The sequence below is a fragment of the Pinus tabuliformis genome, chromosome 3_1 (assembly GCF_031772625.1).
Source record: "Pinus tabuliformis cultivar Carrire ecotype Pingquan chromosome 3_1, CPIR1, whole genome shotgun sequence".
In the NCBI taxonomy this organism is placed as follows: Eukaryota; Viridiplantae; Streptophyta; class Pinopsida; order Pinales; family Pinaceae; genus Pinus; species Pinus tabuliformis.
This window is the reverse complement of record NC_142301.1, coordinates 23,812,597-23,956,775: the sequence shown is the minus strand read 5'-3', so window position 1 is coordinate 23,956,775 and position 144,179 is coordinate 23,812,597.

Here is a 144,179-nt window from a genome sequence, read left to right as displayed (position 1 = left end):
TCCTGAAACTACCGGCCCTTTCGGAAACAATCCACAGAGCGTAGATTGAGGTCTCACCCGAGGTAGTATGGAAGGGTGCTCGAACCAGGTTTCCGTACCCTAGGGATATCTTGATAAGGTCTAGAAGTACACGAGCCGATCTTGCGTGCTACACTACTTCCACATAGTCGCCTATTCAGAGTAACTACCTTCGCTCGGCTTGGAAGACGAGCAAGAATGCAAATTACCTTTTCTGTTGTTAATATTATTATAGATCTTGAATTAACTTAGTAAGGCACAATACTTTTAGTTACCATTTAACATAAATAGGCATGCGTACAATTACATTGTAAACAGATGCATAAGCTAGAATATAGAAACAGATACGAAATATTCCAAAACCAATTTATCTTTATTAATGCCTTTTTCCAGTTACAATCCACTTCTTGCCCTGCGCAAACAGCTAAAGGGGTCCGTGCACTCAGCTGTGGACCCTAACCAGGCCTCCGTACACACAACTGCGGAGCCTCTATCCCCAATTACGACCCAAAACCCAGACTTACAGACTCAGATCTAATACCACATTCAGACTCCCATATTACTTCTTACATCACAAAAATATGCCTTTTACACTTAGAGCCTTGCTCTTATTTATACATTCCCATGGTCCGTGGACCATGTGTAGGCCGACACATTTTAGGCTACTTTACAATATTTTAGGGTGGGCTACCCTTAGACTTGACTCATTACAATTCACACTTTGTGCACTTTGCGGAGCTTTTACAATACCAAGACCCAAAAATGTGGGCTTTAAGCCCCAAAACCATTACGTGGGGGATCCACTACCCAACAGATATGTGGACATCCGGAGAAGGCACTCTACACGACTGAACAAATCTGTGTTGTGACTCATCGAAATATATGTTGTGCATCTCTGCCTCTAGATTGTCTTCAAGGATCTCTATGCCTCCTTGATCGCTTGGGACTTTCTATGCTTCTGGATTTGGTTCCAAGCAATGAGGTCAATATCCTGATCTGATTGTAGCTGAACCATATTCGTGTCCATTTTCTCTATCATCTATTCAATTTCTTGATCTAAGTCCTACTCCTGTGACTGCTCACCCTGTTTCCTTTGTGCCAGCTGCTTAGCTGAGTCTATAACCTATATGGGCACAATTTCATCAATTTGTGCATGATGCGCTTCCTTCTCTCTTATGCACAACTCTTGTTCTTCCCAGAGTTGTTGCTTCAACTCTTGCAACTCCTTTTCTATTTCCTCCATCCTTTATTTCTCTCTTAGCCTTTGCGCGATCCTCTTTTCATGTTGTCACCTCTTAGCCTCAATATCCAAAGCTTCTTTCAACACAAGTGGATCTGCTTTGAACTTGCAGCTTTGTTCTGCCTCTGTGATGTCAACAACCTTTCTCTTACCTTTTTCACACATAGGTCTGCTACCCTCTACTACTGCAGATGAGGCTTCTCTCTGGGATGTTGCTTCCCTCTACTTTTCTAACCACTCTACAACTATGCCGACCTATTCATTGAGCTTGGAGAAGTGATAAAAACATCTCCATGGGTCTTCCTCAGGGCAATGACATGCCTCGTGGATCCATGGAAATTGCACTCTCACATAGTGGTCCTTCACCAAGCAATTTGGGTCATACAGATTAAAACTTCTAGTGCCGGAGGTGAATCTATTTAAATCCTCCATCTTAGCCTCAGCATGATTGATATTATCTATCATACAACCTGATCCACAAAAGAAGAGCTGGCCCAGGTTCCTTCTTCTTCCTGTTCAGTCTCACTAACAACCCTATCGAGATGTGATATGACACCTCTTGCACGATGAGTTTGTCCATGGAAAACTTTGGTAAAACATGCGGAGCCTTCTATACATTGTACATTTGTATGAAGGTGCCAAGGGGTGAGGCATACAAATCTGCTATGTCGATCAATGCCTCCATCGCTACCTCTGACATGCAAGGTTGATCTAGCTCAAATATTATTTTGTACACAAGGGTGACAAAGTGGTCTAACAACTATATGATAACTCAGCAGAAGCTGCATTTGGAGAACAATCTGCAATAAGTGTGCACAGAGGTTTCCAAAGGTGTCCATGCCCAACCCTAGCCTGGGACCTGTTGACAAGCATAGACTGCATCCAATATGTAAGCGGACATGTATATCTCCACTAGCTGACCCTTGGGTGGATGCTGAGCTTCTGTCACATGTTTCTTCAACCTGAGAGCCAACATGTCGGACCAGTTGCAAGGTCTTCCTATGCTGGTTAGTTGGTTCAACGCAATAACCCAACTCTGCGGGAAGGTCTCTGTGCTCTCTTAATCGTATAAGCAACATGCAAATATGACCAAGTACTGATATGCCTTCTGTTAGTGTCAGTATCTACATACTTCCATCAGGGATCAAAACTCACTCTTTGCATATGCATTTTAGGAGTCCCATACTGAAAATTTTGCATCATTCCATTAGGTCATGATATACTAATCCACCGATGGTTGTTTCCTCTTCAGAAGATCTTTCCCTCATAAACTATACTTGCTGACCCTTCTTCAGATTGTCTTCAGTTAGGGTTTCATAACTAATATGCAGTTCATTTCATTAGGTCATAGGGTATGATTTCATTAGGTCTAGGGTTTCATCACCTAGGTCAAGAAACTGATTTCAAAGTGTAAATAAAGGTCAACAAGGGTATGAGGATGATCAATAAATCAAGCATGATGGCTTGTAAGTCATAGCTACTAAAATCATCATCTTTTTAACCTAATGTAATTTTCACCTCAAAAACATCTTTTTGAGGTGAAAACAGAGTATTTTAGTTTATTTTGTATTTCATATGTAATTTTAAGTTTCTATATGTAATAATTGATCTCAGTTGCACCCGAGCATTTTTCCTTGCTGCAAGACCAAAAAACACTGCAAAATTCAAGTCAAGTTGAGCATTGGTCCACCTGCAAAGATAACAAGAAGAAAAGGCATTAAAACAGAATTTTGAAAAAGAACTAGAAACATTGAAAAAGTGGGTTTTTCAAGTGGAAAAATCAAAACCTTCTTCTATTTAAACCCTCATCCTTCATTTTAAAATTTATTGTCTTCATTTTGCCAACCAAGAAAGTGAAAGGGAGAAGAACAAAAGTCAAGTTTGAGTGAAAAAGTCTAGCGCTGTGCTTTTGGACGAAAGGCGCTCCACTTTTGGCCGAGACGGTCTGGTGCTGCACTTTTGGAGGCAGGCGCTGCGCTTTTCACCAAGCGCTACACTTTTTCGTGATTTTTCCAGAACAAATTTGAATGGGTGCCGCGCTTTTCCCAAAAGTGACCAAACACCTTCAAATCTTCCAGTAGGCTTCATATTTGTTTTCTCTCCCTTATTATAAGTAGGTACATGTCCTTCATCTTGATTTTGGGTTGCTAAATCAAGGATTAAAGCATAATTGGTCATTTGTAATCTTGAAACCCTAAAAACCCTAAAATTATCCCTAATTCTACCTAAACCCTACCTCCTTCCTACTCCTCTAAACACCCAACCCTACAATCATAAAATCACCCTATTCCTAAATTTCCCTCTTTCCCACTGTTCCTTCACATTCCCTTTGACTCTTTTCCTAAGGCCTCAAGGCACAAAGCCCTTCTTCTCATTTCCATTCATTTCCTAGTTGCAAGACCATTTTCCATCCCCTCATTTCTCATTTCCACACACCTCAACCTTGCAAATATGGACTTGGAAGACCAAGACTATGAGGAGGAGAACACAACCAGTGATACCTCAGCTGATGGAGCCATGCAACTAAAAAAACCACATAAGGGAGGTAGGATTATCAGAGAAGAGCCATCAAACCTTAGGGAATTGCAGGCCTCCGAGTTGACTGTCACATGCTTCAAGTACCTTGGTTGCTATGAATTCTGTGAACAGGTTGAGAGAGTGCAATATCACCCAGAGCTCACTAGGCTTTTTGCAACACATATTCATGACAACAGGGTGACTCTTGCTGGGGTAACTTTCACCATTTCTTCTTCCATTATTTTAGATGCCACCAGGATTCCTAATGAAGGGGAGAAGTGGTTCAAGTGCCAAGATCTAGATGAGTACTATTATGAACACTATATCAAACCTCAGTATAGAAATTAGGTGAAGAGACTGTTTCCTTTCAAGTTTCTTGAGAACAAGTATTTCCCCATGATGAAGATCATCATGAAGTATTTCACTTATGAGGGTCGTTTCTCTAGGCTGTATACTTATCATATCAGGCTCCTCATGCATTCTACCAGGGTGAGGATGTTAAACATCGATTCTTAATTGTTCAGGAGTATTGAGAAGATGGCTCTTATTGTTTGAAGGAAGCCTTACCCTCAGCAGATGAGCATCCTTTATCATTACTCCATGATCAAGATCATTGTGCTTCATCATCTTAGTCTCCTTAACATCCCTTGGGAGACCTTCATTTCTCATGAGATCTTCAGAGGTCCTCAAATTCCTCCACCAGTGCCTCAAGAAGCAGGAGGACCTTATAGCCCAGCTAAAACAGATGAGGAGGCCAAGGAGACAAGAACTACTGAGGTGCCTGTTTTCATGACATATCAGAGGGGCACTAGGAGATTATTTACAGCAAATAGGTGAGTGTTTTCTCCACGGGATGTGGAAAGGGCCTTGCCTTCTTCATCAGCCCAAAGGCAAATGCTAACTCCACAAGATGTGGAAGGCACTTTGCCTTCTTCTTCAACATAATAGGTATAGGTGCAGCAAATGCACAAAGGAAAGGAAAAGATGCTAGATGATGATGAGGAGGAAAGAGATTTTGACTTGACTGAGCATGATGAGCCGAAGAAGCCTTAGACTCATCATGGAGTTGATATCACTGACTTGGAGGCCCAAGACAAAAGAACCATCAAAGACATCATCATATGGGAAAGGGAAGATCAAGTGCAAGCTTTGGCGGACAATTTGGAGAGGGCCAAATATGTCATCACATATTTAGAGCAAGAAAACAAGCAATTGACTGACAAACAAGTCCTCATGGAGCTAGAAATGCTCAAGATGAAAAGACAAAGTGGCAAAGAGGCACAAGTCACTTTGACCCCTATTGAGCGGCATATTGAAAATGATAGGGAGACTTGGCTTGAAAGAGTCAACCTACACCTTGAGAAGCTGCTATGGGAGGCCAATAGAGACAATCAGATGATCAAACACATGGCTTATCATTACAGGACCCGAGACAAGATTTGCAATATGAGGGTCAAGAGAATGAAAGCTAGGATAAGGCGTGCCTTCAAAGGCAAGAAAGAGGAGGATAGACTTTGAATTATGTCCGAAGCCTCCTTGGCTCATCAAAGCACATGATGGTGGTGCTTCGCACCAATTTTGGGCAAGTTTTAAACAAATTTTGTCATTTGTAATTTTGAATTTCATTACACAGAAAAACATCCTAAGCGCTTTTCCTAGGGGCACCCATTGAATAAATGGCTTGCATTTTTGGATTCAAAGTGATGTGGACATGCACTCTAGAAAGTTTCAAAATTTTTGGGGTAGAATTGGTCCACCAAAAGGTCAAAAAACACCCTAAAACCGACCTTTCTGCCACTTTTTGGACACACAAAAGTAGCATTGGGAGAATCAGGGTTTGAGGGGTCAAATGAGCTCCAAATATAGAAATTCTAGGTGGTATGGAAAGTAGAATTGAAGAAATTTCTAATGCACTATCATGGGATCAATTTGGATGCCAGGATGGTTTCCAAAAGGGACCTGAAATTGGTGTTGCGCTTTTGCCCAGTGGCGTTGCACTTTTCACAGTTTTTGCTTAGGGTTGCTATTTTTCCAGTTTTTGACTGTAATCATGAATTCTCTCTCATGGTGGATAATTTACCTATGTAGATGATGTCATGGCTTGTAAATATGATTTATAAATAGTAATAGAAGGTATATTCATTGCTTAGGAGTTATTTTGAGCCCAAATGAATAAGTTTTTCACTTTTAGAGGCAAGTTGTTGATGATGCCTATATTCCTGTTTCTTGTTCAGTGTTAGTTATATTACCTCCTCATCTTAGGGATTTGATCCCTAAGGATGGGAGGAGGTTGAAATAATGTCTATATCTTCTTCTTCTTTCTCTTTGTAAGGGTTTGGACTCAGTTGGATGCTTAGACCTTGATTGTACACCTTTGTAAGCAGTTTGGTAGGAGATTAATTAGGATTGCAACTATTTTTATGGGATTCCTGGGGTATGGAGTTTTAGTACAATTTCTTCTTCTGTGATTATATGCTTATATTTTTTATGTATTAAATTAAGCATTTCATTGCTTCTAGTTGATTTTTTTCAAGTTTGATAGGCAAAATTCATTGCATCAGTGCTCTGCCTTGGGAAACCATTCACCATTTCATGTTTTCTACAGTCCAGGAAGGATCCATGATTCTCAAACATGCCCTTCTTAGATTCTCAATAGTCTAAAACATCTCACCCCATCAAGCCCTTGAGTGCTAAAGCCTATGCCTACCTTGCCCCATTGAACACATTGCAATTTTGACCTAGTTCCCTAGACCTAAACTGTCCAGCTCCTCTTGATCCAGCAAAACCCCTTCAAAATCCAATCAAAAATTTCGTGCTACTATACCTAGCCTAATATCCTTTACTCGATCCAATAATTTTGGTTTAGATCCTTATGGAGAGAACCCTCTCCTGGCCTAGTAGGGTTATCTACTTGGCTAAGTGTGGTTTGTAGTTACGCTGGCATTGCCTTCCTTCAGCATGAGGTTCAATCTAGTTGATAACATAGTGGTGACCATACTGGGGAAACGAGTGAAAGGTTTTGTATTCCCTAGGAAAGATCATCAAAGTTCAGATCTGATTGTTGAAGACTGAAATCATTCACTTGGAAACTCCATTGTCGAAAAATCCCAAGGTTTAGAATTTTTATGGAAACTCCACTCTTCAAGACCTAGTAGCCTAAAGAATTTCTTGGTGAATTCATTGTTATCAAAATGGATTCGCTTGATCAAAGGTACGCTCCCATGAGCTGAGATCACATTCCAGGTTTCCCAAATAAAATTCCTAAGGTAGATTGGCAAAGGAATTTGCCTATGTTTAAAGATGATGATAGGAATGATGTTGCTTTACATCTGGTTAGATTTCACATGCATACTTGAAAGTTTAAGGTTGATTTTCCTGAAGACTGCTTGATGACGATATTCATGGCCACTCTGGAAGGTGAAGCCTGATCTTGATATGAAAGTTTGCTGCCTGCTTGTATTTACTGTTTAAAGGATTTTCATACCATGTTCTTTGAAAGGTATAAAGAATCTTGTCCATCCTTAATATTAGTTAAAAACTTTTGTAAACATGTTTATAGTTTTATTGAAAATCTTGAAATTTTTTATGAAGATGATGACTTCATGGACGATGAGATCATGGAAGCCTTGTATGAAAATCCATTTCAGGAGCATAAAGAGAGCTTAGAGGATACTTATCAAAATGATCAGGAAAATTTGTAGCAGGTTCAAGATCTTAGTACAATTGAAAATGATGGAGGACAAGGTCTTATTACAGATCTGCTCATAGTAGAAGACAATATGCAGGGAAATTAAGTTCCAATTTCAAATTGTGATAAAGTCAAGTTGGCTATTTCGGATCTAGATTGAAATCGTGATGATGAAGAGTACTTTGTTCTGAATCCTATGAAGGAGAGCTCTGTTGTTGAGATCTTTTGGAATGAAGAAAACAAAGTTATTGACCCAAGTGTTCTCATTTCTTTAGAATAGAGCCTTCACGAGGAGGTAATCCAATCAATTTATGAAAAACAAGATAAGATCTTTGTTCAAGTAAGTGAAAATTATTCTTTCGATAACTCAGTGGTAAATGATAGAAGTGTTAGTTTTGAGTTTCAAGAACTATCTAAAGTTTTCCCTTGTATGATTGATGAGTGTGATAAGAAACATGACAATATGGTTGCCATGTCATATGAAGATGATCAACAATGTATTCAAATTTCAAAAGACCAGGGAATTGAGGTTTGTCATTCAGATTTTTCTTCTCATATTTCATGTTTTAAATTGTTATTTCAAGAAGACAATTATTGTTTGGGCAAAAGAAAACAAAAGGTACTATCTCCTCTGTCTGAAGATGAGATAGATCAACTCCTAAAAGGTCATGTTACAGTCCAAGCTAATGCAAGTCTGCAATGTTCACATAGTCAAGAAGGTGTGAGTGAAGCTTCTTCCACTTTTGAAAATGAGTACAGTCTTGAAATTAGATTTATAGATCAATGAAAAGATATTGTTTTATTTCGTGAAGATGATAGGGCTGTCATGTTTGATAATCTTGAAGAATGTTTTCGGTTTAAGAATGACTTAGATTATGAACTTGAGGAGTATGAGCTTGAGAGAGACAGTATGCTAGAAATCGAGTCAGAATTTCTCATGCTCGAGGAATTTATAGCCAGCACTAAAATAGTAGAAGCTTATAATTCTCTATGCCTTCCTATCAACCAGCAACCAACTGTTCTTTCAGATCAGAATAAAGGGAGTACTTGTATTTTTGTTGTTAGATCTCAAGACAAGCTAGTGCTTCAGGATTTTCAAGATCCCTTCGACATTATTTTGCAAGAATTAGAGAAGATGAATGTTGCTTGGTTCATTAGCATAAGACTTGGTTTCAGTTGTTATTGTGAGTTGCCTACATGTACATCGTTCTACCTACTTGAGGAAAGTGAGAGCAGAATTTCAGTGAGTAGCCATCTGCTGGATTGGTTACATTGGAAAGTTCACTTCACATGATTGTACATACTTCTTCAGTAGGCAGGTGGTTGTCATCGGTATTGGAAGCCCTCAAATCTCGATGGTTTGTTTCCAATTAATAAGTTTTGTAAATACTTGTTTGAACTAAGTAAGTCTTGAGTTATTTTCTTTTCAGTCAAGATTAGTGTCAAGTCTGAGTTGGTTTATAGTCAAGTTTTGAGTCAATTTAGCTGAGAGTCAATGTTCGGCAGTATTGAGTCATTTTTCACTTTTTTGGTTTTGACTGTATGGCCCAATGGATGAGGCACTTGGTCTATGGTGTTCTTGACACCTCCAAGGAGTTTCCATCCCCAATAAGGCCAATGTTAGTTTCAGTATCTGCATACTTCCATCAGGGATCAAAATTCACTCTTTGCATATGCATTTTAGGAGTTCCATACTGAAAATTTTGCATCATTCCATTAGGTCATGATAGACTGATCCACTGATTGTTGTTTTCTCTTCAGAAAATCTTTCCCTCATAGACTATACTTGCCGACCCTTCTTTAGATTGTCTTTAGTTATGGTTTCATAATTAATCTGCAGTTCATTTCATTAGGTCATAGGGTATGATTTCATTAGGTCTAGGGTTTCATCACCAAGGTCAAGAAACTAATTTCAAAGTGTAAATAAAGGTCAGCAAGGGTATGAGGATGATCAATAAATCAAGCATGATGGCTTGTAAGTCATAGCTACTAAAATCATTATCTTTTTAACCTAATGTAATTTTCACCTCAAAAACATCTTTTTGAGGTGAAAAACATAGTATTTTAGTTTATTTTGTATTTCATGTGTAATTTTAATTTTCTATATGTGATAATTGATCTCAGCTGCACCAGAGAGTTTCTCCTTGCTGCAAGACCAAAAAACACTGCAAAATTCAAGTAAAGTTGAGCATTGGTCCACCTGCAAAGATAACAACAAGAGAAGGCATTAAAACAAAGTTTTGAAAAAGAAATAGAAACATTGAAAAAGTGGGTTTTTCAAGTGGAAAAATCAAAATATTCTTCTATTGAAACCCTCATTCTTCATTTTCAAATTCATTGTCTTCATTTTCCAAGCAAGAAAGTGAAAGGGAGAAGAAAGAAAGTTGAGTTAGAGTGAGTTTGAGTGAAAAAGTTCGGCGCTACGCTTTTGGAAAAAATGCATTGTGCTTTTGGCCAAGACAGTCTGGCGCTGCGCTTTTGGAGGCAGGCGTTGCGCTTTTCACCGAGCGCTGCACTTTTCCCTGATTTTTCTAGAACAAATTTGAACGGGCGCTGCACTTTTGTCATGGCATTGTAGTTCTGAGCGAAGGCACTGCGCTTTTCCCAGAAGTGACCAGACACCTCCAAATCTTCCAGCAAGCTTTAGATTTGTTTTCTCTCCCTTATTATAGGTAGGTACATGTCCTTCATCTTGATTTTGGGTTGCTAAATCAAAGATTAAAGCATCATTGGTCATTTGTAATATTGAAACCCTAAAAACCCTAAAATTCTCCCTAATTCTACCTAAACGCTAACTCCTTCCTACTCCTCTCAACACCTAGCCCTACAGTCATAAAATCACCCTATTCCTTCTCTCTCTTTCCCATTGTTCCTTCACATTCCCTTTGTCTCTTTTCCTAAGGGCTCAAGGAACAAAGCCCTTCTTCTCATTTCCATTCATTTCCTAGTTGCAAGACCATTTTCCATCCCCTCATTTCTCATTTCCACACACCTCAACCTTGCAAATATGGACCTGGAAGATGAAGACTATGAGGAGGGAACACAACCAGTGATACCTTAGCTGATGGAGCCACGCAATCGAAAAAACCACATATGGGAGGCAGGATTATCAGAGAAGATCCATTAAACCTTAGGGAATTGCAGGCCTCCGAGTTGATTGTCACATGCTTCAAGTACCTTGGTTGCTATGAATTCTACGAACTGGTTGAGAGAGTGCAATATCACCCAGAGCTCACTAGGCTTTTTGCAACACATCTTCATGACAACAGGGTGACTCTTGCTGGGGTAACTTTCACAATTTCTTCTTCCATTATTTCAGATGCCACCAGGATTCCTAATGTAGGGGAGAAGTGGTTCAAGCGCTAGGATCTAGATGAGTACTATTATGAACCCTATATAAAACCTCAGTATAGAAATGAGGTGAAGAGACTGTTTCCTTTCAAGTTTCTTGAGAACAAGTATTTCCCCATGATGAAGATCATCATGAAGTATTTCACTTGTGAGGGTCATTTCTCCAGGCTGTATACTTATCATATTAGGCTCCTCATGCATTTTACCAGGGTGAGGATGTTAAACATCCCTTATTACTTGTTTAGGAGTATTGAGAAGATGGATTTTATTGTTTGAAGGAAGCCTTACCCTCAGCAGATGAGCATCCTTTATCATTACTCCATGATCAAGATCATTGTGCTTCATCATCTTAGTCTCCTTAACATCCCTTGGGAGACCTTCATTTCTCATGAGATCTTCAGAGGTCCTCAAATTCCTCCACCAGTGCCTCAAGAAGCAGGAGGACCTTCTAGCCCAACTAAAACAAATGAGGAGGCCAAGGAGACAAGAACTATTGAGGTGCCTATTTTCATGACATATCAGAGGGGCACTAGGAGATTATTTACAGCAGATAGGTGAGTGTTTTATCCACGAGATGTGGAAGGGGTCTTGCCTTCTTCATCAGCCCACAGGCAAATGCTAACTCCACAAGATGTGCAAAGCGCTTTTCCTTCTTCTTCAGCACAACAAGTACAGGTGCAGTAGCTGCACAAAGGAAAGGAAAAGATGCTGGATGATGATAAGGAGGAAAGAGATTTTGACTTGACTGAGCATGATGAGCCGAAGTAGCCTTAGACTCATCATGGAGTTGATATCACTGAATTAGAGGCTTAGGACAAAGAAACCATCAAAGACATCATCATACGAGAAAGGGAAGCTCAAGTGCAAGTTTTGGCGGACAATTTGGAGAGGGCCAAATATGTCATCACATATCTGGAGCAAGAAAACAAGCAATTGACTCACAAACAAGTCCTCATGGATCTAGAAATGCTCAAGATGAAAAGACAAAGTGGCAAAGAGGCACAAGTCACTTTGACCCCTATTGAGCAAGAGATTGAAAATTATAGGGAGACTTGGCTTGAAAGAGTCAACCTGCACCTTGAAAATCTGCTATGGAAGGCCAATAGAGACAATCAGATGACCAGACACATGGCTTATCATTATAGGACCCGAAACAAGATTTGCAATATGAGAGTCAAGAGAATGAAAGCTAAGCTAAGGTGGGCCTTGAAAGGAAAGAAAGAGGAGGATAGACTTATAATGCTAGCTGAAGTCTCCTTAGCTCATCAAAGCACATGATGGTGGTGCTTCACACCAATTTTGGGCAAGTTAAATTTTTTTTTTGTCATTTGCAATTTTGAATTTCATTACACAGAAAAATTGCTGGCGTTGCACTTTTCCTAGGGTCACCCATTGAAGAAATGGCTTGCATTTTTGGATTCAGAGTGATGAGGACATGCACCCTAGAAAGTTTCAAAATTTTTGGGGCAGAACTGGTCCACCAAAAGGTAAAAAAACACCTAAAAATGACCTTTCTGCCACTTTTTGGACACATAGAAGTAGTCTTAGGAGAATCAAGTTTTGAGGGGTCAAATGAGCTCCAAATGTAGAAAGTCCAAGTGTTTTGGAAATTATACTTGAAGACCATTCCAATGAGCTATCATGGGAACAATTGGGATGCTGGAAAGGTCTCCAAAAGGGAACTAAAAGTGGCGTTGCGGTTTTTCCCAGTGTCGCTGCGCTTTTCACAGTTTTTGCTCAGGGTTGCTATTTTTCCAGTTTTTGATTGTAATCATGGATTATCTCTCATGGTGAATAATTTACCTATGTAAATGATGTCATGGCTTGTAAATATGATGGATAAATAGTAATAGAAGGTAGATTCATTTCTTAGGAGTTATTTTGAGCCCAAATGAATCAGTTTTTCACTTTTAGAGACAAGTTGTTGATGATGCCCATATTCTTGTTTCTTGTTTAGTATTAGTTATATTAGCTCCTCATATTAGGGATTCGACCCTTTAGTATGGGAGGAGGTTGAAATCATGTCTATATCTTCTTCTTCTTTCTCTTTGTAAGGGGTTGGACTTAGTTAGATGCTTAGACCTTGATTGTACACCTTTGTAAGCAGTTTGGTAGGAGATTAATAAGAATTGTAGCTATTTTTATGGGATCCCTGTGCTATGGAGTTTTAGTACAGTTTCTTCTTCCGTGATTATATTTTTATATTTTTTATGTATTCCATTAATCATTTCATTGCTTCTAGTTGAATGTTTTCAAGTTTTATAGGCAGAATTCATTGCATCAATGCTCTGCCTTGGGAAACCATTCACCATTTCATGTTTTCTACTGTCCAGGAAGGATCCATGATTGTCACTTTCCCTTCTTAGCTTCTCACCAGTCTAAAAAATCTCACCCCATCAAGCCCTTGAGTGCTAAATCCTATGCCTACCTTTCCCCATTAAACACCCTACAATTCTAACCTAGTTCCCTAGACCTAAACTGTCCAACTCCTCCTGATCCGGAAAAAGCCCTTAAAAATCCAGTAAAAACTTTCGTGCTACTATACCTAGCCTAAAATCCTTTACCCGATCCAGTCATTTTGGCTGAAATCCTTATGGAGAGAGACCTCTCCCAGCCTAGTAGGGCTAGCTACTTGATGAAGCGTGGTTTGTGGTTACCCTGGCATTGCCTTCCTTCAGCCTGAGGTTCAATCCAAGTGATAACACCTTTTGCAATATCTGATGAGCACTAGTATTGCAGCAAGAATGCTGCAACTCCTTGGGCTACCAACTTTACTTTATCAACCCGGGGTTCGTAGAAGCTTGGAGGTGACAGTGTTGTATACACTCGTAAACATGATGGGTATGCTCGTTGTCACTGCTAAGCTGGTGATATACCACTAAAGTTTTTCAAACTAGACGTCTATGGACTCAGAAGAAGCTTGATTACCTTTGAGGGAAAGGGAAATATATTCTAAGAGAAATCTTGTCTAGTACAGTAACGAGAAATATTGAAATCAAATGCTAAAACACACCATTTTCTAACTAACTACTAAGAGGCTATGCTTCAAAAGAATGCTAAGTTAACATGTAAGAAATTCTACTATCCTAAGCATGCAAATTCAAAGCATCAAACATTCTACTACTATGCATGTAATGAATAAAATAATTCTGTTTTTATTTTTGTCTTTTTCAATCTGAAAGTTTGAAAGCTAATCTCTTTTGGTGATGTGGCAGGTGGCTTAGGGATGACGGTGAATGGATAGAAGCTCGGGGAGGCTAGTAGGGACCATTTTTAGCTTCCTAGCGGATTTTTCCCCATTTTTTCCTCAAAACAAGCCACTACAGGTAAACCTATAGGATGTTCTGAAAACCTACAGGATCCCCTGTATTTCTACAAGATACAACTGAGAGAAAAAGGATGGGTCTTGAAGGTGATGGAAGGCTTAGGGAAGGTGGTTGGTGGATGGAATGAGGCAAGGGAGTGCCTAGAACTACTTTAGAACTCAAAACCAAAGTTGGGAGATGGTTGGATTTGCTCAACAAGCATGGAGAAATTTCCTTGTGAAATGATGAAGTTGGTGAGGGTTTTAGTGAAAGGAAAGAATGATCATGGATGGATGAAGTTGGAATTAGGTTGCTGACTATGAAATCTCTCTGTAATTATGAAACACCTGCACTGCATCAAACATTGAAATTTACCCAGAAATTATGTAAACAAGAAGAATTTCAATTATCTAAGGAAAGCATAATTTCATGAGCTTGCTGCCTAATTCATGCGTAAGGAGAAATTGCAGAATAATATGGAACATTTATGAGATATAATTTAAGAATAAATATGTAATAAATGATAACTAAATCCTACTCTTATAAACTGATCAAATGCTAGCCTAAGTACAAAAAACCCTAAATTCCATGAGAAATTAGAATTCTGTCTTTTTGGGGTTGCATAAGAGTTTTTTCCTCAAACCATGATCCCTAAAGGAAGAAGTGAGGCCAAAAAAACCTATTGAAATATTTTTGATGTTCCTTTATCTCTTACAAACTACTGCTAAAGTAAAGCACAAATGGAAGCAAACTAATAAGAAAACAAATCAAATCTACACTACTTGCAATGAAATAATTCTAAAGAAAATTCAATCATTAATCTGTGAAATCAATCTAAGCATACAAATACAATAAGAGGATCATTTGTTGCTAGGGTTTGGCCCTAACCCTAGATCTTCATCCCTCCAAGTTAACTCAGTTATGGATCAAGGAATTGCTCATTCTCATTATCAAAACAGAAAGTTACATAACAATGTCTTGCAGAAGTCTTGAAATCGAAATTGACTAGTGTTTTAACAACAAAAATTTGAATCCTAATGAGGCTATATGCCTATTTATTTATAAAAATGAAGTCTCTGAAGAATTCCTTAAATATAGGGAGGCTCGGCTCCCTAACTTGAGATAAACTAGCTCTTTAACTATCACTTGCTCGACTGCCTTTTGATCTCCATGACTTGGTTGCTTGTACTCTGAGCTAGCATGATTGATGGAGGAATATTTGAATGAAGGAGTAGTAAATGAGGAGTATTTACCTCTTACAATCTCTCTTCCTTGTCTCATTCAAGTTTCAACCGTTAATTAGCCAAAATTCCATGATTTTCTCTCACAAACCTGCAATCAATGCACATTAGTACACTAGGCATAATATCTCACTTTGACTCATCTCATTAAACAAAATACAATCAAAATATGTAATAAATTGTGAGAAGAGTTGATTTGATTAATCTATGAGTTGGATTAAGGTCCATATAGTTACCCAATGATGAGGCTCATCATCACTCCCCTATTGAAAGTGTTTCTCATCCTTTGAGCAACTCAATCAATATCCATGTCTTTCATTACTCTAGTGGCCTCCCTGACATCCCATGCTTCTGCTATATTTTCCTCATCCTGTGCATAAAATCCTGCCTTCCTTTTTATTTCCTCCCACTGATTTCTTTCTTCCTCTTCCCTCCTTCCTTCTAACATCCCTAAGAGAAGTGGTGGATTGCGTCCCAAACCAATCCAATTGACTTTGAGTCTTTGTAGAGCTTGCTTGTACATGGGTGTCCTGTTCAGTGCTTCTCTCATTCTTTGAGGAGAATGGTACTCTCTAATTTTCAAATTGTAGGGCAAAGTATTCCATATCCTTTGGCAAGCTTGCATGTTGTCATCCCCTAACAACCTGAACATATCCTCAAAGTGTGTAATTGCTCACTCTTGGGCAGCAAGGTATTGGGGTGCAAGTGGAGGGTCATTTGCAATCAATTAATGTGTGTTGATGACAACCATTGGATTAGACTTATCAACTCTTATTATGAGAGTCTATGCTTCTTCCCTTGCCATTATTTTCTTCATTTTAGAAGCACTTTCTTCCTCATGGTTCATCCATGATTCCAAAGCCATCAATTATAAGTCCCCTAGTTTTGCATTAGGGTCCCACACATTCAGATATGTCAAGGCTAAGTTATGTAGGTAGAACTCATACATATTAGCCCTATCCTCCATTGTGATTTGATCACAAATATCAATGAATTGTCTATAATCCTAGAATGGCATAGTGTCTCTTTGTGCTAGAGTCTTGATTTGGAGTTGCAACCACTGTTCCTTAAGGTATAATGCATAGGACTTAGCTAGCATGCTACATTGGATTGCCTCTAAGGATATACTGGCCATGGATGCCAATTGATTTTCTCTTTCTTGTAGCTGTCCTTTTAACCATGCATTTTCTCCCTCCAACTGAGCTTTCATTATTGCTTCTTTGTCCCTCAGGCTGCTTAGTTATCTGCCCATATCTTTAACCTTTTCCTCTATGTGACCCATGTCCTCCACCCCTTTGGATTCCCCAATCTGCATCCATCTATGTGTTCTTTCCCTTTCTTTCTCAAGCTCAAAGAATAATGGGATGGAAAATTTTTGTGCAATGACCCTAACACCTTCAATAAACCTGTAGTAGGAGTCAAGGTTAGGTTGAGGACTAGGTTCCCTTAGCTCTAGATCCTCCTTCTTTGTTTCTTGCTACATACTCACTTATTTATCCAATTTTTGAGTTTCCTATAGGTTTAGTAGTGTTTCCTGTAGGATTGCCTATGCTTCCTGTAGGTCCTTCTATGTATCCTATAGGATGCCTTTTCCTTTGGATGAGGAATATCTAGTCACAAACCTTCTCGCATAAGTGATAGGAGAATTGGGGGAGGCTTGTCCTGAGGATCCTTGTCCTTGAGTTTTCATAAGAGGAGCCATCTTCTCCTACTGTTTGGGTAAGTCTTCAATAATAATAGGAACCTTGGTGGGAGTTTGAGGTTTTCCCTACCTTATTCTTGTACTTTTTCTTGTCATAAAGTATAATGGAGTTTGTCTCTATCTTTTCCCTTTTTTTTTGATAGGGGTACTAAGGGCAGTGTGGGTAGCTACTGCCTCTTTCTTAGTGGGTTCTAGAGATGCCCTGGGTGATTCCACCTTGTCTTCTACTTCCTCTTTTCCATTACCCCTCTCATCTTTGTCTTTCTCCTCTTCTTCTCCCTATAGTTCCTCACGCTATTCATTAGTCTCCTCCTTTGCATATTCTTCTGTCTCTTCACCACTTTCTTTTTCTTTTTCTTCCTCTTCTTCCTTATCTCTTTCCTCTTTATCCCTCTCTATTTCTTCTTCCTCTTTTTCAGTTTCTTCTTCTTCATTCTCTTTTTCTTCTTCATCCCTTTCGCTGATAGTAGGGCTCTTGTCATATTCAAGGGCTTTTATATCTTCCTCTATCTGCATGTCTCTAAAAGTTTCCCATGTGATCGGGATTTTAAGGTTTTGGAGGGAATCTTCTATGATAAGTCTAATTAACCCATGATGGGCTAGCTATTGATGGTTTCCTTCCTACACCTTCATGCTCATATCTATCACTGATTGAAGAAGGAAGTAGGGTATGCTAAGTCGATGTTGAGGAGGTGTGTCTACTCCAAACCTCAATTCTTGAAGAAGCCTAAAGTGGTATCCATATACCACACTGTACCTACCTTCACATGATATATATTTTATAAGGTTTTAGATTATTTCATTCCAGGGATATGGTAAACTTGCTCTTCTCACTCCCTTTTTGTCTTCCATGGCCTCCTTTCCTTCCAAAAATAATTTCTTCTTTTCAGTTTGGCTATTTGCCCTATCCTCCTTTTGTTGGTGTCCAAGTGTGAATGTTGTGATTCAACCCTTTACCACATTAATATGTCAATCTGGGTGCATACACTTTTCAAGGTAACACACAAGGTATATGTAGGAGCAAGGTTACAATATTACATTGACCAAGGGTTCATGACTAAGAAATTAAAGCATCGCTATAACAGTAATGTAAATTAAATTGCAGAAAGAAAAGCATTCACAAAAATCTATGGAAATCTGTAATAGCAATAAAGGAAATACAACAAGTAAAAAATATACATAAAAAGGACACACGCACAGCACCTAATCAGAAGATTTGGCCCAACTCCCTGGTCAGAGCTGTGCTTAACTCACATATTGAGAAAAATATCAGAAGGCTGGAAATTTCATTAACAAGAGTTCCACTATTACAAGGCTCAATTCTTACACCAGCTAGCTCCCCTCTCTCTGAATTTTGTCTTTTAAATATACAAACATCCAAAGGAAAGTTACAACAAACCGATCCCAATATTCAAGATGAGATCTGAGAGATTTTTTCATCATTATTCAGCAAGAACAAGTAGAATTTGGTTATTACAATTGGGCAATTCTAGAAAACGGTCGCAACAACAAATCTGCAAATATGTCCTTTGAAGAACCTTTCTTTGCTCCTAATAAAAATCGAATTTATGAAAACTGCTCCATAGGAAATGAATTTGGTCCGTTCTAAACAAAACCCATGTCTCAAATTTTCTAGATTCACTTTCATTTGCCTAAAACATGCAACACAAAACTATCACTTCTTATGCCAATGAATTCTTGAGTTGGAATATCTAATTATCTGTTGAAGACCAAATCTGCAATCTGAAAGAGTTCTTGGAGGCTAAAATCATGATTAAGGTTATAACGATGAATAAACTAAAATCATGCCTAATAATCATTAATTATTAAAAATAAATGAGATCAGATATTATTTATCCACAAGAGCATAAATGATTATGAAATGGAATTATATAATAAATTATGGTAAATAATGTGATAAAAGAATAGTGGAAATAGATGAAATGAATGTTAAGAAGTTGTAATAATAATGACAAATTAGGAGCTCAACATTCCCCCAAACTGAATATGTTGTCTTCCCACATGCAACCCAATGCCTCTGTATAAAGTAGGGGAAATAATGGTTTGAAAAATATGAGTGAAAAATGATCAGTGGTTTTTTTTTTTTGCATGCCCACATGCAACCCAACGCCTCTGTATAAAGTAGGGGAAATAATGGTTTAAAAATATGAGTGAATAATGCTTAGTGGTGTTTTTTTTTTTTACATTCTCCTAAATTTTTAATAAATCAAACACTCATGTTATTTCACCTCAATTGTTACTTTCAACAAAATAATGTGGAACGACATCTATAGATTAACATTTGTTGAAGCTAATGTAGGTTGGGCTTGTGTAAGTGATGCGAAAGGTGGAAGCCATGCAAGCTCAAAGAAAGTAATCAAAAAGTGTAGCAAGATTTCCTTCCCCCAAACTGGTTAGTTTCCCTGTCATCAAGATTTCTATAGCCCATCTCATGAGTATCCTCAATCAGTAATTCATCAGGATTCAAAATTAGAATCAGGCCTTTTCATCCTTCCCCAAAATAATAGTAGTGTTGTTAAGCTAGGTTTAAATAGAGATTGATTGGGTAAAGAAACTATCTTTGGTTAAAGATATGAAACTTGTAGAATAAAGGAATGATAGATTAGATGATACAGAATGTCAAATATCAAATATCCTAAAAGTTTCATCCCTAACATGTAAAGTAAATATTTATAACTCAATAATAGATATAAACCATAAGCAATATTATCTAAGAATTGATTAAATATTACCCCATGAACCATGAGTTCTAGCAAACCTTATATATGCAACAGTGGCTTTACCAGTAGTTAGTTTTGAGAAAACAAGGTAACCAAGTAGATCATAGTATTGAATTAACTTCTATACCATAGGCATGGCCATTGCTTCCAGCAGGCGTCCATAGCCTCAACAGGGATGCCTTTTTAATCCATTGAGATGCTAGTGTCCCATCTATTAGAAATAAGTACATAGTTACAAAAGCATTTCAATTTACTTAGATGTATACTGAAGACCATTGTTATGGCTTGGTAACCAATTAATAACAATGCCATTCACAGGAACTAGAAAAAGTGAACAAGTTGGCTTGTGATGAGACCTCTTGTCCTTTAGTTTTATGACCAAAGGCCATTACCCTGACTTGGTGACCAGTAGTGGTAATGTCACTCTATTAGGACCTATGATCATGGTAGGTCAGTTCGTGATGAGACCTCCTATCCTCCAGTTGACTATTTATGTTTAAAGTTTAACTATAGTTATTATTAATCAACAGAATATCACTTAATAGATGGGGTGGCAAGCTAGCTCCTTAAGAGCTAGGGACGGAGTAAAACGTTTTGTATTAACTATTTTCAACTCGGGTAATTTTTCTTCTCAAATAATAGTAACCTTCAAATGATTGTTGATAAATATATTTTGCTTTGTTAAGATTGGGGTTTGAGGAATAATTTATTAGATAGTGATGGAAAGATTTAAGTATAATTTTGTGGTCATCATCATAAATTTTACAAGATCAGGGACTTGACAAATTAGGAAAGTTGAAAGTTGCCATGATGAAATCATCTTTTCATAATTATTCCTTAAAAAATAAAATTATGTTTATAGATAAAAAAAGATAAATTGACTACCCAATCATTATGTCAAAGAGGACTTAGACAATTAAATGTATTTTCCCATCCACCAAGTTAATGTCGTCGTGCATGATTCAAGTTCCAATGTGTGTGGATAAGTGGGGGTTATAGATTGTTATGGATTATGGTGGTAATAATCGTGAGATGTATGAGTTGACGTGAAATTTTAATAAAAATGATGACATGACATCATTGATATTAAATATAATACATTTTCTATCAAATGAAACACCTCCCCCCAACTAAGATATGATGTCCTCGGTCATAATTGAAACATCAATCAAATACACGGAGTTGATTAGGGACGTACCTAAAGACTTACCTTGGTGGAGTATCAACATGGGTAGAGTAACAACACTTGGTACTTAGAAAAAATTTCACCATGGAGCAGCAACACCGGAGGAGTAACATCACTGAAAGAGTAACAACACCGAAGGAATAACAACATCGGGTACTCAGAAAAATTTCTGGAGTAACAATATCGGCGGAGTAACAGAAGCAGCAGAGTAACAGCACCGACGGAGTAATAGCACTGACTCAGTAACAACAATGGTGGATTAACATCATTGGCTAAGTAACAACACCGGTGGATTAACATCACTGGCAGAGTAACAACAGTGGTGGAGTAACAACAGTGATGGAGTGACAACACCGATGGAGTAACAGCACTGGCGGAGTAATAGCATCGGCGGAGTAACAACACCAGCAGAGTAACTACACCGAGAAAGTAACAACACCGGTGGAGTAACAATAGTGATGGAGTAACAACATTGACGAAGTAACAACAATGGAAGAATAACAACACTGACGGAGTAACAACACCAGTGTAGTAACAACATTGGCGGAGTAATAGCACCAGCGGAGTAACAACACTGGTGGAGTAACAACAACGGTGGAGTAATAGTAGTGAAGGAGTAACAGCAACGACTAAGTAACAATAGTGATGGAGTAATAGTACCGACGGAGTAACAACACTGGCGGAGCAACAACAGTGACAGAGTAACAATATCGATGGAGTAACAGTACTGGCGGAGTAACAACACCGATGGAGTAACAACATCGACAGAGTAACAACACCAGCGGGGTAACAACACTGGTGGAGTAACAACAATGATGGAGTAATAATGGTGATGGAGTAAGAGCATCGACGGAGTAACAACACTGGCAAAGTAACAACACCGGTGGAATAAGAACACCAGTGGAGTAACAGCACTGGTGGAGTAATAGCTCCAGTGGAGTAACAAAATCCAAGGAGTAACACCATCCAACACTTAGAAAATTTTCGGGAGCAATAGCAGCGGCAGAGTAACAACACCCAAGGAGTAGCAACATCGATGGAGTAATAGCATCCGATGCTTAGAATATTTTCGGGAATAACAACAATGACGGAGTAACAACATCCAAGGAGTAACAACATCTGACACCCAACACTTAGAAATTTTTTGGGAGTAACAACAACGTCTTAGTAACAGCACCTAAGGAGTAACAACATCCAACACTTAGAAAATTTTTGGAAGTAACAACAATGGTAGAGTAACGGCACCCAACAGACCTGAGGAAACCATAAACTGATAAGACTCAGGATCAAATGGATAAATATGGAGAAACATCATGAACCTTGAGAACTTCCTTTTATTTTGATGAAGGAACAAAATTTGTGACTTTGAACACATGAAAAAAAAACATAAGAAGAATAAAAAAAGAAACAACAATTTTATTGAAAAACAATAAATAAATAAATAACTTAAGTTGCAATGGCTATGATTTTGACTGTAGCAATGTTATTTCCTAAGGAAATACCAATATGTTTCTAGAAACAACAATCTGTCAATCTTTCAATGGTAAATGAATGGAAAAATGTTTTGGCAGAAATGACTTGGATCTTCAAATGGAAATCAATTCTCCATTTCTCCTATTATGAATCCATCAAGTAATGAAAATGTCTTCATGTTGTTGGTGAGAAATAACAGGAATACTTTGTAACAAACTCTTAAAATCAATTTCCATGGGACCTCGAAAGAATCAAAATTATATGGTATTAGATTTGTTAAGTAGATGCTGGGATGAAAATCTATTATTTCATTACCATTGCGTTCAATAATCACTCATTCAAAAAAAAAATTGACCTTCTTTACTCTCCTAGGACTTGCAAAAAAACGAGCGTCTACCTGCAATAAAACATATAATCATGGAAGAAGAGAGGTGGTTCGGTTCTCTAAATCCAATAAATATGAAAAAAAATAACAAGTAGTTACTCTATAAAACAAATCCATAGAAGGATAAACAAAGAGAATTTTATTTGTCACCAACGAGAGAGCAGTGGTCGACCATACTAACCAACAGTGTTTTAATCATAACTCTTTTGTTTTTATCTGATTTGAGCGATTCCAAAGCCAAATGAGAGCTACTTCAAAGGCATATCACCAATAGAAATAGGTTTTGAAAATTCCATGGTATGATATGTCAAGTTTACTTATAACAACCTGCATAAAAGAGTGATTTTCCATTTCCCAACTTAGACCAACATTTCATATTTTAAGCATAAATTTTTCATTTGATGATGGATTGAACTGATTCAAATTGTATATTAAATTAGATTCATGTAAATATATCCAATAGACACATTTTTTTTAAATCATGAATAATTTATGGGTTAAATTGGCACAGGAACAACCGGAAAAATAGAGTTTTGAAGGTGTTGATTTACGATAGTCAGTCGGTATTTTGGTCATAACTTTTTCATACGATATCGAAATCAGGTGATTCAAATTGAATTTTAAACTATATTAATATATGAATATACCATAAAAAGAGGTTTCTAAGACATAGTAATTTAGGCCTCCAAAAGTTGACTGTCCAAACTCTATTCCTGAGCTGCCTACTAGGCATACTGTCAATGTTTTAGTCATAACATTTTCGTTTCAAATCCAAATTGAGTGATTCAAATTGGATTATAAAGTAGAAATAAAGGGCTACTTAGGATAGAAACATGTTTTTAAACTATTCCCATTTTTTCACTGAAAACATGACTGTACTGACTGTGATTTTAGTGGTTTTATCAAGCCCACACGCCCTAAGATATGATAATCAAACAATTTTTATTTTTATTTTTATCAAAATGATGATTAGTGTTTTTAGAAATCTCTTTTTCAATATAATACATCTACATACACAATTAAATTCAGATATTTACCATTGATATTGATATACTCAACAAGTTGCAACAAACACAACTCTTTCTACATATAAAGAAATTTATTTATATACTTATTTATTCTATTTTCTACACTAACCTATTATACCTTGAAAAATAAAGCATACTTATGTATAAGAGTACTTCCAATGGAGCCATTTTAGAAATAAAGCCTCAAGTGTATATATACCCGAATTTGAGAAATGTCTGTCAATAAATACTAGGGTATGAGTGTTATAGACATTTTTGGGCACTGCAACCCAAATCATAAATGTCCATAAAACAAGGGTTGTTAAGTCCCTAAAAGTGTTGTTCCAACCTCTAAAAGAACAAGGTCAACTGATTACATCTTCTCCCAGAAGTTCTCCATGAAAAACTACTCAGAATTGGTCAAAACTGGACCATCTCACCTGCTCCATGGTCAAAGTGCGCTGCATCCCACCTAAATACACACGGGAGGTGTGATGCATACTGAAAAGCCCTTCTATGGGGTGTGATGGGTGAGAGTGGACAAATGGCGGGGTCAATCTCCAAGGTGGAGGATCATGGAATCTTCCAGAAACTTCTCCTGTGACACTTGCCTCTCTGCATTCACCCAGGGATGAGTAAGAGATCATCAATCTCCAAGTGGAATCAAGAACTATCAGAGAGAGGACACTAAATCTCAAAAGCTAACTCACCCCCCTTGCAAACATCTATATATGGATCCCTCATCCTAGAGATCCAGAGGCTGGAATTTTGTACGTTGTAAGGAAGTGCTGCTGGTTTCTTAGTGTAACATCATAGTGTTGGGTGATCTAAGCTTTTCATGAGGTGAAGAAGGGCTTTCTAGCTGGAGGATGATGCTGGGTCAGAACAATTGGTTGTAATCCTCTTTGCTTTTCTTGATTACTAATAAAGCTATTCAAGTTTTCCTCCACATTCTTGTATGGTTGATGATATATGCATTTGTGTGGTCAATATATATCTGGTCCTATATTGTTTATGATAATAGATCTATGTTCTTGGATAGTGTTATGCTGCTTTGGTTCTACAGGTGCTCTTTGAAGCTGGGTAGACAAGGAAACGAGTGGCAAATATCTATTAGAAGGGAGAGGAATCAAGCAAGGAACCAAGCGCAAGACAGAGGTTGGTCTCCTTTATTCCCCTCTTATCTATTTCTCATAAAGGAAAACGAAAGTGGTTTTAGTTTGTTTGTTTCTAAGGTAGCTACCAGCCTTAGTGGGACTAGAAGCTCTGCATAGACACTAGATTTCCCGATAACAAAATGGCGACTCCACTGGGGAGCGAATAGATTGTTTGTTTATCTAAATTTGTTTACTTTATAAACTTACAGACGGAGTCTAAAGTCAAGCCAGCTAGCCTTCGAATTGCATTTTCTATGAAAATGCAAAGTAGATCAATGCTGCTTTAGTCTATCTCCGGGTTTTATTTATGAATTGAATGATTGATTTACAAGTTCTCTAATTTCCCTTGTGGTGGCTCTAGTAACCTCCTTAGATCTACCCCTGTGATTCATTTACTGATTACCACTTGCTCGGCCTAAATCCCTGAACTGAGCTGCAAGCTGTGACCCGGAACCCAGTTGAAGTCTCGTCCCTGGACCATCGCAATGTCTCTTCTTTGGATTCTAGATGCATGGCACTTCTCGAGTGTAGTAGGTGCGCTGCATCTCATTTTACCTGTGTTACATGTGCACTGATTAGATTAGACCTCTCCTGCTCCTAGATTTTGGTTTCTGTGTTCACTCTTTTCAGCGCTATTCAGGAGTTTTGTTGTCTGTAGTCAGTATACTTCTGTTGAAACCCCCTTCCTTGCCATTATTCCACCTGCATTGTGCAAATAACTGTAAATGTTTTTATGTATTTTGAGCCATTTTCAGTTCTCTTTTACAAAGAAGTAGCGTAATTGAACTGTCGTTTCTTGATTTGAAAGTGTCGCAAGTGTCGTTTTCAATCATAGAAGAGAATCTGATTGTTCTTGATAGTCAATTACACTATTTGTATTTGATTTGAATTAGTTGTTTTTCAAGTGTCGAAAGCGAGTTTTCAAATTCCAAATCGCAAAGTGTCGTCATTGTCTTCATTTTGTCTTGAAAAGAAACTTGTTAGTAATGTCACTTTGAAAAATAATTCAGATTTGCGCTTAGCTTTCTTTTTATCATTCACACGTTAAGAAGGCTGAAAACAAATAAATGCATGTGCATTTGCATTTAGACTGTTTGTTGGTTTGATTTAGGACAATGCATATAGTGTGTGCTCTCTGCTCTATGTTGAAAGAATATCGTCTCTCTTTCCTTAGTAGCTAGGATTTTCATTGCAAAAAGAAGATTAAACGATTGTTTATCATCTGAGATTGCATTTTAGGAATTGTACATCTACATCACGCGGTGAACCTGAAAGGAAAATTTCTTAAGCAAGATCAACTATAAGATAAATTTAATGAATCTAAAAACGCTTTGGAACCTAACGCACAAAATTTAGAAGTCTAGGCCAGAGACGTATTCCGGCGTCGTAAAGCCTGGTAACTGTTGTTTTCATTGTTGGTTGGGTGATTCCTCCGCTTTGAGACGATAAGTGCCAGTACGGACTTGTGCTCCCACGTACTGTCGAGTATATATTGGGATCCCACAATAGGATTTATCCTTTATCCATAGGAAGCCGTGTCTGCCACCCTATCAATCGCAATGCACTGAACACAACATTCGGGAAGATTGACTGTCGTACCGTAAAAAGTATTCTGCAGTTTTGCGATTGGTTTGGTAATCCCTCTGTCTAGATTTCCAGAGTAGTCTCTTTCGTTCCTTTTCAGAATCCTTAAAGGAAAAGGTCCATCTGAGCACTTGTCACTTCAGGCTCATTAAAAATCGAAGGCGACTAGAGTCATCTTTTATTTTTTCTCGCCTCTTAAAAATTGAAAAAACAAGTTGTGTCAAAGCGTCTAATTAATCAGAATAAATATCACCTTTCCTACGTTGGTCTTAGGTTGAGAAAAATGGAGTTCACAACCCAAGGAGTTCCCCTTGGTGGAAATCCTAGTCCTTTCTCCTCTTGGGGAGATGTTGGTGCACCCCATATGGCCACATTGTCGCTTCCAGGATTGACAATCGGCTTGCCCGTATGGCTCTTCTCAACCTCTGTCGTTCAGAAAACTGTGATTCCTGAACAATCAAGTCAACAACTAAACACTACTAGAGTTACCCCCCAACCTTCTACTTCGGCCAATTCTTCCTCTCCTCCTTCCTCTTCGCTTGATAAAGCTGGTAAAGCCAAAAATCAAGTAACCGAGAAGAAGAAGGAGAAGAAGAAGAAAGAGAAGAAAAAGAAGGAGCCAAAGGCGAAAAGGGGCAACCAAGCATCATCTAGCGAAACTCCACACACTCCACCGTCCAAGCCTAAGTCGCCATGTGTCATTTACAAAGGAGACCACTATCATCGAGATTTTCCTTGCATCCCTCGGATCTTAAGGGACTGGTCTCCTCGTTTGCACAATCCGGTGTCATCAACCTCTGATGATCACGTTGAAAATACACGTCCACTAGTGAAAGTGAAGCCCCTGGACAAAAAGGAAAATGTAAATTTCGTTGTAAACTGTGTGAAGGCGATCACACCGTCCACTGTTGTGCCTTCTTAGACGAGGCTAAAAGAGTTTTGGACGACCGTCCAGTTTCACCGTTACGACTTCCTTCTGGATATAAGAAACTCTTGCCGAGTCCGTCACTAGTTGAAAATTCGGCTGACACGCCATAATGGTCAGTCGAAGCGTCTATCATTGAATATAAACCATTTGACCCGGTCTTTCCTTCAGAGGATCCATCTTCAGATGATAGAGTCACCGGAGAGAACAAAAACGACACCGTCCAAATTCTCTTCGTAAGCACAGACTCTGATGAACAAGGGGGCAGTCTACCCATTCCTTTACCGCAGGAAGGAAGTTCATCAGAGTCATATCCGGCTGTCCATTCGGTCCCACCTCCAAGCAACCTAGTTGTTTCCTTCGATTGGAATCTACTAGGCAAACCCCGCTTATCGGCTAGTGTACCATTTCGAATCATTGCTCAAATATACAGAATGGTCATGGCCGGTACCATCATAGATGAAGGGGCTTCTGTGAGTATCCTTTCCTCGACTGCTTGGAAAGCGCTTGGTTCACCATTGCTTTTGCCTGAAATGAGAAATCTAATAGGCTTTGACAAAGGAACCAGTCGACCGTTAGGGATCCTTCCCAATGTGCCGATAACATTGAGAAGGAAAACCGTTCACATGAACATAACGGTAGTCCAAGGACCCCTGGATTATAATCTACTCCTTGGACGTGACTATATTTATTGCATGGGAGCCATTGTCTCCTCACTCTTTAGAGTAATGTGTTTTCCACATGAAGGAAGAGTGGTCAAGCTCGTAGGCCAGCTTTCATTCCCCGGTTCACACATAGATAATAGCTATATACCATCCCTGAATGATATTTTCACGCAAGGAATGTCTCATCAATCCCCAGTCCGTCCTCCTGATGAGCGTGAGTGATTCAGAGGATATGACTGAAACCCAGGAGGCATGTACCCTGGCTTGTTTCGACAGGAAAACCTTAGGTATAATGTAGGTTTCCGCAAAGGATATATGACTGGTTGACACACCTGTCCATTTAGGAAAATGGGGTTATACCGGAATAAGATACCTCTGTTAGAAGGTAGGCCTTTCCCGATAGAACAAATTTTTTGTCTGCAAATTGAAGGATAACCTGGAAAACGTAGGCCTTTCCCGATAAAACAAATGTTTTGTCTGCAAATTGAGGGGTAACCTAGAAACTCTACTTCACTATACCTGGGGGTATGCAAACCTTTTGGCATGCAAGCGAAGAGCGACCATTTATTTTTTAAATTTGTAGGTCCTCTAACCCTTTAAACTCGTAGGATTGGTCGTTTCGTAACTTGCATAAAGAAAGGATGTGGGGTAAAGCTTTGAAAAAATGCCATTTTTAAATGAGACATCGTTATTATACGACTAGATCGAGCAATTTTAATGTGGAATTCAAGCTCGTTAAAAAATAAACATAAGCAATGAGCAAATGTTCCCCCAGATTTTAAGCTCATTAAAAAATGAACCTTTTTCCAGTAAATAACCTTCGTGAATGTATTATCATTAGCCTCTGAAGCCTTGGTCATGTTCTCATCATCACCTCCACTCTGTATTGGCCGATTATTCACCTCCATTTGATTGTTTACCCTTTTTGAGGAACAATTAAGAAGAGTGATCATGTTAGCCATCCTTGTAACACTGTCATGATTGGAAAATTCCAAACCTTACATGGAATCAGCTGCTACCCGAATTTATCACTCGTTTCTAAAAAATGAGTCTTCTTTAAGCTCTTTTCAACTGACTCGTAAAATATGAAAAGATTGCCAAGCAATTGGCCTCTCCAGCTCATTAAAAGGACCGGAAGTGCTATCCCTCCTTTAGATTTTAATCTTTTTGGACTTGAGGGATCATTACACAAAAAGATCGAGTGCTTGTTTTGTTCGGCTCGTTAAAAGTACCAAAAATTCATCCCTTTTGTAGGAGAATCTCTTACACCTCTCTAAGGTAGCTCCTAAGAAATTTTGGAGGCAAATTCTAACTAGGAAGACTAAGGATAATAATAAAATTGCTCTTCACGATTGGAATTCCTATCTTAAAAAGCTTTATGAATCTCCAAATGTCATGGATAATTTAGAAACCCTTCTCACAACGAAAGAAGTTTTCTCTTTAGAAGACATTAAGTTTGGGGTTAATCGCCTCGCTAATGGGAAAGCTAAGGACATTGAAGGTTACCAAGCGGAAATCTTAAAAATTGGAGGTCCTGTCCTCATCCCCCACATCCACAAGCTTTTCAATCAAGCAGTCAAGCAAGGGTTGCCTAAACCTTGGACTGAGAGCCTCATTATCCCTATTTTTAAAAGTGGGGATACAAATAACCCCTTTAATTATCGAACAATTATGATCAGCCCTCTCTTAGCAAAGTTATATGGTAGTATTTTGGAAAGGAAGTTAAGCATATGGCTTGAAAGTGAAGGTAAGCGGGCTAAAGGCCAAGCAGGTTTCAGAAGGCATCACTCAACAATAGACCACCTTGTTACGCTTAGGATCATTGCGGAGGAATGTCGTAATGAGAAATCCAATTTATTTTGTTGCTTTGTGGACTTTAGAAAGGCTTTCGATACGGTTCCTAGATACAACCTTTGGAATAGATTAGAAGAGCTAAAGGTTCCTCTCGAGTTGAGAGCTACCGCTATAAGGTTATACGAGAATGTAATTGCCAAGCTAAAGAGCAATGAAGGGTGGTCGAAAGATATTAAGTGTAACATCGGAGTTAAACAAGGTTGTCCCCTCTCCCCTACCCTAATTGGCATTTACATCGATAAGCTCGAAGGCTATTTAGAGGAAGCAGGATGTGATGGCACGATCTTAGCTGGGATAGTCGTCATCCTTCTTCTTTATGCCGATGATATTGTTCTTTTGGCAAGGTGCCCATCTGATCTTAATAAGCAACTCCGGCTTCTTAAGGATTTCTGCTCTACCATGGGTATGACTGTTAACACTGACAAAACAAAAGCTATGATTATCAAATCCAAGAAGGACACTTATGCTAATTTTATGTATGACAATAATAACTTGGAGGAAGTGTATTCTTACAAGTACCTAGGAATTGATATTCATCACAAGCTCAACTGGAACCATAGCATTGAGAAAATGATTAATGGGGGTGGAAAGCTTACTTTGGTCTTGAAAATAATTGTAAAATAGCAAACCTTGTAATGTGGGATAAAAAGAAGTTCCTCTTTGAAACTTTAGTCACTCCTGTTATCTTATATGGCTGTGAGGTTCGGGGTTGCAGCATCTCTAGAGAATCATGGAGAAATATTGAGCAAATCCAGAAGCGTTTTATAACTTATAACCTGAAAATTAAAAGTAATACACCCTATCCTATTCTCCTTATAGAAGCAGGTCTTTCCCCTATTGAGAGCCTAGCTATGCTTAGGTTTCTGTTGTACAAGCACAAAATCAGTAACATAGACGATCATAGACTTCCTAAGCTAGCTTTAAATTCTAGCCAAAACCACCTAAGGCTCAATCGAGGGTGGCATAAAGACACAAGGGCCTGGTTAAACTATTGGGAGATCAACGAAAATGATGCATTGCAAAACATAAATAACATTAAAGATATTGTTACTTCTAAGTTCAAAGAAAAAATGTGGTGTGAGAAAGACTTAGCGGCTAAAAGAAAATTAAGTTATTATAAGAAGGTCATCAACCCCACCCTAGAAGATCAAAAGTATCTCTCTATTTTAACTAGCTCAAAGAATAAATTAATATAGCAAAGATTAGAACGAATTTTCATGAGATCCATAGTGAAACAGGTCGTTGGGCAGTTCCTAAAATGCCATGGACGGAAAGGATCTGCCATATATGTGAGAATAGGAACATCGAGTTTGAAAACCACTTCCTCTTAGAGTGCCCCGCGTATAACCACATTAGATCTCAGTTTCACAATCTTTGTTACAATACTGACCTTCCTAGCCTTTTACAATGTCAAAATTATAGTGAGCTCGGGAGGCTTCTCTCTAAGCTTTTTGAGCATAGGAATAAAATCTTAAATCAAAATAGATAATTTGTTTTTTTAGGTCCGATAGACCATTATTTGGTCTCAGCGGACGTTAACCACCATCATCATCATCATTGTTTTATACTTTTTCGGACTCAAGGGATTATATGACAAAAAATGATTATTGGAGTTTTCTTTACGTCCCTTTTTTAGACTCTCTAAAGTTGAAAAGGACCGAGTTATTGGTGAGACTGGTCCCTCCATTAATCAAAGGATTAGTGAGCACGCAACTGACCTCAAGCATATGAGAACTAAGTCTTCCGCTTTAGCAGAGCATGTGGAGAAAACCAATCATCATGTCTGCATCGAGGAGGCTAGTGTGATTGCTAGAGTGTCGCAATTCCATCACCGGAAATTTAGGGAAGCCTTGGAGATTGAGAAAAGACCGAACAATCTCAATAGAGAGGATGGCTGGAAGATCAATAGTTGTTGGATCCCAGCCCTCTCCTCCTAGTCGTTTTCTTTCTTTTCCACCCTTATTTCATCGATATATTAAATTTTTTTATATGGTAATTTATTTATTATTATTATTATTTATTTATTTAATTTTTTTTTTTTTTTTTTTTATATATATGTAAAATCTTTTTGACTATTAAAAATTAATTTAAATCTATTTTAATTAATTAATTTAAACTTTAATATGGTATATTTATTATTATTATTATTTATTTATTTATTTATTAATCAATTTAAACTTAATTTACATAAAGTGAATTTTAAAATTAATCTATTTTAATATACTATTAGATTAATTTTAATATACTATTTTTATTTTATTTTATTTTATTTTTATTCCATTAAATAGACCTTGAATTAATTTTTATTTCCAACCCTTGAATTCTCAAAAAAATAATAAATAAATAAAAATTGAATATTTATATTACTAACTAATATTTTAAAATTAATTTTATTATTTATGTTATTAATTTTACTTTATTAATATATTAATATATTTGAAATTAATTTATTTTATGTTTTACCTATTTTATTATATTAATTTATTCTATAACCATATATATATCCCCTTATCATAGTCAAACTAGCCGTTATAACTCACTAATATTTTTATTTAACAGTTCAAAATTAATTTTATTCTTATTAATTAATATATTTAAAATTATTTATTTATTTATTATTATCATTTAATGATTTTACCTATTCTAATATACATTTCTAACAATTTTTTTAGGTTTATTAATATATTTAAAATTAATTGATTTGTAATTAATTTATTTTCTGAAATTTCCTTTATATATAAAAAAAAATAATATAAAATAAATTAATATAATACCTCTTATCATGGTCAAACTAGCCGTTATCAGGTCAAATTTAGCTGTTGTCTTTTTAGTTGTTACCTCATCGTGAAATCTGAGTCAGTGGATATTCTGCCCTATCTATTTAAAGTGCATAGCCAGATCTGCTCATTCAACTTGTCCTGATGATGAACCACACTGGTTGGTTCGAAACGCGTCGACAAAAATTTCTCCATGTGATTTTCACCGAAGAATTCTTCAAAAATTTGATATGGATCATAGAAGTCTCAATTCAAAAACTTGTCCATATAGACAAGAACGAGTTTCACTATCACTAGGCTCATTAAAACATAGCGATGGGTTTTCCCGACGGGCAAATTATAGAACAAGCATATGTTATCCTCCTCAAGCTTGACAAAAATAAAGAGGTACTGGTCAGCAATGAATGGGGAAAAATTGTGAAGAAAACTTGAAGAAACTTTATTAGTAGCAAGTCGCTCTTGAACATGACACTTTCACTCCGCATTCGAGTCGGGTTGGGTTGTTCCATTCACTGGTCATATCATCATGGGTCCATCACACCATCCATATTTGGGGTTAACGCTGCCAATCCATCATGTCAGTGTCACCGATATGTTCAAGAGAAGTCGTTTAGAGAATTCACCTGTGTCTCACCCACTGTAATACATTTACGCTCCATTCTTTCATGACCACCACCCTGAACCTTATATCACCAGATCGTTTTCACCTCCATTAAAATCATTTGCTTCGTTCCGTGTCATTGATGTGGGATTCACTAAGGCCCTCCTATGACAGATCACTTCTTGTAGACATCAACTAATTATCCAAGAAGTCGATCTAGGAACAACCCTTTCAGTACTTTGAAACTTGCATGCCTCAATGGCAAGTTTCTCACTTCCGGCGACAGGTTTACATCAATGACCTTCGACCGAAATATTTTTCATGGTGTTCGACGCCAAGTCCCTTATTCACACCACATGAATTGTAATGTAGTACCTTGAGGGTCATCATCATTATCGATGATTCCTCTCGCGCCTGTTAACAACTTACATCATTGGCTGGTAATCAGGCGATGTCTTTCCATGTTCGACTCCAGAACATCTCTCACATGGATCGACTTGTACTTTGAGTGAAGATCGAACGAGATTGAAGACCTCAGATCTAGTTTCATCCATCCGGGCTGTGATATATATTTAGGAAAATAAATACATCAAATGTACATCATTACTGCGCAGATAATCATCCACTCCAAGGGATGATGGCTCTACTAGAATCATCAATCTACACTCAGACGATTGTCTGTCTTATGTACATGAAAATGAATTTATAAAGCTGAGCATGGGAATGCCCGCCTCAACTAGATCATGAAAATATTATGAAGATAATGTATTGTATTGTATCTTATTATAGGTCGCCTTCCACCTTAAAAAAACTTCAGATCCTCATGATAAAGCATTTCACCCGACATCAACAGATTAATGACCTCATGCTTTAGGGGGGCAACTTTTATAGACATTTTTGGGCACTGCAACCCCAATCATAAATGTCCATAAACCAAGGGTTCTTAAGTCCCTAAAAGTGTTGTTCTAACCTCTAAAAGAACAAGGTCAACTGATTACATCTTCTCCCAGAAGTTCTCCATGAAAAACTACTCGGAACTGGTCAAAACTAGACCATCTCACCTGCTCCATGGTCAAATTACGCTGCATCCCACCTAAATACACACGGGAGGTGTGATGCATACTGAAAAGCCCTTCTATGGGGTGCGATGGACGAGAGTGGACAAATGGTGGGGTCAATTTGCAAGGTGGAGGATCATGGAATCTTCCAGAAACTTCTCCTGTGACACTTGCCTCTCTGCATTTGCCCAGGGATGAGTAAGAGATCATCAATCTCCAAGTGGAATCAAGAACTATCAAAGAGAGGACACTAATCAAATCTCAAAAGCTGACTCACCCCCCTTGCAAACATCTATATATGGATCCCTCATCCCAGAGATACGGAGGCTGGAATTTTGTATCTTGTAAGGAAGTGCTGCTGGTTTCTTGGTGTAACATCATAGTGTTGGGTGATCTAAGCTTTTCATGAGGTGAAGAAGGGCTTTCTAGCTGAGAGGATGATGCGGGGTCAGAATAATTGGTTGTAATCCTCTTTGCTTTTCTTGATTATTAATAAAGCTATTCGAGTTTTCCTCCACATTCTTGTATGATCGATGATATATGCATTTGTGTGGTCAATATATATCTGGTCCTATATTATTTATGATAATAGATCTATGTTCTTGGATAGTGTTATGCTGCTTTGATTCTACAGGTGCTCTTTGAAGCTGGGTAGACAAAGAAACGAGTGGCAAAGATCTATCAGAAGGGAGAGGAATCAAGCAAAGAACCAAGCGCAAGATAGAGGTTGGTCTCCTTTATTCCCCTCTTATCTATTTCTCATAAATGAAAATGAAAGTGGTTTTAGTTTGTTTATTTATAAGGTAGCTACCAGCCTTAGTGGGACTAGCAGCTCTGCATAGACACTAGATTTCCTGATAACAATGAGAGACCAACTTCCCTTGAAAATATGGTGTCAAAAATTGTTGAAGTATGGAGTGACGTTGCAAACAACTGATGGAGTGAAACCAATATTCAATATATCCTTTACTTTCTTGATTTCCCATAGTTGTCATATCATGAAGTTCTTGAGTTTCTAAAACAACTTGTTGACGGAGACTAGAAGAAACCTTCTTTTCTTCCATAACTTCTACAATTTTTGGATTTGAAACATTTCCAATCTCAATATAAGTTTTCTGCAATTGTGTATGAGAGATAGATTGGGTAGGAAGGTTAGGTAAATTTTGATATTCGACACTATAAGCATGTTGTATTGGTTTATTATGGTGAGGGAGTGGAATGAGTTGAGCAGGATATTGTGTAGGGCATGGAAAATTTTGATGATGTAGTTGATTGGGATGTGTGGATGATTTTGATATGAAAGCAAGGTGTTCTTGAAAAGATGGAAAATAATATGGATGATATTTTTGTGCTACAGGATTAGGGAGAGTAGTTATGTAATCATAGGATGAACCATGCAAAACTTGTGGACAAGATTGATGGGGGTTATATTGAGATTGGTATGGCTACCCTAACACATAAGTATTCCATAATAGATTATGCAAGTAAGACAATGGAGAGGAAGTGTTTTGAAACATACATGTAGGCTAAGGTTTCAATGGTTGTGAAATTGATGCAGCTTCTCCATCTCTTGGAAATGTTGTTTTCATCCCAGGTAAGAAAGAGAAACTATCCATGGGATGCTCCTTTTGGCATTGAGGAAAAATCACTTCTTCAAATTTTTCTTGACTTTTCTTAACCTGGAAAACATGCAATTTTGAATTTAGAGAGCTAATAAAATCAACTTTAAAATTTTCAAATAAATCATTGATTTCATATCTTATATCTCCTGTTCTTGTAGCAGATTTGGAAAGGAAAGAAGAAAATTCTCTAGAATTCTTACCAGCCTTGGATATTCCTCTTGAATACCTTATGCATAAATCACAAACATCATCATATGATAACTGAAAAACATCACATTTTCCTATCAGATTTAAGATTTCTAAAATTTCATCTTTGATTCCTTTAGGAATGAGTGTTTTTAAGATCTATTTTTCCAAATGCTTATGCTTTGATTTTTGAAGGTTGTATTTAAATCGCTCCAAATAGTCCTCCAAGCTTTCATCTTCCCCTTTTGTATCATACTGAGAATATCTTCATTTGCCTTGCAATAGTCTTGGTAATTCTCCAAGAATACATTCTTCATGTCCTCCCATGTTTTGATGCAGTTCCCACCAAGGCTCATGAAGCATCGGAGAGCTGCTCCTTTTAGAGTAAGAGGAAACACTTTCAAACTTTGATCATTAGTACAATAATCATATCCTCTACAAAGTACTTCAAACTCAAATAAGAATGTATCTGGGTCCTCATTTCCAAACCATGAAAATTTGGTAGAGAAGATGGAGGAATTATGTGCATTTGTGTCACTCCTCCTAGACCGCTGATAGGGAATTCAAAAATAACAATGTGAGCCATTTCTTACCATAATAGAAGATGTTCTTCATGTGCTGCTTTGAGGTTCCTCCTTCAGATATTCCTGTCAATTTGTTAGTAGAATGGGTGGTGCTTATATCACCACTTGAGTGAAATGATAATATTTATTCAAATTTCTACCTTTTTCTTCCTAGTTATTCAAAAAAACAATTTGAAAGGAAATCTAAAGCTTAAGACCTAGAGCAGGGTGTCAAAAGACCCTTCCCTCCATAGGACAAGAAACCAAACAAGAAAAGAATGCACACAAGGAAATCTAAAGCTCGAGACTTGGAGCAGGGCGTCAAAGGACCATTCCCTCCCTAGGACGAGAGATTAGTTTTTCCAAAATCAAAACAAACAAAAATGCAGGAAAAATTTAAGCTCGGGACCTGGAGCAGGGCATCAAAAGACCATTCCCTCCCCAGGACGAGAGATTGGGCCTAAAGATAAAAATGGAAAAAAAATGAAAGAGAAACAACAAAACAAAGAAATGACTATGCTCAGGACCTGGAGCAGAGTGAGAAAACTCATTCTCTCCCTAGGATGAGAGATTGACCCTTTGGTCGATACAAATTGTGTCTTGCACCTTGTTATCCTTCCCTGACAATGACGCCAAAATGTTGGTGTCCAAGTGTGAATGATGTGATTCAACCCTTTACCACATTAATATGTCAATCCAGGTGCATACACTTTTCAAGGTAACACGCAAGGTATATGTAGGAGCAAGGTTATAATCTTACATTGACCAAGGGTTCGTGACTAAGAAATTAAAGCATCATTGTAATAGTAATGGAAATTAAATTGCAAAAAGAAAAACATTCACAACAATATATGGAAATCTGTAACAACAATAAAGGAATACAACAAGTAAAAGATATACATAAAAAGGACACAAGCACAACACCTGATTAGAAGAGTGGGCCCAACTCCCTGGTCAGGGCTGTTCTTAACTCACATATTGAGAAAAATATTAGAAGGCTAGAAATTTCATTAACAAGAGTTCCATTGTTACAAGGCTCAATTCTTACATCAACTAGATCCTCTCTATCTCTAAATTATGTCTTTCAAATATACAAACATCCAAAGGAAACTTACAAAAAATGGATCCCAATATTCAAGATGAGATCTGAGAGATCTGTCCATGATGATTCAGCTGGAACAAGTAGAATTTGGTTATTACAATTGGGCAATTTTGGAAAACAACCGCAATAGCAAATCTGCAAATATGTCCTTCGAAGAACCTTGCTTTTCTCCAACTAAAATCGAATTTCTAAAAACTGCTCGTTGAGAAATGGATTTGGTCTGTTCGGAACAAAACCCATGTCTCATATTTTCCATAATCGCTTTCATTTTCCCAAAACGTGCAACAAAAAATGGTGACTTCTTATGCCAACGAATTCCTGATTTGGAATATCTAATTATCTGTTGGAGACCAAATCTGCAATCTGAAAGAGATCTTGGAGGCTAAAATCATGAGTGAAGTTATAATGAATGAATAAACCAAAATCATGCATATTAATAATTAATTATTAAAAATAAATGAGATCAGATATTATTTATCCACAAGAGCATAAATGATTATGAAATGGAATTATATAATAAATTATGGTAAATAATGTGATAAAAGAATATTGGACATAGATGAAATAAATGTTAAGAAGTGGTAATAATAATGACAAATTAAGAATCCAACACCTTTCTCCAAGACACTCCTAAGGGAAGCGTGATAATTCTGCCTATGATTTCAGGGGTGAGCTCTATGGAGAGGCCTCTCACCACAACAGTGGCATGGGTCCTCGTCAGTGGAATGAGGGAGAGAGAAAAATATTTGGCTACTTCATCATCATACCCTCTCGATTCTCAAATAAACCCATTCAATTGTGCCTTGTTAATATCTCTAGCACAGCAGGGTGCTGATGAATCCTCACTGAGTTGATGGACTCCCTTTTATTAAATCCCCCTGTCATTTTCTCTGATGGATGGAGGGTTGTATAGGTCTGTTACCAAATTTAATGAATGAAAAACTTTAAACAAAAATTCTGTGTATGTAATCCCCTTATGCTACAATTACTTTCAACAAACTATAATATTTTTTTTTATGTTCCTTTCACTTGGAAAAATGTGGGAAATGTAGAGCCTACCTCCTTATCACTGCTTGATGAAGCCAACCCCTGTTTTTCTCCCTCTAAAACTGCTCATTGCCAATCCTGTAGGTGCTAGACTGTATTCTATAGGATCCTATAGGATTTACTGTAGGATCATGTAGGTGGTAAACAAAATTTGCCTTTCCTATAGACTTTTTGAGGGTCGAGAGTGAATTTTCTAGTGTGGAGCCTCGAGAATGTGAATGCTTAGATGCATGGGGATCAACATTTATTTCCTCATATAGGTGATTTGAGTGAGGTGGTGTGCTAGAAGCCGAGGTATGAATATCTATTTTTGGACCGTTGGTCCCACTAGCACATCATCATTCTTCTTACCTCACAATCAACTCCCACTTCGGGCATCCGTAGCTTAAGTACTTTCGACCTCATCCTTCTTTTCCTTGACTTGACTGCTGCCATGTGTGTAAGGAATAATTTCTTTCTCCTTTTTGACTGAACAAAGGTGGCCAAGTTAACTGGCCACCTTTCACTTATAAACCAACTCTTTCACAAATTTTACATCTTTTGATCACATTATGCTAACAAGAGAGTGGAAGTGAGATACTTACCTGTGGTAATGATGCCTTGATGTTGTTTGTTGAAGAATGAAGCCTTTGTTGTGTGTTGGCTGCATGTGCTTTTCTCTTTTTTATTACTATTATTGTCCTTTGATGATCTTCTTTGATGTGTAGGTACTTGGTGTTGATGATGATGATCCTGATGCTGTTGCTAGGCTTTGGAGGAGCTTCTTCTACCTCTGGATCTTCCATGCTTGAAGTTGACTGCAACCTATGATTTTTGTTTTGTGGGATAGGCTGCTACATGATGTCCTGTAGCTGATTCTCCCCCAAAATTCTTAATGATTTTCTACTGCTGGAGCCTAAGGATGGTTGGCATGGGAAGAGAATGGGTCTAGGGATTTTTGAATGAGAAAAATATCCTTTAGGTGCTGTCCCCTTGCTCTCTGTCTTCATCCTCTTTTCTCTGTGTTTTTTCTTTGAAAATTGATTTTTTTTTTTTTGAAATTGACTTTTGTTGATGAATGCAGGGGTTATCATGGTGGTGAGAGGTATGGTTATGAGATGGTGAAATAGGAATTTATTTTTTTGACATGGGTAGGTCATCCCATTGCTCTAGGGTTACTTCCTTTAGGATTCCCAAGCCACTGTAAGTCCTACAGGATCATCCTATAGGTTTGATCTGAATTTGAAACTACTTGAAATTTGTTTGCAAGGTATTCAATTCAGAATTAAACATGTTTAAAAGATTTCCATGTCTTGCAGAAAGAAAGCACATGAAATTTTAAGCTGTTGATGACCCATTTAAGCATAGCAAAGTTATTTCCTTTTACTGTTTAACACATTAAAATGAATTTGATCTGCAAAATAGATCAACCACAAATGCAAAAGAAGTTGAAAAAGAAGTTCACCCCCTCCAGGGCTACGTCTGTTGGGTCCAAAGCTCCCAACCGGGCTTGTCCTTGTTTTTATTAAATGCTCAAATTGAAAATATAGCTGAATAGAAGCATCTATAGGAGAAATAGATGGTAAAAATGGATACAAAACACTTGAATCCTTCAGGATTGACTATTGGATCACCTCCAATGGATACCTGCAACCCTATACAGTCTTCACAAAACTGGGCCCTAGTGGCTCCTAGAACTTTCACGGCTCCAAAACCTCTGAAAATGACCTCAGATGGCTGTAATACCTGCACCAATGGCTTCAGAAGGTAAAAAATACCCAAAATCAAAAAAACAAATCGTCTAAAACCACCTTTCCTAGCCAAAGTTATGGCCATTTAAAGTTTCTCCAATTTTTCCCTAGAAAAACTCCAGCTAACTTTAGTTAACTCCAGATAGCTCCGCCAATTATGGCGGGTCCGCCAAATTTGGCACTCCTGTCAAAATTATGCCAACTTAACTGCATTTACATTTAATGTTTGGTGGTTGCCTCGGATTTCGTGCCCGGCGGAATATTCCTTTTTTAATTTTTTTTTTAAAAATTAAAATTTCTAATGTTATGGACAAATTCTTCTTTTCGCCATAACTTCCTCATACGGCGACCATTTTTCGAACCGTTTGCGGCACCAGAATCAGGAAGACGAGCACTTTCCAGTCATTCAACTTTGAACCAGTTCTAAGCGTTTTAAAGTTTGAGCATTTTATGACACTTAGGACATGAGCACCTTATCACGCCTCCCCATTGGGAAGCTTTTGGAGCCCAAAAGCCTTCGACTACCTGTTAAAGAGGTGAGGGTACAGCTCCCTCACTCTGTCCACCTCCATCCACTTTTCCTTGTTCGGTTTGCTGCCTTTGAAACCAACCCGAACATAATCTACACTGCCCCTTCTTGAAGTGCGTGTCCTTCTGTCAAGGATTGTATCTTCTTTCAGCTCTGTTACACTAAAAAATGTCACCTTGACTACTTACAGTTAGTATGGCTCAAATCAACAGTCATGCTACCCTCTTAGGCAAGTCTTATGCCTCTGTTATCCATCTCAAACTCAAAGAAGAGAGAAAGTCTTGTAAAAACTATGTTTATCTCTGGGGTCGCAGGTTCTCTCTAGCCTTACCTGCGGGGACGCTGACCATGTTCACAAAATCTGCGTCCATGGACGCTCTGTATGTTAAGGGAAAGGTGCGTCCCTCTGTAAAAGGAAAAATGCGCGAGTTTTATCTTGAAAAAGTTACTTGTGGTTACTTCTAGAACATTCTAGAGGTCGGTTTGATGAAATGGATGCGCCTCCAGTTGGTTCATGTATCTCTATTAAGGGGGAACTTATCCCATCAATAAGGGAGCTATCCCACCCATAGAGGGGGATGATCCCATTGATAGTGGACCTGAATAACCTCTTTACAGCACTATAAATAAAGGCATTGAGCCAGAAGGAGAAGAGGTTGGAGCTATACATTTTCTTTGGGTAAACGCTGCAGGATTTAGGTCTTCCATTTAGAACCTTTGTGAGGAGAGATTGTCTTTGCTTGATTCTACTTGGAAGTGGGTGAGCTTTGTCAAAGTAGAGGAAAACCCTTGATGGACCCTGGGAGGAACTTGCACAACACCAAGGCCAGGTTGTAAGAGTTTCTTTGTTTCGTTATTAATACAAACTGGTTTATTTTTCTCAATAGCTTGTGTTAATGAGTTATTTCATGTGTTCCTTGGTCTGCATGTTGAATATATGTTTTATTATATGAAATGCAAGTGCTTGGTAATTGTTTGATTGTTTGTGGTTGCAGGAATTGACTTGAAGGAGGAGCTCATCCGGATCGTCAAGGACAAACTACAACAACAGCGTTTTGGAATAAGGTAAGCCTAAACACTTGTAGTTTTCATGTTGTAAAAGGTGTATTTAGAGAAAGATCACTCCATTTTGTCTTGTTTGTCATTAGAATGTCTTAGACTTCTAGGAAGGTCAGCTGTGTCCGCACCCTTGACCAATTCCGTGTGACAAATTGGCGACTCCACTGGGGATTCCATTAATGAGAAAGTCTTTTCCTTTATGTGAACTTTGCTTTGAGAAAATTGGTTTATTTTTCTGGTTTTGGCTCTGTGATTCTGTCTCTGGGTGGGTTAGCTTAGGATTAGTTTTATTTTGGTTTTTCTTGAGTTTTTCAGACGGACGCACCCTCTGAGTGCTGCACAGTGCGTCCCTGGACGCACTTTTGCTGAGTGCACAGAGCGGGCCCGCACCTGTGCTAACGGGTTGCCTGCGTCCCCTGCCAAAATTTGAGAAAATTCCATTTTTTGCCTTTTTTGCTCTTAGATTTTGTTTTTTCTTAGTTTTTTCTGCCCAGATTCATTAGTCCCTTGTCCAGAATCTTCACCTAAGCTTGTTCTTGCTCTTAGCTTTCATCAATTGGGTGTTTTGAGTCTCTTTTTGAGAAATTCTTGATTTGATTTCCATTGGTCATTACTTGGCGGTTTGTCTCAGTCTTTTCACAATTTTGCATCTTTTTGCTTTTGTTTTTGCAAAAAAAATTCCCCCTCATTCGCCGGGGGGGGCTAAATTGTGTATGAGTGTTAATCGCCTTTGAGTGTTTTTATTTGATCTTTGGAACTCTCACCCAATTTTCTCAACTTGCACTTGATTGGTTCTTAGATCACATTAGAATCGTCTTGTGTTTGAGAATTCTCTTGCATAGATCACATTTGCACAATTAGAATTCTCATTTTCAGAATATTATTGAAAAATGTGCATAGATTACATTTGCATACTTTTCATGTGAATTGTGCATAAATGACAATTGCATAGTTTACATTCTGAAAAATCAATCGTAGATTTAGATCAGCTTTCTTTGATTTGAATTTACACAAAATAAAAATAAAAAAAATGGTCTGGAATTGATTTGCATTAGTTTTTCTTGATGAAATTAGTGCATTAGAGAATTTGTTATATTTTCTCTTAGTGATCAATTTTTTGCATTGTTGGAAGTGAATGGAAACTCTCTCCTTACTCTAGTTAGGATTCATCGAATTGAAAGGATTGCATTATCATATTCGATTGCATTCAGTTGAGTCGGGTCATAACACCATTGGTTTCATCTCCATTTACCCATTTGAGTAATAACGGCCTTAATAACACAGCGCTTAATTAAAATTCATCTAGTAATTTTTACATTTCTAGGGCTCTGAAACACCAACATAGCTTAGGCTAGGGTCTTGGAGTAGGTGAGTACTTAACTCTCCAAGACTACAAAACCAAACAGATAGTTTATCTTGAGTAGAATAAATCCAATTGTTTCAATTGCACTCTGGGAAAGCTCCTCTTAAAGGAGAAGCACGAGCTCGTGTCCAAACCAGTGAGGGGATCATTCCCCCCTCGTTGGGAACGACGCCAGACAGTACGTATTACAAACGGTAAACCTCGGATTAACCATTGTCGAGGAGCCAGGGGTCACTTATCGGTAAACCTTGGATTGTTGTCAAGGAGCCGGTAAGGGGATTGAGCTTGCTACTCTGCCCTTGCGTGCTGTCGGAGTTTAGACTGTTCCCCCAGGTGTATTTGTTACTGTTGGTGACCTTAGTGACCATAATCTTTAGGGTTCTACCGAGGTGACGGTGGAGGGAAGGTCCCACTGTACCTGGAGCAGACGTCGGTTATACTCACTTGGATTTTCCGGGGGGTTCACTTCACTTCGAGACGGTTAAAGTGGAGGAACTTGGTCCAGTCTATTCATTAAGCAGGTTGCCGGGGTAACTGTTCCACCCGCCATTTCTGTACTGAATTCTGCGAGGTTGGGCTTCATCACCAACTAGTGTTTTCGGTCCGGAGAGCTTACTGTTTGTGTGTGTTTTGACTCCTAGATTTGATAGCGTGTGTTAATTTGTTTGTTTTTACTTTTAGAGACCATAGGTGTGAATTGTGAATTTTAGTTGTTAAGTGTGAATTGTGAATTGTTAATTTTAGTTTTAAATTGTTAATAAAATTCACTGAAGTTGAATATAATGGCAAATGTTCCGGAATTTATCAACCTAGGAACCCCTCCTAATGAGAATCCTAGTACTTTTCCTTACTTTGGAAATGTTGGTCCTCCTTATATGGCTACTTTGTCATTACCTGGATTTACAATAGGTTTACCGATATGGTTATTTTCAACTTCGTTGGCCCAAAATACTCCAATTGTTCCATCTCAACCGGATGCTTCACCTCAACAGAGTTCACCATCTCAACATCCCCAACCTTCTGTTGACCCTTTACCTTCTTCGCCTAATTTTTCTTCCTCCATTTCTTCCTCTTCGCCTGGTAAAAGCCTTGATGCTAGTAACCAGGAGGCTAAGAAGAAGAAGAAAGGGAAGAAGAAGAAGAAGAAGAAGAAGAAAGATAAGAAAGAAGTCAACCAACCAACCACGGCTGTAAGTGTTAGTTGTGTTGAGGAAAATTCCGACATGCATCGTAAACCCAAATACCCTTGCAGGCTTTGTAAGGGTGACCACTTCCTTGTCAATTGTCCTGGTATTCCAAAGGTCTTGGAAGTATGGTCAGAAAAATCTCATCAACTTTCCATTGATCCATCAACCAGTGATAGTCAGGTTCCTGGGAAAAAGGGTAAAGTTAGGTTTCCTTGTAAGTTATGCAAAGGGAGTCATCAAACTCACATTTGCCCTCACATGGATGAAGCCTCAACATTGTTGGAAAACCTTACTGTTCCACAGCAAGAATTTCCAACTGGTTACCGTAAACTTTCTCCCAACCTACCGTCAACTGACGGAGTGATTGATCTAAATTCAAGTACAGTCGATCACACTCTCCCATTGGAGAGTGAAACTCATGTCACTCAGGTTGATGATCCATTAGTTGATCAAGTGGTCGATTCAATTTCACATTCGGTCGATCACACTCTCCTTTTCGAGAGTAAATTTCATATCGCTGATGTTCTTCTTGTTACATCGGATTCTTCTATGCCGGGGGGCATTTCACCTGTTTCTACAGAACCCCCTCCAAGTACTGAGGTCTTTTCCTTTGATTGGAATAGACTGACAGAACCTCGTCTTCCTTCCTCCATCCCTTTCCAAATCATTGTCAAGGCTGGTGGTAGGGACATACATCGTACTCAGGTAGATGAAGGTGCTTCTGTTAGTATTTTATCCTCAGCTGTTTGGAAAGCTTTGGGTTCCCCTCAGCTTGCGCCTATTACGCAGAATCTGAAAGCTTTTAACAGAACAATTAGTGAACCTTTAGGGATCCTTCCTAAGTTTTCTATTACCTTGGAAGGTAAAACTGTTTGTGTTGATCTTATGGTAGTTCGAGGTCCCTTGGATTTCAATTTACTCCTTGGGCGAGACTATGTTTATGCAATGAAAGCTGTCGTATCGACACTCTTTCGCGTGATGTCTTTCCCTCACAATGGCAGTATTGTGACTGTAGACCAGCTTTCGTTCCCTAGTCTTTTTTCAACTACCAATAATATGACACCCCTAAATGTTCCTGATTCTAAAGTGGTATCTACCCTGCCACGGGTTAATTATGTGGCAACCGGTCCCATGATTTCAGTTACCGATGTAAGTGAGCCTCTCACTGTTTGCTCATCTTCCTTTGATTTAGCTCCGGTAATTGACATGGAAAACTCTATGGGATTACTTGAACACGATGTTCTTATCCCTTTTGAGTCCCTTGACATGTGTTCCTTCCCAAGAAGTATTCTTCCTTCGGATGAAGACCTCTTGGAAGCCATGATCAAGGTGTGTCCATTGACATGTCTTTCCTCCAGTTGGAAACCATGATCAATGTTACGAGGAGAGTTTTTCCTGTATCAACCTCGTTAAAAAATGAAATAGGCTGTTACGAGGATAGTTTGTTCCTCTCTCAACCTCGTTAAAAAATGAAACTGGATGGTACGAGGAAAGTTCCTTTTACTGTGTCGACCTCGTTAAAAAATGAATCAGTGAGTACGAGGATAGTTTTTTCTTGTATCAACCTCGTTTAAAAATGAAATAGGCTAGCATGAGGACAGTTCTTTTACTGAGTCAACCTCATTAAAAAATGAATCAGCTAGATTTTAGGACATGTAGGTAGATTGTAGAAAGTAGGGTTTTGAGGATAGTTCCTGTTACTGAGTCGACCTCGTTAAAAAATGAATCAGGTTTGAGGATAGTTCCTGTTACTGAGTCAACCTCGTTAAAAAATGAATCAGGTATGAGGATAGTTCTTTTCTTGTGTCAACCTCCTTAAAAATGAAACAACTCCCTTTTCAAGTTAAATATTGAAAGTAAACCTTCATTTCATCCAGCCGGTTGAATGCAATGAAGCCTGGGGGGCATGTACCTCACTTTGCATCATTATGCTGGGGGCATGCGAACTTTTTGAGCATAGTTCCTTGTCTTGTGTCAAGCTCGTTAAAAAATGAAACAAGGGTAGGTTAAGTAGGTAGATTGTAGAGAGTAGTCATGAGCATAGTTCCTTGTCTTGTGTCAAGCTCATTAAAAAATGAATCAAGGATTTTAGAGCATAGTTCCTTGTCTTGTGTCAAGCTCATTAAAAAATGAATCAAGGCTTTTAGAGCACAGTTCCTTGTCTTGTGTCAAGCTCGTTAAAAAATGAATCAAGGTTTTTTAGAGTATAGTTTTTTGTTAGGTAGATTGTAGAAAGTAGTTATGAGCATAGTTCCTTGTCTTGTGTCAAGCTCACTAAAAAATGAAACAACTCCCACGAGTCTTTCCAAGATTTTGAAAGTAAAGCTTCATTCCATCCACCTCATTGAATGCAATGAAGCTTGGGGGGCATGTACCTTGATTTGCATCATTATGCCGGGGGCATGTGAACTTGTAACAAGCATAGTTTTTCGTTTCAAGCTTGTGTAAACATGAAACCGAATCCGAGCATAGTTCTTTTCCTGTGTCAAGCTCGTTTAAAAAATGAAACAAATCCTCCTCTAATTGAGTCGAGAGTTTGACTAGACCTCATAGATGTTAGGTTGTACGTTTAGGTTAGTTATTTCAGTTTTTGCATAATTTTCTTACAGTTTTAGGTCGAGTCTTTCAAATGATCTCGTTCTTGAACCTTCATTTCATCCACCTTAGTTGAATGAAATGAAGCTGGGGGGCATGCGCTCTAACAGTTATGCTTAGGGGGCATCAAGCACAGTTTTATCTCTGTTTCAAGCTTGTGTAAAAATGAAACTAATTTGAAGCATAGTTTTTATCTGTTTCAAGCTTTTGTAAAAATGAAACCTATCTCGAGTCAATTTCAGTTATTTTCAAGACTCGTTAAACTCATGAAAATCCCGAGATTATTTTAGCTATCTTTCATTCTCGTAAAACAAATGAAAATGCTGAGTTCTTTCCGTCTTTTCCTACTCGTAAGTTAAATTGAAAGTCGGCCATATGAGTACATTTTTATCATTTTTTCGAACTCATTAAAACTTACGAAAAAGTGAAAACCATGAGTACATTTTTATCATTTTTTCGAACTCGTTAAAACTTACGAAAAAGTGAAACCTTGGAGTTCTCTTTTAAGCCCTTTTCAGACTCCTAAAACATGAAAAGATTGCCGAGCGTTTCTTTTACACTCGTTAAAACGGAATTAAAAGACGGTCCCCTTATAGCTCTTTTCTGACCGTAAAATCAGGAAAATATTGCCGGGTTTTTGTCGTTCCAAACTCGATACGGAAATAAAACGACGTGTCCTTGATCGCTTTTTACTTTTCAGGTCAGTGGCACTAATTATGAAAGTACTCCTTGGTCGCAAGATCAAGCGGTTCCCCCAGGTATTATTTTATACTTTTTCGGGCTTGAGGGACACAAATATACGAAAAAGTTCAACGTGGAGTCTCCTTTTGTTTTTTCAGACTCTCTAAAATTGAAAAACGCCGAGTTTCTCCTATACTGGGCTCGTTAAACTTTTACAGTAGAGGACCTGTTCAATTACAAACAGGAACGAACCACTCCTTCCTAGGGTTCGAATTTAAACTAGGTTGGACTCGTCCGAAGGATGAGCTTATAATCAAGCATATGTTATCCTCCTCAAGCTTGTTAAAAATAAAGAGGTACTTGCCAGAAATGGTGGGGGAAAAGAGAGAAGAATGAACCTGTTTGTTACCTTTTGTCTCAAAAGAAACTTTATTACCACTCTTGAACACGACACTTTTCATTCACCTGGGTTGGGAAATCTTTTACCTCACAGTTGATCAAACCACTTTGAAAGTCTTTAACCGGGTTCCGGGGATTAACTTTGAGTTATTCGTCACCAAGCCATCTGTCGTGTCGTTATGTGTTCAAGAGGTCTGCAAGCAAAACTTTCATCTGCAAAATACTTGTCATCCATTTGACCATCCCTGAGTCAGTCCTTACAGCAACATTTCTTCAACTTGAACAATGATTTCGTGTTGCAGGCTTGCCTGCAACGGGTCGCTTTCTATCGACATCAACACATTATCTAGAAAGATGACTTAGGAATCGACAGTACCTTGAAGTCTGCATGCATCAATGGCAGGTTTCTCGCCTTTGACGTCAGTTTACATCATTGACTTTCGATCAAAGGATTCCGTGAAGTGTTCGACATCAAAACATCTATTCACATTTCACGGGTTGTGCTTGGTACTTTGAGAACCATTGACATTACTGGTGGTTTCTCTCACGCTTGTTAACAGTTTGCATCATCGACTGGTAATCAAGTGTTTTCTAACATGTTCGACATCGAATCATTTAATCACATGGCTAGAATCGTACCAATTCGGGAAGTAGAAGTGAAGACCCTGGATCTAGTTTCTACCATCTAGGCTGCGAGGAGTTTTGTATTCATTATCTATGTAGACTAATCATAAACAGATGGCTGCGTCCATACTGTGTCTACAAAAGTCTATAAAAATGATGTACTACAAGATCATTCCTGTATCAGAATAGTTAGTCCATTAGTTAAAGTTTTGAATCTGAGTATGGGAATGCCTACCTCAGTGATGATATAATCTTATCCATGTATTTTGTGTTGAAAATTGCAGGTTCCAACCAGGCCATCCACAAGACAATCCTTGAAATGATAAAGCGCTTCACCCTTCCTAGAATTACAAAACCCTATTCTATTCCAGGCTTCGCACTTTAGGGGGCAATCTGTTACACTAAAAAATGTCACCTTGACTACTTACAGTTAGTATGGTTCAAATCAACAGTCATGCTACCCTCTTAGGCAAGTCTTATGCCTCTGTTATCCATCTCAAACTCAAAGAAGAGAGAAAGTCTTGTAAAAACTATGTTTATCTCTGGGGTCGCAGGTTCTCTCTAGCCTTACCTGCGGGGACGCTGACCATGTTCACAAAATCTGCGTCCATGGACGCTCTGTAAGTTAAGGGACAGGTGCGTCCCTCTGTAAAAGGCAAAATGCGCGAGTTTTATCTTGAAAAAGTTACTTGTGGTTACTTCTAGAACATTCTAGAGGTCGGTTTGATGAAATGGATGCGCCTCCAGTTGGTTCATGTATCTCTATTAAGGGGGAACTTATCCCATCAATAAGGGAGCTATCCCACCCATAGAGGGGGATGATCCCATTGATAGTGGACCTGAATAACCTCTTTACAGCACTATAAATAAAGGCATTGAGCCAGAAGGAGAAGAGGTTGGAGCTATACATTTTCTTTGGGTAAACGCTGCAGGATTTAGGTCTTCCATTTAGAACCTTTGTGAGGAGAGATTGTCTTTGCTTGATTCTACTTGGAAGTGGGTGAGCTTTGTCAAAGTAGAGGAAAACCCTTGATGGACCCTGGGAGGAACTTGCACAACACCAAGGCCAGGTTGTAAGAGTTTCTTTGTTTCGTTATTAATACAAACTGGTTTATTTTTCTCAATAGCTTGTGTTAATGAGTTATTTCATGTGTTCCTTGGTCTGCATGTTGAATATATGTTTTATTATATGAAATGCAAGTGCTTGGTAATTGTTTGATTGTTTGTGGTTGCAGGAATTGACTTGAAGGAGGAGCTCATCCGGATCGTCAAGGACAAACTACAACAACAGCGTTTTGGAATAAGGTAAGCCTAAACACTTGTAGTTTTCATGTTGTAAAAGGTGTATTTAGAGAAAGATCACTCCATTTTGTCTTGTTTGTCATTAGAATGTCTTAGACTTCTAGGAAGGTCAGCTGTGTCCGCACCCTTGACCAATTCCGTGTGACAAGCTCATCTAAGAATTTTGGCGAGAAATCTTCTATAGATGGCAGCTGAACAGCATTTTCATGATCAGCAACCAAAGGAGGTTCATATAAACGTAAGTTCTCCACATTGACAACAGAATACATTTGCATGTAGGAAGGCAAATCTAATTGAAAAGCATTATTTCCAACCTTCTTGAGGATTTTGAATGGACCATAACAAATAGGCTTCAGCTTTTTACCTTCTCCTTGCATCCTTTCCTTACTAATGTACAACCATAGCTCATCTCCTTCTTGAAACTTGTGATCGACTCTATGCTTGTCATGTCTTTCCTTGTACTTGCCTTGACTCTTCTCAAGCTGTTCTTGAATTTGCTGATGTATTTGCTGAATTCTTTCAATGAATGAACGAGCTTTGTCAATGTCACTATGTCCCTCAATGGCAACATCTTTCTCAAGAATGAAATCAAGAGGTGATTTTGGCAAGTAACCAAAACAAGCTTCAAACGGTGAGGTGTTTGTGGAAGAGTGCTTGGCACGATTGTAAGCATGCTGTATGTAGTGCAAATGTTCATCCCAAAGCTTGGGATGCTTGCTGCAATAACCTCTCAAGAGGTGCACAATGGTTCTGTTCACAACTTCGGTTTGTCCATCTGTTTGCAGATGGAAAGCAATACTTTTCTTCAACTTTGTGTCCATCATCTCCCATAGGTTGGACCAAAAATTCCCCACAAATCTAGAATCCCCGTCACTAATAATGGAAGTAGGCAAACCAAAGTGAATCCATACATGATGAAAAAATAATTCAGCAGTTTGTTCAGCAGTTATAGTTTTCTTACAAGGCATAAGTATACACATTTTGCTGAAACAATCAACTACTACATATAAATAATCATGCTGCTTTCGAGATTTTGGCAAACCTCCTACAAAATCCATAGAGATTCTCTCCCATGGTCTTGAAGGTACCGACAAAGGAGTATACAAACCAAGCTTCCTATTGCTAGGCTTGCTTGTAGCACATAATGAACAACCTCTTATGAACCTTGAAACAAAATCTACCATGCGAGGCCAATAGCAATACCTCTGTAGATGTGCAACTGTTTTGCTCACACCAAAATGGCCAGCAATAAGAGAAGAATGAGCTTCTCTTATGACATTTATCCTCTCCCCCTGTGGTATACACAACTTGCCCAAATGAAACAGCAAATTGTTATGCATGTGATAGTCATTTTCCTCTACATGATTTCCTTTACTCAAGTTAGCATACACATCTTTAAAGTCTTCATCAGATGCATATTGTTCTATGTAACTATCATGTACAATGGAATCATTCTTAAGTAAAGTAACAACACCAATAATAGGTCTTGAAAGCATATCAACAACCTTATTCAAAGTACCTTTCTTATACCTTATTACCAAATGGAACTGTTGCAAGAAGCTCATCCATCTGAAGTGTCGTGACTGTTGTAACTTGCTTTGTGATTGCAAGTACTGTAAGGGCTGATGGTCGGTATGTATAACAGTTTCTTTGCCCATCAAGTAGTGTTTCCACTTTTTGACGCTTTGTACCAACGCATACAACTCCTTATCATATGTAGGATAATTTACAACAACACCATTAAAAGTTTCAGAATGAAAACCAATAGGCTTACCATGTTGTAGAAGAACTGCACCCATAGCATAATTACTAGCATCAGTTTGTATCTCAAATGGCTGTCTCAAATCTGGTAATGCAAGGACTGGAGCTGAACTAATATTCTCTTTCAAAGATTCGAAAGCTTTTTGCTGCTTGCCTCCCCATTGGAAAGCATGCTTCACACTTGTCACTGCATGCATAGGAGCGACTATAGAAGAGAAGTTAGAGATAAACTTCCTCCAATATTGAGCTGCACCCAAAAAACTTCTTACCTCTGTTATGGATTTTGGAGTAGGCCACTTCACAATAGCCTCAATCTTAGCAGGATCAATTCTCAAAGCACTTCCTCCTACTATGTGTCCTAAATAAACCAAAGAAGTCTTTCCAAATTCACACTTTGACATTTTAAGAAATAACTGATTCTTCTTCAAAACATCAAGTACTTTTCTAACATGCATGACATGATCTTCTCTAGACTTGCTAAAAATTAAGATGTCATCTAAGAAGACAATAACGAAATCATCAAGAAAAGGACGCAAGACATCATCCATTACCCGCATGAAAGTTGCAGGTGCATTGCACAAACCAAATGGCATCACAAGCCACTCAAAGAGTCCTTGTCTGGTTTTAAAGGCTGTCTTCCAAATGTCACTTTCTTCAATTCTTACTTGATGATATCCACTGCGCAAGTCTAGCTTAGTGAAATATCGAGCATCTTTCAGCTGGTCTAGCAAATCATCTATCCTTGGGAGTGGGTAACGATTCTTTACCGTTATCTTGTTCAAGGCCCTGAAATCAAAACACATATGCCAAGTGCCATCTTTCTTTGGAATCAATACAATCGGTGACCCACATGGCGAAGTACTTGGCCTTATGAAACCATTGTCCAACAAGTCCTTGATTTGCTTCTTTATTTCATCATTCTCCATAATAGACATGCGGTACATGCCTATGTTTGGAAGAGGACAATCTGGATGCAAATAGATTTCATGCTGAATCTCCCTCTTAGGAGGCAAACCTGTTGGCTCCTGAAACATCTCATGATATGCATCAACTACATCATACAGATCTGATTTAAGTTTTGGATCACAATTGTCAAATGCCTCATGATTCACATCAACCTTGGGCTTAATCATAAGAAGAACAAAATTCTTACTTGAATTGACCAACCTTTTTACCTGTCTTGCATTCACCATCGCTATATTTGTCTTCTTGCGATGAGCTCTAACAATGAACTCCTTGCCATCTTTGAACAGATGATATTTGTTTTCATGGCAATGAAAGATAGCTTTCCTGTCAAACAATTAAGGACTTCCCAAAACAATTCCTGCTATATCAAAAGGTACCACATCAAGTTCAACTGTGTTAATAAAATGTGCAGTAATTGCAAAGCGCAATGTGCACTTTCTTGAAACTTGTAAATTTGCATCCTTGCAAATCCATCCAAGTGGATATGGCTTCGGATGTGGAATGGTCTCATGTTTAAGCTGCTTGACCAAGTCCTCTGATATAAGGTTTGCTTGTGACCCACTATCAAAAAGTGTGTCAATTTTAGTATGTTTTGAAATCACCCTCACATGAAACAGTTCAATTCTTTCTTCCTCATTAGGAGTTTGTACATGGTAGTTTGAGGTATTAGTGTTGGCTTGAGTTTCAATTTCTTTTCCCTTCAAGTTTTTCAAACCCATGGCTGCAATTTTGGTTTCATCACCTGAATCTTCCCCTAAATCTTGTGGTGTAGATGTAGTAGCAGCAGTTTTCTGTTTCCCTTTGGATTTGTTAAATTGAGGTCTTTTTTCAGGATATAATTTCCAACAGTTTTTCTCCTCATGGCCTGGTTTAGAACAGTGTTTACAGATCGCTTTCTCACTCTCCTGTTTGACAGATGCATTCTTTTTGCTCTTTCACTTGGAGGTTTTCTCTTTGTTTTTCCCCTTGGGGGGCTTGTTTCTACCCTCTTCAAATGTGTTTTTTCCCCTTGCCTCTAAATGGGTAGCTTGGACACAAACCTCGTCCAGGCTAGTAGGGTTAAACATCAAGATGGTGTGTCTAAGGTAGCTATGCAAGCCACCAATGTATTTCAGCAAGGTTTCCTGGGTCTGCAAATCTACCCCTAACAAGAGAGCTCTTCTCCTGAATTCTTGGGTGTAGTCTTGGACACTCTGACCCTTAAGTTGTCTGAAATTTTTCCAATTCATAATGGCCTTCTGCATGTGAGCAAGAGGATAAAACTGTTTTTTAATGGCTAACAGAAATTCAGGCCATGTTAAGGTAACCTTACCAAATTTCTTGATCTCCTCTTTAGTCTTGGCCTCCCACCAGACCAATGCTGCTCCATCCATTCTCAAAGAAGCCAACTGAATCTTTGTGGCATCATCATGCATATTCTGGATCCTCAAGTAAACTTCCAACTGCCTAATCTAGTTGTCAAGCTTTTTTGCATTCACTTCACCATTAAACATAGGTAATTCGAATTTTACATCAAGCTTCAAAAAAGGACTTTTTCCAGAGGATCTATACTTATGAACAGAAGAAGACGAGGATGAAGAGGAAGAAGGTGAAGATGGGGGTGGTGGATCACCATTTCCTCCATGTCCTTTCTTAGAATGATCATCATCCTTCTTACCTCCTGAAGAGCCCTCTCCTTCATGTGGATGTTTGGACCCTTCTCCAGCCAAATTCTAATTTCTTTCTTGGTACAATATCCTCACCATTTCAATGAGGTCCAAGAAAGCTTTTCTGAAGACTCTTTCTTCTTCTCTTGATCTGTCTCTGTAGGAATTTCTCCTTCATGTGCAGACATCCTTGAAGCTTCTGCTGAGACTCTTGAGGGTGAAATTGAAGGTGGAGGTGATGTCTCTCTGGCCTTCCTTGACTGAGGATTCTCTCGTTCTCTAGTCAACTGTCCTTCCCCTCTTTTGAGTTTCAACCTGGTAAGCATCAATACTTTACAAGACAGTTAGAAGATCTTTGCACAAAACCCTGAGCTCCGATACCAACTTGATCTGAATTTGAAACTACTTGAAATTTGTTTGCAAGGTATTCAATTCAGAATTAAACATGTTTAAAAGATTTCCATGTCTTGCAGAAAGAAAACACATGAAATTTTCAGTTGTTCATGACCCATTTAAGCATAGCAGAGTTATTTCCTTTTACTTTTTAACACATTAAAATGAATTTGATCTGCAAAATAAATCAACCACAAATGCAAAAGAAGTTAATAAAGCAGTTCACCCCCTCCAGGGCTACGTTTGCTCGGTCCAAAGCTCCCAATCGGGCTTGTCCTTGTTTTTATTAAATGATCAAATTGAAAATACAGCTAAATAGAAGCATCTAAAGGAGAAATAGATGGTAAAAATGGATTCAGAACACTTGAATCCTTCAGGATTGACTATTGGATCACCTCCAATGGATACCTGCAACCTTATACAGTCTTCACAAAACTGGGCCCTGGTGGCTCCTAGAACTTTCACGGCTCCAAACCCTCTACAAATGACCTCATATGGCTGTAAGACCTGCACCAATGGCTTCATAAGGTCGAAAATACCCAAAATAAAAAAAAAAAATCGTCCAAAACCGCATTTCCTAGCCAAAGTTATGGCCATTTAAAGTTTCTCCAGTTTTTCCCTATAAAAACTCCAGCTAACTTTACTTAATTCCAGATAGCTCCGCCAATTATGGCAGGTCCGCCAAATTTGGCACTCCTGCCAAAATTCCGCCAAATTAACTGAAGTTACATTTAATGTTTGGTGGTTGCCTCGGATTTTGTGCCCAGCGGAATATTCCCTTTTTAATTTTTTTTTGAAAAATTAAAATTTCTAATGTTATGGACAAATTCTTCTTTTCGCCATAACTTCATCATACGGCAACCGTTTTTCGAACCATTTGTGGCGCCAGAATCGGGAAGACGAGCACTTTCCATTCATTCAACTTTGAACCAGTTCTAAGCACTTTAAATTTTGAGCATTTTACGACACTTAGGACATGAGCAACTGATCAAGGTTTTCAGGGAATCTTGTAGAAAACACAAAACCCTTGCAACCTGAGGTAAATGAGTGGAAAAATGGAGGGAATGATGGAATGATGAAGGATAATGAATGGAGAAATAAAAACATGAGTTGGATAGGTCCCTTTTGATTATCTTTTCTTGCTTTGATTGTCCTCCTGCTAACCTGCAAACAATATTTTCATAATTTTCCTTTTCTCTTTTTTCTTTATTCATTTTTTTTTTATTGAAGCAACTATTCTTCCTACAAGAGGTTTTCATCCTAGCTGCTTGCCCTGGGTGCCTCAAGATAGGTTTTCACCCAGAAATCTTTTTATTTATATATATTTTTTTACACCATTGGGCCACCTCAAGAGGTTTTCAACCCAACATTGGGATTCAGGCACCTCATATGTTATCGGGAAAACTAGTGTCTATGCAGAGCTGCTAGTCCCACTAAGGCTGGTAGCTACCTTAGAAACAAACAAACTAAAAACTACTTTCATTTTCCTTTATGAGAAATAGATAAGAGAAGAATAAGGAGACCAACCTGTCTTGCGCTTGGTTCCTTGCTCGATTCCTCTCTCTTCTGATAGGTCTTTGCTACTCGCTTCCTTGTCTACCCAGCTTCAAAGAGTACCTATAGAATCAAAGCAGCATAAAACTATCCAAGAAAATAGATCTATTATCATAAAAAATATAGGACCAGATTTATATTGACCACACAAATGCATAAATCATCAATCATACAAGAATGTGGAGGAAAACTTGAATAGCTTTATTGATAATCAAGAAAGAGAAAAGAGGATTACAACCAATTGTTCTGACTTGGCATCATCCTCTCAGCAAGAAAGCCCTTCTTCACCTCATGAAAAGCTTAGATCAACCAACACTATGATATTGCACCCAGAAACTAACAACACTTCCTTACAAGATACAAAATTCCAGCCTCTAGATCTCTGGGATGAGGGATCCATATATAGATGTTTGCAAGGGGAATGAGTCAGCTTTTGAGATTTGATTAGTGTCCTCTCTCTGATAGTTCTTGATTCCACTTGGAGATTGATGATCTCTTACTCATCCCTGGGTGAATGCAGAGAGGCAAATGTCACAGGAGAAGTTTCTGGAAGATTCCATGCTCCTCCATCTTGCGGATTGACCTTGCCATTTGTCCACTCTCGCCCATCGCACCCCATAGAAGGGCTTTTCAACATGCATCGCACCTACTGTGTGTATTTAGGTGGGATGCAACGCACTTTTACCATGGAGCAGGTGAAATGGTCCAGTTTTGACCAGTTCTGAGTAGTTTTTCATGGAGAACTTCTGGGAGATGCTGTGATCAGTTGACCTTGTTCTTTTAGGGGTTGGAACAACACCTTTAGGGAATTAGGAACCCTTGGTTTATGGACATTTATGATTGGGGTTGCTGTGCCCAAAAATGTCTATAACAGTTTCCCCCTAAAGCATGAGGTCGTTAATCTTTTGATGTCGGGTGAAATGCTTTATCATGAGGATCCGAAGTTTTTTCAAGCTGGAAGGCGACCTGTAATAAGATACAATACAATAAATTATCTTCATAATATTTTCATGATCTAGCTGAGGCGGGCATTCCCATTCTCAGCTTTATAAATTCATTTTCATGTACATGAGACAGACAATCGTCTGAGTGTTGACTAATGATTTTGGTAGAGTCATCATCCCTTATATTGGATGATTATCTGTGCAACAATGATGTACATTTGATGTCTTTATTTTCCTGAATATATATCGTAGCCCGGATGGATGAAACTAGATACAGGGTCTTCAATCTCGTTCAATATTCTCTCAAAGTACAAGTCGATCCATGTGAGAGATGTTCTGGAGTCGAACATGGAAAGACATCACCTGATTACCAGCCAATGATGTAAGCTGTTAATAGGTGCGAGAGGAATCACCGATAATGATGATGACCCTCAAGGTACTACAGTACAATCCACGTGGTGTGAATAAGGGACTTGGCATCAAACACCACACAAAAGCTTTCGGTCGAAGGTCATTGATGTAAACTTGTCGCCGGAAGTGAGAAACTTGCCATTGAGGCATGCAAGCTTCAAAGTACTAAAAGGGTTGTTCCTAAATCAACTTCTTGGATAATGAGCTGATGTCGACAAGAAGCGATCTGTCATAGGAGGGCCTTAGTGAATCCCACATCAATGACACAGAACGGAGCAAATGATTTTAATGGAGGTGAAAACGATCTGGTGATATAAGGTTCAGGGTGGCGGTCATGAAAGAATGGAGCGTGAATGTATTGCAGTGGGTGAGACATAGGTGAATTCTCTGAGCAACTTCTCTTGAAAATATCGGCGACACTGACATGATGGATTGGTAGCATTAACCCCAAATGTGGATGGTGTGACGGAACCATGGTGATGTGACCAATGAATGGAACAACCCAACCCGACTCGGATGCGGAGTGAAAGTGTCATGTTCAAGAGCGACTTGCTACCGACAAAGTTTCTTCAAGTTTTCTTCCCAATTTTTCCCTAGTCATTGCTGACCAGTACCTCTTTATTTTTGTCAAGCTTGAGGAGGATAACATATGCTTGTTCTATAATTTTCCCTTCGGGCAAACCCATCGCTATGTTTTAACGAGCCTAGCGACGGTGAAACTCGTTCTTGTCTATTATGGACAAGTTTGTCGCTATTGAGTTTTAACGAGTTTAACAGCAAAGATAACTCGGTCCTTTTCAATTTTAGAGAGTCTGAAAAGGGACGTAAAGGAAAATCCAAAAATCCTTTTTCGTCATCTAATCCCTTAAGTCCGAGAAAGTATAAAATAATACGAGATGAATTTTCGGTAATTTTAATGAGCCGAACAAAACAAGCGCTCGATCTTTTTGTGTAATAATCCCTCAGGTCCAAAAAGATTAAAATCTAAAGGGAGGATAGCACTTCTGGTCACTTTAACGAGCTGGAGAGGCCAATGGCTCGGAAATCTTTTCATATTTTACGAGTCAGTTGAAAAGAGCTTAAAGGAGACTCGTTTTTTGAGGAACGAGTGATAGATTCGGGTAGCAACTGATTCCAGGTAAGGTTTGGAATTTTCCAATCATGGAAGTGTCACAAGGATGGCTAACAGGATCACTCTTCACAGTTGTTCCTCAAAAGGGGTAAACAATCAAGTGGAGGTGAATGATCGGCCAATACAGAATGGAGGTGATGATGAGAACACGACCAAGGATTCAAAAGGCTTATGATAATACATTCACGATGGTTATTTACCTGAAAGTGGTTCATTTTTTAATGAGCTTAAACACTGGGGGAAACACTTGCTCATTGCTTATGTTTATTTTTTAACGAGGTTGAATTCTGCATTAAAACTGCTCGATCCAGTCGTATAATAAGGATGTCTCATCTAAGATGCCATTTTTATGGAGCTTGCACCTTACAAAGCTTTGCTCCGCATCCTTTCTTTATGCAAGTACGGAAACGACCAATTGGTCGCTCTTCGCTTGTATACCAAAAGGTTTGCATGCCCCCAGGTATAGCGAAAAATTTCCAAGTTACCAAAGATTGTTCTACCCGTGTCACAGACAAAACACTTCCTCGGCGATGTCTACCGAAATAGACAAAGGTGAATGGCGCAAATGCCTCCATTAACATAACTTTGACGAGGGAATCTTATTCCAGCCTAATCCCATTTTCCTAAACGGACGGGTGTGTCAGACTAGTCATATATCCTCCACGGAAACCTACCCTATACCCAAGGTTTTCCTGCCGAAGCAGACCAGGGGGCATGCCCCCTGGGTTTCAGTCATGCCCTCCGAATCACTTGCGCTCATCAAGAGGGCGGACTGGGGATTGATGAGACATTCCTTGCGTGAAAAAAACATTCAGGGTCGGTATATGACTATTTGCTATGCGTGAATCAGGAAATGAAAGCTGGTTTATGAGCTTGACCACTCTTCCTTCGTGCGGAAAACACATTACTCTAAAGAGTGAGGAGACGACGGCTCCCATGCAATAAATATAGTCCCATCCAAGGAGTAGATTATAATCCAGGGGTCCTTGGACTACCATTACATTCACGTGAACGGTTTTCCTTCTCAACGTTATCGGCACATCGGGAAGGATCCCTAATGGTTGACTGGTTCCTTTGTCAAAGCCTGTTAGATTTCTCATCTCAGGAAAAAGCGATGGCGAACCAAGCGCTTTCCAAGCAGTTGAGGAAAGGATACTCATAGAAGCCCCTTCATCTATGATGGTACCGGCCATGACCATTCTATATATTTGAGCAATGATTCGAAATGGTACACTAGCCGGTAAACGGGGTCTGCCTAGTAGATTCCAGTCAAAGGAAACAACTAGGTTGCTTGGAGGTGGGACCGAATAGACGGCCGGATACAACTCTGACGAACTTCCTTCCTGCGGTAAAGGAACGGGTAGACTGCCCCCATGTTCATCGGAGTCTGTGCTTACGAAGAGAATTTGAACAGTGTCATTCTTGTTCTCTTTGGTGACTGTATCATCTGAAGATTGATCCTCTGAAGGCAAGACCGGGTCAACTGCCGCCTCGACCTTTTGAATTTCATCTGGTGTGGATTCAGATGGTTTATGTTCAATGGTAGATGCTTCGGCCGACCACAAGGGTGTGTCAGCCGGATTTTCAACTAGTGACGAACTCAACAAGATTTTCTTATATCCAGGAGGGAGCCATAACGGTGAAACCGGGCAGTCGTCCAAAACTCTTTTAGCTTCGTCTAAGAAGGGAAAATGGTGGATGGCGTGATCACCTTTGCACAATTTACAAGGAAATTTATATTTTCCTTTTTGACCAGGGGCTTCACTTTCACTAGTTGACGGTGTACTTTCAGGATGATCATCAGAGGTTGATGACACCGGATTGTGCAAACGAGGAGACCAGTCCCTTAAGATCCGAGGGATGCAAGGACAATCTCGATGATAGTGGTCTCCTTTGCAACTGACACATGGTGATTTAGGCTTGGTCGGTGCAGTGTGTGGATTTTCGCTAGACGATGCTTGGTTGCCCCTTTTCGCCTTTGGCTCCCTCTTCTTCTTCTCTTTCTTCTTCTTCTTCTCAGTTACTTGATTTTTGGCTTTACCAGCTTCATCAAGCGAAGAGGAAGGAGGAGAGGAAGAATTGGACGAAGTAGAGGGTTGGGGGGTAACTCTGGTATCGTTTAGTTGCTAACTTGATTGTTCAGGAATCATGGTGTTTTGAACGAAAGAAGTTGAGAAGAGCCATATGGGCAAGCCAATTGTCAATCTTGGAAGAGACAATGTGGCCATATGGGGTGCACCAACATCTCCCCAAGAGGAGAAGGGACTAGGATTTCCTCCAAGGGGAACTCCTTGGTTGGTGGACTCCATTTTTCTCAACCTAAGAACAACGTAGGAAAGGTGATGTTTATTTCGTTTAAAATAAATTTTAGACACTTTGACACAACTTGTTTTTTCAATTTTTAAGAGTCGAGAAAAAACAAAAGATGACTCTAGTCGCCTTCGATTTTTAATGAGCCTAAAGTGACAAGTTCTTAGATGGACCTTTTCCGTTAAGGAGTCTGAAAAGGAACGAAAGGGACTGCTCTAGAAATCTAGACAGAGGGATTACCAAACTAATCGTAAAACTGTAGAATACTGTTTACGGTACGACAGTCAATCTTCTCGAATGCTGTGTTCAGTGCATTGCGATCGATAGGGCGACAGACACAACTTCCTATGGATAAAGGATTAAGCCTATTGTAGTCTCCCAAAATATACTCGACGGTATGTGGGAGCACAAGTCTGTACTGGCACTTGTCGTCTCAAAGTGGAGGAATCACCCAACCAACAATGAAAACAACAGTTACCAGGCTTTACGACGCCAGAATACGTCTCTAGCCTAGACTTCTAGATGTTGTGCGTTAGGTTCCAAAGCGTTTTTAGATTCATTAAATTTATTTTATGGTTGATCTTGCTTAAGAAATTTTCCTTTCAGGTTCACCGCGTGATGTAGATGTACAATTCCTAAAATGCAATCTAAGATGATAAACAGTCGTTTAATCTTCTTTTTGCAATGAAAATCCTAGCTACTAAGGAAAGAGAGATGATTTTCTTTAAAAAAAGAGCAGAGAGCACACACTATATGCACTGTCCTAAATCAAACCAACAAGTAGTCTAAATGCAAATGCAGATGCATGTATTTGTTTTCAGCCTTCTTAATGTGTGAATGAAAAAAAGAAAGCTAAGTGCAAATCTAAATTATTTTTCAAAGCGATAATTACTAACAAGCTTCTTTTCAAAACAAAATGAGGACAATGACGACACTTTGTTATTTGGAATTGAAGACTTGCTTTCGACACTTGAAAAACTACTAATTCAAATCAAATACAAGAGTAACAATGTAATCGACTATCAAGAACAATCAGATTCTCTTCTATGACTAAAAATGACACTTGCGACACTTTCAAATCAAGAAACGACAGTTCAATTACACTACTTCTTTGTAAAGGAGAAATGAAAATGACTCAAAAATACATAAAAACATTTACAGTTCTTTGCACAATGGAGGCGGAATAACAGCAAGGAAAGGGGTTTCAAACAGAGGTGTACTGACTACAGGCAGCAAAACTCCTGAATAGAGCTGAAAAGTATGAACACAGAAGCCAAAATCTAAGAGCAGAGGAGGTCTGATCAGCGCACCTATAGCATAGGGAAACTGAAATGCAACGCACCTACTACACTCGGGAAGTGCGATGCATTCAGGTTTCAAAGAAGACACAGTGCGATGGACCAGGGACGAGACTTTAGCTGGGTTCCGGGTCACAGTTTGCAGCTTAGTTCAGGGATTTAGGCCGAGTAAGTGGTAATCAGTAAATCAATCACAGGGGTAGATCTAAAGAGGTTACTAGAGCCACCATGAGGGCAATTAGAGAGCTTGTAAATCAATCGTTTAATTCATAAACAAAACCTGGAGATAGACTGAAGCAACATTGATCTACTTTTCACTTGCATAGCAAATGCAGTTCGAAGGCTAGTTGGCTTGACTTCAGGCTCCGTCTGTAAGTTTATAAAGTAAACAAATGTAGATAAACAAACAATCTATTCGCTCCCCAGTGGAGTCGCCATTTTGTTATCGGGAAAACTAGTGTCTATGTAGAGCTACTAGTCCCACTAAGGCTGGTAGCTACCTTAGAAACAAACAAACTAAAAACTACTTTCGTTTTCCTTTATGAGAAATAGATAAGAGAAGAATAAGGAGACCAACCTCTGTCTTGCGCTTGGTTCCTTGCTCGATTCCTCTCTCTTCTGATAGGTCTTTGCCACTTGCTTCCTTGTCTACCCAGCTTCAAAGAGTACATGTAGAATCAAAGCAGCATAACACTATCCAAGAACATAGATCTATTATCATAAACAATATAGGACCAGATGTATATTGACCACACAAATGCATAAATCATCAAGCATACAAGAATGTGGAGGAAAACTTGAATAGCTTTATTGATAATCAAGAAAGAGCAAAGAGGATTACAGCTAATTGTTCTGACTTGGCATCATCCTCTCAGCAAGAAATCCCTTCTTCACCTCATGAAAAGCTTAGATCACCCAACACTATGATATTGCACCCAGAAACCAACAACACTTCCTTACAAGATACAAAATTCCAGCCTCTGGATCTCTAGGATGAGGGATCCATATATAGATGTTTGCAAGGGGAATGAGTCAGCTTTTGAGATTTGATTAGTGTCCTCTCTGATAGTTCTTGATTCCACTTGGAGATTGATGATCTCTTACTCATCCCTGGGCGAATGCAGAGAGGCAAGTGTCACAGGAGAAGTTTCTGGAAGATTCCATTCTCCTCCACCGCAGATTGACCCTGCCATTTGTCCACTCTCGCCCATCGCACCCCATAGAAGGTATTTTCAACATGCATCACACCTACTGTGTGTATTCAGGTGGGATGCAATGCACTTTGACCATGGAGCAGGTGAAATGGTCCAGTTTTGACCAGTTCTGAGTAGTTTTTCATGGAGAACTTCTGGGAGATGCTGTAATCAGTTGACCTTGTTATTTTAGGGGTTAGAACAACACCTTTAGGGACTTAGGAGCCCTTGGTTTATGGACATTTATGATTCGGATTGCGGTGCCCAAAAATGTCTATAACATCATGGAGGCTTTTACCTAAGTCTCCTTATTTTATTTTTTTTTTCTTTTTTTCTCAATGACTTGATGAGGTAGGAGCTAAAACTTGCTCCACCACCATCACTATTTTGTTGATACCATCAACGAACTGTTGCTTTGAAAATGGATTCTTGTAAACTTTCAATCTGTGCCCATTAACAAGTAAAGGAATGGCCTCTTCATCTATGGTTCTAATCTGCACTGAACCATTATCATGACATTTCTCTATGACATAAGGCCCTAACCATCTAGTCCTTAATTTGTCCTTAAAGTCTTTATATCTGGAACCATATAACAAATCCAAATCACCTTCTTGAAATTGCTTGTCCTTTATGTTCTTGTCATGCCATATATTCCTCTGAATTTGAGTCACCTTTGTGTGTAGGAGGGTTTGCATTATGAACTCATCTAGCCTATTCAGCTGGAGGAATCTCTCTTTTTGTGCACTGCTGAGATCTAGATCTAGTTGGGTTGCCATCCTCAATGTATTGCACTCAAATTCAATGGATAATAGGGCCTTCTTCCCATATACCAACTCATAGGGTGTGAATCCAGTGGTGGTCTTCCAGGTGGTAGTGTAGGTTCAGGTGGCCTCAACTAATCTATCTACCCAATCTTTTCTGTTGTTGGTAACCAATTTGGTTAGAATTCCCTCCAGCACTCGGTTGGTCACCTCCACTTGCCCATTAGCTTGTAGGTGATAGGGAGTGGAGGTTCTATGCTTGATCGTGTGATGACTTAACAAATATTCAATCATGTTGGATGTAAAATGTCTACCTTGATTAGTGACCAGTTCTCTAGGGTACCCAAACTTGTAAAATACATTTTCCCTTAAGAACTCATCCACCTTCTCCTCTGTTGTTGCGTTGATTGCCTTGGTTACAGACCACTTAGTCAACTAGTTATTGCACACAATGATGTATTGCTTTGGCTTAGAAGGAGGGTCAATAGGTCCAATGAAATCCATGCCCCACTTGTCAAATGGCTTGAAAGTCACTCGAGGTTGCAAAGGCATTTCATCCCTTGGAGTAGGCTTTCCCATCCTTTGACACCAATCACATTGACTTGTATATATTCTCACATCCTCATGAAGAGTGGGCCAATAATAACCATCTTGTAACACTTTAAATGATGTCCTCTTGGTTGCAAAGTGACCTCCACAAGGCCCATCATGACAGGTCAGAAGGATGTCAAAGACTTCCTCCTCCCTGACACATCTTCTCGAAATTTGATCTGGGCCTAGTTTAAATAGGTTTCCCCAATCCAAGTGAATGAGGCGCTCTTCCTCACAATCTTGCTTTTCTCTTTGTAGGAAAAATTCGGTGGGAACTATGTAGACATCAAATAGTTTGCTATGTCAGAAAACCATGGAGAGAGAACTGAAATGGTGAATACATGTTCATCTAGTAACTGATCATCAACCATTACTTCCTCCCCTACAGGCAAAGTTACTCTGGACAAAATATATGCAACAACATTTTCCTTTCCAGCCTTATCAAAAATAGTTAGATCAAATTGCTTTAATAAAAGTAACCATCTAATAATCTGGGCATTCACATAAGGTTTATTCATTAAATATTTAATTGCAGCATGGTCAGTATGTACAAAATGTTTGATAACCTATAATGTAATGCCTAAATTTGTTCAATGGATGCACAACAACCAGGAGCTCCTTTCCAGTCACTGTGTAGTTCAATTCGACCTTTGACAGATTATTATTGATAAAGTAAATGGCATAAGGAAAATTTTCATCTATCTACCCTAGAGCTGCTCCTATGGCTTTGTGTGAGGAGTCACCATGTATATGAAAAGGAAGGGCCCAATTTGGGCCTCGTAGAATAGGTGTAGTGGTCAACTTGTCCTTCAGGGTGTCTAGGGCCTCTTGACACCTTTTTTACCATACAAACTCAGAGTCTTTGGCCAAAAACCAAAATACAGGAGAAGCTAACTTGTTGAAGTCTTTTATAAACCTCCGATAGTATCCAGATAAACCTAGAAAACTTCCGACATCTCTCCACTTTTGCAGAGGTGGGAGCCTTTGGATGATGACTATTTTATTTGGGTCCACCTGCAGTCCTTGCTGGGATATTTAATGACCTAGCACAGTCCCTTCAGTAATCAAGAACTCACATTTTTTGGGACTAAGGGACAGGTTCATTTCAATGCATTTTTTCAACACCTTACCTAAGTTGGATAGAGACTGCTGGAAATCACACCCATAGGGTGTAAAATCATCCATATAAATCTCTACTTCATCATGGACTAGCTCAACAAAGATACTCAAGACTTATCTTTTGAAAGTGGCAGGGGCATTGCATAGGCCAAAAGGAAGGACCCTATAGGAGAAAGTACCCCAAGGACAAGTGAAGGTGGTTTTATCCAAGTCTTCCAGACTGATCTGGATTTGATTGTACCTGCTGAATCCATCTAGGAAAGAGAAATTTTTTTTCCCTGCCAAGCCATATAGCACTTGGCCAATGAAAGGTAGAAGGAAATGGTTCTTCTTTGTGGCTTTGTTTAACTCTTTGTGATCGACATAAATCCTCCACTTTCCGTTTTTTTTTGGAATCAACACCAAAGGAGAGACCCACTTACTGTTTGAGATAGGGTAAATGAATCCTACATCTAATAGCTTTTGCAGTTCTTGTTTAACTATATCCTTGAGAACTGGATTCATTCTCCTTTGGGATTATTGGACTAGTTTGCAACCTTCTTTCATATAAATGTGGTGAGTACACACCCAGGGGTGCACTCCATTCATTTATTTGTAAATCCAAGCAAAGGCATCTAGATGTTCCTTTAACATGTTGCACAAATTTTCTTCTTGGTGTGCAGAAAGAGATGGGTTGATTTTCAAAGTTCTCTTGGGGCCAAATTCTATGGTTTTGACATGGGTAGGCTTTGAATCAGCTAATCATATATCAATATGATGGTTGTTTTTGGTTTCCTTTACTACTTCCTCTATGGACAATGTGCTGGGAGTTAGACTTTGGAGTATGTGTTCAATAAAATCATCTTCATCCGGTTGTCCTCCTCCCATGGCTATTTCTAAGGTATAGAGTTGGGCTAAATAAAATTCATATTTTTCCTCCTCTTCTAACCATAAAGGTAAGTCATGTTCTAGAGATGGTTGGGAAGGAGGGTACATGACCAACTGCTTGGACATATTCCCATTTTTTATACTCATATTTCCACCCCTGCAGCTAATGTAGGCATCAACAGTGGCTAAATAGGGCCTCCCAAGGATGAGAGGGTAACCAATAAGCTTGGCCTTAGGATGGAGAACTAGGAAATCTACACAGTACTCCCAAGATTCAAATGGAGACTATCATATCCTCCACAATCCCTTCAGGGGTCACTATGGAATGGTCTGCAAGTTGCGAGACTATTGTGGTCTTTCTCAATGAACCCCTGAGGTTGAGCTTGAGCATGGTGTCCTTGATAATCACATTAGTGGAAGCCCCAAGTTTAATCAAAGTGTTGCGACAATGGTGCCATTGATGTGCACATCTACTACAGGGCTTCCAAGTTCCAAATAGTTTGGACAAATTACTTGCCCCAACATTAAGTCAGAAAACTGTGCAATGAAATTAATGGGAGGGGCATCTCTTTTTTTCCTCCCTGGATGTTTGAACCACTTCTCATTAATCAACTTTTTGTAAATAGGTACATCTTTTATAGCTTGGAGAAGTGGAATTTTGACACATATATTTTTCAATTTTCCTAGAAGTTTAGTCTCTTCCGGGGTAGGCTGGATTGGTTGAGTTAATCTCTCAGGAAAGCATGGTGGTTTTACTTTAGGCATGATTTCCTCCCTTTCTTCCTCACTCTCCCTAGTTGGAGGTAGAGGTTGGTTGTCTGGGAGTACTTTCCCAGATCTTAGGTTGATTTCCTGAATCTCCACAACATAAGTAGGATAGGATGTCTCTCCACTGTATACTTGATGTGCCTATCTGTTGTTTGAGTTCAGATTTGGTTGGGCAGGCATCTGGGGTTGTTTAGGTGGAACAGGGTGTAAAATATGTGGTTGAGCAGGTGGTGAAGGAAATAAAGCTGGAGCATTGTTGTATGGGGGCCTTTACCCATTGGGCGGTGCATTCCATTGAGGCTGTGGTGAAGCATATGGTTAAAATGACTGGCTGGTCAATTGGAAATGATACTAAGGTGCAAAGGACCAAGGAGGAGGTGTAGACCAGGAAGGATGAGCAGGAGGGCCCCAAAAGGGAATGGATGTGGTTTGGTTGGGGTTGTAATATGCATGGGATGACCCTTGCATGCCCCGCTGGTATGGCCAAGGCCCATGAAGTCTCCTTTGGTTTATGTAGCAAAGTTATTCAGTCACCCCTTCAACTCCCTGATATACAGCTTTTAGTCCAGGTAGCGAAGGGCACTTGTTTGTGGAGTGGTTTTCTTCACATACTGAGCATACTTCAATCAGGTTTAATGGACATTCATTCCTAGGGTGCCTCCTTGTGCATCTAGGGTAGAAAATAGCTAAGGCTCTCTCTACTTCCTCCTATTTTCTCTTAATGTGCATAGTTTCCATCTGTAGGGTAAGGGTTTGTAGCATCTCACTCTTGAAATCTTCCAACATGTTTCCAATTTCACCCTTGATGGATGTATTGGAAGAGGATGGACTAAACATCGGTTGAATACCCTTACCATTTTTCCTAGTTGCCCTAGATTGGTTTCTAAAGATAGTCTTGATATCTTCATAGGGTATCTGGTAGATGTCTCCTCCTGCTAACAGGTTTAGGGTATCTAGGAGATCTTCCCTTACCACTCTAAGAAGGATTAGCTTCAGTGACTTAGGGTCGAGTGTGTACTTGGCCCTTTTGTAGCTAAGCAGAAATATTTCTTCATAATCCTCTAGGGATTCATCATGCCCTAAGGTCATCCTAAAAATTTCCTCTTTAGTATATTTAGACCTGCAGTAGTCTCGCTACTTGTTGTTGAAGGCTTGCTGCATCTAAGTCCAAGTTGTGATGTTATCCCTAGGTAAACCCATGAACCAGTGCAAAGCTGCATCTTTGAGAGTGGATGGGAATAGTTTCAGCTTTTGCTCATTATTGGTGTAATCATAGGTTATGCATATGACAACAAAATCAAACAAGAACGTGTCTGGATCTTCTGAGGCCAGGCCATGGAAATGAGGAAGGGAAGAGGGGCTTATATTCTTCATCTTGGTATCCCCATTGGTTTCCTTGATGGGGAAGGCACCCTCAACTTTTATCTATTTCCTCTGTCATTTCTATTTTCAGCCATTAGGTCAATTGGAATGGGTTCTCCTTCTTCTTCTCCCCTTGTAGGCTCTTCAAATATCTCTGGTTGTTCACCTAAGGGTTCCTCCAATTCATAGCCACCGAAAAAGAGGGAAGGTTGGCTATTTGAAGCAGTGGGGGTATTTGGCAAAAAATTCCCTAAGTTATCCATATTCCTATGAGGCATGAAAGAAGTGTTTTTGTTTTGTTTTGTGTTTTTTTTTTAAGCTTTGAAAATAATTGTAGAATTGAAATTGCAAACTGAATGAAAACTAACTCACTGAATGAAAACTGATTGCTTGAATGAAATCATACTTTCAGAATGGAAAGGAAAGCAAAGAATGCAAAATGGAAAAGAAAGAAAACTAAATTACTTTTGCTGAAGTGAAACTAATAGAAAAATATCAGAGACAAGAAATGGAAAAAAGAAAGAAGTAATCACATATTACTTAGACACCTCCCCGACAATTACGCCAAAAATTGATGAGCATCAGTATTGCAGCAAGAATGTTGCAACTCCTGGGGCTACCAACTTTACTTTATCAACCCGGGCTCATATAAACTTGGAGGTGACAGTGTTGTATACACAGGTAAATGTGATGGGTTTTCTCATTGTCACTGCTAAGCTGGTGATATACCACTAAGGTTTTTCAAACAAAACTTCTATGGATTTAGAAGAAGCTTGATTACCAATGAGGGAAAGAGAAATATATTCTAAGAGAAAGCTTGTCTACTGTAGTATGGAAAAAGACTGGAATAAAATGATAAAACACACCATTTTCTAACTAACTGATAAGAGGCTATGCTTCAAAAGAATGCTAATTTAACATGTATGTAGTTATACTATCCTAAGCATGCAAATTCAAAGCATCAAATATTCTACTGTTGTGCATGTAAATGAATAAAATAATTATGTTTTTATTTTTGTCTTTTTTATGTGAAAGTGTGAAAGCTAATCTCTTTTGGTGATGTGGAAGGTGGCTTAGGGATGATGGTGAATGGCTAGAAGGTTGGGGAGACTAGTAGGGGACTATTTCTAGCTTCCTAGAGGCTTTTTCCTCAATTCGGCTTCAAAATAGGCCAGTACAGGTAAACCTACAGGATGTCCTGAAAACCTACAGGATACATTGTATTTCTATAGGATACAATTGAGAGCAAAATGATGGGTGTTGAAGGTGATGGAAGGCTTAGGGAAGGTGGTTGGTGGATGGAATGAGGTAAGAGAGTGCCTAGACCACTTCAGAATTCAAAACCAAGGTTGGGAGATGGTTGGATTTGCTCAACAAGCTTGGAGAAGTTTCCTTGTAAAATGATGAAGTTAGTGAGGGTTTTAGTGAAAGAAAAGAATGATCATGGATGGATGAAGTTGGAATGAGGTTACTGACTATGAAATATCTTTTCACTTCTGAAACACCTGCACTGCATCAAACATTGACATTTAACCAAAAATTATGTAAACAAGAAGAATTTCAATTATCGAAGGAAAGCATAATTTCATGAGCTAGATGCCTACTTCATGCATGAGGAGAACTTGTAGAATAAGATGGAACATTGATGAGATCTAATGTAAGAATGAATATGGAAGAAGTGATAACTAAATCCTACTCTTGCAAACTGATCAAATGTTGGACTAAGTACATAAAATCCTAAATTCCATGAGAAACTAGAATTTTGTCTTTTTGGGGCTGCATAAGAGTTCTTTCCTCAAACCATGATCCCTGAAGGAAGGAGTGAGGCCAAAACCACCTATTGACAACTTTTTGATGTTCATTTATCTCTTCCAAACTACTACTAAAGTAAATCACAAATGGAAGAAACTAATAAGCAAACTAATCAAATCTACACTACTTGCAATAAAATAATTCTAAAGACAATTCAATCATTAATCTATGAAATCAATCTAGGCATACAAATACAATAAGAGGAACCTTTGATGATAGAGTTGGGCCCTAACCCAAGAGCTTTATCTCTCTAAGTTAACTCAGTGCTGGATCAAGGAATTTCTAATTCTCATTATCAAAATAGAAAATTACATAACAATGTCTTCCACAAGTCTTGAACTCGAATTTGACTAGTTTTTTCACAACAAAAATTCAAATCATAATGAGGCTCTAGGCCTCTTTATTTATACAACTAAAGTCTCCAATGACTTCCTTAAATCTAGGAGGCTCGACTCCCAAACTTGAGATAAACTAGCTCTTTAACTGTCACTTTCTCGGTTGCCTTTTGATCTCCATGATTTGGACGCTTATACTCCGAGCTAGTGTGATTGATGGAGGATTATTTGAATGAGGGAGGCGTAAATGAGGCGGATTTACCTCCTAAAATCTCTCTTCCTTGTCTCATTCGAGTTTCAGCCCTTAATTAGCCAAAATTCCATGATTTTCTCTCACAAACCTACAATCAATGCACATTAGTCCACTAGGCATAATATCTCACTTTGACTCATCTCATTAAACAAAATACAATCAAACTATGTAATAAATTGTGAGAAGAATTGATTTGACTAAGCTAGGAGGTAGATTAAGGTCCATATAGTTACCCAATGATGAGGCTCATCAGTATATTCATCTTGTAAACCTGGTTGGGTCTTGTCTTGAACTTGGTTGGCTCTTTCACCCAGCTCTTCAAGATATCTCTTGAGTTCGTACTGCTACTGGGTCTATTGAAGGGTTTCTCCATTGTGATCAACAACTATGGAAAGTGATACATTTCTTGAAATTCCTTCACCTTGAAGGTAGCCAACTATGTTCCACTGGCACTATTCAACACCATTGCCTCAGGATCAATATGAGACACAATCCAGTGGATCATGTCCATGCAGGGAAATGCGGGATACCTGCATGAAATCCGGTACATGCCAGAATTGTGAATGTTGACATAGACCCTACGGTCTTCCAGATTTTGTTCAAACATGTCTAAGAATGTATGATTGATGTCCTACCACTTCATATTCATATATTTGTCTATGAACAACTTGGTGTCTTTGTAGATAGGAAAGCTCATAGACACTTATTCAATTGCATCTCCAGTTGCACTTCCGACAATGTCCTTTGACCCTGCTCTCTTGGAGACCATTGAACCTATCCTACAGAGAGAGGGATGAAAACTTGTGATACCTAGAGACATAGCACCACTCATGGAAAGAAATTTGTCAGTTGAAAACTAAAACAACTTTGAGGACTGACATGCAACATACCCAGGTGACTGACTGGGAAGATTGCACAATTTTCACCAGGAGGTTGGGAGATTAACTGCCAAAACTATGCAAGGCATAGTATGGGTTGTCAGGAGGTTGAATGACTACTAAAACTACGCAATGCTGAGGACTGAAACTATGCAATGCACAGTTTCAGGCAACAATGACATGCAAACCCAACAAACTGCATTATGCAATTTTTGGGGCCAGTAAGGCACTGCCTCCCAGAATTGAGAAAAGCAAGCCTAGATACTAGTGCTAGGCCATATTTGTGTATTTTTGGGAGGGAAGGTAGATCCTTCACTCTTAGAAATTCACATTTCTAGCCGGGCAAGGCAAGGTCCTTGCCAAGGCAACCTAGACCCACCGATGGGTGACTGAAAACATGAAAAGTTTTGAATGCATGTTGAAGCTGAGTGAAAACAATAGTGAATGATCATGCATGAAAATAGTGAGTGCATGATTCACAAAATGGGAACAAAAGCATGTTTGTGAAGCGAGTCACTGCAATGGCGACCGTAAGTGCAAAGACAATGTCATGCATGTGACAACAATGATATGCAAAGAAAAACTTGAAACAAGGCTTCTACAAGCTAACATGCATTAAAACGACAACATGTGTTCAAAAAATAAAAGCAAACAACATTCATACAAAGCGAAATACAAAAAGCGACAAAAAAGTAGTAAGAGATATGAAAAGTAGACATACCTAGTGTTTAGTCAATTTAGTGTTTCTAAATTGATGTCATTGATTGTCAACCCGGGGCTCATAAGTTGATGAAGTGAAGGTGTACTATATGTACTTAAGCAACCTCTTAGATCTTTTTGTCGTTTGGGGGTGTTGTTTGTGGTCAATTTATCTTCCTAAGATGGAATGGAGATTTTATAAACAGATGAGTGAGTGTGTGTGTAAGGTGATTTCTAAATGAGTGAGTGTGTGTGTAAGGTGATTTCTAACTACCTTCTAAACTTGCAAAGAAAAAGCTTGAAATAAATAAATAACTTGAAATGAAACTGAAAGCAAAGAACCACTTTCTAATGGCACTAGACACTATTCATGCTGCTGCAAATAAAAAGGTAAGAAAACCACTTTAAAAACCAATGATAATGTTTATCTCTTCCTAACTCTCTGCTTCCAACATATGGTACTATGTAAAACACGATTAGGAAGTAGTTAGAGATGAGTTTAAAAAGTGATAAAAAATGAGAAAAATCTACTTTAAATACTAGTTATAATGTTCAGCTCTTCCTAACTCTCTGCTTTCAGCATATGGAATTATGTGAAGCACGATTAGAAAGTAATTAAAGATTAGTCTAAAAAGTACTCAAAGCCAGCTGTAATTTATTAGTATTCTGATCTCTAAAAGATGAACAATTTATGATAAAGAGACCATCAATATGTTAACATACAACTTTGAGAAACTAAACTAGAAATCAGCTATGAAAATAGAGTAAAGGCAGCAACTTTGAATAAGTCAACTGAAAATGCCATCAGATATAAAGCAAATACACAAAGACAAAAACAATCCCGGGTTAAAAACTTGCAAAAGAACAATACTAATCAGTTTAAAATGAATGCTGGAAATAAAATGACATGAAATCAAATGGTATACTATTATACATGATGAAAGAAATAGAAATTGCTGAAAGCAGGAAAATGAAACCAAACAATATGTACACGGGCTGTCATAGATGGGGGCCCTCCATCCACGCAACCAACTTAAAAGATCAGCTACGAAAAGGTGAATAGAACAGTCTTCTTTTTATAAAACCAACATGTCAAAAATACAGTGAAAAGTGCTGTAGGAACAACCTTCTAAAACAGAGTTTTTATAACAGAATCAACGAATTAATTACAATATTGAAAAAGCTAATCATAAGCGTTGGCACACGCTTTATTTATAAGCACAGAGGCAACTACTCTCTGCGTGAACTAAGCAACTACAGCCTAACCTATTAACTACGCAGCAACACGCAGTCTTAGCTAATTAGCTTGTGCAACAAACACGTAGGTAACTCCGTGCACTTTTGAGGGAAACGGTCATCATGGGAGACAAATCTATGCTTGGATTCTGTCTTTAGCTGTCCTCGTGGCATGGAGGAGGTGCCAGCTACAGTTCCGTGTCCCAACTGCTCACGGCTCCCGTGCCACCGTTTAGAACTTGACCGTTTGACCGAGGGAATACCTGCATTGACCAAGGGCATACGTGACTGGTTTGGCTCAACCAATAGCATACAATCCATGTGTACATCCAACCCAACATACCCATGTGGCTCGTTCCTTGAGAAGACACGTGGAGCATATCAAACAACAAAAAGGCTGCGGAATCTCTGAACAGCTGTGAAATTGCTGAACAGCTGCGGAATTGCTGAACAGCTGCAGAAACTCTGTTTATATGTCAAAAATCTAAACCAACAGTACAACATAAGAAAAGTTAACTAATTATGCTTAAAGACATCAAATGTAATGATCTGGGCAAGTTTATGCGGAAAATAGAGCAAAAGAGAGGGATAAGTGAGGAAAAGCTGTAGGTAATGATGGATAATCAAGTGCAAGTTAGAGGCTCTACACCTAGAAAAAATCTAAGCTAAATGTGTTAGGGTCCAACCCTAACCCCTTTATTTATGTAATAACTCAATAGGGTCGAGTCATAGTCATAGTTAGTTAAAGAGTCAATAAAGCTCGTATTAATAATTGTAAGTGGTTCACCCGCATTTAAGAAAGGGACCACAGTTAGTTGCAAACAGGCCATAATTAATAAATAAAGTGGTTACCCATGTTTTGAAGAGGACCGCTAGTCGTTAGGTTGTTGAAGGTCATTTAGCTATAAATAGTCGTAGTTAGAAGGGAAAGATGCATTTTGCGTCTGTGAGGGTAAAGAGCTCACTCGTTACACGGGCTCCGATGCATCCGGCTATTCTCTGATCTTAGAAGGAAGGAAAGGCGATTATGAATTATCTCTGGCCCACCTCTGATTGGGATTGCCCACTTCTCTCCTCTCTCGCCCACCAACTCTGCCCACACCCAAGTAGCCATAAAACGCACACAAATGCCCTCTCCTCTCCCTCTCCCTTATGGTCGAGCACCTAAAGGTCCTCTTGGTTGAGCACCTAAAGGTGATGGCGGCCAGTCGAGCCTGCTTACGGTCCTTGACAGTTGAGCACCTAAAGGTCCTTATGGTCGAGTACCTAAAGGTTCAATTTACTTATTGGGTGGGGGGGCTATGGTCGAGCCTACTTACGCATCCTTAACAGTCGAGCCTGCTTACGCATCCTCTCCCTCTTGGGTTTACTTATTGGCCCCCCCAAATAAGTAAAAAAAGAGTCGAGTACCTAAAGGTCCTCTCCGATCACGATATTGAAACGAAGAGGGATTACCAAAAACACCTCAGAGGCCATTCTAGGCCCTTCCAGCACCTAACCGGTCACGCTTTCTTCAAGAGGAGAGGCCGCCATCGAAATCTTGAAAAACCTCCGCCTTAGGGGATTGGGGTGGGTGGGTAAATAGTGGTCGAGCCTGCTTGTGCATCCTAAAATGGAAAAACGAATAGCGTATTCTGCTAAAACCTCCGCCATTGAAGTTCCTGTCAGTCAGTTAGTCAGCCAGAAAGAAAGCTAGAAAGAAAGCCAGCCATCCCTTCCAAATCAGTAATAATCAGTAATATTTTATCTATCTTGATCAAGCAAGTTTTACATGAACTTGAATCAGCATGTTTGATCCGATCTAGCACTAGTGCGTACGGAAAGAACTCAATATTGTTTGGAAGAACAAGGAGAACAAGATCGAGTCAAGATTATACAGAGATGATACAGATCAAATTGTTCTTCCTGCACCAAGGAGAAGACCCTATGCAACCGTTAACTACTTTATAGAAATAAAATGAAATCCTACCGGAACAGAATTTGTAAATAGCACTGCTATCCTCTTGTCTAGCGAGCAAATATTTACCCCCGTGGATGGAAATACTTCTTGATCTGGATCGATGTAAGAGTACAACTACATTTCCAAAATCCATGTTGTCTATTCGGAACAGGTTGACATAAAGTCTTATTTTGTAATCGAGCTCTACTCTACTGGAGGTTGCCCCCTCGAAGAGGAAAGTGAACATTGCTTTTATCTCTGAATAATAAATTACTTTCCATTTTTGTTATGTTATTCTGTGTTCTGGGTTGTATTTCTTCACATATTTGGTATTTTGGAATTTATCGCAGGTCAAGAGAATAAAAAGTGGTATTAGAGCAATTTCCACGGCTGGTGATACCTCCATTTTTGCATAATTGTTTTTAGGCTAGAGACGTGTTCTGACGTCTTTAAACCATGGGATCTGTAGTTGAGCACGTAAACCTACGGATTTGGGGAGGCATGAACGTAGGAAATACAAGAGGTGGTCACGCTTGTTGGACTCCCTTGTAACCCCTGTGGGTACCCCTTCGAGTAGAAGCACATCAGACAGAACCGTGCACGTACTACACTTCCACGTACCCTCCGAGTATATTAGAAGCCCCCTAGGCTCACCTGGAACCTCACCTTAGATAAGTCACCAACTGTCTTGCTGCTACAGTACACTAAGAACAACACTTGGGGAGATTACTCACACTTACGATAGGTTAGTTGGGTAGTACAACTAAGGGTACGATTGATCCTATAGATTTTAACCCTGTACGGAAATTACCCGCATACAAATTCTAAAACACATAAAATAAACAATGTGAGAGCATAACACATAAAACACATATACACAAAGATTTTCCCTTGGATCCCAAAATCGGCACTACTAGCTTGATTTTTCATTATTTTCCTTTCAATGTTATAATACATATTTATACATGCCGAAGCATCCAATACCATGGACCGAAAACCATCGCGTCAAAACCTATGGACCGAAAACCATTGCATCCAAAAACATGTGCAAAAATCATGGACAAAACCATAGGTGGGGCCACCCAACCTAACATATGTTATAGACAATTTTGTGCCTGGCAACATCAGGCATGAATTGTCAATAATCCAAGGGATCCAAAGTCCCTAAACATGATGTTCCTACCCCTAGAGGAACAAGATCAGCAAGCCAACAACTCTCAGATCAGTTCTCCACCTGAAAACACTCAAAAACAAGCAATCCTGAAATCAAAGCAGGTGCTCCACTAGGCTTCTGCGCTGAAACTCAACTCCTCCATGGTGTACCTGCGTTGCAAAGCAGGTAGAACAAAGACCACCTGCGCTGAGCGAGATGGGACAAGTGGCACACTGAGTCATTGCTCTGGAATCTTCCAAAAATGACACTTGGATCAGGGATTTCGCCTTGTGATGAGTCAGAGGCTCTGTTTCTCCAAGTGGAAACAAGGTTCTCCAAGTGGACTCAAGAACTGAAGATCAACTGAAGAGAGGGAGGACACAAGGCAGCTACACATCAGTTACAAGCTGACTCATCCTTTCTCAATTCATCTATATATTGAGCTCTCTCCTATGAGCTCAGGAGGCTGGAATTTTGTGCAAAGTAATGATATGCTGTTGGTTTCACTATAGAACTATTGGGTGATTGCTTGAAGGAGGTGAAGAGGAGAAATTCTTTCTGCTGGGAGGTGTTGCTGGATTGGGGCCTTCAATGGTTGTAACACTTTCAGAACTTTACTTCTTCCATTAATAAAAAACTATTGAGGTTCTTCTATATGCACTTGTTTCAATGATGTATTGTGATAATTGTATATTTGATTTATGCTAATCCTTGAATCAGTTATGATTGCATGCTTCTTGTAGTTTCCTTCTTTGTTATTTTGCAGGATCTCATTGTAGCTGGGCCAGCAAAAGAGCAAAGAGCTAGGAGCAAGCAGCAAAGAGAAGAGTTTGGATTCGACATTAAGCGCAAGGCAACGGTTAGTGCATTTCTTCATTCTCTCTTGCTTTCGTAAAGAAGTAAACCTTAAGTAGTTTTCTTTACAGTTGTTGCTGAGGTACTATCACCCTTAGAGTGGGATAGGGTCATCCGAGTCGGATACGTTTCCCTACAACAAACTGGCGACTCCGCTGGGGATCGTATCTGTTTGATTGTTTGTAGTATTTTGCTATTCATTTCCTGAACAAAAGAGTACCAAATCGAAAAGCTTTTGACTATATCAAAAGCGAAGTAGAGGGCAGCTACTCTAGCTCATTTCTGAGCATGTTCATGATTTGAAGAGCTGATCTACAAGGATCCTTGTAAGCTCTTAGTGATAGCTTTTCATCTTCCTTGTCATCCCTTAGTGTGTGCTTGACTGATAGCTTCTGATTTGAGCAAAAACTGTGAATTTTTGAGAAAATTGTGACCCGGAAACTGAGAAAACGCAACTTTCGTTTTCCAAAGCAGGTAGTACACAGGCTACCTGCTTTGCAATGCAGGTCCCGAAGGGTCTACCTGCGCTGAGAGCCAGACTGGCTGTGCAGCACCTGCGTTGGCCCAATTTTGCCTTGTGCATTTGGGGTTTCCTCCCTTTTTCTTGCCTGTTTTCACTATAGATTTTGCAGCCAGTTACCAGTCTTGTACCTGTTCTGAAACCAACCTTACTTGTCATCATTCTGCCTCTGTTATATAATGAAATTGTACTTGTTCTTTTGTATTTCTTACATCATTTACAATTTCCCATAACGAAAGTGAACTAGTCTTGCTTTGGCCTCTTAGATCTGAACCTGTGTTAGGCATTTTGCTGGTCTAAAGAGTTAGCTTGTTTGCTGTCCATAGCTGATTAGTCTTTTTACTTTCGTCATTATGGTTTGATTTCATGTATTTCCAGTGATTAAACAAGTAAATCTTAAGGTGTCTTTTGATTTTGGACAAGCTTGTTTACTTTCGCTTGAAATCGAAATCAAAGTTATATAACAACTTTCTTTTTGTAATACATCAACATTAAGAAAGGGAAAAGAAAATACATGCATTGTGCATTTTGCATTTGACTGTTTGCATACTGATTTAGGAAAAATTGCATTAGTGTGTGCTCTATGATCTGTGTGAAAAGATTTGTCTTTCTTTTCCCTCAGTAGTTAAGATTTTCAAAGTTGAAAGATTGAAAAGTTTGCTTCTCATCTTAGACTACATTCAGGAATTTGTTACATACATCTCGTGGTGATCCTTAAAGGCAAACTGCTAAACAAGATCAACATTAAAATAAATTCAATTTACATAACAACGCTTTGTAACATAACGCAAACACATAGAGGTCTAGGTAGAGACGTGTTCCGGCGTCGTTAAACATAGTGACTGTCGATCTCTACGAAGGTGGGTGATTCCTCCTGAGAGTCGGTGGCACTAATACGGACTTGTGCTCCCACGTACCGTCACTTATATATTGGGAGACCCCTATAGGAAAAAAGCCTTTATCCATAGGAAGCCGTGTCGGCCGCCCTACGGATCGCGATGCAGTGAACACAGCATTCACGAAGATCGACCACCCGTACCGTAAAACGTATTCTGTGGTTTCGCGAAAAGTTTGGCACACCCTCTGCCTAGAACTCCAGAGAAGTTTCTTTTGGCCTTTTTCAAACTCTATAACTGAAAAAGTCCATCCGAGCATTTGTCACTTCGGGCTCGTTAAAACATCGAAGGAGACTAGAGTCATCTTTAGCTTTTTCTCGACTCTTAAAACATGAAAAAGCAAAGTTGTGTCTAAAGCGTTGTTAATAAAATTTATTTTAATCGGAACATAATCACCTGTTATTCCCACGTTGATCTTTCAATTGAAAAGTATGGAGCCCACCAACCAAGGAAGTCACCTTGGTGGAAGTCCCAATCCCTTCTCCTCTTGGGGAGATGTTGGTGCGCCTCATATGGCCACATTGTCACTTCCAGGATTGACAATTGGCCTACCTGTATGGCTCTTTTCAACTAATGTAGTTCAGATCACCACTAATCCTGAGCAGTCGAATCAACAGTCAGACCAGTCTAGAGCTACCCACCAGCCTTCCACTTCTTACAATTCTTCCTCTGATCCTTCATCTTCGCAAGGTAGAGTCGGAAAAAGTCAGCCTCCCATGGAGAAGAAGGAGAAGAAGAAGAAAGAAAAGAAGCAGAAGGAGCCTAAGGCGAAGGCGACTGGGGGCAAGCAAAAGACATCTGACAAAAATCCACACACTGCACCGACCGGGCCTAAATCACCATGTGTCATTTGCAAAGGGACCCACTTCCACCGTGACTGTCCTTGTATTCCCCGGATACTAAGGGACTGGTCCCCCAGGTTGCACAATCCGGTAGCATCAACCTCTGATAGACATGTTGATTGCATTCCATCAACTAGCGAGAGTGAAGGACAAAGAGGGAGACCAAGATCACCCTGCAGACTGTGTGAAGGCGATCACGCCATCCACCGTTGTCCATTCTTAGATGAGGTGAAGAGAGTTTTGGAAGATCATCCGGTTTCACCGTTACGACTTCCTCCTGGATACCAAAAACTCGTGCCAAGTCCCTCGATAGTTGAAAATCCAGCTGGCCCGATCAAGTGGTCAGCTGAAGTGTCAGTCATTGAGAATGAACCTACTGAATCCAGACCAGACGAAAGTCTAAAGGTCGAAACGACAGTTGACCCGGTTCTTCCTTCAGAGGTTTCATCCTCAAATGACACCGTCGTTGAAGATTCATCTTCAAATGACACCCTCACTGAAGAGAACAAGGATGACACCATCCAGATTCTTTTCATCAACACACACTCTGATGAGCATCAGGGCAACGCGCCCATTCCTTTATCGCAGGAAGGAACAACGTCAGGGTCGTACCCGGCCGTGTATTCGGTCCCACCACCAAGCAACCTGGTTGTCTCCTTTGATTGGAATCAACGAGGCAGACCCCGGTTACCAACCAGTATCCCATTCAGAATCATCGTCCAAATCTACAGAATGGTGATGGCTAGAACTATCATTGATGAAGGGGCATCTGTGAGTATCCTTTCCTCTATTGCTTGGAAAGCACTGGGTTCCCCGGCGCTTTTACCTAAGATGAGAAATCTATCAGGTTTTGACAAAGGAACCAGTCGCCCGTTAGGGATTCTCCACAATGTTCCCGTTACATTGAAGGGGAAGACAGTTCATATGAACGTCATGGTCGTCCAGGGACACTTGGTGTATAACTTACTCCTTGAACGAGACTATATATATTGCATGGAGGCGATAGTGTCCTCACTCTTCAGAGTTATGTGTTTTCCGCACGAAGGAAGAATGGTCAAGCTCGTAGACCAACTTTCATTTCCAGGATCACGCATCGCAAATAGTCAAATACCATCCCTTAACGGTTTATTCACTCAAGGAATGCCTCCACCCCCGGTTCTACTTCCCGATGAATGCGAGTGGTTCGGAAGAAAGAACTGGGACCTAGGGGGCATGCACCCTGGCCTGCCTTGGGCAGAGAAAACCTTGGGTATAAAGTTAATTTCCGCAGAAGAATATGACTAGTCCGTACCCCGTCCGGCATGGAAGAGAGGGTTGTTCTAGGATAAAGTTCTTTTGTCAAAGTTATGTGAGTGAGATAATCAGCTTCTCGCTCCCCTTGTCTAGGTAAGTAGGATGCCGAGGGAGGAGATCCATTTGTGGCGGCAAGTAGCCACCATCTTTGAAGGCAAGCCTCACCCATTAAAACATATGTTTTGAAGGATAAGTAGGGGCAGCCTCCAAAGAAAGAGATGAAATTGCTGCAACAAGTGGTCACCATCTTTAGTAACCTAGTAATAGACATCGTCGGAAAAAAGAGTTTAGTTTGCGGCAGCGAACAAAACCATTTTTCGGATAATAAGTAAGAGGCAAACCTCCCTCCGTAACGCCAATGTTTTATCTGTTGCGATCTTGCAAAAATCAAAAAGTGAACTGATGGGAAGACAAGTACCGTCGGCACCGAAAAGTAACGAGAAGACAAGTATCGTTAAAAATATAGCAAGACGACAAATAGAAAAACAGAGGTGGGACAGAGGAGGGGTAGCCTTGAAATTATACTTTATACCTGGGGGCATGCGAACCTTTTGGAGTGCAAGCATGGGACGACTATTTATTTTTTTTAAATTTTTAGGTCCTCCCTTTAAACCTGTAGGTCTAACCCGTTAAACTCGTAGGATTAGCCGTTTCCAGCTTGCATAAAGAAAGGATGTGGGGCAAAAGTTAAAACTTGCCAAATTGGAGTAACTAGTGAGGTATAGCTCCTTAAATATGACTACCTCACCTGAGGCGTTCCTTGTATTAAGACTAGTATAATTGAGCAGTTTTAGCAATGTTCATGCTCGTTAAAAAATAAACGCAAGATTCGAGCAGTTTTAGCACACAGTTCATGCTCGTTAAAAAATAAACGCAAGATCCGAGCAGTTTTAGCACATAGTTCATGCTCGTTAAAAAATAAACATAAGTTGTGAGCAATCTTCCCCTAGAGTTCAAGCTCACCCAGAAAAAATGAACCGGTAAATAACCTTGGTAAATGTAACCTTTGACAGCCATATTAAAGCCCTTGGTCGTGTTCTTGCAGTCTCACCTCCATCCGTTCATTTGGCCAATCGTTCATCTCCATATGTTTGTTTACCCATTTTGAGGAACAGCTGCGAAGAGTGATTTCACTTAGCCATCCTTGTGACACTGCCGTGATTGGAAAATTCCAACCTGTACCTGGAATCTGCTGCTATCCCTGTTTATCACTCGTTCCTCAAAAGACGAGTCTTCTTTGAGCTCTTTTCTCCTGACTCGTAAAATATGAAAAGTTTGCTGAGTTTTGGCCTTCCAGCTCGTTAAACGACCAGAAGAGCTATCCCTCCTCTAGATTTTAATCTTTTTGGACCTGAGGGATTATTGCACAAAAAGATCGAGCGCTTGTTTTGTTCGGCTCGTTAAAGCAATCGAAAATTCATCCCTTCTGTATTGTTTTATACTTTTTCGGACTTAAGGGATTAGATGACGAAAAAGGAATTCTGGAGTTGACTTTATGTACCTTTTCAAACTCTCTAAAAATGAAAAGGACCGAGTTATCCTTGTCGTTAGACTCGTTAAATTCATTAAATAGCGACAAACTTGTCTTTAGACGAGAACGAGTTTCCCTATCGCTAGGCTCGTTAAAACATAGCGATGGGCTTGCCCGAAGGGCAGGTTATAGAACAAGCATATGTTATCCTCCTCAAGCTTGATAAAAATAAAGAGGTACTGGTCAGCAATGACTGGGGAAAAATTGGGAGAACCTCACAGCTTTAATGGTAGCAAGTCGCTCTTGAACATGACACTTTGTCCTCCGTATCACATCGGGTTGGGTTGTTTCATTCACCGGTCTCATCACCATGGTCCTCGCCACACCATCCACATTTGCGGTAATGCTACCAATCCATCACATCAGTGTCGTTATATGTTCAAGAGGTGTTGTTCTGCAAAGAGTCAACCATGTCCCATCCACTGCCATACATTGTCCTTCATCCATTTCATGACCGCCACCCTGAATCATACATCACAGTTTGTTTTCACCTCATCACAATCACTAGCTCCGTTCCGTGTCACTGATGTGGGATTCATTAAGGCCCTCCTTTGACGGATCGCTCCTTGTCGACATCAGCTCATTATCCAAGGAGTTGATCTAGGAACAACCCCTTCAGTACTTTGAAGCTTGCATGCCTCAATGGCAAGTTTCTCACTTCCGGCGACAGGTATACATCAATGACCTTCAACCAGAAGATTTTGAATGGTGGTCGACACCAAGTCCTTTATTCCCACCATGTGAATTGTACTGCCGTACCTTGAGGGTCATCATCCTTATCGGTGATTCCTCTCGCGCTTGTTAACGGTTTACATCATTGACCGGTAATCAAGCGATCTCTTTCCATGTTCGACTTCAAGAAATTCTCACATGGATCGACTTGTACATCGAGGGAAGATCAGAAGAGATTGAAGAACCCAGATCTAGTTTCATCCATCTGGGCTGCGATATATATTCAGGATATAAAGACATTTGATATGTACATCATTGCAGCAGATGATCATCCTTCTCAAAGGATGATAATTTCAGCAGAGAATTATCAGTCTATCATCAGACGATCGTCTGTGCTATGTACCAAAATGAATTTATAAAGCTGAGCATGGGAATGCCCGCCTCAGCTAGATCATGAAAAAGAATGAAAAAGAATGTATTGTATTGTATCTTATTACAGGACACTTCTCAGCAGATTGAATGAACTTCGGATCCTCCTAATAAAGCATTTCACCCGATAAACGACCTCATACTTTAGGGGGCATCTGTTATAGACAATTTTGTGCCTGGCAGCATCAGGCATGAATTGTCAATAATCCAAGGGATCCAAAGTCCCTAAACATGATGTTCCTACCCCTAGAGGAACAAGATCAGCAAACCAACAGCTCTCAGATCAGTTCTCCACCTGAAAACACTCAAAAACAAGCAATCCTGAAATCAAAGCAGGTGCTCCACTAGGCTTCTGCGCTGAAACTCAACTCCTCCATGGTGTACCTGCGTTGCAAAGCAGGTAGAACAAAGACCACCTGCGCTGAGAGAGATGGGACAAGTGGCACACTGAGTCATTGCTCTGGAATCTTCCAAAAATGACACTTGGATCAGGGATTTCGCCTTGTGATGAGTCAGAGGCTCTGTTTCTCCAAGTGGAAGCAAGGTTCTCCAAGTGGACTCAAGAACTGAAGATCAACTAAAGAGAGGGAGGACACAAGGCAGCTACACATCAGTTGCAAGCTGACTCATCCTTTCTCAATTCATCTATATATTGAGCTCTCTCCTATGAGCTCAGGAGGCTGGAATTTTGTGCAAAGTAATGATATGCTGTTGGTTTCACTATAGAACTATTGGGTGATTGCTTGAAGGAGGTGAAGAGGAGAAATTCTTTCTGCTGGGAGGTGTTGCTGGATTGGGGCCTTCAATGGTTGTAACACTCTCAGAACTTTACTTCTTCCATTAATAAAAAACTATTGAGGTTCTTCTATATGCACTTGTTTCAATGATGTATTGTGATAATTGTATATTTGATTTATGCTAATCCTTGAATCAGTTATGATTTTATGCTTCTTGTAGTTTCCTTCTTTGTTATTTTGCAGGATCTCATTGTAGCTGGGCCAGCAAAAGAGCAAAGAGCTAGGAGCAAGCAGCAAAGAGAAGAGTTTGGATTCGACATTAAGCGTAAGGCAACGGTTAGTGCATTTCTTCATTCTCTCTTGCTTTCGTAAAGAAGTAAACCTTAAGTAGTTTTCTTTACAGTTGTTGCTGAGGTACTATCACCCTTAGAGTGGGATAGGGTCATTCGAGTCGGATACTTTTCCCTACAACAACATAGGTTCCAAAACTAAAATTTTCTGAGGCGTTGCCCCAGACCCCATACAGTGGGATTACCTGCACCCATCAAACCCCCTATGACTCCCCTCGCTACGGAATCGGTGCAACGAAGGGGGGCTCTGCCCCCTTCTAATCCCCCGGTTAACTACGTGGGCTAGTCTTGGAAAGAATATAACACAACCTAACATTCTCCCACTTGTTTTTTTCTTTCCACAGGGGGCCACAAGAGAGATTAGTCATTTATCTAGCCTTGTAATGCCCATTGTTTCTCTACACCAAGAGAACTTCTCAGAGCTCACAAATTTTGTCAATGCATCTGCAGTATTCTTCAAAGTGTCCACCTTTACCAGCAACAACTTTTTGTCTTCTATCATATCCCTCACAAAGTGATACTGAACATCAATGTGCTTTGTCTTTGAATGATATGCAGGGTTATTTGCCAAGAAAATTGCACTTTGGCTGCCACAGTCTATCCTTATAGCTCCCTGTACTAACCCCATGTTTGAGCACAATCTTTGCAACCAAACTGCTTCCTTGCTTGCATGAGTGGCTGCCATTTATTCTACCTCTGTAGTTGATAGTGCCACTACAGATTGTTTCTTACTCATCCAAATGACTGCACCTCCAAATAGGTTAAACACATACCCACTTGTAGATATTCTCTGATCCAGATCCCCAGCCCAGTCTGCATCAGCAAAGCCACAAATATCCAACACTCTGTCCCATCCTGGTCTTGCTTGGTAGCACAAACCATAATCACTAGTGCCATGCAAATACCTGAAACCTGCTTCACCTACTGTCCAATTCTCCTTTCCTGGTTTTGACATAAACCTATTCAATACTCCCACTGTATGTGCAATGTCTAGTATAATATAGACCATTGCATACATCAAGCTACCGACTGCACTTGCATATGGAACACGAGACAAGTCCTCTACCTCTTCTTGTGTCTTGGGACATTGTTCAGCAGATAACTTTACACCTACAAGAATAGGAACCTTCACCGGTTTACTATCCTGCATATTAAATCTCTGCAATATTGTCTCGACATACTTCCTTTGGTTTAACCGGAGCTTCCTCTTTGCCCGATCTCTTTTAATTTCCATGCCCAAAATATAGTTTGTAGCACCAAGATCTTTCATGTCGAATTTGGACGACAATTGGGTCTTCAAATCTTGGATAATTTCTTTGTCATTTCCAACCAGAAACATATCATCCACATACAAAACCAAACAAATAACATGGTCACCAATTAATTTTAAATACACATAGTGATCTACTTTGCTTCTGGTGAAGCCAAGTCCCCGTATAAATGTATCAAATTTCTGATACCACATCCTTGGTGACTATTTAAACCCATACAAAGACTTCTTTAACTTGCATACTAGTTCTTTCTTACCCTTCACTGCAAAGCCTTTGGGTTGCTTCATGTATATTTCCTCTTCTAGATCCCCGTGAAGAAATGCTATCTGTTAGAGTCGGTCTGGTTAGTCCTTTGTCAGAGATAAAAACTCTTTATGCATTTAATTTTTAGGAGTCCCGCTCCATTTACCCAGCCGCATTCTGCTAGGAGCATGCCATAATCTGACGGAAAAAGTCATGCTAGTCGTTTCCCCTCATGTTTGGCTCCTGTTGGCTTAGGTCTTTTGTCAATGATCACTAAAGTCCATGACAGTCATGGTCTGGTCCTTTAATGGACAAAAGTGATTTTCGATAATTAGGTCTAGGGATTAATCAATTTGGTCTTCAACCATGTCCAATAAAGCCATGCAGGCCAGAGTGGGGCCCTTATAAAGTTATGATTCAGAGAGTTTCATTGTCATGTAGACAAATTTCGACTGTTCTTCAAAACTCCGTTTTGAAGAAAAAGTCAAACAGTGTGTCATTTATGATAAAATTTTCAGAAGGTCGCCAATTATTTTCTTCAGATGCAGTCATGGTTTCTGTGGCCAAATGCCTTGTCATGTAACTGTTGCAAAAAGTGCTGAAAATTTCATCATTCTAGCTAAAAATTCAAAGGGAAGAAAGAAATTCAATGTTGCTTTAAGTCAGTGAAAAGTGTCAAAAGGAAACATTAGCAAAGTGGGTTTTTGAAGAAGCAAAAATTTAACCCATGACTTCAAAGTCTTTATATAAGAATTTCCACAAGGAAACAAGGTCATTGTGCAAATCAAGGTTATTGAGAAACATAGCAAAGTGTTTGAGAGTGCAAAGCACGCGTTTGGAGGGAGTTGGAGTCATTTTCAGGAGCGCGGCGCACACACAGAGGGGCGCAACACACATACAGAGCGTGGTGCACACGGAGCCACCCCACAGTGCAAAGTTTACAAGGGAACGACGCATATTAAGAGCGCGACGCACTGGGTTTGTTGCGTGGCGCACACCCACAAAGGCCCGAAATCGTGCCAAATTGCCTCAAGTTGCCTTTGAAACCCCACAAATTGATAGGTAGGCTCTAAATCTCGATGGCTCATGTATTTTTTTGAAGGTTATGGTGGTTCATGGCTAGTTATAGTGGCAACAAAAATTCATAAAGCCAACCACTAGAAAACACCAAAGCCATTGTTGCTAGGGTTGCAAAATTGTGGTGTTGATGCCAAGGCTCCTCTTTCACCTCTCATCTTTTCCCTCCTCTCCATTTTTCCCTTCCCCCCTATCTCATTTTTCTCTATTATCCCTGCACTAAAATATTACCAAACTCCATTCCCTATCCCCTCCTCTTATTTGTCAGCATAACACACCAAAACCATACCTTATTAAAACCCAAAAACCCTACCTTATCAAATCCCAAAACCCCCCTACATATCCCTAAACAAAAATTCTCCCCATAACCCCTATTCCCATCATATTATTCCCCTCCTAATACTCCCTTTTTTCATTGTTCCCCTTGGTGGCAGATATCACAACAACACCTAGTTTCACACCATCATCAAAGGGCAGCCTAAGTACAGTACACACAACAGTCATGGCATCTGAGCATTCATCAGAGTATGATATGGAGACACAAAGTGATTCATCCTCGGAAGAACGGGCTCCCAGGAGACATCACAAGAGTGGCAAACATGTTAGGGATGAGCCAACCACCCTCTTTGAATTGCAGGCCTGCCCTCTTGCCATGTCATGCTTCCAGCATCTATCATGTTTTGAATTTTGTCAAAGAGTGGCTAATGTTTGAGTTCATCATGAGTTGGCCCGTCTTTTTGTGCTTCACCTACATGGAGATCACTCTATCTTGGCCGGGGTCACCTTCACAGTGACACCCGAAACTATCTCATTAGCAACTGATATATCAAATGTTGGAGAACCATGGCATAAGAAATAGAAAGTTGATCGGTAGCATTATGAGCCTTACATGAAGGCCAGTTGCTTAAGGCAGCTCACAAGAGTCTTTCCATTCAGATATTTGAAAGATGAATATGCTCCACTCATGAAGTTGATCATGAAGTACTTCAGCTGTGAGGGGAGGTTCTCTCGTCTATATGCCTATCACATCAGGTTGCTCATGCAATTTACCAGGGTACGTATGATGAACGTCCCATTTTTCATTTGCAGGAACATAGAGAGGATGAACACCTTCATGCAGCACAAGACCCCTCATCAGCAACTTAACAGTGTTTATCACTTTGCTCTTATTAAGAATTTGGTGGTTGATCAGCTGGGATTGCAGGGCATTACTTGGGATGATTTCATCTCCCGTGACCTCTTCAACACTTCATAGGTATTATCAGAGGTTGAGAATGAGGGTGAACCTTCTCTTCGGTATGAGTGCCATGAGACTGCTAGTGTGCCAGTTTTCATCACACATCAAAGGGGTGCTAGACATTTGTTTGCAGCAGCAAAGCGAGTGTTATCTCCACCCGGGGTGGAAGGGGCCTCGCGTCCGACATCAGCACTACAGGTATAGGACAGAGGTAAGGATCCAATGCATGATGAGGGGCCTTCAGGTGAGCCATTAGGTAAACAAGAGACCGAATTCGCTCTCCTTCATGATGATGATACAGATAGAGAACCAACAAGTGCACAGCTCAAAGAGATCATCCAGGAGCAGCAATCAGAGATCGAAGTCTCATCCCTTGACTTAGAGAGGGCTAAGTGGAACATGAAATATCTGGAGCAGAGGAACAAACAGCTTGAGGATTAGCAAGCGATCATGGAGCTACAAAAAATTTGTGAGCATCGCCAAGCTGCACAAAGGAGAAGAGTTGAGCTCACGTCATTGGAGCAAGAGATTAATGAGGACCGAGAGGCCAAACTCGAGAGATTTAACATGCACTTGGAGAGGCTACTGGACAAGGCCAACAAGGACCATTCTCTACTGAGACACATGGCTTTCCACTACATGGCGCGAAACAAAGTATGCAAGGCCCGAATCAGGAATTTGAAGGCGAAATTGAGGAAGGAAATCAAGAAGCAAAAGAGGCAAAGGGAGCTCGATCGACTTCATATATTGGCCAAAGCCTCTTTTGCCTAGCATAACAGTTGATAAGGAAGCTCCAGCCCAAATTTTAAGAAATTTGGGGCAATTTTGGTCACATGGAAAATTTTTGGTCACAACACAGGTTTTTTCTCCCTGTGCGCCGCGCCACTGGCGTGGTGCTTAGGATCGGGAGCTCCAAATCACAAATGTCTTGCATTTTTGGATTCATCATGCAAAATAAAGACTGCTGGTGCTTGGACAAGAAATTTGGGCATGATTTGAGTCTCCAGGAGTTCAAAAACACTCAAAAAATGACCTCTCTGCCCCTATTTTGACACATAGGAAGCAGTCTTGGGAGAATGAAGTTTTGGAGGGGAAAATGAGCACCAAATTCAGAAATTCCACTTGGGTTGGCAAGTAGACAGGCCAGGATTTCCAACAAGCACACTTGGCCACATTTTGGACTCCTTCATTTGCCTCAAAATAGCCTTCGAAGTGGCGCGACGCATATAGAATTGGGCACGACGCATATAGAGAAAAAGGCCAAAATCGAGCTCGTTTCGCGAAATTTCGATTTGTGACTTTATCCAAGTGGGCCCGCTTATTTACACTATATTTTTCTCGACAACTAAGGAAATGTTTAAAAATCATTTTCACTAAAGGTGGGCTTCTATCCAAGTGGAAAAGGAAGGTGAGCAGTCACCCAAGCCATTTTTCATTTTTGTAATTCTGCACCTATCACTAATGGTTGGCTTTCCACTTCCACTTTGTAATGATTCGAAAAACTCGCCAACTCTTGGTCATTCTATTTTCTCATGGCATAGTCTATCTATTGTATGCAAACCATTTGCAAAAGGTTGGCTTGTAATTTCTGGGACACTGTGGGAGAGAAACTCAGTTATTCGTTGTATATTTTGACAGAGGATTAATGAATAGCAGCGGCTCTGTTTCATGAGATTCATGTGGTTGTGAGTGTAGAAAATGTGTCTCTTATGTTTCATATGTATTTCATAATGTTTCACAGTTCATTTCATACTCATTTGCAGTGAAATTTTCTAAGTTAGATAAGGTATAATTCATTTTTGTTGCTCTGCCTGTGGGAAAATTTCATGTTCAATGTTCTTCTTCTGTTAAAAAGGATTCATGTGCTTATGACCTTTTCAACCTCCTAAGAAATTCCTCCATTCCGCGTTATTTCAAACTAAATCTCTAGACTTTCCACCTGTCTTGCGTCACGAAGTAATCTATGCCTTTGTATTAAATTCTCTGCTCATTGCTGCCCATTGGTCCCATACCATCCCAGAAACTCAGTCATTTATAAAAAAATTGCTTCTTGTATCCATATTTACTTACTAGCCTAAGATCAATATTTCACTGTTATTCATCTCACACCATTCCGTTTACTTATTCGCTGAGTGTGACTCAGAGAGAGCCCTCTCCTGTTCTGGTAGGGCTAGCTACCAGACTGAGCGTGGTTTGTGGTTACCCTGATTTTTTCCTTCCTTCAGCCTACAGCAGATTTAGGTGCTAAAATAGTGGCGACCGTACTGGGGACCAATTAATCCCCTTACTTCTTGATAATTCTAAGCTTCTGGATGATAAGTTTAGGATTTTATAGGCTGTGTAAGTTGTTCATGTCCTTCTGATTTTTTCGAAAATAGCACGCTGGCTTCGAGACGATAAACTAGAGCCAATCCAGATCCGGATCCTCCTCATATTTACGAAAACCCCAACTTGATTCCAAGACTCATTCATCAAGAGAGCACTATAACTCCCGTGTTCAAATCCCATTCATGTCCTGACATTTTTGAGTATCTTGAATAGCTTGAGTTTGATGAGCGGTTTGAAATATCATTGTTTGAGACCAAATCCGAAAAGGCTGTTGACTATACTGTCCCCGACCCACAGTTTCTTGTAGACTTGGAGACGGAAAGGGCTAACCGGTCAATTGATAATTACATTATAGCTCAGCTTCAAACTCAAATTTCTAGCCCCTTACAAACTGTGCACACTACTCCAACACCTCCAAGGCCAAATCCACCAAGAGTGATGGCTGCCCGTTTTGCACCCCTGGTTCTGCCTCAAGTTCTAGATGATATGCCCTCAGATTATCAAAGCAAAATCCCGTTTTATGATGGCACTCCTAATAGCATTACTGCTCAGCAACATGTGGACAGAATGGTAGATTTCTATGAACTTCATGAGATCGATGCGGAGAATGTGGAAATGAGACTCGTTGTACAGACATTTGCAGGTGAAGTGAGGAAATGGTTTAAAGGTTTGCCGGCGGCACGTATCGCTACCTTGGCTGACCTACAAAGAAAAATTTTAAACGATGGGAAGTGAAAAATAATCCTCTTCAAATTCTGGCTGAAGATGAGTAAATCAAACGAAACACTGGTGAGTCGGTCCAAGACTATTGCATTAGATTCAATTCAGTTTATAACGAAATTCCAGATCATCTAAGGCCACCTGTGGGACTAGCCATGGTGAAGTTCCCGGATGGTTTTGATGCTGACATGGCTTATCAATTAAGAGAGAGAGAACCGGCCACAATGGAAGACATGCAGAAGATAGCGGTCAGCGTTGAAGCAAATCTGCTGACCAAGAGAGCTAGAGCAAAGGCAGAGAAGAAGGTCACCGTAAAAGAAGAGTCTTCCTCGGTAGATCAATTACTCCAGAAGGTAGAGCAGATGCTTGAAAGGGTGAAACTTGACAAACCGGAGCCACAAGTTAGAAATCCTAACTTTCGTGGTCAGTGATTGAGGGAAATGTTCCCCTAGGGCTTTTTGGGTTGAAACCCTAGGAGACTGAAAGTTATCTATTCAAAGAAACATGCATTCATACAGCCATTATGCTATTGTAAGCAAATTCTATGATAAGGGTACGTACCTTTGGTCCTACGTTTGAGAAGGCTTTTAGGGTCCAAACCCTTCTTGGAGTTTCCTTCTTCTCTTTTGTCCTGCAAAACAACCAATTCAAAGAACACAGCAGTACATGGACAAAACTTATAAAGAAACCATCTTCATGTTATAAAGAAAGGTAGTTAGTTATGAAATCCAAATGACCATTTACATATGAACTCAAACATGAATATCATTAACATAAAGAAGATTCATTTCGGGAACCAAGACATGTGTTTCTTTTATTATAGACAAATAAAGTACATAAAAAGGAATATTTTCACCTGAGTCACCTTCAGCAGGCTCCAAGAAAAGCTTCCTTCCGGATCCATTCCAACCTCAAGCCTCTAACAAACTCCTTCCATGACTCTCTCCATGATGTCATAAATAGTGGATGAACATCAACACACAAGGAAACAAAGGTTTCTTGTACAAAATGGGGGAAGTGCAGAAAGCACAAGGGACTTCAGGCCTGGTCAAGGGAAAAATCTCAGCATAATAACCTTTCTCTCTCTTCTCTCCTCCTCTAGGCCTTCCCTTTGAGGTCTTTTTATACCATCTCCAAAGTAGTTTTTTAGTTAGGAGTTGGTTGGGAACAATTGGGCCACGGACACTAACAAGTGATCAGTAGGTAAAACCCGCGATCTTCGCCCGAAAATAAGGAGTGTTATATATTTTTTAAGTGTTTTAATACATACACGCAGTTTGGCTATACACATACCCATGTATACACGCGTTTAACTCAGGGCAATGTTGCATATAAGGGATAAAACACTGTTTTTTAAATTTTAGGACCAGGTCTAGAAGGAGGGGTTGCCCTAGGCCATGAATACAACATCACAAACCATAAGAGTGAGATTTGGAGCTATAACAGATGCCCCCTAATATATGAGGTCAGAAGGGGTACATGATGACCGAAATATATTATGCGAGTACCTGGAAAGAAAGTCTGTCAAAAACCGAGGAGGACTTCACCAGAATTCAGCCTACCAAGCCACCAAAGGAGATCAGAAAGAAACATTGTCTGAGGCGGGCATACCCATGCTCAGAAAAAGTAAAGCATGTCTGCATATCAAGTACAAGCGGATCCACTAAGTATACAAGTATAAATGACTGAAAGATACATAATGGATGATCTGATCATAATGAACAAGTACATGTCTGAATATCACATATAAGACTATCAATGATGCTGAAAGATGCAACTGATCACTGATATCAAAGACTGATCCCCAAAAGGTACCAACTGAACATGATGGAATAGGATGGTACTACACTGCAAACTCAGGTGCCAACATATAGAATGTCGCCATGACTGACTGCAACATATAAAGTGGAGTGGTATCAACTAGCACCAACAAGGGCAACTGTCAAGTGAACCAATGAATGCTGATACAACCTGAGGTCTTCACTGACTGCCGTGGTACATTTCTACACCATGGGAATAAATGATCTGAAGTCGACCATGTGAGAAATCGTTTGATTACCGGTCATTGATGTATACCGTTAACAAACTTGAGACTACTCACTGATAATGATAATGAGCATAAAGGTACCCAGTACAATCTAACAAGTGTGAATAGATGAGCTGGAGTCGAACACCTGTAAGAATCTATCGATCAGGAGACAATGATGGTTTCCCACTGTCGATAGCGAAGGATCTGCCACTAATGACTGCAAACCCCAAGGTACTGCCAAATGGACTCTAGATCTTTGCCCCAGAGCAATGAGTCAGAGTCGATAGGGAAAGATCCGCTAGAAGGAAGGCATTAAGGCATCCTTCATCAATCTAGCGCGAGTGTAACCCGTAGGCCAATAATGTGGAAGGAATCAGACGAAAAAGATGTAGTAACCCAACCGAAGTACGTTTCTGGTGTACACAAGATGTGGCTAGCGCACGGCAGAAACCCTCTGAACCAACCAATAATGAAAGCTGACACAGAGGCGAGGTATCCACCAATAGGGTCAAATGGAAACCAAGGTACTGCATGAATCCCAATGTGTGATAATGTAAGCTGATGTCGAACACAAGGGAAACCACTCTGCCAAAGACCCATGATACTAATCGATGTTGAGCACAAGGTAACCTATCAATAATGAAAATGGGGCCAGGGTGCAGCTCTAGGCCTGTCCTCAGAGCAAGATGTCGTCGTCGATAAGGACAAGACCCGCCAGCAAGAAGTCAATGGGGACCTTCTCAAACCAGCACGAGTAAAGGACCAATATAACTGATGTGATGATAGACATGACACTGAAAACCAGGGATGGCCGAGTGAAAAATGAGTCAAGGGACACTGCAGAGAGGCCGAATCAGGCTAACTTCCCTTGAACAAAAGCACGACTCGATGTGACTATGTGGCAGCATATGATGACTCTGTATAAGTTCTCCATGCAGGAGGCATGAACGAACCCTCCATATGATTGGAAGAGATAACCAATCGGGGGAGAACTGACTCAATAACAAGGTTATGGCGTACCTAAGTCAAACTAAATCCCACCCATACGGAGGAGACTTTGTTTTGAGTGCTTTGTTCAAGGGCGACACGACTGACTCTAGCTGCCAACAATAAATGGAAATAATGTCGCGTTCCCACTCTTTTTGGAATATTTAATTTTTTTGTCTTTTTCTGTTAAGCCGAAGAAAGAATAAAATAATGCTGTGGTACAGTGGAAAGAATGAGTGTCGGTGAAACATATAATCTAGTTCCTGGGAAAGGAACGTTCCTATGCTCAATGCAGGGAGGTGAAAACTGGTCAGTGACACTCAAAGGTATGATCCTTCCACGGGTCAAGGTGTGTCAAGCTGCAGAAGTCAAAGGTATGCAAGGTTGATTTTGCAGACATCATGGTCAAAAGTTGGCTTAAACATGAGTCCAAGTGAAGCCGGCTCTAGGCCAAAAGGTGCAAGTGGTTAACATGCAATGCAGTAGTATAACTCAACACAAAGGAGCCTCTAGGATATAAGGCCAGAACAAAGCGGAGAAGCTAAGAGGAATGAGTCTTCAATGCACAAGTCATGGCGGGACTACAGAGGACTCCCGAGCCTACTCAAATCGGAGCAGCATGAGCAACAAGTGTCAGTGAGGTGCTAACTAGGATGCCCATGTAAAGGATGGCTCTGCCATCGTGTCATGATTTAAGGAATCGGCGAGTGAAGATGGCTTACGAACCATAACACGATGGGATCGACCCTATGTCAGATGTATCAGTCAAATGGAGGCTAGTATGCATAATGCAATGGAAAAATGGTGTCCCTAACCTATATGCCAGTGAGAACATGATACCTGCCATGACGGGTCAGCAATCATGGAATCGTCTCAAAACTGAAAATCGTCCAAAATGTCCTGAAAAACAGACCAATCTCGACATTCCAAGCTCCCAAGTTAAAAGTCACATGAGGCCAAACAAAATAAAATTTTGAAAATTTTTTTCATTTTCAAAACTTATAAAAAGTATTTTGGACTCACCATTTTTACCATTTGAGTTTGAGAGCAAAGGATTTGGAGCAAAAGGAGCAAACTTCCCACAGCCAGATTCAACCGTTCAAATTCGTCAAAAACCTCGAGGTAACTCTTATACTTAGCTTGCAATTGATTGTGATTGGTTTTAATATTTTTGATTGATGTTTCACCGTTGAACTTTTGTCCAAAATTTCCTCGCGGCGTATACGCGGGCCCTATACGCGACTGTGTGCACAGGGACCCGTGTATACGCCGTGAACCATTTTTAAACAAAAAATAACGGTCTTAAATCGATTTTTTCTCAGGATGCCTGTCACGTGGCGTGAAAGAGAGCATGCAACGGTAGATAATGAAGTTATGAACAGTCCAGAAGCATTAGATGCCCTACGGGGATGCGGTTTGCTTAAATTTTTCAAATTGCCAAATATGAAAGCGAACACGTGTCTGCTTGAGATGCTCATTGATTATTGGGATGTCGATGAGGAAGCTTTTATGATCGATCAGATGCTGCTCAGGGTAGAAGTGGAGGACATTTATTTTATCATGGGCCTTTCCCGAAGGGGAGAGGTAGTACAGTCCCGGGGCAGGACACGGAGTGGCCTCTCGATAGAGGACTATGTACAGATATACTGCCCGGGACATCCCAAGAAGGTTGGGAGCCAGATTTCCATCACACATGTGGCGAGTTTATCACTTAGGATAATCCTGTTCACCATGGCTAGAGTGAACAGATCATCCTCTCTGCATCAGGCTTCACGGCAAAACATGAGCGTGGCAGTTGATTGTCTCACTACTGTGTTCGACTGGTGTACTCCTCTTCTGGCCAACATGAAGAGCCAGCTCACTTCTATCAGGAGGGGTCAGACTAAAAACTTTGGATATGGGAGCATCTTGTGTACTTTCTTTTTCGAGAAGGTTCCCGCACTCTGCCCCAGGGTAGTAGTTTCCATCAGCACCCCACGCGATCCACGCATGGGCCGGTGGGCTAATCTGATGAAACGTCTGGGGGGTGGGGAGGTCCCAAGGACTGCCTTCGACGATGAATTCTTCACCTGGTGGGATCAACAGATCATCGCCGTGGATGACTACCCCTATGTTGGGCTGGATTTCCGAGGAGATCCTGATCTAGTGTTACCATCGAATGCAGCATGGGGCGATATTGGTAAGATTTTTTGATTTTTTTTGGATTTTTCAAATATAATGATGAATTTTGAAAAATATTTTTGATGAGATTCAAATGACTGATATGATGATCATGTTCCAGAAATCGGGCCGGTATGACCAGACGGATTCCCGCGGCATGGACGGCGCGGCCGAGGAGTCGAAGAGGCGGCTGCTGATACAGAACGGACTCTAAACAACATCCAGCGACACTTGGCGAGATTGAGCTGCCGAGTACGGATGGCCGTCATAGAGGACCTTCCTGAGGATATGCAGCATCATGTGGTTGGAATGCCACGTGACTGGGTTCACATTTTTCGGCATGTGGCCAATGCTATAGTGACATACTTAGACGCTCATCCTGAGTCGAGGCATTAGATATGCCGGACATGATTATGGGCATTTGAGTCCCAATTTTGTATATTTTTTGGACACACATATGTACACTCGAGACGTTTTACGATATATATATGTATATATATATATATATATATATATATATATATATATGTATATATGTATATATATATATATATATATATATATATATATATATGTATATATCTATATATATATATATATATATATATATATATATATATATATATATATATATATATATATATATATATATATATATATATATATATATATATACAGTTTGACTTTTTGATGCTTGATTTTATTATGATGAATGATTGATGTGCCAGTCTAATGCATGATTAGCGATAGAATCAGCTAACCAATTATGAGATCTTGGAATGTGAAAATAATTAATATAAATAAATGATCTTTGCAACAACCTCACCCTTAAATACTGGCGATATAAAGATGGATCCCATACCCGATAAATGTTATTTAATTGAGACACTATCAATTGAGAATCAAGATACACTACCAATGAGTCGATCCCATGAGAGATTGCCTCGGATAATAAATTAATAACAACAGTATACTCAGCCATGAAGCAGGACCGATGCACACGCCTCTTGATGCCATCAATTGACCAATTGGATAATAGAGTACCCAAGCTGTGGAAGCAAGATTCCGAGTGTGCTGACTAGCACCATCGACGAACCCAAAATAGACCAAATCAACCATCAACACCTACCACAGCAGACCAAAAAGTGCTGATATCAGAAAACTCTCGACGATATATGTACAAATATACATAAAATACAAAGAAGCCATTGCCTGGCCAAAACTAAGCAAAGTACTTCTTTAGGTAGAGCCCGTTTTGGGGCTCCGCCAGCTTGTTTCCCTCAAAGTCGATTAACTCATACAACCCTTTTTCTAAAAATCGTTTAATAATGAAAGGACCGTACCACATAGGCTTAAATTTGCCTGCCCCCAAGGCGTCTTTATCTTGGTCATAGACCAAGACAAGGTCACCTTCAGAAAAGACTCGAGGACGGACAAACTTATCATACTGGGTTTTAACCCTTTTCTTATGGGCCTCATTCATCGTGGTGGCATCTCGATGCTGCTCATCGAGATGTTCCAAGTGAACTAGGTGCTCTTCGAGACTCGAAGTCTCAGGAAGAAGCTCAACAGCTAACTTAAGAGATGGAATTTCACATTCAACCGGAAAGATAGATTCCATCCCATAAACCAACTGAAAAGGAGTAAAACCAGTAGCCGTTTTGACAGAGGTTCGGTATGCCCAAAGAGCCGAATACAACATAATGTGCCAATTGGACCGATTTTTATCGATTGTCCGTTGGAGTATCGTCTTAAGAGTTTTATTGACTGCCTCGACCTGTCCATTGGCCTGAGGATAATAAGGGGACGAATGCTCCTGGCGGAAACCTAATTTAAGAGCCAATTCGGACATCAATTGATTCTGGAAATGACTACCATGGTCAGTGACAATCTCTCTTGGGATACCGAATCTTGAGATAACCTGATTGAAAAGAAACAAAGATGCCGTGTCACTATCGTTCTTATATGTAGGCATGGCCTCAGCCCACTTCGTAAAGTAGTCTACAGCCACGATAACGTACTTGTGATTCCCCGTTGAAGGCGGATTACAAGTTGTAAAATCAATACCCCACTTAGTAAAGGGACCGACGGTGACAACGGGAAAAAGAGGAGCTGGATGCGTGCGCATCTTCCGAGTAAAAATTTGACACGGGTGACAGCGTTTGACCGCTTCCACACAATCTTTAAAGAGTGAAGGCCAAAAATAGCTAGCACGTAAGATGTGCTGGGCTGTAGCAAGGCCTGATAGATGACCACCACAAGCTCCACTGTGGCAGTCATTGAGCACAGACTCTGCTTCCTCTAAGGTTAAACAACGCCGAAGGATGGAATCAACCCCTCGACGATATAATGTGTCACCAATAATAACATAGTTTTTAGCCAGGTGACGTAATTTTCGACGTTCATCCTTGGAGAAAGTAGAGGGAAACTTCGAAGTCTGGAGATAGACAATGGTATCTCCATACCAAGGGTCAAGTGAAGAGATGAGGAATAAATGTTCGTCGGGAAAAATTTCCTCATAAATAGTATCCTCTCCACAAGGAAGCTAAAAAATTAGCTCCGCGAAAACCATGGATTTCTTAGACTTGGTTGACAAGAACTCGAGATCGAATTCTTGCAAAATGACTATCCATCTATTATATTTGCCCCAAATCACTCACCTACTGAGGACAAATTGAAATGGATTGACCACCGCTAAGACAAAAGTTTTGCATAGCAAGATATAATGACGGAGCCTCTAGACAGCGTGAACAGCTGCCAAGGCCAACTTCTCAACCGGAGAATAGTGAAGTTCAGGACCTATTAAGCCTCGGCTCAAATAATAAATCACGTGCTTGGCGAGAGCATCGTCTTCCTGAACGAGAACCATACCAATGGTTGATTCTGTTGCAGTGAGATATAAAAGGAAGTCTCTACCATAATCCGGTGGACTCAAAAGCGGGGCAGAGACTAATGCCTTTTTCAAAGCATCAAACGACCGCTGCACAAAGTTATCCCACACAAATGGAACTCCTTTCCGTAGCAAATGGATAAACCCTTTACTGATCTCGGCATAGTTTGCTATAAACTGTCTTAAGAAATTAGCCTTCCCTTGAAGACTTTGAAGTTGTCGAATTGAGGACGGGGGAGGCAACTGAACTATTGCCTCAACCTTGATGGGATCAACCTGAATCCCTTCATTGGACATGATGAACCCTAACAACCGACCAGACGTAACCGCAAAAATTCACTTGTTGGGATTCAATCGGATTTTATAAAAACGACATCGTTCAAAAACCAATCGAAGATGACTAGGATGATCAGTTCTCTTTCGAGAACGAGCAGCGAGATCATCCAAGTAAGCCTCGATGACATGTTTGATGTCGTCGAAAGCATATGACATGGCCCGCTGAATAGTGGCTCCAGCATTTTTAAGACCAAAAGGCATCTTTCTATATGCAAAGGTACCCCAGGGACATATAAAAGCTGTCTTATGTTGATCTTCAGGATGGATAGAAATTTGATTATAACCTGAAAAACCATCCCTGAAGGAAAAAATTTCATTACCCGCACACTCGTCGATAATCTGATCAATGAATGGCGTGGGGTAATTATCTTTCAGACAGGCCTTGTTTAGGTACCTAAAAGCAATGCATACTCGGATTGTTCCTTGCTTTTTATCCATAGGGACTGGATTAGAAACCCAATCAGTAAGAGGAACAGGGTATATAAAACCCGCCCTTAGGAGCTTCTCAACCTCAGCTTTGATAGCTGCTGCTTTCCTAGGGTTAACTGGCCGAGGCCTTTGACGAACTGGTTTCGCGTTTTCATATGTCTTGATCTCATGTTGAACTACAGAAGGATCAATTCCAGGCATTTCTTCATAAGACCAAGCAAATACATCACGATATTCCTTGAAAAGGTCGGTGTAGATTTTCATTTCTTCAGGGGAAAAGTCAATTCCGATGAAGATATTCTCGATGACGCTAGGGTCCCTAGAGATGTTTATAGGTATCATTTTTGAAATTACCGACATATTACCTTCGGCACAAATGTGTGCTGGAGCCAAAGGGTTTGACATCGTACAATTATCACTAGTGAGGAGCTCGGAGAATCTAGATTCTACTTCCTGCAATGGAGGAAGAAAGTATGAACGATGGTGTAAGTCTTCCCAAGGTCGATCTATACCCATCATTACTTCGAGGATTGCTTCTTCAGAAGGTAAAACTGAATCTAGGTAGTCCAAGGTAGAGGTAGAATCAAGGCTCCAAGCCGGGGCCACATGACCATCTAACTCCTCTTCGGAAAAAGGAGTAGAATGGTTGTCTGCAGAGTCTACGATAGACTGATATCTAAGCTCAGCTGCAGATATAGGGAATTCCATTCCATTTACTTGTCCTTCAACTAATGTGGTCATAGGTGAAGGCAAGGTCCAAGGTTCTGAAAAATAACGAGTTTGAAAGAACTCTTCTCGAGGAGACTCCTTAGATGATGAAATAACAATGATTTTAGCGAAAGGAGAGGGAAGATCAAATGTACCCATCAATGAGGAATACATCCCTACTCCTAAATTCTCAGTGGGCGGGCGAGGGTTATCCACTAAAGGAATAGTAGAGTCAGAGCTTGCTTGAGGATCAACTGGAAAATAGTCCAATTGGTCAACCTTAACGATTTTCCCCTCATGAGGAAAGCAAATGACACGAAACAGAGTCGAAACAATGGCATCCATCTCGGATACCCAGTTCCTTCCTAAAAGGAGATTATAGTCTAGGTTAGCATCTATGACTTCTACTTCAATATTGACAACCTTCCCTCCAACACATATAGGAAAGGCAGGGATAATGCCATGCGGCTTATGAGAATGACCATCAAATGCAGTCAAGACGGTGGGTGAAGGAACAGTCGAAGGCGATCCAATAGCCTTCCAGCATGACATTGACATAACGCATGTGGAAGCTCCTTCATCTATAACGGTGCGAAAAATATTGATTTTTCGGTATGTAGACTTTATTTGGAAAGCCATATGATGAGGGAGTCGCTTTTTGACATTTAACATGTCAAAAGTGAGCACTAAAGAGTTAGCTGGATCGACTGCTCCAATTGTGGAGAGTAAAGCACTTCTCTGAGCCGGACACGACTGGAGAACCTCTAAAGCGGACATGGCGCACGGACTCTGAGCCAGATCCTCCACAATGGAGTAATTCTGGGCGGCCCTAGCATTAGGATTAATCGTCGCGCGTTTAGCGGAACCTTTCGGTATCCGTGGTATAGTCTCGACAGGGGGTAGCTCAATATAAAGGTCAGTACTTCCGGGAACAGTCTTGTCCTTGGAAGTTTCGGCTTCACCATAATCACGTGACCGAGTAGCCACATGGACATTAGAACCCATCATGAAAACATTTGACGATTTTTCCCCTTCCTGGTTTCCCCCAACGAAGGTTCTAGGGTTTGAACTCGCGCCAACAAGGAGTTACTGCCCTTGGGGAAACAGGTTGATTAACACATCTTGAGAACCAGAAGTCCCTTGCTATCCTAACAAGCGCTGAGCGTCTTCAATCTTAGGGCAGAGATGAGTTAGATGGTCTCCACTGAACAATTTGCATGGAAACTTGACTTTCTTTCTCGACTCATTTCTACCACCACCAGCGTTGTTGTCGGATTTATTTGCATCAGGCTTCCCATCCTGGTTCTTTTTCTTACCTCGTCCTTTATTTTTTCTATTGGAATTTTGATTTCCTTTGGGGTTATCAGATTGGACGGCATTTATTGAAGAAGTTTGGGAAGCGGGGGGATTAGACGATGTGACTTGGTTGTTAGAAGCAGTTTGCAAGGACAACTGCTGCAATTGATTCAACAAGTTCACGGTAGTTGTGTCTACTGACCCAATGATGCCATCCGCATGCGGACGTGGCTTCGACTTAGCTATGTCAACCTTAGACCCAGGAGTGTCTGGCAAGTATTTTTGTAGGATCCCAGACTGAGAGTAGATCAATTCTAATTGTTGGGCCCTAAAAATGGCTTGCTCCTCAGAATAGACTCCAGACATGGAGACATCCTTGGAGATCTTGGGTTGTAAAGACATCAAAAACCACTCGAGACGGTACTCCAGAGGGATTTCGGCTTCAATAAGCCTCTTTCTCCGTCTCCATTCCTGAATATGGTCAGAAATGTGGGTTGCCTTATCCTGACGAAAGGTGGCCAGAAGTTCAGTTCCGGCATCATAGCGGACATGCAACTGGAAATGATTTAAGAAAATATTGGCTAAGTCAGCAAACGATGTAAAGCTGCCCCCTGGCAACTCTATATACCATTTTTCCCCATTACCAGTCAAGGTGCGCTGAAAGAGTCTCAACCTAATCGAGTCATCGATAAGGGAGTTAGATGAGCACCACAAATGGAATGTGGTTACATGGTCGCTTGGGTCCTCACCACTCTTCCCTTCGAATTTTGAAATGTCCAAAGGGAGTTTGGTTGGGACTGGAGGCCAGGTCGGATTGTACTTGATTGGGTCATTTGTTAACTTAGTGAGATCTGGCAAGTTTAACGTTGCCAGAAACGGAAGCCTAGGAGGACCTTGGGGATTCCACCCAGACTGGGCAGAACTCCCAAAGTTCTGAAAAGATTGTCCTGGAATTTGAGAGGCACCAGGCTACCCGAAGTAACCAGTAGAACCGGCTGAACCAAAAGGCAAGCCTTGTGATCCAGCAAAATTCGGAGTTTGACCAACTCCGGCCATATAGCCTCCATAACCAGCAAAGTTTCCTCCTAAAGGATTGTAAGGAGTTGATAACCCCTGATACAGATTCCAAGCCGAAGCTAGGGGAGGAATATTTTGAAACAAACTAATCGTGGAGTACGGCCTATTCCCTTGTTGGCTGATAAACGGATTCCCAGTTCCCGCGCTACTAACCCAGGGTTATTCCAACCTTGGAAAGGATTGCTGCTTTGTCCTACAGAAGAAAAAGGCATGGATCCTACCGTTGGGTTGGAATGTGGTATATGACCACTTCCAAAAGGAAAACCCTGGAATGAAGCTGATCCACCCATCATGGACGTAGCGGCACTAAACGGAACCAATGGAATACCCTGTGAATGGGTGCCAAATGGGAAGAATCCAGTACCAAAAGCATTGGTTTGGGCATTTCCACTCGTGGACGGAATGGAAGTAGACCCAACTAAAGATGTGCTAGCAAAAGATCCAAACAAGGAAGCAGAGGAGATGGAAATGGTTCCTCCCCCTTGCACCGATGTTGGGGTTTGCATAGTCGTAGCACTTGTAGAAGCCATGCTTCCAGTAGTGGTCATCGATGGTAAGCGCGTAGCGTAACCTGGACTTGACGGTCTATGTGTCGGAGTCCCAACGTATTGTAGTACGTCTGGATGACTAGATGGTAGTGGAGAATTTGGAGCCGCTAATGACTCTGAAAGTTCTTCTACCTCTATGTTATTTTCCGCTTGAAAGAGAACTCAAGAAAGGACTGGAATGTCCCTCTCTTGTTCAGAAGTGCCAGGCCTTGCTTGGCCGCTAATGCCCCGAGGGGAGGATCAATCCCTGATGCGTCAACTGGCGTGGGATGGAACCCACCAGTAATATTGCCTCTACGCCTTCTAGGAGAAGGCTCTAAACTTGGTGGCGAAAGACCACGAAGTCTTCGAGACCGTCTTGGAGATCGGTTAGCCACTTTGAATTTTTTGTTATGATCTAACTAAAGACTCAAAAAATTGAAAGCTAGGCCAACTAGGAGCACAAAGCACACACTATAAAGTCCCTAAAGATACATCCAGTCAAACAACTTCCAAGTATTTTCGCTCTGGGTGATTAAGACTGGACACCAAAATACTAGAAAGTGAAATAAGGGGCCTTCCGAAGATAGTCTGGGATGATGAGGGCCCAATCCTATCAGCGAAGGTATCAGAGGAAGTTACGCTGACCTCCTAAAAATAGCCTGCGCCGGTGCAAGCCCCCAAGCTTCGCAAGCGTGCCCTCCAGTAGTACTGTCGAGAGTGATGCAACGTCAACCTCAGGTGCCACGGGATTCCCCTCCGCAGCCACCTGTGTAGTTCCCTAGGAGTAGCAACTATGGATACCAACTCGTCGCAGAAGCCAGGTAGAACAGTCATGAGGTAAGTTCAGACAAGTAGGAGAGGGGGTATCTCTCTTCCCTGTCTTCACAGACCCTCATGCTTAACTCCCAGATCCGGAGCTTTCCTGGTCTTCCTAATGCTATTGGATTTTCTCTCGTTATTCAGACTCCTACGTTTGACGTTTATATGGCCTTGGAGAGTTAACTCTCCACTCGCCTAATCCAAGGCCCTAAAATCCTAATCTTGTTGGTGTAACTGACTAAAACAAAAATTTCTAGTGAATTTTAGTTAGCGCTTGATTTTATTAGGCTGTTCTTTAAGTCACAAGGTAACGGAAGTGAAACTAGTGGCGTTTTTTGACGCAAAAGAAATTAATAAAAACTTAACTACATGCACATGCACTTTTTTGTTTTTCGATGAAGAGCAATTTCTATAGGGTTCAGAGGTACTTCTAATAAAACAAATTTTTCTTTTCTTTTCGTTAATTCACACTTCACACTCACAAAAGCTAACAAAGCTATGTATGCCTAAAAAGGGGATGCAAATCTATCCTAATGCAACAACTATATGTGGATGCAAGATTTGAAACTACTCTAAAAACAAAAATGAAAGTTGCTAGCTTATCAATCTTTATCTTGCCACTTACAATGTCTAGATGGAATATGAGATGCTACCATTCATTTCGTCTAAACACTAAAAACAAGTTCTAAGACAAACATAAAGCACTTTCACTTCACTAAAAGGAAACCAAATGAAAAGCAAGTTCAAGAAAGCAAAACTAAGATTTTCAAAAGATTTTCTTCAAAGCAACAAACAAAAGAGCCTTTTCAAAAAATGCTCTCAACAACACTGAAACTTGTGATTGAAGAATAGGCAATCAAACACTTTTGCGAATCGATACCACTCAATGGATGAAAACTCAACAAAAATAAATGTGTTTAAAATCGCTCTTAACAATCAAAAGCAGCAATGAAAGCTTTGGCAACGAAAACCAAAAGATCAAAAAGACAAATTCCAAGAAAGTGTTAATCAACAACTTTCATGAAACAAAGAAGTGGATGGTCACAAAAAGCGGTTTTGTCAAGCAAACAAAAAGTCACCAAAAGCAAGATTAACACAAAGATTGAATTCAATCTTCCTACCCTGATGAAACAGAGCAGCCAAGATTCCTAGCAAGAAATCTTGCGTGCTTTAGCAAAAAACGATGACGCTTGCAATCAACAAAAAACAAGACCAATACTCCTTATAATCAGAGAGAATTCGGAATGAGATGCTTGCTGTAAAACAAATAACTGATACTGGAAAATGACTGTTTCAGATTGACTCAAACCACCAGACAAACCTTCAGAGACTAAAAAGATTTATAAATCTTGAAAATTGCAATATATACACGACTGTACTGAGGTACAGATTGCATGTATATGCGATTATATCTGAGGAAACCTGCGTATACGCGGGTTCACTCAAAGAAAAAAGCGTATATATGCCTCTGTATCTAATAAAAACATCGTATATGAAAAGCTTCAAAAAGTAAAAAAACAAACTGAAGAAACTGGCAAAGATTAAAGTTCAAGAATAGACCAGACAGTAACAGCAAGCAGACAAGGCAGCTGAGCCCTGATTGGCTTGAAAAACACCCAAACTAGGAACAACAAGAGTGTTGTCCCCAGTGGAGTCGCCAATTCTGATTGAGGGAAATGTTCCCCTAGGGCTTTTTGGGTTGAAGCCCTAGTAGACTGAAAGTTATCTATTCAAAGAAACATGCATTCATACAGCCATTATGCTATTGTAAGCAAATTCTATGATAAGGGTACGTACCTTTGGTCCTACGTTTGAGAAGGCTTTTAGGGTCCAAACCCTTCTTGGAGTTCCCTTCTTCTCTTTTGTCCTGCAAAACGACCAATTCAAAGAACACATCAGTACATGGAAAAAACTTATAAAGGAACCATATTCATGTTATAAAGAAAGGTAGTTAGTTATGAAATCCAAATGACCATATACATATGAACTCAAACATGAATATCATTAACATAAAGAAGATTCATTTTGGGAACCAAGACATGTGTTTCTTTTATTATAGACAAATAAAGTACATAAAAAGGAATATTTTCACCTGAGTCACCTTCAGCAGGCTCCAAGCAAAGCTTCCTTCCGGATCCGTTCCAGCCTCAAGCCTCTAACAAACTCCTTCCATGACTCTCTCCATGATGTCATAAATAGTGGATGAACATCAACACACAAGGAAACAAAGGTTTCCTGTACAAAATGGGGGAAGTGCAGAAGGCACAAGGGACTTCAGACCTGGTCAAGGGAAAAATCTCAGCATAATAACCTTTCTCTCTCTTCTCTCCTCCTCTAGGCCTTCCCTTTGAGGTCTTTTTATACCATCTCCAAAGTAGTTTTTTAGTTAGGAGTTGGTTGGGAACAATTGGGCCACGGGCACTAACAGGTGATCAGTAGGTAAAACCCGCGATCTCCACCCGAAAATAAAGAGTGTTATATATTTTTTAAGTGTTTTAATACATACACGTGGGTTGGCTATACACATACCCGCGTATACACGCGTTTAACTCAGGGAAATGTCGCATATAAGGGATAAAACACTATTTTTTAAACTTTAGGACTAGGTCTAGAAGGAGGGGTTGCCCTAGGCCATGAATACAGCATCACAAACCATAAGAGTGAGATTTGGAGCTATAACAGTTAGCAACAAGCACAATATAGAATAAGACAGAGAGATCAACGAGCCCAAGAGAAGACAACACAACAACCAGTACAGACACCTTTGCAGCAAAATTTTGTGCATGGACCGGAGTCAGATGAGGATGAGAATATAATAGGTGAAGAAAACCACCTCTTTACTCCTGATGATTTTCCTATTTATCTCACTGAGGATGAGGAGTATGCAAAAAGTTCGGCTGTACACAAAGATGTAGATTTCATTCTAGCAAATGACACCGTCTTGGAGGAAGAATCAGATGAGTACCAAAGAGGCTATATGAATGCTCTGTCCACCCAGTAGCAGCAATATTCACTTAGAAACAGAGATGTGCCAGTCAAATCAATTCGGAAAAGGAAGGATGTTGAGGCATCAAAGAATGATTCATCAGTTACACAAAGGAAAGGAAAGGAGGCGGTTGGTCCGGAGAGCAGCAAATCACATCAGCAAGTTACATCGAAAGAAAAGGAAAAGAAAGAAATCTTAGTCAAAGAGGTAGAAAAGGTTCCCGCTTTTAATTTAGAGAATGAGATTTCTAAATTAAAGGCATCCATCCCCTTGAATGAAATAATGAGGAACAGTAGTTATAGAGGGCAATTATCTAAAATGTTGAATTTGGACCCAATGTCCGACATGGTGAATGTCGAAGACGATCAACCTGAAATGATTTTTGGGCCAACATCGAATGGTGAGTCTCCTGATAGTGATGTGCCACCCTTTTATATTAGTTTAAGGTTGCATGATTTTGTGTTACATAATGCCAAGTTCGATTCTGGAGCTTCTCACAATCTCATGCCCAAGGCTGTCATGGATAAGCTTGGTCTGGACATCACCTGGTAATACCATGATCTCTATTTGTTTGATTCCAGTAGAGTAAGATGTATAGGACTCATAAAAGACTTGGTTGTGAGTCTGGATCAGCTCCCAATGAAGAATGTTTTGATGGATGTTGTTGTAGCAGATATTCCTCCCAGGTTTGGCATGCTTCTTTCCAGGTCTTGGGTAGCAAAATTGAAAGGGACACTACAACTTGATTTCTCCTATGCAACAATTCTGGTGTTTGGCCAAATGAGGAAATTGTATCGAGAACAAAAAATGAAATACATGATCGCAAGCAAGGAGAAACCAATAAATCATCCAATTAATTATGTACATACAGATCTAGAGTCTTTTGTTTTGTATTCAAATAGTTTTAATGATGTAGATAGTCAGTTAGTTGAAGCAGAAAGCATTCCAGAAATAGTAGAAAATTTCAGAGAAGTTTTAAAGAAAGAAGGACAAGAACAGTAGAGCACCATTGAGCGATCAGCTAAAAGTAATGGACAGCAAGTAGACCAAGCACAACAAACAGATTTTCAACACTTGCAAGAGGAGGAAGAAGGTTTGTGGACCATGGATTTCGATGGAGCAGTGGGAAATGATGGCGCTGGAATTGGAATTTGGGTACGCAGTCCTTTCTCCGCCTCGAAAAAAGTGCCTAGTAACGTACGAGTATGCTCTTACAAGTTGGCTTTAGATTGTTCAAACAATGAAGCTGAGTATGAAACTCTGATTGCTGGCCTAAAGATTCTAAGAAAGCTGAATGCTAAAAGGATTTCAGTATATGGCAACTCCGAATTGGTGATTAAGAAGGTTAGAGGCGAATATCAAGCAAAGCATCCTCGGATGCGGGCTTACCGTAATGCAGTCCTAGACATCCTAAAATTATTTTCAGAATACACCTTGACATGTGTGCCTCGTATACAAAATAGTATTGCTGATGCTCTTGCTAAGGCAGCAAGTAGTTTTAAGATCCCAGTGAACTCTAGTAATAAATTCGAAATCCATGTCAAGCATCGTCTGACTGTCCCTGACAATCAGAGATATTGGCAAGTCTTCCAAGATGATGAGGAGATTGATGATTTTCTGCAAAACAAAGGTAAATTCAAAGAAACCACAATTGATGTAGAAAATGATGATGGTAATGGTAATGGTACAGATGATGTGCAGATAAATCAAATGGACGTGTTGCAGCTAAAGAATAATGTTATTCCTAAAGGTTTGATACCTTTAGAAGAACTCTTCGATCAAGATGATGTAGCCTGCAAACCAACATTGCAGCCAATAGAGAAGGGTGTGGAAGAGGTAAATGTCGGAACAACTGCTAATCCTAAATTGGTAAAATTGTCTAAAGCATTGCCACCAAAGATCAAGGACAAATATATCAGTTTGATGTCTTCATTTGCAGATGTGTTTGCTTGGGACTATTTTGACTTAAAGACATATGATACCAATATAATTCAGCACACTATACCCATCAAGCCCAATCAAAAACCATTCAGACAGAAGTTGAGAAGGCTAAATCCAAAGTTGCTGCCATCTACTGAAAAGGAGATAGACAGGTTGTACAAATCAAGGATCATTGTTCCCATCATATTTTCAGATTGGATCTCTAATTTGGTGCCCGTACGAAAGAAGACAGGTGAGATTCGCTTATGCATTGATTTTAGAAATCTCAATAAAGTTTCGTTGAAAGATAATTATCCAATGCCCAAAATGGACCATATACTTCAACGAGTAGTGGGAGCATCTCGTATGTCACTACTTGATGGTTATTTCGGATATAACCAAGTTTCTGTCCATGAAGATGACCGAGACAAGACAACGTTCACCACTCCATGGGGAACCTTTCATTACGCTAAAATGGCTTTCGGTTTAAAGAATGTGGGTGCCACATTTCAGCATGCAATGGACTTGGCTTTTGCAAATGAGAAGGATGTCTTTTTGGTTGTGTACCTGGACGATTTGACGGTGTTTTCCAAATCTTATGAAGAGCACATGTACCATCTAAAAACTATCTTTCAAAAGTGCATAAAATATGGCTTGTCGCTGAATTCGAAAAAGAGCTTGTTCGCCATGGAGGAAGGCAAGCTACCCGGGCACATTATCTCAAAAGATGGCATTTGTATTGACCTAGCACGTGTGCAAGCAATTCAACAAATCGATCTGCATCAGAATAAGAAAGAGATACAATCTTTCAATGGTAAAATGAATTTTCTATGCCACTTTGTACCTAATCTTGCTGAGCACCTAAGAGAAATGACAAACATGCTTAAGAAGGATAGCTAAGTGAAGTGGACGGAGGAGGCTGTAAAATCTTTCAATTTAGTCAAATTGGCTCTTTCTTCAGCTCCTGTTCTAGTCAGCCCGGACTTCACTCAGGATTTCATATTGTTTTCATTTGCTTCGGAGCACACTATGGCAGCTGTGTTATTGCAGAAAAGAGATGATCATGAAATACCCATTGCATTCTTCAATAGAGCTATAAGAGATGCAGCCTTAAAATACAACATCATTGAGAAGCAAGCCCTTGCACTTGTGAAGGCATTGAAATATTTCCGGGTATATATTCTACATTCTCATATTTTGGCCTATGTTCCTAACGCTGCTGTCAAAGATGTTTTAGTGCAGACCGATCAGGAAGGAAGATGAGGCAAATGGATTGCAGCCTTTCTGGAATATGATGTGGAAATAAAGCCCACAAAGCTAGTTAAAGGACAGGGATTGGAAAAGTTAATGGCCGAATCAAACTTGCACACCTTGGACATAAATCTAATCGTTGCTATGTCCGATGAGAATGAGGAAGGATCATCAATTCAGGTATCTGAAATGTTTGCTCTCTCTCCGTGGTATTCGGATATCATATATGTGCTTAAAAAATTGTCACCACCACCCGGCATGACTAGAAACAAAGCGAGAACACTCAAGTTGAAAGCTGCCAAGTTTTGCATTCTTAATTCAGCACTATATTGGAAAGATCCCAGTGGCATTCTGTTGAATTGTTTGGTGGAAGAAGAAGCAAAGAAGGTCATGGAGGACTGCCACCAAGGAGACTGTGGGGTCACCTTTTTTGGAAGTCAACAGCAAATAAAATTTTGAGAGCAAGGTACTATTGGACGAAATTGTTCGCTGATGTATATAAGATGGTCAAGCGCTGTCATAAGTGTCAGATTTTCGAAGGAAAGCAGAAGTTATAGCCTTTGCCACTTAAGCCTATTGAGGTGAGTGCTCCTTTCCAGCAATGGGGATTGGATTTCATTGGTGAAATTCATCCCGCTTCTTCCGGTCAGCATAGATGGATCCTCACAGCGACAGATTATTTCACGAAATGGATCGAGGCAATTCCCACCAGGCAAGCTACTGATGCGGTAATCATTTCATTCCTTGAAAATAACATCTTGTCTCGCTTTGGTTTCCCGAATAAGTTAATCACTGATAACGCAACAACTTTCAAATCAAAAAGGATGGTAGAGTTTTGTCATAAATATCACATCATTTTGGGTCACTCAATTGCCTATCATCCACAAGGCAATGGATTGGTGGAGTCTTTGTACAAATCATTGGTCAACATCATCAAGAAGCTGCTGGAAATAAATAAGAAGAGCTGGCATAAAAGGTTGATCAATGCACTTTGGGCAGATCGGGTCAGCCAAAAGAAATCCATTGGTACGTCACCGTTTGAGCTTTTTTATGGAGTTGATACAGTATTTCCTACCTATCTCGCTGCCCCGGTAGTCAAAATTCTTCAGGAGGCCGACAGTGAAGAAGATCCCATGCAGAGAAGGTTGAATCAAATGGTCCACTTGCAGCAGACCAGAGAAGAAGTTTTCAAGAACACATCCAAATTGCAGGAGAAGATCAAGAAAATTTATGACAGAAAAGCAAAGGCGGATAAATTTCAATTGAATGATGTGGTGCTAAAGTGGTATGCAAGGAATGAGGAAAAAGGTAAGCACGGTAAGTTCGAGAATCTTTGGAAAGGTCCTTTCAAGATTGCAACATATCGGGGTCAGAATGCCTTTCTTCTGAAGGAAATGAACAGGGAAGATTGTCCAGGAGGGTCGATCAATGGTCGGCTGCTCAAGTGGTACCATTTCTGAGTTATTAACACTGCTTCCACTGTCATTGTAAATACCATTTTTATTTCAGTTTGGTTTGAGTTTGTCAAGTTAGTCTTCAGGTCATTTCAATGTCAAGTTTGAGTCAGTTTTTTGGTCATTTTAGTTTCATAAATGAGTCAGACTTCTGTGATTGTTTATCGAAAAAATAACTCCCTAGCCCAATGGACGAAGGCACTGTCTAGATCTTCCAGAGATCTGTTGTTCTTGGCACCTCCAAGAAGCTACCATCCACCATTGGAGCCAATGTTTGAGTCGGTCTGGTCAGTCCTCCATCAGAGATCAAAACTCTTTATGCATTTCATTTTTAGGAGTCCCGCTCCATTTACCCAGCTACATTCTGCTAGGAGCATGCCATAATCTGATGGAAAAAGTCATGCTAGTCATTTCCCCTCATGTCTGGCTCCTGCTCGCTTAGGTCTTTTGTCAATGATCACTAAAGTCCATGACAGTCAAGGTCTGGTCATTTAATGGACAAAAGTCATTTTCGATAATTAGGTCTAGGGATTAATCAATTTGGTCTTCAACCATGTCCAATAAAGCCATGCAGGCCAGAGTGGGGCCCTTACAAAGTTATGATTCAGAGAGTTTCATCGTCATGTGGACAAATTCTGACTGTTCTTCGTTTTGAAGAAAAAGTCAAATAGTGTGTCATTTGTGATAAAATTTTCAAAAGGTCGCCAATTGATTTCTTCAGATGCAGTCATGGTTTCCGTGGCCAAATGCCTTGTCATGAAACCCCTGCAAAAAGTGCCAAAAATTTCATCATTCTAGCTAAAAATTCAAAGGGAAGAAAGAAATTTAGTGTTGCTTTAAGTCAGTGAAAAGTGTCAAAAGGAAACATTAGCAAAGTGGGTTTTTGAAGAAGCAAAAATTTAACCCATGACTTCAAAGTCTTTATATAAGAATTTCCACAAGGAAACAAGGTCATTGTGCAAATCAAGGTTATTGAGAAACATAGAAAAGTGTTTGAGAGTGCAAAGCACGCATTTGGAGGGAGTTGGAGTCGTTTTCAGGAGCGCAGCGCACACACATAGGGGCACGACGCACATACAGAGTGCGGCGCACATAGAGCCACCCCATAGTGCAAAGTTTACAAGGGCGTGACGCATATAAAGAGTGCGGCGCACAGGGTTTGTCGCGCGACGCAAACCCACAAAGGCCCGAAATCGTGTGAAATTGCCTCAAGTTGCCTTTGAAACCCCTCAAATCGACTGGTAGGCTCTAAATCTTGATGGCTCATGTATTTTTGTGAAGGTTATGGTGGTTCATGGCTAGCTATAGTGGCAACTAAAATTCATAAAACCAACCACTAGAAAACACCAAAGCCATTGTTGCTAGGGTTGTAAAATTGTGGTTTTGATGCCAAGGCTCCTCTTTCACGTCTCATATTTTCCCTCCTCTCCATTTTTCCTTTCCCCCCTATCTCATTTTTCCCTATTACCCCTACACTAAAATATTACCAAACTCCATTCCCTATCTCCTCCTCTTATTTCTCAACATAACACCCCAAAACCCTACCTTATTAAAACTCCAAAACCCTACCTTATCAAATCCCCAAACCCCCCTACATATCCCTAAACAAAACTTCTCCCCATAACCCCTATTCCCATCATATTATTCCCCTCCTAATACTCCCTTTTTTCATTGTTCCCCTTGGTGGCAGATATCACAACAAAACCTAGTTTCACACCATCATCAAAGGGCAGCCTAAGTACAGTACACACAACAGTCATGGCATCTGAGCATTCATTAGAGTATGAGATGGAGACACAAAGTGATTCATCCTCAGAAGAACAGGCTCCCAGGAGACATCACAAGAGTGGCAAACATGTTAGGGATGAGCCAATCACCCTCACTGAATTGCAGGCATGCCCTCTTGCCATGTCATGCTTCCAGCATCTATCATGTTTTGAATTTTGCCAAAGAGTGGCTAATGTTCAAGTTCATCATGAGTTGGCCCGTATATTTGTGCTTCACCTACATGGAGATCACTCTATCTTGGCCGGGGTCACCTTCACACTGACACCCGAAACTGTCTCATTAGCAACCAGTATATCGAATGTTGGAGAACCATGGCATAAGAAACAAAAATTTGACCGGCAGCATTATGAGCCTTACATTAAGGCCAGTTGCTTAAGGCAGCTCAAAAGAGTATTTCCATTCAGATATTTGAAAGATGAATATGCTCCACTCATGAATTTGATCATGAAGTACTTCAGCTGTGATGGGAGGTTCTCTCGTCTATATGCCTATCACATCAGGTTGCTCATGCACTTTACCAGGGTACGGATGATGAACATCCCATTTTTCATTTGCAGGAACATAGAGAGGATGAACACCTTCATGTAGCACAAGACTCCTCAGCAGCAAATTAACAGTGTTTATCACTTTGCTCTTATTAAGATTTTGGTTGTTCATCAACTGGGATTGCAGGGCATTACTTGGGATGATTTCATCTCCCATGACCTCTTCAGCACTTCACAGGTATTATTAGAGGTTAAGCATGAGGGTGAACCTTCTCGTCGGTATGAGCGCCATGAGACTGCTAGTGTGCCGGTTTTCATCACATATCAGAGGGGTGCTAGACATTTGTTTGCAGCAGCAAAGCAAGTGTTATCTCCACCCGGGGTGGAAGGGGCCTCGCTTCCGACATCAGCACTACAGGTACAGGATAGAGGTAAGGAGCCAATGCATGATGAGGGGCCTTCAGGTGAGCCATCAGGTGAATGAGAGACCGAATTTGTTCTCCTTCACGATGATGATACAGATACAGAACCAAGAAGTGCACAACTCAAAGAGATCATACAGGAGCAACAATCAGAGATCGAAGCCTTATCCCTTGGCTTGGAGAGGGCTAAGTGAAACATGAAATATCTAGATCAGAGGAAAAAACAGCTTGAGGATCAGCAAGCGATCATGGAGCTACAAAACATTCGTGAGCATCGCCAAGCTGCACAAAGGAGAAGAGTTGAGCTCACGTCATTGGAGCAAGAGATTAATGAGGACCGGGAGGCCAACCTTGAGAGAGTTAACATGCACTTGGAGAGGCTGCTGGACAAGGCCGACAAGGACAATGCTCTGCTGAGACACATGGCTTTCCACTACATGGCGCGGAACAAAGTATGCAAGGCCCAAATCAGGAATTTGAAGGCGAAATTGAGGAACGCAATCAAGAAGAAAAAGAGGCAAAGGGAGCTCGATCAACTTCAGATATTGGCTGAAGCCTCTTTGGCCCAGAATAACACTTGATAAGGAAGCTCCAACCCAAATTTCAAGAAATTTTGGGCAATTTTGGTCACATGGAAAATTTTTGGTCACAACACAGGTTTTTTCTCCCTATGCGTCGTGCCACTGGCGCGACGCGTAGTATTGGGAGCTCCAAATCACAAATGGCTTGCATTTTTGGATTCAAAAATTTTTGGTCACAACACAGGTTTTTTCTCCCTATGCGTCGCGCCACTGGCGCGACGCGTAGGATTGGGAGCTCCAAATCACAAATGGCTTGCATTTTTGGATTCAACATGAAAAATCAAGACTGTTGGTGCTTGGATAAGAAATTTTGGCATGATTTGAGTCTCCAGGAGGTCAAAAACACTAAAAAAATGACCTCTCTACCCCTATTTTGACACACAGGAAGTAGTCTTGCGCGAATGAAGTTTTGGAAGGGAAAATGAGCACCAAATTAAGAAATTCCACTTGGGTTGGAAAGTAGACAGGCCAGGATTTCCAACAAGCACACTTGGGAACATTTTGGACTCCTACAAGTGCCTCAAAACATCCTCCAAAGTGGCGTGGTGCATATAGAATTGGGCGCGGCGCATATAGAGAAAAAGGCCAAAATCGCGCCCGTTTCGCGAAATTTCGATTCGTGACTTTCTCCAAGTGGGCCCGCTCATTTACAATATATTTTTCTCAGAAACTAAGGCAATGTTTTAAAAAGCATTTTCACTAAAGGTGGGCTTCTATCCAAGTGGAAAAGGAAGGTGAGCAGTCACCCAAGCCATTTGTCATTTTTGTAATGCTGCACCTGTCACTAATGGTTGGCTTTCCACTTCCACTTTGTAATGATTCAAAAAACTCCCCAATTCTTGGTCATTCTATTTCCTGATGGCATAGTCTATTTATTGTATGCAAACCATTTGCAAAAGGTTGGCTTGTAATTTCTGGGAGACTGTGGGAGAGAAACTCAGTTATTCATTGTATATTTTGACAGAGGATTAATGAAAGGCAGTGGTTCTGTTTCATGAGATTCATGTGGTTGTGAGTGTAGCAAATGTGTCTCTTATGTTTCATATGTATTTCGTAATGTTTCATAGTTCATTTCATATTAATTTCCAGTGAAATTTTCTAAGTTGGATAAGGTAGAATTCATTTTTATTGCTCTGCCTGTGGGAAAATTTCACGTTCAGTGTTCTTCTTCTCTTGAAAAGGATTCATGTACTTATGCCCTTTTCACCCTCCTTAGAAATTCCTCCATTCTTCTTTATTTCAAACTAAATTGCTAGACTTTCCGCCTGTCTTGCCTCACGAAGTAATATGTGCCTTTGTATTAAATTCTCTGCTCATTGATGCCCGTTGGTCCCATACCATCCCAGAAACTCAGTCATTTATAAAAAATTGCTTCTTGTATCCATATTTACTTACTAGCCTAAGATCAATATTTCACTGTTAGTCATCTCAGACCATTCCGTTTACTTATTCGCTGAGCGTGACTCGGAGAGAGCCCTCTCCTGTTTTGGTAGGGCTAGCTACCAGACTGAGCATGGTTTGTGGTTACCCTGAATTTTGCCTTCCTTCAACCTAAGGCAGATTTAGGTGCTAACACTATCTTCACAGCCATCTTTTCTACCTCAAAATCAAAAGCAGCAGCAATAGATAGAAGTGATCTAATAGAAGTTACCTTGGCAAAAGGAGAAAAAATATCACCAAAATCAATTCCTGGCACCTGGGAATAACCTTTTGCTACCAACCGAGCTTTGTATTTCTCTACCTTTCCTTCTGCATTTGTCTTCTTCTTGAACACCCATTTATTTCCAATGGGTTTCCTTCCAACTGGCAACTCCACCAGATACGAATCCTCATTTTTGTGCAAAGATGTCATTTCATCAACCATGACCTCTTTCCAGAGTTTTCCATCCTCTGAATCTACTACTTCCTTCACAGTTCTGGGATCATTATCAGTAATAGATAAAGAAAAATTTGAATAGAAAGCAGATGGACTATACCTTTCTGGTTGCGTTCTTTCTTGAACTGATATTCTCACAACCAGAGTTTGTGGCTCTTCATCTTCTGATTCCTCCTCTATTGTAGAGTCTGATTCTTCCTCCTTTAGCTCAAACTCTATCTTCTCAGGTTCCTTTGGTTGGACTTCATGTTTAATAACATATTTCACCTCTCTGAACACCACATCTCGGTTGTACACAACCTTCCTTCTTACTAGCTTCCAAAGCTTATAACCCTTTAAACCATCCTTATACCCAATAAAGATGCACTTTTTAGATTTACTATCCAACTTGGTTCGTTTCTCCTTTGGAACATGTACATATGCATCACATCCAAATACCCTCAGATGTGAAAGAGAGGGTTTCTTACCAGTCCATACCTCTTGCAGAGTTTTATCCTCCAACGCTGATGAAGGTGATCTGTTGACCAGGTAACATGCTATCTCCATTGCCTTTGCCCAGAATTCTTGTCCTAACTCGGCACCACTGAGCATTCTTCTTGTCCTTTCCATCAACTTTGTGTTCATTCTTTCTGCAACTCCATTTTGTTGAGGTGTATATGGAGTAGTCTTCTGTCATGATATACCACACTTCTTATAGGATTCTTCAAATTCCTTATTGAAAAACTCTCCATCGTTATCCATCCTCTGCACCTTTATCTTCTTCTTTGTCTGGTTTTCCACCAGAGCCTTGAATTCTTTAAACCTGTCAAAGACTTCAGATTTCTTCTTAAGGAAATATATCCATGTATTTCTTGAGAAGTCATCTATAAATGATACATAGTAGACAGACTTACCCAGTGATGGAACCTTCACAGTTCCAAACACATCACTATGCACAAGCTCTAATATATGTTTCGCCCTTTTACCACCAGAGAGGAAACTCACTCGATTCTGCTTCCCATATACATAATTTTCACAGAAATAAAAATCTAGGGAGCTATTACTCATACCTTATACCATACCTTTACCATGAAGTATTCGAAGGCCTTTCTCTTCAATATGTCCAAGAATTTGATGCCACAACATGGTCTTCTCTCTAGAGACCACTAGATTTTTTTCTCCACTTTCAGGAACCATAGAACTTTTGCACCCATCAACAACCATGCTACCTTGCAGCTTGTATAGAGTTCCAATCCGAACTCCCCGCATCAATACTAGTGCTCCCCGAACCATCTTGTAGGTATCCTTCTCAAACACTATTTTTACACCTGCATCATCCAACTTGCTTATAGAAATCAAATTTTTGGCCAATGCAGGACTATCCAGAACACCCGGAAGTGTTCTAACCCTTCGACCTTGCAAATTCAAATTTAGTTTTCTACGACCAATGATTCTAGCCTTCCTATCATCCCCTAAGAAGACATCACCACCATCGTATTTCTCATACTCGTAGAACCACTCTCTATGGGGAGTGAAGTGAAAGGATGCACTTGAGTCAATTACCTATTCCTCATGATCTACATGTGTACTTGAAGAAGCCAAGTACACATCCCCACCTTCATCTGAGGTGGTTTTTGATCCAGATTTAAACAGGAACGCAACAAATTACAGAGATAACCATATACACAAAGATGCAGCGGAAATAATACTTCATTTCATTAATGGAAAATACTGACATATGCTTACAAACAGAAATGGCAATAAACTAGCTAGGGCGATGGTAGCTTATCTCTGAGAAGAGATGTGATGGCTACATGCCTCTGAACTGTTCTGAACTGTATTACAATGAGGCTCGAAGGCCTATTTATTGTTGAGAAACAATGGAAAACCCTTCACATACCGAAACCTAACCCTAGAAGATGAAACGCCAAATTGTGGGCCCCGTTTGGGTAAATTGGTACATCAATTTCCCGGGGTCGTAACTTTGGCATACGATCTCCGTTTGACGCGTACGATAGCTTGTTAGAAAGATCTATCCGAGTACTACCACTTTGGGAGGCAAATTAGGGCTCGGTCGCCCCAAAATTCCAAAAAAACGTCGTTTAGGGCCTCAAAACGGCTCCGGAAGTTCAGGACCCGAAAAACTGCTAAAAATAGTAAACTGTGCTACAATTAAGGAAACTGAAAATGCTGAGAAAGACAATGGTGGGGGTCCAGGTGGACCTGGCAGGTGGCCACCAATATCCACCTGGATCATTCCTCCCCCCTTAGGAAGCAATGGTCCCCATTGCGTTGAGCTCCTCCATGAGATGAGGAAACCTCTGCTGAACTTGTTCCCTGGTGAGCCACTTGCCCTGCTGAAGGAGTTGGCCTGCTTTGACAACTCGATACAGTTGGATATGCTGTTGGCGAGTGTTCTTGATCTGTGTGTCCATGATCCGATCAGTTGCAGCTTGTTCCATGCAATCTGGATTTAATTTGCTGGGTTTGAGCTGTTCTGCAATGTCGGATGTGTCTAGCAATGGTGGAAAGTATGGCCGAAGGCGGTCCACATTGAACACTGGGTGCAGGCCAAGGAATGGGGGAATGCTGAGCTCAAATGCATTGTCTCCCATAGCCTTAGTAATGGTGTAAGGACCATATCGAAGTGGTCTCAATTTCCGATAGGCTCCAGTAAGGCGTTCCTTTTGCAAATGCAACCAGACTTTGTCGCCCACCTGAAACTTGTGTGGCACCCGGTGTTGATCATGTCGCTGCTTGTACTTGGCATTTGATTTCTCAAGAATGTCATGGACCTGCTGGCGAATATGTTGGATGCGCTCAATGAAGCTGGTGGCCTTATCTGTTTCGGACTGGACATGAGCTGAATTCATGTGAGTAGCTGCAAGTGGCATGGCCACATCAATGGGGCATAGTGGCTGGAATCCTAAACCCACCTGAAAAGGGCTATGGCCAGTGGAGCTGTGAAGAGCTCGGTTGTAGCTGTGCTGAACATAGGGGAGGCTCTCGTCCCATGTGCGTGGATGCTTTGAGTTATACATGCGCAGAATGTGCACAATCATCCTGTTGACAACCTCTGTCTGGCCATCAGTTTGAGGATGGAAGGCTGTGGACTTCGTGAGTTTGGTGTCCAGCATTGACCAGAGACTGGACCAAAATGTGCTGAGAAACCGACTGTCCCGATCTGAGATGATAGACTGTGGGATCCCAAAGTGCACCCACACTCGTTCAAAGAAGAGTTTAGCAGTGGCTTCTGCTGTGATATTCTTCTTGCAGGCCATCATAATGGCCATCTTTGAGAACCTGTCGACGACCACAAAAACACAGTCATTTCCATGCTTAGTGGAAGGAAGGCCTGACATGTAATCCATGGAGATGGATTCCCAAGGTCGACTAGGGGTAGGCAACGGGGTATAGAGGCCTTGCTTCTTAATGGTCGGTTTGGCAATGGCACAGGCAGTACATGATCGGATGTACTTCCCAACATCCTGTCGAAGATTCGGCCAATAGAAATAGTTTTGCAGTACTGCCACTGTTTTCTCGACCCCGAAATGCCCAGCAGCCCGACTGTAGTGTGCTTCCCAAATCATCTTGGCACGCTCGCTTGAAGGAACACAAAGGTGACCGAGGTGGCATAATAGGGCATCCTGGAGGTGAAAATCTGCAACCTGCCGACCCTCCAAGAGTGTCTGGTATGTGTGGCCGAATTCTGGGTCGCTTTTGTAGAGAAGTGGCCAATCAGAAGTCTCGTGCCCGCAAGAGTTGAGCACGGTGGTTAGCGCCATGATCGGTGGTCGACTGAGGCAATCTGCAACATTATTGGTGCTGCCCTTTTTATACTTGATATTCAAGTGAAACTGTTGCAGGTATGTAGACCACTTCTGATGGCGATCATTCTGCAATTTCCCTTGGGTCTGTATGAATTGCAGAGGTCGGTGGTCTGTGTGGATGACCGTTTCCTTCCCCAAAATGTAATGCTTCCATTGTCGGCAGGCCTGTACAATGGAATACATCTCTTTATCATAAGTGGGGTACTTCCGGACTGTGTCTGAAAGTGTTTCACTGTGATATGCCACTGGATGTCCATGTTGAGTAAGGACTGCCCCAATAGCATAGTCAGAGGCATCTGTCTCGACCTCAAATGGTTGTTGTAAATCTGGTAACGCGAGCACTGGTGCCGTGCAGAGGCGATCCTTCAACTCCCTGAATGCCTTCTGTTGAGATTCAGACCAAAAGAATTTTGCTTTCGCCCCGCCCTTGGTGACTTGACTCAAGGGCCAAGAAATATGAGAAAATCCCAACACAAACCTGCGGTAGAAGTTGGCAAGACCTAGAAAGCTGCGGAGCTCTGTTAGAGTGGTTGGAGAGGGCCAATCCCGAATGACTTGGACCTTGGCTGGATCGACATGCACCCCCTGTTCATCAATGATGTATCCCAGATACTGAACCTCGGTCATGCCAAAAGTGCATTTCTCCAAATTGGCACATAGCTTGTGTTGCCGCAGTGTTTGGAGAACCTGTCGGATGTGGTGGAGGTGCTCTTCCCAACTCTGGCTGAAGATCAGAATGTCATCCAAGTATACTACTACAAAGGAGTTGGTGAATGGCCGCAAGATGTCATCCATTAGCCTCATAAAGGTTGCAGGAGCATTCGTCAATCCGAAAGGCATGACCAACCATTCGAAGAGGCCCTCCTTGGATTTGAAGGCAGTCTTCCACACATCTGAGGGTTCAATTGGTACCTGGTGATATCCTGACTTCAGATCGATCTTGCTGAAATATTTCGCCCCCTTTAGTTGGTCTAGGAGGTCATCAATCCGCGGGATCGGGTACCTATTACGGACAGTGATCTTGTTCAGCGCCCGATAGTCAATACAGAGTCTCCACGTCCCATCCTTCTTCTGTACCAACACTATCGGGCTCCCACAGGGCGAAGAACTCGGACGGATGTGACCTTTCTGTAGGAGCTCCTGAATCTGCCTCTTGATTTCATTGTTCTCCAGAACGGAGCGCCGATAAATTGGTCCATTGGGTAGCGGCGCACCTGGGGTCAGATCAATGGAGTGCTTGACTTGACAGTGCAGAGGAACCCCTGCCGGGGAGGTGAAGATGTCTTTGTACTCCTCCACAATCTTGTCCATTTGTAGCTGCCGTGCAGAGGGACCTCGTTTGGAGGCCGCGGCCACTGTCTTCTTCTTCCCTTGAGGGCGTATCATCAGGAAAACAAATTTCCTGGTTTTGGAAATGATCTTACTGCATTGTTTTGCAGTAATCAAAGAGATGGCGGCAGGTGGTGGTACCTCTGGTATCCTGAACAACTTATTTCCCAATGTAATAATAACAGCACGGGGCCTTGATTCATACACAGCATGTCGCTTCCACAAGTATGGTTGTCCTAGTAATACATCACAAACTTCAAGGGGAGCAATGTCACACAATACCTCATCCGTGAAGGGCTTGATGTTGTATGGAAGGCGACACTGCTGGCTCACGCGAAGATCTCGCCCTTGGTAAAGCCACCCAATGGTGTATGGTTGTGGATGTGCTGTGGTCGGTAAGCCCAACCGCTTCACGACCTCTGCCGAAATGAGGTTCTTTTGACTCCCGCTATCAACAATGAACTGTATCGGGGAGCCCTTGACCCACATCTGGGAGTGGAAGAGACGCTCCTCCTCCTCTGGATCTTCGGGTTCATTTTTCTGGATCTTTGCGGTAGCAACAGTGGCGCTGGGATCCGCATCAATGATCTGCTTCCCTTTTTCATACCCCTTATCGGGTTCTGACTCAGAGTCGGAACATGCATCTGATTCTGAAACCTTTAGCTCAGCCACCAGTGACTGTTTGGCCCGACACTCACTTGTGTTGTGAGTGGAGCTCTTATGGAACTCGCACCATTTTCCAGTGTCCTTTCTCGGCTTCGCGGCGTTGCTCTTTGCTTGCAGCTTCAGCTGGTTGTCTTGGGCTGTCCCGCCTTGGCTTTGTCCTTTGTTCTGTGGTTTAGGGGCACCTTTCCCCTGCTTTGGATTCGCAGATCCAAAGTCTCGCTTCTTTTGTTTAAACTTCTGCTCGACTTTGACGGCATACCGGTATGCTGCGCCGAGCGAGGGGATGTTTAGGAACTGTATTTCTTCCTGGATGTACTTGTGCAGGCAGCCACGGTATTTGAGTATCAAATGTTGCTCCGAATCCTTGATACCCAACTTTGTGCGAAGGGTATGGAAAAGATTGGTGAACTCCGGCACATCTTGGTCCCTTCCCTGCCGCAGCGTGGTCCACTTTATGTATTCATCCTCATAGCTTCCGACAGGGTAGTACTGCTCCTTGATGGCATCCCGGAACGAATCCCAGGTGGGTGCGGCTGAAAATAGTGAGCCAGTACTTTCATCCTTCTGCTCGCAGTAGGTTTCCCACCAGTCCTTGACGTGGGGGGCTGCTTTGAGAAGAGCAAAAACAATCTTTTCCCGACTCGAAAATTCATGAACAGAAAAATAACCCTCTAGCAGATTTAACCATTTATCTACGGCATCGGCGTCTATCTGACCCTCGAATATGGGGATTTCAAAATTAACTTGTACCTTAAAGGGTGTGGCGTTTCCAGAGGAGCTGCTGGAAGCCGATGCGCCGCTTCTGGGTAGCCGCTGAAGGATCTGCGCAAAGCTGTCCATCATCGCGTTCCGTTGTCGCTCGAGCGCTTCTTCGAGCAAGATTTTGATGGGATCTCCTGCCCCCTCGTCTTTCTTCTCGTCCGCCATGGGAGGCCGTCGGGATTTGCGAGGCTGGTCTTGCAAAGGTTCAACCAGTTCAAGCCCTAACTCCTTATATCCCGACCTTGTTGGGGACATGCAAAGAAAAACAGAGAAAAAGCAGACCGCTCTGATACCACTGATCCAGATTTAAACAGGAACGCAACAAATTACAGAGATAACCATATACACAAAGATGCAGCGGAAATAATACTTCATTTCATTAATGGAAAATACTGACATATGCTTACAAACAGAAATGGCAATAAACTAGCTAGGGCGATGGTAGCTTATCTCTGAGAAGAGATGTGATGGCTACATGCCTCTGAACTGTATTACAATGAGGCTCGAAGGCCTATTTATTGTTGAGAAACAATGGAAAACCCTTCACATACCGAAACCTAACCCTAGAAGATGAAACGCCAAATTGTGGGCCCCGTTTGGGTAAATTGGTACATCAATTTCCCGGGGTCGTAACTTTGGCATACGATCTCCGTTTGACGCGTACGATAGCTCGTTAGAAAGATCTATCCGAGTACTACCACTTTGGGAGGCAACATAAGACTCGATCGCCCCAGAATTCCAAAAAAACGTCGTTTAGGGCCTCAAAACGGCTCCGGAAGTTCAGGACCCGAAAAACTGCTAAAAATAGTAAACTGTGCTACAATTAAGGAAACTGAAAATGCTGAGAAAGACAATGGTGGGGGTCCAGGTGGACCTGGCAGGTGGCCACCAATATCCACCTGGATCATTCCTCCCCCCTTAGGAAGCAATGGTCCCCATTGCGTTGAGCTCCTCCATGAGATGAGGAAACCTCTGCTGAACTTGTTCCCTGGTGAGCCACTTGCCCTGCTGAAGGAGTTGGCCTGCTTTGACAACTCGATACAGTTGGATATGCTGTTGGCGAGTGTTCTTGATCTGTGTGTCCATGATCCGATCAGTTGCAGCTTGTTCCATGCAATCTGGATTTAATCTGTGGGTTTGAGCTGTTCTGCAATGTCGGATGTGTCTAGCAATGGTGGAAAGTATGGCCGAAGGCGGTCCACATTGAACACTGGGTGCAGGCCAAGGAATGGGGGAATGCTGAGCTCAAATGCATTGTCTCCCATAGCCTTAGTAATGGTGTAAGGACCATATCGAAGTGGTCTCAATTTCCGATAGGCTCCAGTAAGGCGTTCCTTTTGCAAATGCAACCAGACTTTGTCGCCCACCTGAAACTTGTGTGGCACCCGGTGTTGATCATGTCGCTGCTTGTACTTGGCATTTGATTTCTCAAGAATGTCATGGACCTGCTGGCGAATATGTTGGATGCGCTCAATGAAGCTGGTGGCCTTATCTGTTTCGGACTGGACATGAGCTGAATTCATGTGAGTAGCTGCAAGTGGCATGGCCACATCAATGGGGCATAGTGGCTGGAATCCTAAACCCACCTGAAAAGGGCTATGGCCAGTGGAGCTGTGAAGAGCTCGGTTGTAGCTGTGCTGAACATAGGGGAGGCTCTCGTCCCATGTGCGTGGATGCTTTGAGTTATACATGCGCAGAATGTGCACAATCATCCTGTTGACAACCTCTGTCTGGCCATCAGTTTGAGGATGGAAGGCTGTGGACTTCGTGAGTTTGGTGTCCAGCATTGACCAGAGACTGGACCAAAATGTGCTGAGAAACCGACTGTCCCGATCTGAGATGATAGACTGTGGGATCCCAAAGTGCACCCACACTCGTTCAAAGAAGAGTTTAGCAGTGGCTTCTGCTGTGATATTCTTCTTGCAGGCCATCATAATGGCCATCTTTGAGAACCTGTCGACGACCACAAAAACACAGTCATTTCCATGCTTAGTGGAAGGAAGGCCTGACATGTAATCCATGGAGATGGATTCCCAAGGTCGACTAGGGGTAGGCAACGGGGTATAGAGGCCTTGCTTCTTAATGGTCGGTTTGGCAATGGCACAGGCAGTACATGATCGGATGTACTTCCCAACATCCTGTCGAAGATTCGGCCAATAGAAATAGTTTTGCAGTACTGCCACTGTTTTCTCGACCCCGAAATGCCCAGCAGCCCGACTGTAGTGTGCTTCCCAAATCATCTTGGCACGCTCGCTTGAAGGAACACAAAGGTGACCGAGGTGGCATAATAGGGCATCCTGGAGGTGAAAATCTGCAACCTGCCGACCCTCCAAGAGTGTCTGGTATGTGTGGCCGAATTCTGGGTCGCTTTTGTAGAGAAGTGGCCAATCAGAAGTCTCGTGCCCGCAAGAGTTGAGCACGGTGGTTAGCGCCATGATCGGTGGTCGACTGAGGCAATCTGCAACATTATTGGTGCTGCCCTTTTTATACTTGATATTCAAGTGAAACTGTTGCAGGTATGTAGACCACTTCTGATGGCGATCATTCTGCAATTTCCCTTGGGTCTGTATGAATTGCAGAGGTCGGTGGTCTGTGTGGATGACCGTTTCCTTCCCCAAAATGTAATGCTTCCATTGTCGGCAGGCCTGTACAATGGAATACATCTCTTTATCATAAGTGGGGTACTTCCGGACTGTGTCTGAAAGTGTTTCACTGTGATATGCCACTGGATGTCCATGTTGAGTAAGGACTGCCCCAATAGCATAGTCAGAGGCATCTGTCTCGACCTCAAATGGTTGTTGTAAATCTGGTAACGCGAGCACTGGTGCCGTGCAGAGGCGATCCTTCAACTCCCTGAATGCCTTCTGTTGAGATTCAGACCAAAAGAATTTTGCTTTCGCCCCGCCCTTGGTGACTTGACTCAAGGGCCAAGAAATATGAGAAAATCCCAACACAAACCTGCGGTAGAAGTTGGCAAGACCTAGAAAGCTGCGGAGCTCTGTTAGAGTGGTTGGAGAGGGCCAATCCCGAATGACTTGGACCTTGGCTGGATCGACATGCACCCCCTGTTCATCAATGATGTATCCCAGATACTGAACCTCGGTCATGCCAAAAGTGCATTTCTCCAAATTGGCACATAGCTTGTGTTGCCGCAGTGTTTGGAGAACCTGTCGGATGTGGTGGAGGTGCTCTTCCCAACTCTGGCTGAAGATCAGAATGTCATCCAAGTATACTACTACAAAGGAGTTGGTGAATGGCCGCAAGATGTCATCCATTAGCCTCATAAAGGTTGCAGGAGCATTCGTCAATCCGAAAGGCATGACCAACCATTCGAAGAGGCCCTCCTTGGATTTGAAGGCAGTCTTCCACACATCTGAGGGTTCAATTGGTACCTGGTGATATCCTGACTTCAGATCGATCTTGCTGAAATATTTCGCCCCCTTTAGTTGGTCTAGGAGGTCATCAATCCGCGGGATCGGGTACCTATTACGGACAGTGATCTTGTTCAGCGCCCGATAGTCAATACAGAGTCTCCACGTCCCATCCTTCTTCTGTACCAACACTATCGGGCTCCCACAGGGCGAAGAACTCGGACGGATGTGACCTTTCTGTAGGAGCTCCTGAATCTGCCTCTTGATTTCATTGTTCTCCAGAACGGAGCGCCGATAAATTGGTCCATTGGGTAGCGGCGCACCTGGGGTCAGATCAATGGAGTGCTTGACTTGACAGTGCAGAGGAACCCCTGCCGGGGAGGTGAAGATGTCTTTGTACTCCTCCACAATCTTGTCCATTTGTAGCTGCCGTGTAGAGGGACCTCGTTTGGAGGCCGCGGCCACTGTCTTCTTCTTCCCTTGAGGGCGTATCATCAGGAAAACAAATTTCCTGGTTTTGGAAATGATCTTACTGCATTGTTTTGCAGTAATCAAAGAGATGGCGGCAGGTGGTGGTACCTCTGGTATCCTGAACAACTTATTTCCCAATGTAATAATAACAGCACGGGGCCTTGATTCATACACAGCATGTCGCTTCCACAAGTATGGTTGTCCTAGTAATACATCACAAACTTCAAGGGGAGCAATGTCACACAATACCTCATCCGTGAAGGGCTTGATGTTGTATGGAAGGCGACACTGCTGGCTCACGCGAAGATCTCGCCCTTGGTAAAGCCACCCAATGGTGTATGGTTGTGGATGTGCTGTGGTCGGTAAGCCCAACCGCTTCACGACCTCTGCCGAAATGAGGTTCTTTTGACTCCCGCTATCAACAATGAACTGTATCGGGGAGCCCTTGACCCACATCTGGGAGTGGAAGAGACGCTCCTCCTCCTCTGGATCTTCGGGTTCATTTTTCTGGATCTTTGCGGTAGCAACAGTGGCGCTGGGATCCGCATCAATGATCTGCTTCCCTTTTTCATACCCCTTATCGGGTTCTGACTCAGAGTCGGAACATGCATCTGATTCTGAAACCTTTAGCTCAGCCACCAGTGACTGTTTGGCCCGACACTCACTTGTGTTGTGAGTGGAGCTCTTATGGAACTCGCACCATTTTCCAGTGTCCTTTCTCGGCTTCGCGGCGTTGCTCTTTGCTTGCAGCTTCAGCTGGTTGTCTTGGGCTGTCCCGCCTTGGCTTTGTCCTTTGTTCTGTGGTTTAGGGGCACCTTTCCCCTGCTTTGGATTCGCAGATCCAAAGTCTCGCTTCTTTTGTTTAAACTTCTGCTCGACTTTGACGGCATACCGGTATGCTGCGCCGAGCGAGGGGATGTTTAGGAACTGTATTTCTTCCTGGATGTACTTGTGCAGGCAGCCACGGTATTTGAGTATCAAATGTTGCTCCGAATCCTTGATACCCAACTTTGTGCGAAGGGTATGGAAAAGATTGGTGAACTCCGGCACATCTTGGTCCCTTCCCTGCCGCAGCGTGGTCCACTTTATGTATTCATCCTCATAGCTTCCGACAGGGTAGTACTGCTCCTTGATGGCATCCCGGAACGAATCCCAGGTGGGTGCGGCTGAAAATAGTGAGCCAGTACTTTCATCCTTCTGCTCGCAGTAGGTTTCCCACCAGTCCTTGACGTGGGGGGCTGCTTTGAGAAGAGCAAAAACAATCTTTTCCCGACTCGAAAATTCATGAACAGAAAAATAACCCTCTAGCAGATTTAACCATTTATCTACGGCATCGGCGTCTATCTGACCCTCGAATATGGGGATTTCAAAATTAACTTGTACCTTAAAGGGTGTGGCGTTTCCAGAGGAGCTGCTGGAAGCCGATGCGCCGCTTCTGGGTAGCCGCTGAAGGATCTGCGCAAAGCTGTCCATCATCGCGTTCCGTTGTCGCTCGAGCGCTTCTTCGAGCAAGATTTTGATGGGATCTCCTGCCCCCTCGTCTTTCTTCTCGTCCGCCATGGGAGGCCGTCGGGATTTGCGAGGCTGGTCTTGCAAAGGTTCAACCAGTTCAAGCCCTAACTCCTTATATCCCGACCTTGTTGGGGACATGCAAAGAAAAACAGAGAAAAAGCAGACCGCTCTGATACCACTGATCCAGATTTAAACAGGAACGCAAAAAATTACAGAGATAACCATATACACAAAGATGCAGCGGAAATAATACTTCATTTCATTAATGGAAAATACTGACATATGCTTACAAACAGAAATGGCAATAAACTAGCTAGGGCGATGGTAGCTTATCTCTGAGAAGAGATGTGATGGCTACATGCCTCTGAACTGTATTACAATGAGGCTCGAAGGCCTATTTATTGTTGAGAAACAATGGAAAACCCTTCACATACCGAAACCTAACCCTAGAAGATGAAACGCCAAATTGTGGGCCCCGTTTGGGTAAATTGGTACATCAATTTCCCGGGGTCGTAACTTTGGCATACGATCTCCGTTTGACGCGTACGATAGCTCGTTAGAAAGATCTATCCGAGTACTACCACTTTGGGAGGCAACATAGGGCTCGGTCGCCCCAGAATTCCAAAAAAACGTCGTTTAGGGTCTCAAAACGACTCCGGAAGTTCAGGACCCGAAAAACTGCTAAAAATAGTAAACTGTGCTACAATTAAGGAAACTGAAAATGCTGAGAAAGACAATGGTGGGGGTCCAGGTGGACCTGGCAAGTGGCCACCAATATCCACCTGGATCAGTTTTTGCCTCTGCAGAAGGAGCATCATCAGATCCCTTTCCTTTATCAGGAGCTTTAGATTTACAGTCCCTTTTGTAATTCCCTTCCTTTCCACATTTCCAGCACACCACTTTTACAGGTTTTCCTAGAGATTAAGATCTCCCTCTAGATTTAGATCTCCCACTCGATGAATTATTTTTGTTTCTGTTATGGGACCGTCCTCATACAAACAAGGCACTCCATATTTTTCCGTCTCATCTCCTCCGTCAGCAAGGATGAGACTATTTCATCAAACTGAAAGGTAGTTGCATTGATACCTATTGCAATAACCAGACTACCCCATGAATTTGGTAGAGAACACAACAAACTGATGCACTTATCTTCATCTGAGATTTTAATATCAACAAATGCTAACTGACTTACCATAGCATTAAATGCATTCAGATGCTCTGTCATCGAGTCTCCATCTTTCATCCTCAAGTTATACAGCTTTTTCCGCAGGAACAATTTATTCACGAGAGACTTAGATTGGTACAAAGTCCCTAACTTGTCCCACAAAGCCTTCGCCATAGCTTTCCCTGATACATTTAGCAATACTAAATCTGAGATACATAATCGTATTGTTCTCTTTGCCTTTCGATCCAACTTCTTCCATTCTTCATCGGACACTCCTGTTGGTTTAGTGCCCAGACCTACCGCGATCCACTAATCTTTATCCACCAATAGATCCTCCATCTTGAGTTTCCACAACTCAAAACTCTAACCATTAAATTTCCCAATCTCTATCTTTTCACTGTTTGCCATCTTCTTTCACCACCAGAATCAATCTTGCAAATCTCCCACTAAACAGGGTCTACCACAGGCTCGAGCGAAACCCCTCAGCAAGAAAGGCATCCCCTTGAAGTCAAAATAACTTTGATACCAAATGTAGGTTTTAACCCCGTACATAAATTACTTGCATACAAATTCTAAAACACATAAAATAAACAATGCGAGAGCATAACACATAAAACATATATACACAGAGATTTTCCCTTAGATCCAAAAACTAGGACTACCAGCATGATTTTTCATTATTTTCCTCTCAATGTTATAATACATATTTATACATACCGAAGCATCCTATACCATGGACCGAAAACCATCGCGTCCAAAACCATGGACCGAAAACCATCGCATCCAAAAGCATGTGTGAAAATCATGCATAAAACCATAGGTGGGTCCGCCCAACCTAGCATAGGTTCCAAAACCAAAATTTTCTAGGGCGTTGCCCTGGACCCCATAGAGTGGGGTTACCTGCACCCATCAAAACCCTTGTGACCCCCCTCGCTACGCAATCGGCCCAACGAAGGGGGGGTCTGCCCCACTTCTAACCCCCCGGTTAACTACGTGGGCTAGTATTGGAAAGAATATAACACAACCCAACAGATCCTCCTTAGTTAGTGCCCTAGAATATTCGGTTGAGTACTATTGTTGGATCCTTATGTATATTTCGATCTATAGCACCTGACGCTCCTTTGTGACCATAGTTCCCTTGACTCTCTGAAGATCACCCATCATCTTATCTGCCAGATCAGATCCACCATTTTGGGTTTTACCGTCGAGGTATAATTCAGATCTAGAAGTTGGGGTTCTATCACCACTGAACCAATCAAATCCACTAGTTGGGGTTCTACCGGCGTAGTACAATTCATATATAGTAGTTGGGGCTCTGTCGCCACTGCACCAATCAAATCCACAAGTTTGGGTTCTACTGCCACAATATAATTCAAATCTAGAATTTGGGGTTCTGTCGCTGCCACACCAATTAGATCCACTAGCTGGGGTTCTTCTGCTGCAATACAACTCACATTCAACAGTTGGGGTTTCACATGTAGATCTAAGTCTCTGCGCAATGAGGATTGTTGCTGCTATAGTCTAGGCCCGATTTTTGCAGGACATTGGGCAATATCAAGTTTTCTAGAATTTGGCCACTGCAACATTGATTCGCGGAAGTCTGAGTCCTCCCCAGGACTCTTACAAGAGACTTAGTCCATAAGATTTAGGATGAAAATCTAATCGCAGTGGTACCATTCACTATCCAACCTCATTTTTTGGGCAGTCTAAATTTTTTTCGGAGTGACTTCAAGTGATGGAGATCTGTGTATGGTAGAAACCAAAGCTCAAGTCATGGCCAATGAGAATATCGAGTGCCTTGAAACAAGGTTGGATTTGTTCAAGGAACAACTGGACAACATTTCAAAATCACTTGACCTAGTCACCAAGAGCATGATGGGGTATCGTCAGGAGGCACATAGTATTGATGAAAACCTCAAAGGAGAATCTAGCCATCATATTCACTTCCATGGAAATGACCAACATTCCCACCTTCGATCACCCAAGCTGGACATGTATAGATTTGATGCCTCTAATTTGGCATTATGGGTAGCACAATTGAAACAATATTTCACCCTAAATGATATCCACGATGATCAAACTAAACTATGTGTGGGAGCCCTTTACCTGGACCAAGAAAGATGGCAATGGTGGTAGTGGCATTTGAAATGTTATCCTGGGAATATAAGATGGAAAGTGTTCTCAAAAGCCCTTTGTGACTGCTTTGATAGAGAATCTAATTTTTTGGGCCATCTCACTAAGCTCTGACAGACAAGCACATCAAAAGACTACGTTGCATCCTTTGAGACATTGGCCTTTGGAACGGAATGTCTAGGAGATGAATTCTACTTGGAGTGTTTCATCAGTGGTCTCAAAGAAGCCATCCAAGCACATGTCCGGATGCACCACCCACCTACATGGATAGATTCTTGCAAAAAGGTTGTCGAGGTAGAACTTGCCTTAGCTACCCAGTCTACTCGTCCAAATTTCATAGCCAAGGGGTGTTCCACCCAGGCTCAAGGCCCTACCCAAACACATAAGTTTCAAAATGTGTCTACAGCAGAAATGGCTGAAAGAAGAAAACGAGGATTGTGCTACTACTGTGATGAAAAATACTCCCCGGGGCATAAATGGAAGGAACCAAAATTATTTTAAATTGATGTTACTGATCACAGCTCATTCGAGGAAGCCCCACCCCTTGGGGGGCTAGAGGACGAAGTTGAGAAAACCCAAGAGAACAATGATCTCACAGCTACACCACATGAACCAGTTATCTTGCTACATGCTTTGGCGTTCATTTCTGCACCCCAAACTCTCAGAATTAGAGGCTTTCTTAAACATCGCCCTATAATAGTATTGATTGATAGTGACAACACTCCTAACTTTATCCATAAGCGAGTCACCAAAGTTTTTCATTGTTTTTTAAGGGTAGTCTCTAATTTCCAGGTCCTTATTGCCGATGGGGGGAATTATGAAATGTGAAGGCTGCTACAAAAATATTAAACTTCAGATGGGACACTACCACCTAAAGACCCATATGTTTGCGATTAAGATGGGTGGTTGTGACATTGTCTTGGGTGTTGAATGGTTGCACACACTAGGCCCAATCACAATGGGTTTACAGGAGTTATATATGAGCTTTAAGAAGAATGACCACATTCATACACTCTGTGGACTCCAAGAAGGTGCTCCTTCTATCATCAGCTTGCGTCGAATGGAAAAGTTGTTGAAAAAGGGCCATCATGGTGTCATCACCCAGTTTAATGCCATCTAGGCCATATAATCCTCTACTCTTCATATTCATCCCGAGATGCAACAGGTCTTAAATTGCCACCAGTAGGTATTTGACAAACCTAAAGAGCTTCCACCCTCTAGAGGGGAACATGATCATAACATCACTTTGGTCCCAGGGGCCCAACTTCCTATTGTATCCCTTCACCCAAAAGAATGAAATTGAAAAATCATCAAGGAACTCCTTGAAGTAGGCGTTATTTGTCCTAGAATTAGTCCTTATTCATCACCAATTGTCATGGTGCTAAAGAAATATGGGGAATGGCACATGAGTCCACACTTTCGGGCCCTCAACAAGCTCACTGTCAAAGACAAATTCCCTATTCTGGTTGTTGATGATTTGCTTGATGAACTACATGGTGCTCAATTCTTGACCAAGCTAGATCTCCGCTCTCGCTATCACCAAATACACATGAAAGAAGTAGACATTCCCAAGGCTACTTTCCAAACTCATGAAGGCTATTATGAATTCTTGATCATGCCATTTGGTCTCTATAATGGTCCATATACTTTTCAAATCCTCATGAACCACCTGTTGAAACCATATCTCCAAAAATTTGTCCTCGTTTTCTTTGATGACATTCTCATCTACAACCTAACCTAGGAAAAGCATCTTTATCATGTAGACTTGATCTTGTAACTTCTTTGGAATCACAAATTATGTGTCAAATTGTCTAAGTGCTATTTTGGCGTGGAAGAATTTGAGTATTTGGGACACATTGTGGGTCATGAAGGTGTCAGGGTTGATCCTAAAAAGATACAGGCAAAGCAAGATTGGTCCCAACCAAAAACCTTTAAGAGTTTGAGGGGATTATTCGGTCTCACTGGCTATTATCGCAAATTTGTCCACAATTATGGTCGCATTACTAGACCCCTCACTAACCTTAAGAAAAAAATCATTCCTCTGGACTGATGCATCAAAACAGTTGTGTGTGGCTCTCAAACAGGCCATGTGGTCCACTCCAGTATTGGCACCACCCGACTTCACCAAATCTTTTGTGATTCAATGTGATGCTTCAAATACTAGTACTAGTGTTGTCTTAATTCAAGAAGGTCAGCCCTTGGCTTTCATCAGCCAACAACTGAGTGGGAAACATTTGGGACAATCTACCTATGAGAAAAAGATGATGGCCATATTACATGCAGTAGATACTTTACGACCATACTTATTGGGGCGGCATTTCCAAATCCACACAAACCGTCAAAGCCTCAAAGTTTTTTTGAGCAACGTTTATCCTCGCCACAACAAAATAAATCACTGGCCAAAATGCTTGGATATTATTATGAGATAATTTACAAGAAAGGACATGATAATGTAGTAGTGGATTCTTTATCACGCCAATTTGAGGATGAAAGCACCCTGCTATCAATCTCTCTTCCCATACCACATTGGATTGAAGAAGCCCGCAAGGAATGATTTTCACACCCCTCTCTCTCCCAAATCATTAATTAATTGAGAGCAGATCCTAATTCCTCAGTCGGCTACTCTTGGAAGGATGAGATTCTTTTCTACAAGGATCGAGTAGTTATATTGCCGACATCCACCCTCAAAACTCACATTTTGGCAGAGTTGCACTCATCTCCCACTGTAGGGCATGCAAGCTTTTAGAAGACTTATGTTCACACTCGTCATTCTTTCTTTTGGACGGGCATGAGAAATGACATTCTTACTTCTGTAGTTGAATGTGATGTGTGTAAATGCCACAAAGGAGAAACAATCAAGTTACCAAGAACCTTACAACAATTGCCAATCCTTGCCTATGTCTGGATGGATGTTTCTATGGATTTCATTACTGGTCTCCTAAAGTCGGGCAACAAATCCATCATCATGGTGGCTATGGATAGAATTTCTAAATATGCTAATTTTTTCACTCTACCCCACCTATTTACCCCCATTTTGGTGCCTCAAGCTTTCATGGACCAAATCTTCAAACTACATGAAATTCCAACTTCCATTGTGTCTGATCGTGACCCGACTTTCAACAACAAATTTTAGCAAGAAATTTTCAAGCTACAAGGCACCCAACTCCAACTAAGTACTGCCTGTCATCCCCAAATTGATGGTCAAACTGAAGCAATCAACAAATGTTTGGAGACATACCTAAGGTGCTTCACTTCGGAAAAGCAACATCAATGGGTATAATGGCTACCTTTAGTTGAATGGTGGCATAATACTAACTATCATGAAGCCACCAAGATGACTCCATATGAAGTAGTGTATGGCCAATTCGCACCTTCACCTATTTATTATATCCATGGATGCTTTAAGGTGCAAGTAGTTGATAAACTCCTACAAAACCATGCCGCTATGCTAGCTTTTCTCAAAGATAGTCTCCATCAAGCTCAGAATCGAATGAAGCAACACGCAGACCAACATTTTTCAAAGCACACATTTCAAGAAGGGGATCATGTATTCCTGCAACTGCAACAATATAAGAAAACATCGCTCAAAGAAAAGGGCTGCTAGAAATTAGCTCCAAAATTATATAGACCTTATCAAATACTTCAACGCATTAGAGCAGTAGCCTACAAGCTAGCCTTGCTGCCAACGCCAAAAAACCATCCAGTCTTCCATGTATCATGCCTCAAGAAAGTGGTGGGGAACAATTGCAAAATTCAAACCAGTCTACATGAATTCGATGAGGAAGGTTCACTCTGGCTCCAACCTGAATAGGTCCTTGATACTCGTGAAAGAAATCTGCACGACCGCACAATCAAGGGAGTCCTCATCAAATGGAAAGTCACCTCTCTAGAATATGCGATTTGGGAGCTAGAAACTATTCTTTAGCAGTTTCCGTAGCTTCAGCCTTGAGGACAAGGCTGGTTTTGATGGGGGAGGGCATGTTAGGGTCCAACCATAGCCCCTTTATTTATGTAATAAACCCAATAGGGTCGAGTCATAGTCATAGTTAGTTAAAGAGTCAATAAATCCCATATTAATAATTGAAGTGGTTGACCCACATTTAAGAAAGGGACCAAAATTAGTTGCAAATGAGCCATAATTAATAAATAAAGTGGTTAACCCATGTTATGCAAAGGACCACTAGTTGTTAGGTTGTTGAAGGTCATTTAGCTATAAATAGTCGTAGTTAGATGGGAAATAAAATTGAGTCTTGTTTTGTAATCAAGCTCTTCTCTGCTGGACGTTTCCCCCTCAAAGAGGCAAGTAAACATTGCTTTTATCTCTAAATAATAAATTACTTGTTGTTTTTCTCATTTTATTTTGTGTTCTGGGTTGTATTTATTCACATATTTGGTATTTTGGAATTTCTCGCAGGTCAAGAGCATAAGAGAATGTGCCGAATGCTCCTAGATGTGATGTGGGATGCCAAGTTGCCAAGATTGATGTGAGGAATGAGCTCTGGAGCATAAAATAAATGAGTTTGATAAGGATGATGCCTATGACGCATGCCACAAATCTAGGAAAAAGCGACACTTGGCAAGAAGTTTCTAAAAAGGTCTTTGCATGTAACCTCCAGGTCCTAAAAATAGATCCCTAAAATCTAGGGATGCTTTTTTGATTTTTTGGGAAAAAGAAGCCCATGCATGAAAATTAGGATTTCTCAGCTTTGGGGGGAACCGATCAACCTGAAAGCACATGCAATAGTCTGTAGCTCAGGGATGAAATTTGCACACTTTTTGTGTTGTGCAAGACTGGCTGTCCCTTATGCATTATGCAATTTCTGGACTAAAGCCCTTGTTGTCAGTCATAATTGCACAATTTTTGAGCTACAGCCCAGTGTTGGGCTTGATTGCGCAGTTTTCAAAGGGAAGGTTGCATGATTGGATTGTGCATTTCTGGGGCCCAACATACAGCCTAGTAGAATTGTGCAATTTTTGGAGGAAAGGTTGGTTCCCCTCTAGAATTGTGCAATTTTCTAGGTGAGAATCTCAGCTAGAAAATGACTAATTTTGGAATGTCATCCTCTGGGTGGGAGGAAAACAAGTTGACCAACACACACTGTTAAGCCATTGAAGATTAGATGAAGCATATGTACTTGGACAATGCAAGACATGATGCTAAGGATGGTTTGTAGGGAGGCTCCAAAACAAAGCTAAGGCGAAATTTTGGAGGTTGGTTGTAGCCACTACAACACTTGGCGACACACTGGTAGAACTCCAGCTCTTTGAATGGACCTTGTTTCATGAAAAGAAAGTCTAACTCCTCAGGAAGTATTGTTCAGTTCTTATATCATCTTAGTTTCAAAAATAGATTGATTGAAAGATGTAGCACCTACCATGCTCTTGGTCGGTCAACACATTCAAATCCAAGTCAAAACAGTTGTTTCGATTGGGGATGAGGGGTATATTGGTACACAAGCAATATGATATTCATAGTTTAAGTTTCATCTCTGGTGTTGCTCCACTGCCACCAGGCCTGAACAGTACCCCTGCGGAGTCATGCAGGAACACAAGCATTGGTTCGCTACTAGTGAGCCTAATCAGTACCCCAACAGAGTTACTTTCCTCACCTCTCTGTGCAGGAAGCCAGTCTCTTCTTTTTTCTTATTCATTTTTCAAAATTTTTCACACTTTCATTTTTTTTCATTTTTCAAAAACTGTTCGTATCACTTATTCATTTCAGAGGCAGAAGAGGGATCCCAACTTATTGAGAGAAGAAGAGGTTCTTCCTTCAAGGAAGTGTTTTATATATACATCTGATGTGCTTATTAAGGTTTTCCCCCTCACCTTACTCTACTTGACTGAGCTGATAAGGGTTAACCCAAAAACAATCGATTAGAGTAGATGATACTAGTTAGTGCGCAAGCAATGTGTTTTCACCAAGGTTCAGTTTGGGTAGAACGTATTTTTCATTGGTGTATTATGGACTAAATACAACAAGATATTCATAAAGAGACAAGACAACCGATAACCAAGAATTTTTAACTACACAAGTCCTTTTGTATTTCACCTTGCTTGTTTAAAGAGTCGCGCACAGGTTCATGCAAAACTAACCTATGAACATAAACACGCAAGCAAGAAAACAAACAAAGAGTAGTAGCAAGTGCGAAAGAAAAGCAAGTAAGAAAAGAAAACAAGCAAGTAAACAAACAAAGAAGCAAGAAAACAAGACATGTAGCAAACATTATTCCTACTCCTAAGCTAATGGTGCATGGGCCTACTCACGTAAAGTGATACTTCCAATGCAGCCACCGATGAATTGGTTGACCATGTTGGTGAAGGCATGGTTCGTGAACAACATATTCAAGTGAACTAGCAAACATGAAAAATATAACAATGAAGACAAACACACTCTGAGTTTAAATACATCCACAGAAAAGAAAAAAGTGAAAGTGGACGACATGCACCCTGTGGGCTTACCATGCTGTTGTGCTACATTGCATGCAAATGTTAGGCATATGCATTATCTTGCCTTTGACATGCAAGAAAACACAAGAAACATAGACAACTTGTGTCGCGCAAGTGTGCTTGTTGTATAAGATTCCTCCAATGTATGATCGATAGGATCATATAGTTCAAGTGGAGGAAGTGAAGTATGTGTGTGTGATTGATATTAAATGAATATAGATGAGTGATGAGGAGCCTTAGGTGTTTCAACAATTTCCTGATCATAAGTGAAGCCAAACTCAGGACAACAAGGCCTTGAAATAACCATCGGGTCAGGCTGATGTGCCTCGACAGTTTGCGGGGTTTTGCCTTCGTCAATAAATAGATCATCATAAAAATGTGGCTTTGAAAATTGGACAATGATAGAATCATCATTGTGATCGAATACACGAGTAAATGGATCACGACAACTACAATCAGAAAAATCAATGATTTCATTGACATCCTCATGATCAGATAAATCAAACAGAGGGGTAGATCAGAAGTAAGAATGTTCACCCTCTGCATTTTCGAAAAAAGTAGAAGAAAAATCAAGTGAATTTTCAATGAATAATTTTTCCTCTTCGATGTTGAATGATGGACTAACATTGGGTGTGTTCTACAAATGATTGGAAGTAGATGCATCTGTGGAAGGATTTACACAAGAAAAATAAGAGATATCAGAATCACCAAAGAAGTCAAGAAAAAGCGTAGGAGGCATAGATAGAAGGAGATCATCCTTTATGGTGGGTCAATGTTCAGGTTCCCAGTCATACTCATCATAAATGACAACACAATTTGGTTATGTAACACCAAATCCGTAGGTGGCTTGATCCTTGTTCACAATAGGTGTAGAGTCTGGAACAGAAGAAAACAAGACAGTGCAATCCGAAGGATAAGAAGAATGTGAAGATGGAGGCTGAGGTAAAAAATGCATGTGATAACCCATGGGCTTCCCAACCAAATTTGTGCGAAAATTGAGAGAAGTGATACTAGGAGGATATGCTAGTTGAATAGACGTGTGTGCATGTTCTCCCACATCACTCTGTTGTGGTAGAGCTGTTTGATGAGGGGAAGGCAGACAATCACCTGTGATAATGACCATGTCTGCTTGATTTTGCGCAACTCCATCACTGAAGTATGCTAAGTGGGGTTTGAACTTCAACTTCATCTTGGGATTGAAATATTTGTGAAAGAAATATTTGAATCTATCCCAAAGATATTGGAATTTCATCTGGTTTTTCAGAGCTTCAAACTACAGTACACGAAAGTGCTGCCAAAAATCCAAAGGTGACTCATGCAGAATCTTCTGTTGTTTTAACAGTTTTTTGTCAAGAGGTTTAGGATCAAAATGATGGAAAGTAGATTCAATTAAATCACAAAACTACTTAAGTGAGTGTATGCAAGCGTGAGGTAGGTTTTGGCACCATTGTTGTGGGGATTCGTGAAGTTTGTATGAAAGCTGCAAGCTGACCTCGACTTCATTGAACTCATCTGCATCCTCCAGGAATGTAAGGAAGTCGTGTAAGTACTTAGGCTGGGCCACTTCGGCTTCACCATTGTATGTGAATTCCAACAAGAGATCATAAAACTCCCTTGTGATGTCAATAGGTTCAGAATTAGATAGACATCAAGGAGGGAGGAATTTAAGGATATCCATGAAAGATGTGCAAAGATTCAAAACAAGATGTGAGGACTCAACTTGTCATCTAGCCCTCCTTCTAGCACCAGAAATGTTGACGGTGTTGGACCCACCAACATGTCAGGGGATCTCCTCGGTAAGAAGTCCCAACTAGACCTCAGACCATTTGGTGTAGGAGTCCCAACAGTGGGTAGTATGGTATCGCCTTAGCCACAGTTGTGCGTGGAGGTGAGTAAAATGTCCTTGTTGGTAGCAAGGGTGTGACCTGTGCATCAAGTTAAGGAAGATGCATGAATGGCTCTAACACACAGACTGGAGAAATGAGTGTGCCCCTTGGAAACCTAAGACAACATGTAGCTTGGAAGGGAACACACGAGCAAAGATACATCATAAGCTGGAAAGTAGGTTAGCCAACGATCCAAAGTGATGGTTAAATAGATAACACATCTCGATAAGATTCATACGAACATATATAGCAAGTTACATACATACATGCATAAACAACAGCTACATATATCATTAGAGTAACCAAGATAGCTGAAATATAATAACAACTAGCTGAAATACAATAACAACATATGCATGAAATGTGTTGGCTCTGTTATATTAAGAAAGTGAAGGATCCAATCATACATATAACTATGACCAACAACTATTCTTGACAACGGAATGTTATAGTTACTTCCGCCTTCTCCTCTAAAGAGATATACTAGCTCTGCACTATGGAGAAGTCAAGGCTCATTACAATACACTCCAAGCTTTCTCTATGATACACCTATAGGAAGCTTGGCTCCTGAAAGCCTATACAATAAGTTATGAGGTTCTATAAATAGAAAGGGTGGGGTTCCCCTTGACATTCCCCTTTGTGACTCTTCAACTACTACATGACTGTTACATTCTACTATCGACATTTGGTCTTTCACTTTTACAAGATGTTACAATGGAATCTACACATGTACCCATGTGAGACAAAATAGGCTTGAGTAAGCTATGCAAGCCATTACTAAGACTCAGACAACTGTGGGAAGATGAACTCTTCGACATCCTTGCGATGATTGATGGTGGCACACTGATGCCAAGCTTGGTAGTCCATTATGGTGTCCGCGTGCTCAATTATCACATCCTGTTGAAAGTGTACTCTTGCCTCTGTTGCATCCGGGTACACTGATTTTGCATCTTTTTCCAACTCATCTGATAAAATGTGCATCATAGTCTTGAGTGCAGCTAGACCAACAACATATTGATGCATAGTGTCTGCATTGATCTCCAAGTCTATGTAGGTGTCTACTGTAGAAAATTTGTGTAGGTTAACCAAATAATGCAATATAAATCAAAGCAGAATACTATAGCCTACTTCAACTATCAATTTACAGAAGCTTAAAGATCGAGCTAAACAATATAACTAGAAGAAGAAGAATCTGCTAGTCCTTACAATCTCCTAGGCTGAAAAGGAAATCAACAAGTGTAACCCCAAACCACTTCAGCTCAGCAGCTAGCCCTACTGAACATGAGAGCGATCTTTCTAAGTCTCTTATCAGTGATATGACTTTAAAGTAAATGGATTTTAGACTAGATATGAGTATTTGTTTGTTTGTTTGTGAAAATTTGGTTTTTAAGGACTTGCTGAACTTAGGGTTTGAAGCCACAAGTAGGTCTAGGCTGTGGGAATGCATGAGAAAACATAATAAGGAGTTAGATGTCAGAAGCCATGGTGTAATTTGAGTATTTTTCAGTGTAGTATAGAGGATGTAATGTGGAAGAAACTAATGAGCATAAATAAACATGATTTCATTAGCTTAGGAAGGCAAAACACATAACTATGAAAATAAGATAACAGAGCTTGAAAACAAGAATTTTGAGCATTTTATCACAAGCCATTGATAGAAAGAAGATATATAATGTAGATAAAAATGTTTATACCATTAGAAAACAAAAATAATTAAGTACAAGCACCATGAACTCACTGGGCTAGAGTTCCTTGAAA